Genomic DNA, 141,272 nt, shown 5'->3' with positions numbered 1-141,272 from the left:
ATATAGTTTCAGTATAATGAAAGTAGTGGTGGGCGATAGCATCAGTTCTGATATTATTATAATAGTGATATTGTCTCATATAGTTAATTTCAAGATACACAGTAATTTGGGTGCTGTAGTGAATTAGAAAAGTTTCATGTCACCATCTTAGTTTTTTCTCCAAAAATTGTTACCACATTTGACTAAAACAATTGTTTGTGACAAAAATCAGTTAAATCTGGTTTCAACCTTTGTATAAAAAATTCAAGTGACTGTCTTTTGTATAAAGTGGTTTGTGATGTATCTTCTCAAGTACAGTGCCAGCAGCTTTATCAGATATTTATAGGAAAGATATTTTCAATGTGTCTTGTACATGATGTATTAAAAGTAAATGTGTGCATGTGTTTACTTTTCTATTCTGTTTATCAGACTAGTTTTGCTGGAGTGCAGGAGTGTCATGCAGCGTTCTTCCAATCCGTAGTTGTGCAGTTAAGGAGTCCATTCTCATCACTTCTGGTGTTCCAGAAACACTTGGATTTTAAACATGATAAAGTGAGCTTTACATTTAAGACGTCACCAGGATGTCAAAACCAGAAATTATACAAAAGTTAATCTGTACTAACAAGAACAATGCTTTAGTTAAAATAACTAATAGTTCACGCCCATACCAAGTTGCTCTTTAAGGGAGGATAGAAAACCGGTCTGGTTGAGAGTGTTAAGACTGGTTCGTACTTCAGATCGTTTCTGGTCGGGAGCCAAGGGACTCCGACCCTGTGCGACCTGCGTCCTGAAATCGCATGGGGTTGGATGATGTTGAAAAATGTCAAGATTTGCTGCATGGTTGTATGCTAATGACTGTCATGGAGCAAGACCTCGAGGAACTTTTAAAAGAAGAAGTTTGTAAACATACACATTATAACCCCTACTTAAAGAATATACAGATGCCCAAATAATAGAAACAGCGTTGGTGTGTATTATTCAGAACGACTGTAGAAAATGTAAAGCCTGATGGAGAAAACTGTGTGATAGATTTGTGGACACACTTTGCTGGAACTGCCAGTTGCTATACATGTGCAGTGTGACTACAAGTCTTTCTGCAGGTGTCACTGGCATCACTGTATTTATGTGTTAAAGCAATGTGTTAAAACAGATGGTTAAACCTTTCACCTGTCATTCTAAAAATGTCTCTCACTGTCACTTACCCGCATCTCTCTAATTAATGTATAGCATTCTCTATTTCAGATTCTCTGTTGGTTGAGAGGACGGATGTCGCTTTTGATTTTTTTAAACCTCTTGTACAGTATAAGGGTTACAAACTCAGCACATATTGGGATTTTGGCGAGGAAAGCCTTTTTATGGTATTGGTATGACAAGTTGTGGGCTTTGTTCCATTGATTGGGTTGAATATTAGCTATCAGCTATTGTCTAAATACTTCAAGGTGAAGGCTGCATTTTCACATTGTTAAACTTACCTGTGGGCATCGGGCAACACACTGTTTTAGGGCATACACTATACACACTTGCCACTTTTAAGCCAGTTTAGGATGTTTAATTATTATTATTATTTATTTATTTATTTATTTATTTATTTATTTATTTATTTTTGAAGCTCAAAAACATCCATCCTTGTTTCCACCATCACAAAAGTGATCTACTCTAGAGCAGGCTTTGCCAGCAATGCCCCCAGTGCCAGTGTCACTGGGAGCAGGACACATAAACATACTCACGTGACGCTGCGGATGTGACAGAGCGGAGGTGTCAGAGCCGGAGATGATTATGAATCATTTCATCATCTATTCTGGGTAGTTTCACTAATGTACAGCTTCCTGGATATTTATTTTGGTACTAGCATGAAAAGTACACTTGTCTGATAATATGACAGGAAAATCAACAAAATAATACAGTTTATTTCATATATTCTATAATATGTATATTAGTTTCATACTGTATTATCCCCTATATTTACTCGAAACTTGTCCTGCATACGTCAATAACAATACATGACAAACAAAAGATAAAAATAAATCTAGTGAATCCAGTATTCTACCATTTCCTGAACAGTGTTTAACCTTCAATACTGTATCAGTATCATATCCAAACAAACACATTTTCACTGTAGGACGACTTGCACCGATACCCACATGCTTTCTTGCAAAAATAACTGTCTAACTTATAACAGATAAATACAGTTATCTTTTAGGTTTGAATGGTAATTCCGTGGTCTGTAAGTTAAAGACATAGGCAATGAATGACACCCCTACCCCCCCCCCCCCCCCCCCACAACTTGAGATTATTAATAACCAAATAATATATATAGCTATTTTGTAAAATACTGTTTATTTATTAGACATGTGGGGGACCACATGTGATTACAGTATTAATAAGCTAAATATGAGCAACTTTTTTGCAGCAAGTGAACATAATATTGTAAAGGTAAGATAACTTTGTAGTCTGTATTTCTGTCACTTTGCAATAAATTATTTTTTATAATTATGTTATTATTTGCAATGGTATTAAAACTGCATTTAACTAGCTACAAGAAATAAATAACCATATGCTGGGTATGTAGTTTATTTTATGTTTAAAGTGAAGTTTACAAATGTTAGTAAATATAAAATGTTTATTTTTTTTAAAAAAATGCATGTAATATATATGGGAGTATACAAATAGAGAAATAAACTTTTATTTTTGGATCAACATTTGCACTTAACACATGCTGGAAACTTTATACCGATAAAAATGAGAACTCCTACATGGTCTGTTTTTTCTAGGCCCTCAGGTTGTGGCTAATCAGAAAGAAAACACTTGTAACATATGTTGTTAGGGCCCATGTTAACTATAAAATGAAAAAGGATTTCAATCATTTGTAAACTCAGGAAACCACAATGTAATGCCTATTAACTTTTTGTCCAGTGCACAGTGAGGTCACCGTGGAGATTCAGTTCAGGGGCGCGCATAGAGGTTAAGTCCTTAGAGCACTGCACACATTTAAATGGGGGGTCCAAATGATAAGAATCTTTTAATCCATTCCACTTTAAACCAGCTCAGATTGGAGTTTTAAATGTAAGTGCACTAACAGATACAGTAGATTAAAAGCTTCTGGCTATTGAACCCTATTGGCTGCTTCAGTGTCTAAGTCAATCACTGTCAGCACAACAAGGCAACAATATTATGTTGTTTTTTTTTTTTAAGAGGAGGCCATTCAGCCCATCTTGCTTGTTTGGTTGTTATCAAGCAGCTTCTTGAAGGATCCCGGGGTGTCAGCTTCAACAACATTACTGGGGAGTTGGTTCCAGACCCTCACAATTCTCTGTGTAAAAAAGTCCCTCCTATTTTCTGTTCTGAATGCCCCTTTATCTAATCTCCATTTGTGACCCCTGGTCCTTGTTTCTTTTTTCAGGTCGAAAAAGTCCCCTGGGTCGACATTGTCAATACCTTTTAGAATTTTGAATGCTTGAATCAGATCACCGTGTAGTCTTCTTTGTTGAAGACTGAATAGATTCAATTCTTTTAGTCTGTCTGCATAGGACATGCCTTTTAAAACCGGGATAATTCTGGTCGCTCTTCTTTGCACTCTTTCTAGAGCAGCAATATCCTTTTTGTAACGAGGTGACCAGAACTGAACACAATATTCTAGATGAGGTCTTACAACACACCCAGAACACTTAGTGCAGTCATACCTCTATGGTTAGGTGTTCCTGCCAGCCAGCAAAAAAATATTTTTTTCTTCTAACAGAAACAATTGTTTAGTTGAACAACCAGTTTAATTTGGATTTTTACAAAATAAGCTACATTTTTAACAATGCACACAGTAATATACCACTGGATAAGCCCACTACATTTTACCACCTTCTGGTGATTGTTAAAGCTGTTTCTCACTTGCCGTAGTGTAGTGTAAGAAGACAAAAGACACTCTAAAGGATTACCTGCATTACAATAGAACCAGTTGTTCGAGACAGTGTTGATGGAGGCAGTGTCAGTGGACAACCTGACTGATTAAGTGATTTATGATCTACCTACTTATGTAAAGTACCAGCACAAGGAATATTTACAGTGATAATGTTTTGAGGTATTTTCTACATGGTGCGTTTAAAATCAAATGTGGACTTGTGTTTACGTTTCTGTTCTGTTTATGGGCATTATTTTGCTGGCACGTTACGGGGGAGGAAGTGAATGTGAAATTTGTGTAAAGTCACCTTTGAAATATCGTCACATGAGCCATAGGTTTACAATAGATAGAAAAGATAACCAAGGAGGCATGATTGGTAAATACGTGGATTTATAAATTAGACAAAATTATTATTACTATTTTTTTTAAGATGTACAAATGTGGTACCTCTCAGTAACTCCTGTTGTTGAAACAGAGACAGCAGCAATGTTAGGAGCAACTTTTATCTTCATAGATGTGCACAACAACAGGACTCTCAGGCAGCCAGTTAAATGCAGCTTGTACGCTACTTGCATCCAGTATTTGGTTATGGTACGATTTATGTGAAACCTTGTATCCCCCCTGTTGGTCATAGTTGCGTCCGACCAAAAATAGACCGATCAGTAGTTGTCTTCATGATATTTGCCATGCATTATAGGTGGGAGTAAGCCAGGTCAGGCATGTAAGGCCTGCTGCTGGTACCATGTAACCCAGTACAACCTGCCACCGGCCAGGTCCTCTGTGACTAAACCAGGAACTCACTTAGTATGCCAGATACCAAATGGAATGAAAAACAAATCTGTTCTGAATGCCCATTTATCTAATCTCCATTTGTGACCCCTGGTCCTTGTTTCTTTTTTCAGGTCGAAAAAGTCCCCTGGGTCGACATTGTCAATACCTTTTAGAATTTTAAATGCTTGAATCAGATCACAGCGTAGTCTTCTTTGTTCAAGACTGAACAGATTCAATTCTTTGAGGCTGTCTGCATACAACATGCCTTTTAAACCCGGGATAATTCTGGTCGCTCTTCTTTGCACTCTTTCTAGGCAGCAATATCCTTTTTGTAACGAGGTGACCAGAACTGAACACAATATTCTAGATGAGGTCTTACTAATGCATTGTAGAGTTTTAACATTACTTCCCTTGATTTAAATTCAACACTTTTCACAATATATCTGAGCATTTTGTTGGCCTTTTTTATAGCTTCCCCACATTGTCTAGATGAAGACATTTCTGAGTCAACATAAACTCCTAGGGCTTTTTCATAGATTCTTTTTTCAATTTCAGTATCTCCCATATGATATTTATAATGCACATTTTTATTGCCTGTGTGCAGTACCTTACACTTTTCTCTATTAAATGTCATTTGCCATGTGTCTGCCCAGTTCTGAATGCTGTCTAGATCATTTTGAATGACCTTTGCTGCTGCAACAGTGTTTGCCACTCCTCCTATTTTTGAGTCGTCTGCAAATTTAACAAGTTTGCTTACTATACCAGAAATGCTGTCATAGTGTAGCATGGCATTTTAAGTACCTGTACAGTTTTGTATTTTTTATTACGAAATAACTGATACATTGGTCAATGGGTCAATTGCAGCATACCAAATTTAGTCCACTTGATGTGCCCAAAAGTGTTTTTGACCCACTTGCTCGGACTAACGTTAGTACCATTGCAGCGTACCAAAGGTTAATTGGGATCATTGGTTAAACTAGATCAAGTTTAGTACTGATTGCAGCATATTAAAGCAGGCCCTTGCAGTCATAAAAAGATCCTCATTAAGTGGATTAAAAGAGAGATACTGCTATGGTCAGTCCATTTATAGACAATTATTTATCTAATCACTGTTGAACTTTATTCAATTCAATCAATGTAAAACCTTGACCATTACTGTTAAATGTTCCAATTAAAGTGGAATGTTAATCCTAAAAGCACACAGTTCAAGAATGTCCGTGGTCAAATTATTGTAGTGAAAAAATAAACATATCAAAAATAAACATACTCTGGTAATATTTTAATCATTAATAGTTTCTTTGTATATCAGGTGTCTATCTCCTCTTTGTATATCAGGTGTCTATCTCCTCTGTATATCAGGTATCTATCTCCTCTTTGTATATCAGGTGTCTATCTCATCTTTGTATATCAGGTATCTATCTCATCTTTGTATATCAGGTGTCTATCTCCTCTTTGTATATCAGGTCTCTATCTCACCCTTGTATATCAGGTGTCTATCTCCTCTTTGTATATCAGGTATCTATCTCCTCTTTGTATATCAGGTGTCTATCTCATCTTTGTATATCAGGTGTCTATCTCCTCTGTATATCAGGTATCTATCTCCTCTTTGTATATCATGTGTCTATCTCCTCTTTGTATATCAGGTGTCTATCTCACCCTTGTATATCAGGTGTCTATCTCCTCTTTATATCAGGTATCTATCTCATCTTTGTATATCATGTGTCTATCTCCTCTTTGTATATCAGGTATCTATCTCCTCTTTGTATATCAGGTGTCTATCTCATCTTTGTATATCAGGTGTCTATCTCCTCTGTATATCAGGTATCTATCTCCTCTTTGTATATCATGTGTCTATCTCATCTTTGTATATCAGGTGTCTGTCTCATCTTTGTATATCAGGTGTCTATCTCCTCTTTGTATATCAGGTATCTATCTCCTCTTTGTATATCATGTGTCTGTCTCATTTGTATATCAGGTGTCTATCTCATCTTTGTATATCAGGTGTCTATCTCACCCTTGTATATCAGGTCTCTATCTCACCCTTGTATATCAGGTGTCTATCTCCTCTTTGTATATCAGGTATCTATCTCCTCTTTGTATATCAGGTGTCTATCTCATCTTTGTATATCAGGTGTCTATCTCCTCTGTATATCAGGTATCTATCTCCTCTTTGTATATCATGTGTCTATCTCATCTATGTATATCAGGTCTCTATCTCACCCTTGTATATCAGGTCTCTATCTCCTCTTTGTATATCAGGTGTCTATCTCCTCTTTGTATATCAGGTGTCTATCTCATCTTTGTATATCAGGTCTCTATCTCACCCTTGTATATCAGGTCTCTATCTCATCTTTGTATATCATGTGTCTATCTCCTCTTTGTATATCAGGTGTCTATCTCATCTTTGTATATCAGGTCTCTATCTCCTCTTTGTATATCAGGTGTCTATCTCATCTTTGTATATCAGGTGTCTGTCTCCTCTTTGTATATCAGGTGTCTATCTCCTCTTTGTATATCAGGTGTCTATCTCATCTTTGTATATCATGTGTCTGTCTCCTCTTTGTATATCAGGTGTCTATCTCATCTTTGTATATCATGTGTCTATCTCCTCTTTGTATATCAGGTGTCTATCTCACCCTTGTATATCATGTGTCTATCTCCTCTTTGTATATCAGGTCTCTATCTCACCCTTGTATATCAGGTCTCTATCTCCTCTTTGTATATCAGGTGTCTATCTCCTCTTTGTATATCATGTGTCTATCTCATCTTTGTATATCATGTGTCTATCTCCTCTTTGTATATCAGGTGTCTATCTCATCTTTGTATATCAGGTCTCTATCTCACCCTTGTATATCAGGTGTCTATCTCCTCTGTATATCAGGTCTCTATCTCATCTTTGTATATCATGTGTCTATCTCCTCTTTGTATATCAAGTGTCTGTTTCATTTGTATATCAGGTGTCTATCTCCTCTTTGTATATCATGTGTCTATCTCATCTTTGTATATCAGGTCTCTATCTCACCCTTGTATATCAGGTGTCTATCTCATCTTTGTATATCAGGTGTCTGTCTCCTCTTTGTATATCAGGTGTCTATCTCCTCTTTGTATATCAGGTGTCTATCTCCTCTGTATATCAGGTGTCTATCTCATCTTTGTATATCAGGTCTCTATCTCCTCTTTGTATATCAGGTGTCTATCTCCTCTTTGTATATCATGTGTCTATCTCATCTTTGTATATCATGTGTCTATCTCCTTTTTGTATATCAGGTGTCTATCTCATCTTTGTATATCATGTGTCTGTCTCCTCTTTGTATATCAGGTGTCTATCTCATCTTTGTATATCATGTGTCTATCTCCTCTTTGTATATCAGGTGTCTATCTCACCCTTGTATATCATGTGTCTATCTCCTCTTTGTATATCAGGTCTCTATCTCACCCTTGTATATCAGGTCTCTATCTCCTCTTTGTATATCATGTGTCTATCTCATCTTTGTATATCAGGTCTCTATCTCACCCTTGTATATCAGGTGTCTATCTCATCTTTGTATATCAGGTGTCTGTCTCCTCTTTGTATATCAGGTGTCTATCTCCTCTTTGTATATCAGGTGTCTATCTCCTCTGTATATCAGGTCTCTATCTCATCTTTGTATATCATGTGTCTATCTCCTCTTTGTATATCAAGTGTCTGTTTCATTTGTATATCAGGTGTCTATCTCCTCTTTGTATATCATGTGTCTATCTCATCTTTGTATATCAGGTCTCTATCTCACCCTTGTATATCAGGTGTCTATCTCATCTTTGTATATCAGGTGTCTGTCTCCTCTTTGTATATCAGGTGTCTATCTCCTCTTTGTATATCAGGTGTCTATCTCCTCTGTATATCAGGTGTCTATCTCATCTTTGTATATCATGTGTCTATCTCCTCTTTGTATATCAGGTGTCTATCTCACCCTTGTATATCAGGTGTCTATCTCCTCTGTATATCAGGTATCTATCTCCTCTTTGTATATCAGGTGTCTATCTCCTCTGTATATCAGGTATCTATCTCCTCTTTGTATATCATGTGTCTATCTCCTCTTTGTATATCATGTGTCTATCTCCTCTTTGTATATCCGGTGTCTATCTCCTCTTTGTATATCAGGTGTATATCTCCTCTTTGTATATCAGGTGTCTATCTCCTCTTTGTATATCAGGTGTCTATCTCATCTTTGTATATCATGTGTCTATCTCCTCTTTGTATATCAGGTGTCTATCTCACCCTTGTATATCAGGTGTCTATCTCCTCTTTGTATATCAGGTGTCTATCTCCTCTTTGTATATCATGTGTCTATCTCCTCTTTGTATATCAGGTGTCTATCTCCTCTTTGTATATCATGTGTCTATCTCCTCTTTGTATATCATGTGTCTATCTCATCTTTGTATATCAGGTGTCTATCTCCTCTTTGTATATCATGTGTCTATCTCATCTTTGTATATCAGGTCTCTATCTCACCCTTGTATATCAGGTGTCTATCTCATCTTTGTATATCAGGTGTCTGTCTCCTCTTTGTATATCAGGTATCTATCTCTTCTTTGTATATCAAGTGTCTGTTTCATTTGTATATCAGGTGTCTATCTCCTCTTTGTATATCATGTGTCTATCTCATCTTTGTATATCAGGTCTCTATCTCACCCTTGTATATCAGGTGTCTATCTCATCTTTGTATATCAGGTGTCTGTCTCATCTTTGTATATCAGGTGTCTATCTCCTCTTTGTATATCAGGTGTCTATCTCCTCTTTGTATATCAGGTGTCTATCTCCTCTTTGTATATCAGGTGTCTATCTCCTCTTTGTATATCAGGTGTCTATCTCCTCTGTATATCAGGTGTCTATCTCATCTTTGTATATCAGGTGTCTATCTCCTCTTTGTATATCAGGTGTCTATCTCATCTTTGAAACTCATTGCCTTCAAACATAAAATCAGCCTCTTCAGAATACCTTTTTAAATATCATAAACATTTATTTTAAATCTGACCAAGGTTGCAAATCCTGTGAATACTGACTTTGCCCAGGATCATGTAAATTATATTTTTATGCTTTTCTATGCTTTCTTATTTTGCATTACTGTTTTTATGATTGTTTTAACAGTTTTTGTCCTGTTTGAATGATTTGTCTCTTTTTGCAATTGCTTTTATAAAGTTATTTCTTGCTGCATTCTATTGCCAGGACCCCCTTGAAATGGGATGTCTGTCTCAAAGGTTCTGTTCTGGTTAAATACATGTTATGCAGACAAATCAAATTGTTCCTCCTGGTACTGACAGTTTGAAGCAGTGGTACAAGTAACAGCTTCCTTTGAAGTCAAAGTGTTAAGGCTTATCCTGCTAAGTTTTGGTCTGTCTAGCTTCTGAATTAATCACCTTAATCAAGGAATCCTTTGTTCAAGACTAGTCAGAGTGTCTCTGATTCTGTAGTTTAATTAAATTACTTACTGTCTGTTAATGAAGGCAGTATAACCTACAATATACAATTTATTGAACAGCTTAACCTGTTCGTTTTTCTCCTCTAAATCAAATAGATAAATGCATTCAGGCTTTCAAAAAAATAAAAAATAAAACAATTGGGAGTTTGCAGCATTTTGTACTTATTGGAGAGGTAATTGAACATTTGGGGAACAGAAGATGGTGTCTTTAATACTGAATACAGAGATGACCTTGATATTGAAAGTGACTTTACATAGCTGTTAATAGGGAGGAATTGACCTTGAAAGTGAGGTGGTCTTTAAACTGAAGTTGCCCGAAGGCAAAATTATATTTCTCGAATATTAGATTGTTTGGGATTAAATAATACCATGTATTCATTGAATGAGGCAAATACATATTTTGACTCATGACAGAAAGAAATGATCAACTATCTTGTTTATGCAACATGATGTTTCTTGTTTTGTGTTTCTGATGGAGGAAATGTGAGAGTCACCCTACTGTACCCAATGATAGATATAACATCATTATGACAAATCGTAAAATAGAGATGAGCAAGCCCTTTTCATTAACCAGAGGCCTAACTTATTATCTCCATTAGATCTCATAAAGCACTGAATGCAATAACAATAAGTCTGTGTAAAAGGTTTTTTTTTAAAAAACAAACTGCACTCTATCACTGCTCAGTTCACTTTTACCAGTACCTAATTAGTGAATAGCGTCATTCATTTCTATGAAATATACTATAATACTGTCCAAAAACACTATAGTTTCCTATGATAAACTATAGGATGTACTGCAGTATACTACAGAATTACTACAGACATCATAGCCAATATCATATACTATGCTGATTTGGATGTTCTCTGCTAAATATGGGGGGGGGGTTAACTATCGACAGTGCACATCAAGATTTTCTGAATTCATTCTTCTTTGCGTAAAGACATTTCATACCTGAAATAAATAGAGACAACAATTCTGCCTATGATGCTTGAGTTGTGGGCCATCCTATGTAGTATTTTTGGACAGTACTGTAGTTTTTTTTTTATGGAATGGCCTTGTTTTTTTTTTTTTGTCAATAAGTCACTTTCGCTGAGATGATATTGCTTCCGGAGTCCAACCTGTGGGAAATACAGCCCATAAAACATTTTAATTATACCTACAGTACTGTTGTCTAAAATTGACACTTTTCCCTGGTACATATTTTCACCATGAATGTATTATTCAAAACTGCAGTAGTAATAAACAACGTAATACTTGTAAGCCCTTAAATCACCCTTCTGAGTTCTTGTTACAAAGTTTGTTATATTAATAGCTTTATTTTCTCACAAAATGGTGCTAGACTGTAGTGGCGTTTAGATGCTTGTTTGCTTTCCTCCGAAACAGTACTTACATTCAATTACTAGGTCAATTCAGCTTCACTTATTTCTCACAAATTGTCTTTATTGGTTCAAGGACATCCCGGTGTAGGACATCATGTTTAGATTCTGGAACCTGAATAGAACACATCATTATTGTATCATGCCAGAGGGTACATTTCCCAAGGTGTCACAGGGCAGTATGGCTGTAGCTAGTTCTCAACTGGATTAGGCCAGCTAGCAAGTGTACCAACACATTTTAAGTTATTGGGTGCAGGTCATTTTCAAAATAAAGTCTTTTGTTTTAGTTAAATGCTTAACATTTCAGCACTGTCTAGTGATAGTTAAATTTAAAACCAGTACAGAAATTGTTATCTTCTGGTTTAAACATGGAAGACCCATATATTTATAATATATGGACACATATATTGAAGTAGCGGTTCATATATTTTAGTACAAAATATGTGGACACAAATGCATTTGATCAATTTAAAATTATATATGCATTATTTTGATATTGTATATTTATATGTATATACAGTACTAAATAAATATCATGTATCCTATATTCTGTAATATCTGTTAAATCTAAATATTTAATTAAATGTGTGAAAGTACTTCAATTTTTAAATGTATTTATTAATAGATGATTTTATTTTACCTGCTTCATATGCATAGCAGCAAGATTACAATTTGAATTAAATGTAAGTATGGATCAGTATATTATTTGTGTTATAAGAAGTCCCATTTTTTTATATGTTTAGCTTGCAGTGCAGTTGGGGAGTGTGCAGGGGTGTTTGTTATTTTTGTGTTTAGTCAGCAGCACAAGTCTGCTGGTTTGTCAGCCTGAGGGGTGCCTCCAAATAACCTTTGTTAAACTCCTTGTTGTTAGCAGCCTTTAAAAAAAGTACTGCAGGTATCTAAACCTGGACTGACACCGTGTCACAGCACGCTAAAATATATTTGTCATGTTTATATATTATTCATGTATTGTGGTTACAGCAACAATCATTACATATATAGTTTTTTTTATGGTATTTTGTATATGTCTGTATATTTTAAATATATGTTTCATATAACAAAAAAAAAGTGGCAAACCAGGGTAAACTGTGATAAATGCATTGTATAACCATGGGGAAAGTATGGTAAAACTGCAAAAAATACAGTGGTAAACCTTTATAAGGGTATATTTATAATGTTTGTCTTTTCATATTTTTATTTTATTTCTTAGCAGATGCAATTGGGTTTTTTTATTGGAGCAATCTAGGTAAAGTGCTCAAAAGGGTACAGCAGCAGTGTCCCCCACCTGGGATTGAACCCACAACCCTCCGGTCAAAAGGCCAGAGTCCTAACCACTACTCCACACTGCTGCCCATGTATACATGTATTTAAAACATGGTTCCTCAATAAGGTTTAGCACATTTTGTTTTTATTTTACAATAAAGTACTGTTCCATGGACAACAGGAACTTGCAATTATAGGTTTCAGTTTGACATGGAAGTGCTTTAAACGTGCAAATTTGCCCATTGGTGGTCACTTAACAGTACACACATAACTCTTTAAGCCAGTACATAGCATACAATATTTGACAGTACATTTCTTTCTCAAAACAACAATTATCTGTTTTTAATGCATGTGCTGTTAAACAGTTCAAGAACTATATTTAGTATCACACTCAAAAATCATTATTTGGTGTTAATTTACTACATTCTGCCATAGTGTATACCTCTGTGACCTCTTCTTCATCTGAAACAAACAGAGTTCTTCCCTCCTAAGAGACCTGTTTACCTCTTACACAGTACAAGTAGGTATAAACAACTTAAATATTCAGTTAAAACTGGAACCAAGGCAAGCAACACATATCAGTATTGGCATCAATGCAGTGACTTAAAGTTATACATTAATTAACATTTTTAACTAGACTTATTTTTTTATTTATTTATTTTTTACAGACATACTGGCACAAAACTAGTTTTTATATCATAAACTACACGTTTCACTCTCTTTGGCAGGGTATTTCTCAATATTTACCTGAACTGTATATATAATGTGCATACTTTCTACTGTAAGAAACCTATTTTCATTTCAATTCATAATTTATACATAAGCACTAGGAAAATTGCAGAATTCAAATTATGATGCATCTGTATTAAATTTGGCCTCTGTGACCACCTAGGTCCTTGTTACCACCTTTTACAAGATACTAATAGCTAACCTGGTCTGATTTTAATGAAACTGCATGGGTGTTTTAACCACAAAACGTATTCAGCCCTAAGCCATTAAGGCAACTTTATAAACTAAAATTGAATGTTTTTTTTTTTTTTTAATTTACTGTAAAACACGTCCTCTCTTTGGTCAGTGGCAAAAACAAACAAACAAACATGCAATACAGTAAACAGTAACTGCGATGAACAGTAAGATATTAAATATATCTTATTGCTTGGAATGTTATATATAGATTTGAAATAGTTTTTTTTAAAACTATTTTGTGTTTTCTGATAGGATTCAAATTAAATTGACATTTGTAACTATATCAGATATATAGCTAATTAAGGCCCACCAGGTGATTTTAAGTGAAAGGGATTTTGTTTGAATGCCTTTCTTTTACTAGTGCCAATAAGTTGTCGGTACTAGTAAATAAGGGTAGATATATAAGCAGTTTCTCCTTCAAGAAAGAAGTGGTGCAAACTATTCATTGGATTGAAAGCTTGTCCATAACGCTTTGGTTCAATAACCCATTCATTACCTTGATCAAGGTACGCAGAACACTTATCTGATATATAACTTGAGTTTCAGTGAGGTAAAACCCTTGTTTCAATGATGGATTAGTTTGACCTCCTGCCTTGTTACTTGAATTCTGGGGTGTCAGCCGAGGCCTTTCCATCCTCCGAAATTAAAGGATTTTACAAATGTATGCCCCAAAAAGAATTTTTAAATCAAGATCAAATGTATTTATGTATTTAGTAAAAAGAAAAGGACTGTTTCATAGCAGTGTAGGCTACGTTTAAGTCAATATTTGTTAGCCATTTTTTGTTTTATGTTATCCAGAATGTTATTATTATTAAATTGATTAATTTACAATTGTATGAACTTGATTGGTAGTGGAGAATTAATGGCATAGCAGAGGTCTAATGAAAATCCGGTGTCTTAATGCTTAAATATTCCTTTGTTTAAAAATCATCTCCAGTGTATAATTATAGTTTTACCTGAAGACTTTATGACTGAGTGTTTAAAGTTGTGGACAATTTTAATTTGGTAGACACATTAAGAACATACAGTAACAAAGCATTTGAAAACCTTTTTTATTGGTGTCTGTAATACAAGTACCTCTTTGATAAGGGACTGTCCTGTAACAGTAGCAAGTCACTGAAGAAGGCCCCACCTACTTTTTAAAAGTAGTATAAATACCAGTCTTACAATGCGAGATTGGTCGGTAGCAGCATACTTTCACTAAGACACTTTGGCCAGTGGGAGTAAGACAGGACAAAACAGAAGAGGGCATTGTATTGATTGGTTGCAGCTTTACATAGATGTCATCTTGAGAGAGGGGACAGGCAGATCAGTGGAGAACTGCAGTGAAAGAGCAAGCAATACATAAAGAAACAACATAAAGAAAGAACTTCCCATAGCAGTAGTTCTAGATCAGAGAACTGAAGTTGCAGAGAAATGCAATGCAACAGGTTTAAAGAGTGTGCCTCCTTGTTAGTTGTAGTTTTATTAATATGTTCCTCAACCAAAGCTGAACAGAGCACAACAAACGCAACAGCAGGCAATGAACATGGCGCTCCTCCATCTGGCTACCAGATTGTCACCTTCAAATGGCATCATGTCATGGACCCTTATATCATCGCCCTCTGGGTGTTGGTGGCTAGTATCGCCAAAATGCGTATGTAATGTCTTATTGTATTTTCATATTGTGATAGTTTATATGCTTGGTGAATCGTATCCTTTCTCAGTATCAATATAACAAATTTATGTTTATGTATTTGTCATAATTAGCTAACCAGTCACATTTTTAAGAAATAGGTATTTTATTATTTATTAATGGTAGGGTTTAATATAAAGTTTACTTAATCTGAGATCAATGTAAACGAGGTTGGAAAACTTGTGTATATTAGTTGTTAGTTTATGTAATTGCATTTCAGTCACATTACATATAATTTACTTTAGTCAAAACTGCATATATATATATATATATATATATATATATATATATATATATATATATATATATATATATGTGTGTGTGTGTGTGTGTGTGTGTGTGTGTGTCTTAGCATCCCCTATACAGGGAGTATCACTGGAATATAAATTCAGGCTTTTTATTTTTCCTAAATGTTTGCATTAAGAATAATTTAGCAATACTGTATATCGATCTATCTATCTATCTATCTATCTATCTATCTATCTATCTATCTATCTCTCTCTCTCTCTCTCTCTCTATATATATATATATATATATATATATATATATATATAATTTTTAGGTCAGCAGAAAGAGTTTCTGCCTTTGATACCTTGATAAAAACAAAGAAATCAAAAAACGACTTTAAAACAACAGGAACTTTGCAGTTTTTAATCTCATGTTTATTTAGCATATAAAATGACTTGGTCTCAGCCTTATGCAGTAACCAGGGGCTGTTTTTTCAAAATTTTGGTAATCGGATTTCCGTGTTTGAGCTGGATTATATTGTGCAATTGGGTTTTTAAAAACATCGAAATGCGATTGGGATTACAGTGATCCGGATTTCGTTTGGTAATCCGTTCGCTCTTTTAATCACGATTAAATGTTGCAATTGGGTTTTTTAGAATATAAAGAGGCGATCAGGATTACTTTGATACAAATATTATATATCAACGTAAAATGTAATAGGCTACTTGATGCAAGAGACCGAGTTTGTACTTGCATAAATTCAGTTAAGGGCTGCTTTTTCAACTGAAAAAAATTAGCCATAGCCTTTTGTCAAACCTTTGTTTCCCCTGTAATACAATAGATAACATTACCTCTTTAATTTAAAGTATGCCGTATTTCTTCTGATAAATTAATGCAAAATAACAACTAGGTCAAATATTGAACAGGTTATATACTTATAGTCTACTGGCAGTGGTGTAATCTGAAAGTATTGATTTTTCTCAAACAAATTATACAAATTCACGTTTTATTTGTACATTGAATTTGAGGTAACATTTAATAGGTAATGCATGCGGCTCGTATTCGATTTTTAGGCTACGCCCCCTTGATCAGCGCTGCCAGATATAGGCGTTTTATTCAGCCAAATTTGGCTAGTTTTTAAAGCATCTAAAGCGGGTAAATGTTGTCTGGTGGTTTGGTTATTATTTGGCTATTTTTATCATGCATGTTTTTTTTCTATTTCTTTCGATTATGAGGTCATTACCAGGGCATTTTTTGGTGGTGGTGAAATTAAGATTTTCGCTGCCTCGTCCACAATATAATCGCCTTCTAAAACGCCTTCTTTAATTATCCAAGACCTCTGTATATAAAAGTAATCTATTTCTCGAGCTGAAAAAAAAACTTTATCTCACAGCAAAAGTAAAGCCTTTGCACACAGAGGCTGGCTCGTCTGTCTGTGAACTGGGTGAGGTATCCCTCTCCCAAAAATGAAACAGAGCTGATCACAGTTGCTGTTTTAAATTGCTGTTCAGGACTCTGCTCTGAACAACTTCACCGTGTTAGCTCAAATAATCAAGAGAAGTAAACCGAAACTTAAATATCAATAAAGAAATAATGTGGGTGTTCTACCATTTACAAATCAAAGAAAACATCAACTGTAATTACATTACTGCTTGGACAACACACATTGAAACGGAAACTGTTTTTCTAGACCTGATTTAAATAAGAACTTTTATAACAATAAACAACATAACAACAGAATATTCTACAAGTTTTTCAGGTATGCATTTAAATATTTAGGAACATCTGTGGTATAATATTTTTTTCTGCTTTAATAAACATTATGTTTAATCGTAAAATATCTTGAAACACCTATTTTTAGACCGCCAAAAAACAGCCCTAATTATAACACACGTATATTTCAGAAATACAAGCAATGGATAGTCTCGGTTGTTTATTAACAAGCTACCTGCTCTGCTAGTGAACCACACAACAACTGATGCTGAATAAGGAATGTTTACCTACGTTAATATGTTTGTGTGGGGCGGGGCCCAGAGGGATAATTCCTTAAAGCGACAGTAGCCTAATGTACATATATAACTTTGACAGTGGTGCGGTGCGAGCAAGCAGCCAAATTCAGTACCAAGGGAAGCAATATGTGCAGGCCCTTTTGTCAAAAAGTGAGGGGGCATGGCCCCTCCACTTTTAAAAGTGTGTGTTTGGGGGGTGGGTCAATAAGTTTTATCACATACACCTTCTGTATACTTGAGAACCAGCTGTGTAGTGCAGATGCCTGTGTACAGGCCTGTAGGGCAGATTATTGTGGGTTTATCTCTGCTGTCCTATTTTATTAAGATTGGAATAGCATTTATTTTCATTTGAGAATTGTAATTTTGTTTTTATAATCATTTATATTAATACATCTTGCAGTTATTCAAGTGCAATGTATGTAAGCCATACATACATGTTGCTAGTGTTTCACTGATTAAAATCAGGGCTAAAGAAAGAGGATATGAAAGGGAAAGGTTAGTGTTCATATTTTAATATGTTCTGTAAACCTATATAAAATTCATCAGGTTCATTGGAACTGGAATGCACAAACTGATCACATGCCTAGCATTTCCAATGGAATTGCAACCTGCTACTAAGTAAAACATGTCCCATGCTGGTATCTATTCACCGCCTCATTTTTAATCATTGATGCAAGGCTTAATATTGTAGTGTCAAGTCAAACGAGATCGAAAGTTGGGACTTTGTATGTTCTGTGCTGAACTGGCGGGGGGGATTATCACTGTTATGTTATTGCTGCGTGTGTACGAGCTGCTGCCTGTTACTTTCTTTATGTGTGTCTCTGCCTGCCTCCTGTTGTGTGTGTGCACCGCCCCCTGTGGGCTCACTGTGCTGTTCGAGTGGTGGAAGGTTATGCAAATCACCTACTGTAACCCCAACCAATGAGCAGTGAGGATGAGCCTGTATTAAGCGCAGCCTGCGCTCTGCAGTTGTGTTGTTGCTGGGAGTGTAAAAGAGCTAAATCCATCTATCTGAAAGAGCTAAAAAAAAATTAAACAGCACTTTTTAGAGCCAAAAAGAAATTCCTGTTAGCGTCTTCATTACCGCTGCTGAGAACCCACCAGACGCCACCGCTACACTGGTGACAGCAGAAGTGGCATACTGGCAAGTGGAGCTCGACCCTGACGCTTGCCTCAAGACTGCCTTCTCCACCAGACACGACCTCTGGCAGTTTAAGGCGCTCCCTTTTGGACTCTGCAACGCACCCGCTATGTTCGAGCATCTGATGGAGCGGGAGCTCGCCGGCATTCCCCCCCCCCCAACACTGCCTGGTGTACCTAGAAGATCTGCTGGTCTACGGCACTGCCTTTGAGGAAGCTCTGACCAACCTGCGCACAATTCCTTACAATGTCTTACAATACCTGCGGGACACTAGACTCATGCTTCATCTGGACAAGTGCCACCTGATGCAATGTTAGGTCACTTTCCTGGGCCACTGCATGGGGAAGGACGGGATCAGGATGGATCCGAAGAAGGTGGAGGCTGAACAGCGCTGGCCAGCCCCGGCAAACATAAGACAACTGCAAGGGTTCCTGGGCCTGGCTTCTTATTACCATCGCTTCGTCCCCGCTTCACCACCATCACCGACCCACTCCATCAGCTACTCCACAAGCAACAAGCCTTCGTCTGGACCCCTGAGCATGACATCTGCTTCCTCGCACACAAAGAGGCTCTTGTCGGAGACCCTATCCTGGTGACTCCTGTTCTCGCTGCCCCTTTCATCCTCAATACTAACACCAGTGACCAAAGATTGGGTGCTGTCCTATCGCAGTTGCTACCGGGAGGAGAACAAGTCATTGCATATTACAGCCATGCCTTCAGCAAACCAGAGTGCCGGTACTGCGTCGCCACCCTGAGACTGTTCCGTACGTACCTCATTGGCAGGCACTTCACCTTATGCACAGACCACGCTTCTCTCCAGTGGCTTTAAGGAGCCTGAGGGACAGCTGGCACGCTGGCTGGAACAGCTGCAAGAATATGACTTCACGATCCAGCACAGAGTGGGGAAACAGCACTCCAAGACTGCCACTACTGCCTGAGAAGAGAATAACAGGACTATCAGGAAGATGGCTGCAGTGAGTGCCTCATTCCCCTGCCCGCCTGCAAACAGCTCTCCACTATCCCTTCTTCTGAATGGCACACACAACAGGAGCAAGACCCTGACCTGCAACCCCTCTTTCCGCAGCTGACGCAAGGCACCCGACCCCGAAAATAATACATTGTGTAGCTACCAGAATAAATTGTACTGTGTCATGGTGTGACAGAGATCGAATGATTCTTGGTGTTAGATCTCCCTCCCGACCAGTGAGGGCACTGTGTAAAGGGAACAGAGTACCCTGGACTGGTTGACCTGACAGTTCATTCCCAGGGTTCGGCGGAAGTCGGCCAGCTAGAAAGGGTGGCGGAGCTATGGTACACTAAACCGTTGACCCAGACGGGAAGCAGCGTGGCATCCACAGATTGGAGGAGCGGGTGCCCTCGTTGACCAAGGGGTCATGGTTGACGGTATATAACAGGGACATAGTAATGTAATCTGTTCCTTATAATGGTTACGCTATAACCGAAAGGACCGGAGCTTTGTTGCTAGAGAACCATGAGTGTTTTGTTTGTTTTGTCTAATCGCTGTTCATTGTTATTTGTTCACATAGACTAGACGGCTAACATGATCTGGAGCTGTCGCCCACGGCCAGCACTAAACCTGGACAACATTTCACCATTTCACAGTTCACCATTTGTAGCACGTATTATATTGTACTTCACCACAAGCACTAAGAGCACTCACTTTGGACTTTTGATCGTGTGTGTGTCTAATTGTGTGTTTAGTACTGTGCTTATTATTTTCGGGACTGCAACCTTTTTTCATTACGGTGCAATACACATGGTTGTGTATTGCAAATTCCTTATTGTTTACTGCCTGGTCATCAGACCACTGGATTATAATAATAAAACAACCCATTTCACTCGTACTTTGTTGTCTGTTTGTTCTTTGGAATACTGCACCAGCACCGCACCTGCTATACACCTGCTCTACTAATGACAACTTTGCCACACGTGGTGTCAGAAAAGGGGATGGACCGCGCAACACTATCCGTGCTGCTGGCAGAGCTAGACAGCAGACAGGAGACTGCAAAGAGAAGGAGAGAGGAACGGTATACGGCGCTGATTGAAAGGGTTGGTCTGGCGATCCAGCCCACAGTACCAACGGCCCCCGTGATGACGGCCCCAAAGGTGAGGCACTGAAAATGATGGCGGAGGATGACCCCGAGGCTTACCTGGTCGCTTTTGAGTGGCTGGCTACCACTGTGTCATGGCCTCTAGCAATTCTGGGCAAGCCAGCTGTGACCCTGCCTGATCAGGGAGGCTCAGGCAGCCTACCAGGCCATGACGGACAACGAAGCTGCCAACTACAACCTGGTAAAGCGAGACATCCTACGCCAGCTCAACATCACGGGGAAACACACAGGGTACGATTACAGGAGTACCAAAGATCTCTAGATATACGCCCCAGGGTGGTTGCGCAGCAATTGTGTGACCACATGGTGCACTAGCTAAGCCTCATCCTAAGCTATTGTTAATGCGGTTTTGGGAAAGGTGAATGCCCACGCAGTAGTGGACACCAGGTGTGAGCAGACCTTAATTAAGGCAGCTCTCTTGGGCGGTGTGTCGTGGCAGCCACGAGGCCAGGTGACAATCTCCTGTGTCCATGGAGATACGACGACATACCCCACTTTAAAAGTATATTTATCGGTTGGACCGATAAAACGTCACCTACTAGTTGGGGTGGTGGAAAGGCTACAACACCCAATAATTCTGGGTCGAGATTTGCCAAATTATAAAGAATTGGTCAAATTAATGGCAGACTCGACTGCACTTGTAAATGTGGCAGAAAAGCAAGAAAAGGAAATAATTGGTGTTATCTTTCCTTTTCAAACTGAAATGTTTTCCCCCCTCTTTCGTCCTAGAAAAACTAATAAAGAGAGACGGATTAGAAAGTGGGAAGAAGCATTAATGAGACGAGGCTGGGGTCTGGTGGGAGAATGCAAGGATGGTAACAAACGCCATTCAAAAGGAGTCAGTACACAGTGTGACCGAGAAGGAGAGGTTACTGGGCCAGCCCCTCTCAATATACCGGACATGTAGCATTTAAGTGCAGACATAGTGTGGGGCCAACACAACGACCCCTCACTAGTGCACACTTGGGGACAGGTCCGGTCTATTGAAGGTAAGGATGTTGAAGGTGCTGGGGCGCTAGTATTTCCACATTTCATTACCAAGCGGCAATTATTGTATAGGGTAAACCTTGCCATGGGCACAGGACAGCCTGTAATGCAATTATTAGTTCCCCCGTCTTGTTAGCCTGAGGTCATGAGGCTGGCACATGATATCCCTTTTGTGGGGCACCTCGGAGCTGACAAGACAAGGGAGCGAATATTGGCTCGATTTTATTGGTTAGGACTTCATAGAGATGTGTCTAAATATCTAGCCACATGCGCAGACTGCCAGCGACTAGCACCCAGGACGAGGGCGCCCTGCCCCTTTGGTCCCACTGCCAATGATTCCACTCCTTTTGAATGCATTGCAATGGACATAGTGGGCCCTTTGCTACCTTCTGATTCCAGGTATACACATATATTAGTGGTGGTAGATTATGCAACGTGATACCTGGAAGCAGCTGCAATAGCCAAAGAATTATTGCACATTATGGCGAGAGTAGGGATCCCCAAGGAAATCCTGACTGATCATGGAACTAACTTTCTGTCTAATAAGTTACAGCATATGTACAAAATTCTAAAAATACGTTCCATCAGGACATCTGTTTATCGTCCACAGACGGATGGTTTTGTGGTGTTGTCTGTTTGTTCTTTGAATTACTGCACCAGCACTGCACCTGCTCCACTAATGACCACTTTGCCACACATGGTCATAGTGAATGTGATGGTATGAATAGTTCTGGAAGTAAACTTATCTCCTTCTGATAAGGAAGTTGTTGATTTACTTTAAGGTTTAGGAGGTCACAGAGTGAAGTGGCTGCACTCACACTGATTACTTTACAAACACATGGAACAATGACTGTGAGTAACGCCAAATATAAAGGGCTAATCATTTATATTGGAATTGCATTTAAACATTGATAATTGACTAAATTGATTTTAATCATTGACTACATTTACTATCCCCTAGGTTAATACCACCAAAATCATTTTACTTTTGAAGCTTGTGAAAAACAAAAACATGCTTTAGTTTCATGTCAATATATAATCACCTGCAATACATCATGAAAACATTTAATTATTCTGCTAGTAAGAACAAAGTTGCTACAATCCTTCATGAGGCTGTGTGGTCCAGTGGTTAAAGAAACTATGCATCAGCTGCAGAGTCACTTACAATTGTAACCAGAAGGTCCCCAGTTCAAATCCCTGTTCAGCCACTGACTCATTGTGTGACCCTGAGCAAGTCACTTAACCTCCTTGTGCTCCGTCTTTCGGGTGAGACGTAATTGTAAGTGACTCTGCAGCTGATGCATAGTTCACACACCCTAGTCTCTGTAAGTCGCCTTGGATAAAGGCGTCTGCTAAATAAACAAATAATAATGACCCTTGGTATGAAAAACCACCAACATTCTGCTGGCTAATTGGTTGCAAACGGATTAACATTCTGCCAGTGCATTAAAAAAGAAAAGGGCTACCTTTATAATGTTACTAAGGTATAGAAAACTGATTGTCATTTTCTATTGTTTGTTTACCACTGGAAACAGCTTTCTCTGCTTCAATTATACCTTCTTATTCTGTTTTCAAATAAGCACCATAAAGTGTTTTCTCATTATGTAAATATAAGAGGCCCTGAATTGTATTTGTCAATTTTTTCTCAGAAAAATACAGAACTTCATTAAAGATGTTGTTGTTGTTGTTGTTGTTGTTGGTATCATACATGGTGATCGATGATATTCCTATAAACTTCAGTGTTTTACACTCTTGTTATACACTGTGGTGTATACACACAACAAAACACCATCAATGCCAAAACAAACAACAAATGCCTGCAGATGTAAAGTTTTATCCACAGGAGACAGGGAGACATTTGTGGAAGAGCAGAATAGCGCAATAGTACTCTTAGAAAAACAACATCCGTGGGATGTTAAGCAGTGTAGACTGATGGCTCTCAGAAACCACAGGATCTTGAGTGATGAGGAAATCCACACCTTCAATTGTTACAAATAAACTCTGCTAGTTCTACAATTTCTGTCTGTTATGTCACTATGTATTATAATAATTTGGGTTTCTGGTGACATTGATAAATCACTCGTGGTGGAGCTTTCATAATTTATATGTCACCAGAAACCCTCCATAGAATTACAGCCTTATTATTATTATTATTATTATTATTATTATTATTATTATTATTATTATTATTATTATTATTATTATTTGTAATAACAATTTTATTGTCTTTTTTGTTTGCTTTTCTTGCAGTGTTTCACATGTCCAGCAAATTAACAACTGTAATTCCAGAAAGTGCCTTGCTGATTTTTATTGGTCTTCTACTGGGCGGTGTAGTGTGGGGAGCAGACCACACCGCTTCCTACAGCATGACGCCAAGACTTTTTTTCTTCTACCTCTTGCCACTGATTGTACTTGATGCAGGGTACTTTATGCCAAATAGACAATTTTTTGGGAACTTTGGAGCTATATTAGTGTATGCCGTGATTGCCACGGTCTGGAATGCTGCGTCAGTTGGTTTATCACTATATGGGGTTTACTTGACTGGAGTAATGGGTGAGTAAGATGGCTGTTGTTTACCTCAAACAATGTATTAGTAGTTATCCTCATAATACAAGCTGTCAAGCTGCGGCCTCCATTCCGTCTCTCAGTAAACAATACCCTATGGTCCTGATTTTACACAGATTTCCCATGCAGTACATTTACTGGGGGCATTGGCCTGTGATTTGCCCATGGAGGAAAATGGGCTAGTTCCAAAATACTGTTGTAGCCAACCAACTTATATATTTGTACATCAAGGGGCTTTTTGAGTTACTACTGAGGTCTATGGATGACTTGTATATTAATGTACTTTATGTTAGCAGAGCAATAAAAAGTACATTACTGCAAAACTCTCCCTACTCATCAGTTTTGAAACCATGCAGCACAAATTACAGCAGTGTCCAAGCTACTGTTTAGTTATTCAGTGGGTGTGGAAAGACAGTTATGACCCATATAAAACTGTGGCTCCATTGCTTTAATTTATGAGCTTTCCATTTTAAATGGTGGTTAAGCTCTTTTTAAATAGAACCCTACATATGACCAGGTCCCTAGTAATTAACCGAAACCCATGGTGAATAGTCATGTTTTCATTGTAATTAATACAGATGTATAGTAACTATTATTATATTTGTTTTGCAAATGTGTAATGTTCCTTTATTCATTCCTACTGCACTCATATCAATTCGGTGCATAGAGAGTTCTGAATTATTTATCCTTTACCCTCAGGGGAACTCAAGGTCGACGGTATGCTTGACTTTCTTCTGTTTGGCAGTCTGCTCAGTGCAGTGGACCCTGTGGCTGTCATAGCTGTGTTTGAAGAGGTCCATGTTGATGAGGTGCTTTATATCATTGTCTTTGGAGAGTCTCTACTTAATGATGGGGTTACAGTGGTAAGTCTGTCTGTTTACATAAAGGGTGTTCATTACTTGAAGGGACATGTAGTATACATCGTAAAGCAAGATGAAAAAAAGGTGAATGGTTGGGTCACTATTTAATGTCTTAGGGTGCTATTCATGACACTACAGTCATATAACACTACATTGTAATTGTATGTATCAAGTACTAAAACACAGCCCAATTGTCTGATAAATGTCGGACTAGACTTGTTTTTTATCAAGGTCTTCTTCTTACACTACTTGACCAGAGGACCCCAACCATTTTGGCACCAGCAGACAATCAATGAGTCACAAATATTAATTTTAAAATGTAATGTAATGCAGCATCTATATTAACTATGGCAATACAACACTATTGGTTGCATTGAAAGGTACTGTGTGTATATATATATATATATATATATATATATATATATATATATATATATATATATATATATATATATATATATATATAAATATAACTAACTTTCACCTTGTATGTAATGTGAATGACAGAGCATCACAGGGTTACATCTTGTGTTTTACCTCAACCTCTTGTTCAGTAACGTAGCAAAACAAAAAAACCAAAAACATATAGTATCTTGAGTATATTGCACACAGCCTTTTCAGAATTCAGAAATGCTCTTAAAATGTGTACACAGTATGTTTATGTATAGTGAGATGCAACATGTGACAGACTTAAAGCACAACATTGTGTTAAAATACAATTTTAAAATTAATAAAATCTTTTTTATATTTTAGGTTCTTTACAATGTATTTGACTCTTTTATTGCCATTGGAGGTGTCAATGTTACAGGAGTGGACTGTGTCAAAGGCGTAGGTATGGATACAATTATTACTATTTTAACTGTTTAGACTTGCCTTTTGTTTTTGTGAGGCCCCTTGGCTAGGCCTATTCCAACAACCTCAGCTGAATTAATGATGTCAAACCAACTGAAAATACATTCCTGTGAAATAAATAATGACCGATTTGCTTCATAGAGAGGCCAAAATAGTTTTTAATATCTCTTCTCTTTTCTCTTTTGCTGTTTTAGTGTCATTCTTTGTTGTTGCTCTTGGTGGAACATTAATTGGAATTGTATTTGCATTTTTGCTGTCGTACATCTCACGATTCACCAAACGTGTTCAGATCATTGAACCAGGATTCGTCTTTGTCGTTTCTTATTTGTCCTACCTAACGGCAGAGATGCTCTCTCTTTCATCCATTTTGGCGTAAGTTATAAGTACAAATGTATTTATTTATTTTCAGCTATATACATCTATATATCTATCTATCTATGTTGTAAATTAATTCACCCTGTATAGTAGGTAATTCTACATGTAGAAGTGGTGTCTGGGGCTACAAGCCATTTTAATGTTGTTTTTTTTTTTTTTTTTTTTTTCTTGGAGAGATATCCAATGCAATTTGCTGTTAATAACACACATTTTTGTTTACCCTCTTTCTTCAGGATCACATTTACTGGTGTTTGCTGTCAAAAGTATGTTCAAGCTAACCTATGTAAGGAGTCTGCTACAACGGTTAGATACATGATGAAAATGTTGGCCAATGGATCAGAGACTATTATCTTCATGATGCTGGGTATTTCAGCAGTGGACGGAGGCATTTGGGTTTGGAATACAGCCTTTATTCTGTTAACGCTGCTCTTTATAGCAGTATACAGAGTCGTTGGTAAGAATGTAAACAGATATTTTATTAATCATTCAATATTATATAATGCATTTTTTGATTTTCTTGAGCTGTGTCAAAATATTATTCAGCCAAGAACAGGCCTTAGACACCTTGAGTCATTTCTTTCCCGATCACCAAATGTACAAGGTTTCTGATCTTCTACTTCCATTTAATAGTTTTTCCAGGTTCACATATATGCCATATTATAATTCTATTCTTCATGTAGAACTGGTCATCAAAACTTACTTGCCCCACCTTTGTTTTATTATGTCATGCTTGACTATGACTATAAATAGTCAATAATGGCCTTGAACAGATACATGTCAAGTCAAGGTAAAGCCTAACTGGAAAAAGGTCAGGGGAAATAAAAAACTAGCAATAGTTCACACCCGAAATATTCCTGTAGATAAAGTCAAATTTGTATTTCTTTTGTGCTCTGTCACAAGTTTAGAATTAACTTATTTGGTCATGGTAATTGGTATGAAACGGTTGTGTAATAGTTCAGTGCTTCCAACAAAAGTAGAAAGTTATGTTTAGCAATATTATCCATGCACTCTTTTCTGTTTTTATAGGTGTGGTTGTCCTTACGTGGTTTTTAAACCGCTACAGAGTGGTCCCACTGGGATTTATAGACCAAGTGGTTATGAGCTATGGTGGACTGAGGGGTGCAGTTGCCTATGGTTTAGTAGCCTCACTGGATGAAGCTCGAGTACAAGAAAGAAAACTCTTTTTCACCACAACTATTATTGTGATATACTTCACAGTTGTTTTGCAGGTAAGCATGTTGCCTTAAAAATAATTATAGTTAGGGGGTCCCCGAGTAGGGTGAGTCATACAGCCAGGGGAGCGCAGGTTTGGCACGGTCGTGGGATCGGAGGAAGCCCACTGAGCCTTCAGTTCCCCTGAGCTGTGGAGGGAGTTGCTGCGGTGAGGGGAAAATAATAATAATTGGACATTCTAAATTGGGGAGAAACTCGGGGTAAAAATAATTGGGCAATCTAAATTGTTGTTTTTTTTAAAAGAAAGAAAAAAAAAGTAAATATAGTTGAAAGTAAATATGTTTCTGTTTGTACTTAACAAGCATCCCCATCATAGTAAAATGTGATTATATGTGCATATTCAGTGATTTATTTATTTTTCAACAATGAAATGGTTAAATAAGCGACTGTTTCGTAGGGCTGTACTACCAAATCTTTAGTGACTTGGCTGAAGGTGAAGAGGAGTGAACACAGGGAGCCTTCAATTAGCGAAAAACTTAACGGAAGGGTGAGTCTACCTATAAGTATAATTGTGAAGGAAGTCCTTCATGACTTTAATTGTACATATCAGCTTACCTCTTTCTGTTTATTTCCAAAGGCATTTGATCATATTCTTTCTGCTATTGAGGACATTTCAGGGCAAATTGGACACCACTATATATGGGACAAGTAAGTTCAGACTTGTTACATTGAGGTTAAAGAATGTATTCCCTGATGCCTTTCAAATTGCTGAATTGTGCAATTTTAAAGGAAAATTATTTACTATATGAAGACTGTTTGGATATAGCTATATAACTGCTTGTTCAATTGTGATGACACTTGTTAAGGACATTCATTAGCACATGTTACTGGGTATACCAAAATCTGTACATAGAGGATGTCTGTATATTTGAAGCTTGAAAAGGACATTATTTAGCCAAAATTATTAAAAAGTATGTTTTGGTGGTACAGTATATGGAGTAACTCTATTACTGTCTGTATGGCAAACTGTTATTTTATATACAGTACATAAAGTGGTAGTGATAGGTCATAGTGATCACCTGTCACTATGACCTGACCTGAAAAAAAAAGGATTCTTGTTAATCTGCAGTATATTGTTATAATTTCAGGTGGGAAAGCTTTGACAGGAAATACCTTTGTAAGTTACTGATGAGAAAATCTGCTCTGAAATCCAGTGATCAAATCCTCGATGTCTTCCATGATCTGAACATTAAGGATGCAATCACCTATATAGCAGAGGTAATAACACATCATTGGCACAACATTGAAAAATACAAAAACAGTATGTGCATCATTATCATAACTTCATTATATTCAGATCTGTAACCCACATTTTATTTAACTACCAATACACAACATTTAAATTTTGTTTAAAACCATAAACACCACACACACCACCCCAAAAACCCTTGTGAGAAGTTTGTGAATAATGTCACCGCTGACCGATATACAAGGTGACTCAACACACCATAGGAAAATAAACATTTACAGAAACTGTTTATATCGAGCACCGCCATTGGCCTTATCATATTAGGAAAACTTGATATGGACTCTATATAGTCTTGATAACAGAATTCAGGTAATGTTTTCTAATTATTTGTACAATCAGCCCCTATAAAGGTTAACCACAGTAAATGTGCAGTTTTTCCATATGCTTTTCTCATGGTTAGGCTTTTATTATGAGAAACTTTTATAAGGGTTAGTTTACCATGGTTTGTTTTTTTAATATGCATTATCATACCTATCTGTGCTTCACAATGCTTACCTATGCTTTGCCATGCTTTCACTATGCTTTATTACACTTAGCTATGCTTTTACTATCAAAAGTTTTTATAATGGAGGCCTTTTCCCAAATTGTGTTCAATCTTTCCCATTGACGTGACTTCTTTTTGTTTATTTTTAAGGGTGAACGCAAGGGATCTCTTGCATTTATACAGACCCCAGATGCTGACCAGTTGGTAAATGTGAACTTCCACAGCAGTAAGCAATCAGAGGTTGATGCATCCATGTCTGTACTGTAAGTGTGTCAATATGAACAACAGCATGTCTAGCTTTCTTCTGCTACTCCTGTTTAAAGGAATATGACCAAGGCTTGAACATTATCACCTGTCCATTTTCTTTGGAGATGTACATATCATGTATCTTGTATGTTGTTTTTCTGTATGTAAGATTCACTCTCTAGTTTTTGGAAGTTTAGACTGTTTTTGTAGTACTCTTTCACTTCCTGTTTCGGACCGTTTGCCAGCATATGTAATTTGACCTTTTCTACATGAAACTTTGTTTATCACTTTTACTTATGTTAAATACTAAATAAAATATTCCAAATAGCCTGACAAAGCAGAAGACAAATTAAAACAGAAAAGGCAGCCAAATCGGATAGATCTCATTCCAATTGTGTAGACTATCCTATAGGTACTGTTATTTTTATTACAATGACTGCTAGCTTTATTTGGATCGCAATTGTAATACCTTTTTTATTTTATTAATGGCATTGATGCTAAGTTACTAACTGGTGAACCCTAATTATGTTCTTTTTTGTGTTTATTTTTTAACAGGAAGGAAGGTGCTAGTGCTGTTTGTCTCGATATGCAAGCAGTGGAGCTCAGATGGAAGAATTTACAAGAGAGCGAGGATGTTTATACACATCATCTACTTCAGCAGTATCTCTATAAACCAAAGAAGCAGGTAAGGATCTCCCAAAGGGAAAATGCTGTTCATTGGTCGAAAAAAAGCACATCAGTTGTATAAATATAGAGAATACAATTATACAAACGTTAAATACAAAAGTTAAAACGCTATCAACAAACCTTTTTTCAATACACTGGGAAGTTAAAAAATGCCCATTGTTTTTTAAACATAGAAGCTGAATCGCATAACAGGGAAGTGTTTTGAAAATATGAAACTGGCAGCAATGCAGATTACAGGATTACTATAAAATATGTAAATTACAATTGGAAAACGGAACAAGGATTTCTGTTAAGTAGAGAAAGAAATTATTATCTCTTAAATTATTCTTTCTTAAATTATTAAAAATAAAAAATCTAATTTAATTTAAAAGATTGTAAAAACTTTACATTACATTGAAATGTTGCCATTTGTGTATTTATTTATTTATTTGTTTATTTCTTTAAAATATAGCTGAAATACAAATACGGCAGACATGACATCACTTCAACTGAGGATGATGCTCAAGAAAAGGAGATTTTTGAAAAAACAATGAAAAGACGACTGGCATCCTTTAAATCTACCAAGTACGGAGTGTCCCAATCAAAAAAAGTATCAAAACATTTTAAGAAGGATCCTTCACAAAAGAAGGTAAGTGTTGTTTGTTGATATTGATTTTCACACATTTACAATTGGTACAGTTTTGCGAGCAATAACATATTTGAATTATTTCTTACACATGGGAACCTAAATGTAGTAATGTGCTGTGCTTTTATTTTTATATATATATATAAATTGGTAAACTGCGATCTTTAAAATGATTTGCTTTCGTAGGATTGAATGTGTAGAATGTATGTCTGTGGCACATGGACAGCTCACTTTATAGATCTGTAAATGCATACAATTTAGTTCCAGTGCATTTCTAAGAGCATGTTAAATTAATCTGAACTCTGTCTTTGTTCCTCAGAGAAGTGATGAGATGCTGTCAAATGGAGGTCAGCTTGTTTTTCACGGTATGTTCCATATTCTCATGCAATAGTTTACGTTTTTAATAAACACTGGCCCATGCATGAGCATGTGCCAATATTTCAGATGCATGTCCTTAAAGATAAGGGTGAAGGTGAAGAAATGTGTCCCGTTGGCACTGCATGCTGTAGATGTTACCTTTACAGCATGGTTTTTGCTTATGCTACCCGTCTACTGGGCACAGACAGTTTGTTGTGTTCCAAACAGCTATTAGCTAACGTAATGTTATCACCACTTAAGCCAGTGAAAAGTGGAATTTAATCCTAATGAAAACCGTTTGTAATCAGTCTGATCAGTGGCTGATAAACGCATGTACAAAGGACGTTAATGCCTCTAGAGAATGGTGCTTGACTTGAGTTGTTCATTTTTTAAATTATTTGTTTTACCTATTTACTTCTAGATCCTGCGTTCTCTGATCCTGAACACCCTCATGAATATGAAGTAATTAGCAACGGTGGTAGTAATTTCATCCCTAATGTCACCAGACCGGCACTAGCTGACACATACAATGGTAAATACTGTGTAATCTTCATGTAATCCTACTCTGCAGCCTGTAATATAATATCTGTACAGACTGCTTTTAAAATTACCGTTTAGATGACTGCTGTCAAACATTGCTACATATGTAAGGATGTTATTTGGATCATGTACAAACACATAAATAGGCAAATCTTGGTAATCCTGTGGCCGTCTCTGTAATTTTTATGATAGGAGTATTTTTTTCTCCATAAGATGCATTTCTTTCAAAGCTTGTTTTGAGATGTGAGAAGCAAGTACTTTTCCTTGGAGGTGCTTTTGTGATTGGCATATAAAGCAGTGGCTTGGCTAGGCTTTCTCACACGTCACAAATCTAATGCAATGCCAACCCATCAGAAACCCATCAACTATCATTTTTGTCAATGTTTTTTAGTACTTTGTTAACCTAATGATAAACTTGAATTATTTCAATGAAAATCACTGATTTAAAAGTAAGTATAACAGTAGATAAACTGGGATGTACCATTTTGCCATGTCCAGTAAATTGGTAAATGACTTACAGTACTACTGAAGATACGAGGCAATGCTGTGTTTTTAATAACCTTATTTACTGTATTTTTTATTTTTATTTTTTCATAGGAATTGATAACCCAGCATTTATGCTCAATGAGGAGCCAGTTGCTCGCCAGGCGCTTCCACCGTGGGCAACAAATAATGACACCGTTGTGCTGTCGCAGAGGGCTCGGGTTCAGATGCCATGGTCCCCAAATAACATCCGTCGCCTTATGCCTCTGCGACTCAGCGGCAGATCAACAGATTCCTTTCTGTTAGCTGACGTTCCTGTCCCTGAGGAGCATCCACTGTCCTTCCTCCCTGAGAGAACTGCCTTGTAATACTTTATCAAAATATCTTTGTATTTCTTTTAATGAACTGTTACATATACTACAAATCACTTTGGTATCTGTTGTAGTCCCCTATATTTTTACCCCAGATAATTTCAGTAATAACTTTGTATCCATTGTATCCTCGAGTGGGGGGTCTGCAGTGGAGCAGTTCTGGTATTTTTTTTTATTTTTTATTAATGCTGTATATTATTTAATTTACATTTTATGTTCAAAGATTTATATTTCCAAATTCTAATTATTTTGTATAATCTAATCCTTTCTACTACTAACAGCATATACATACACACACACACACACACACACACACACACACACACACACACACACACAGTGCTCCAGATAAGGTTTTAGGCCATTGAGTAATTTACTCTCCAATTTAGACACTATGTAAGTAAAATGTATTTTGGGTGAGTAAAATGAAACATTACCTTGAAGTCATGAGTACTTTCAATAAATACTGTACATATAGCTTTCCTATTTTTCAACTTTTTTTCATAGCCATTTAGTCCTGCCTTAATAATATTAATAATTTTATAGTCTGGGAAGTTGCTACTTTAGATGTACTAGGACTACACTGTTACAGCTTCTATAGTTGTGTGCCGTAATCTCCCTTTCCAAGTCGACAGACACACACCTTAAAAATGTAAAAACAAAGAAATAAGTCAAAAAATATTTTTCAAAAAACTGTACAAAGAAACATTAATATTGTATTTCTTATTGATCACCTTGCTATAGCAATATAAAGCATCCCCACTCTCTAAACATAAAATGTTGTATTTATTATAGAGATTTACCTTTCACAGATTCAGTTGACAGCTAGGTAAATTGGTAGGTTAGGTTGAGGGTGACTAAGACAGCGCTGAGAAATCTTAAGAATCAGGAATCCAGACGCTTATTCACCAGTCATAAACACGCATTGCAAGTGAGTGGATTCAACCGTACGTTTGGACTTATTTGTCACGTGTTTCTGGCAATTCCCAGACAGGCTACAATTAACTCTCCTGACATTTCTATGATTCAATCTATTGTTACCGCATGCATGATGTTCACAATTAACCACTGTTAATTGAGAACCATGTTTCTTGATAACATGCAAACTCAAGTTGTGCTGCAAAATTGCTCTGCATATTTTTATGCATTAAATTTAAATATTAAGACGTAATTCTTATTTTTTCAATGCTTAAAACACCCAGTACACAGCTTATCTGGAGTGCTGTATATGACGGTATATGTTAAATTCAGACAGATTTTGCAGCTTAAATGTTCATGCATAAAAACAAACATTAACATATCTTCTGAAAATATGTTGCTATTTCCTATATAATAAAGTATAATTATCCATTTTACGGCATCTGATCATTCTTGTCATTTTTCAGTAGCAAAGCTGAGATTCTGTCTATATCTATCTATCTATCTATCTATCTATTGATCTATCTATCTATCTATTAAACAAATAGAGCTGGATTTTTTAACTTATACATTAATAATAAAGCAGTATATAATAGATTTATTACAGTATATCCTTGAACCAACATGCCAAAAATATTTTGCATTAAAAAAACAAACTCAGGTGGCCACTTTTCACAGTTCAAACCTAAAACAATCAGCATACACATTTAAGATAATTTGAGGATAAAGGGATCACACCCTTTATTCTTTATTAGATGTTAATGGGTAAAGGTGGGTCAAAGTTTTACTTGTTGCTGGTTTGTTGCTATTCTAACTCGCCACCATGCATGAAGAGTTGGAAACTGTTTGGATAGTTTGGTTCAATAAAGTAGCTTTTGTCATAAAAATGACACAAGGTCTTCAGCAAGCTCAGTGAGAAAACAAATCTTGCTGGGGTCTTGCTGGGACTCCTTTCAGGGCCTGGCTTTGAATCCGACTGGGCTTATAACAGCATGACAGTCTCAATCTGGCCCACAATGAATGAACTACACAATTGACAAAATTTGCTTGAGAGGCCCAGAACTGAATGCCAGTTAATTTACAAGGACAGAATGGCAATTCATTTACGAATGGCAAGGGGCGTTGGTATGCTACCGTAGCTAAGAAGGGAAACTCTTATGGTGTCATTGTCCATCCCCTTTTGTGAGCCCCTAAGGGCAAGCGTCTACAAAATCAGAAGTTTGCCCCCTTGTGTAGTTTTGCTCTTTTTAAGGTCAGTTTTCCTTCACGCCATCTTTGGACAACTTCAGTTTTCAGGATGTTGTACAGCATTCTGAGATGTGATAAATATTAAAATATGATGTTCTTTAAAGATGACACTCGCATTAAAAAATGAATGTAAAGTAGGAGACCTTAAAATTCGCAACATTGTCAAGGATTCAAATATACGTAGAAAAAATAAGAAAAAAGCACGTTAATTTCTGCATCTATACAGTACCCTACCGTAGCCCCATTAAATAATAAACTTAAGAAAATATTACATTTTTTCCCCCATCATTTGTTGGCAAAATCCCATCTTATAGACATTTGTCCTTCACAAAAGCATAAGCATCAGGGCCTATTCAATTGATCTAAACAGTAATAAATCTAAAGGATTTTAAGAGCAAGGGTATTATGATTCTCCATCATTTACATAAAGCCAATAGACCCTGTAATGTGATGATAAAACATTTCATTAAGGATTTCCTAAGATGACCAGTCTCCTTCAAGTTCATGCTATATTGTATTACAGTTGAAGAGCGCTGTGTCCTGTCTTCTGCTTATACTGTATGGACCCCACCTTGGTCCAGTTTCCTTTTTCATACATCCTCATTTTTGTACCTTCTACTACTTTTAGAAACTTAAAATCTACCTGTGCTATTCAAGTAATTGAGCTGCTTTTCCTTATCATTTGTCATAGCCTCCTGGCTACTAGTATCAACAATACATTCTGCAGGTTAACAAGGGCAGTGACACAAAGACACATTCATAATATGCTGCATATTGGGGCAGGTGAATAAATGCAGATTACCTGAGTTGGGTCGTTTGTTTCCAACTTACCTCACTTAAAACACTCGAATACCTTGTTTTCCTGGAAAATAATCATTCCATATTCAAATGCATACAGTACATGAAAAATATTTATCATATATGTTATCTCATAACTACAGTGGTAACACAACTTTTATTCGTTTAGAATGGGTGGAAAATTGGTTCTTCATTGCACGAGCAAAAATCTGTTTGGGTAATGGTGACTGCCAAGCTAAATTCACTGTATGATGTAATAATGCAATAAAACTGTTACCCACTAGATGGCAGTTCAACAATAGTTTTGTTGGTTTGTCATCGCATGAACTGACGTCTGTAACTACCAAGTAGTTCATAGGACTAAGGTGGAAATAAACATTCTTTTTATGCAGTTAAAATGATACTGGGTCATATTGAAAAGTATACAATGTACGCCCAATGTATGCGAATGTATACCTTTTAAAAATATATATTTAAAAGGATACATTTGGTTAGTCATTAAATATTTGTTCAAAGTTTAAAATAACCGCCCCAGACGATGTGAGTATTTGTATCACCTGTAAAAAAAAAAAAAAAAACGGATTACATGTACTGTATATAAACACAACTTTCAGTCATGAGTGTTTGTTTAACCATGTTCAAGAACCCCAGAACAAGTGCTCATGACTGCTTATGGTTGACAGCGTTAAAGGGATGCTGGTTTATACTTTACCCCTGTGTCTATATTTAGAAATATTTAATATCTTACCTGTAAAATATTATGTTTTTTGTGTGTTTTGTCCTTGCTTATCACCGGGCTTGCTAACTAATGTCCCAACCACAGGGAATGCTTCTGTGAAGACTCACAAACAAACTGAAGTGAGGTTGTTTCAGAAATGACCACTAGGGGGTGTGCTTTCATTTCTAGTCCCTCTGCCAACTGTGGCAACAGTGAGTTAGTATAAGTAAATTAGAAATCTCAATACAAAATTACAATTTCAGTGGGGACAGACACAAGTGGTTGAAAAAGGTCATGTGTTACTGTAATAGTAAGTTAGCACGTTAAATAATGATACAAGCAAGAATAACAATAGGAAATTATAGAGCTCACACATGATGGGGTATTAAAACAGGGATTTTTTTTTAATATAAAGAATCTTTCACTTTTTCAGGTTCCTAGAATTTGTTATATTGCGCAGTTGAAGTGGTACAGGTACAGTTGAGTCTCCGTACCCAACAATATCCTTGGTCACTCTTTTTGAGAAATATAATACAGTAATATAGTATACGCAGCACATAAGTCAAGCAACTGAATATAACAAAAACATTGCAGACTTACTTGATTGATAAATCCTGAGTGATGTCATTTGTAGAAAAATATATGGAAGATGAAGAGCTGGTTTGAAAAACCAAACTGCGAATACTCAACCATTTCGTTTTTTCGTACCATGAGCAATTAAAAAGGCAATTTTGTTTTGGTCCTCCCTGTTGAAAAAGGTCCAGTTTAGGCTTTGGGCAACATTTATTGTTATTTTTTATTCTTATTTTTTTCCTCAAGTGAAAACGAGGAAAGTGGTGTATGAACTACAAAAATCTACAATGTACTGTATGGAAATAGAAACTTAAGGGAGTAGCCACACGTGACCCAAAACCTGCCTGTCAACAGACACGTCAAGATCAAGTCTAATTATGAGTGGTGGAGGCTAGCCGCAAACTTGCATCGTGTAGCCAATAGAAATACAGTAAAACTTGACAGACAGAGGGTGATTGCAGGTGAAAGACACACAGAATCCCACCCATTTTGAGGCAACATTAGCCAACAGCAATACAGCAGACCTTGGAAAGCATGACGTAAGGTAAGCTTTTTTTTTCACTTTTACAAAATTATGATGAGCCGCCACTGTGTCTGATATATATATATATATATATATATATATATATATATATATATATATATATATATAGTAAAATATATACGTGTATGTGATTAGATAACAGGTATCTCACCTTATAATTAGAGCATATTGTGATTTTGTTAACTTGTGGTATTCATTGTGAAGTCATTTTAGAGAATGATGTCATGTAAATAATACTGTAGACTATCTTAAGATACAGAGTCAGATGTTTCGCTAGTAGAGCATTGCATCTGAAGAGCCGAAACCTGGCATTTATTTATTTATTGTTTTGTGTATGGTAAGCTATGAAGGAGTTTCCATCGTAATTGCATGCAATTAAGCGTAGCGATTATAAAGAATCTCTTGCAGTGAAATCTACAGAAGTTGCTTTGACCAATTACTTGAATGTTATTATTGTTAGTTCATTGATAAATTGTTGTTTAAATGCCTAGTTTGTCGTAATGTTGTTTAAATGTAATATTGGCTGTGCAATTGTTTTAACGTATTGCCAGCTTAATTGTTTCCATTGACATTCTGCATGGCTTTTTTTTTTTTTTTTTTTTTTTTTTAACGTACTATGAGATTGAATGCATGTTTAATAAATTCCATCATTTTTAAATAGATTCCTGGTAAATCATTTACTGTGTAACCTTGATTTATGAATATTAAATTAAATAGATTGTGGTCTATTTTTAGTTTGTTGTAACGTGTAGCTCTGCGATCGTTTTCAGAGAGCGATATTAAGAACAGGTTTATACAGTAACAATAAATGCGGTTATTGTTTTAAGAATAATAACTGCCATGATATCACCCACAGGGGCCAATCTATAAATCACATTACCATAGTCTAAAATTAGTAGTAAGGTCATTTGAACTAATAAATACTTAACAGAGTGAGTGAAATGTATCTTATTACGATACAATCTAGCCTTTTTTTGTTAAACAGAAATAATATTTTGTGGCACGATAGAAGCCCTGTGTGTAAATAGTGTATATTATGTAAATAAAGATATGTTACTTTACATTTACATTTGGCAGGGATGGGGCTTTACACCCTGACGAAGGCACTTTTGTGTCGAAACATCGGTGACAAGTTTTTATGAATTAAAGATAAACATTTTTGGAGGGCTATTGAGTGTTCAGTTCTCTCTTTTTCTATATTGCTTTATGGCTTCACTTCGGTGTGCAAACCCTTTTTTCTCTTTAATTCCATCCCTGCCAGATACACGTGTGAAATGTGTCTGGGTCTTGATTGGCTAATTGATGGTAAATCAAGACACAGCCACATGGTATATAAAGGGAGCCAGATCCTTTGTTTGTTGGGTGAGTTTTAGAAATGGTTCAGTTAAGGCAAATGCCCAGCATGAACAATGAAAATTACAGTTCAATGAATGCTACTGCCTGCCCGATAGTAAGGAGTGTTTTGTTCAGATTTATTTGGGTTAAACTGTTTATTTGTTCCTGTGTTTGTCTTGTTTTTGTAAATAAACGTTCATGGCAGCGCTTTAAGCTGCAACTTTCCAGCCTCTGGGTCTCCTTCCTGCTGGCTTGGCCATGATGCTATCCTGCTACATTTGTGTTTTTGAAATTTAAAGCAATATCCAGCCTAATGCCCAGATATCTGTACTCTGTTACATGTTCCACTGCCACTTGCTTTAAAGTTGTTATATTAAATAAGCGTGAGTCTTCCATAGAAGTGACTTTTCTGATAAAGATCCAACATTTTATATTGTTAGGATTGAGCAACAATCGTAGGCCTAAAAATGTTGTCAACAAAGCTCTGTTGCAGTTCCTTAATGACTGAAGACAAACAAGTGCCTACAGAGTACAACAAGATATCATCTGCATCAGGGGTGCAATTCTCAGCACAAAAGTGCAGGTACTCATATGCGTAGCCAGGTGTAAACATTAAAAAAATAGAGACAATCTGAGTGCCAATTAATAAGTACTTCTAAAAAGTTTAGATATCGGTACACGATACATTTTTTAATACAAAATCTTAAATAACTGATCAAATATAACCAATTCACCATAAACAAAGAAGCTGAAAATACTGAAAGCTTTGTACCCTTTGCATGTATCACTGAGTCTTGTGTCATATAACACTTAAGTTAAACCTTAAATGATAAGTATTAAGAAATATTACAATATGCAGTAACTGCTGTAGAGAGGGAGTTTTGTTTCAAGATATCCAAAAAAAAAGGGGCAAGGTTATAAAATAATCTGTATAAAAAATAAAAAAACAATGCTATAAAATAGTCACACAAAAAGGTCTGAAATACACCTCTTAACCACCCGGTTACATATATACACATGAAAATATGTTTTGTTGTTTAATAGCTGCTTGTAATTTAAAAAAAGTTTCAGCTAGACTTTTATCGTAAAATGAATTACTATAGCTGTCATTTTTCTCTCATGGAATGGTCAATCCACTTCTGAATCATTAACCAACTGGAATTATGAAGAGTTTAATTTAACACAGCAAAACTTTACGTAGCTAGCATAGACACAAGCATGACTTGCATTTTTATCTTCATGAGAGTAACATTGGAAAACTCAGTAAGTTAGGGCACTTTCACACCTAGTTAATTTGACTGTTTGATGTGGATTGAAGTGCGGTTTGATTCGCTTGGTGTTAAATGTGAAACCTCTGAGAACCATGTAATCCCACCAGGATGCGCTTCAAACCAAGAGAACCGAGATAACTTGAAATGGTCGTCTCGGTTTGCTTGGAAGAGGACTCGGTACGTTTGCCACTTTGCACCGTTTCAACTTTTTGCAATATGAAACCAAACGCACTTCAGTTTACTTGGAAAATTGTGGCATTCAGCAAGAACCAAGGAAAGTGGCTTGCCACTGTGTCACATACAGTACGCAACACAGGGCTTGTCAAAAACACACACACAATACAATGACACATACACACCAGGCAAGAACACCATAAGGTCAAATGTACACAACAGCACATCACACAAAAAAAATACTATGGAGCTGATTTACAATCTGGGACTATTTAATACAATTACGCTAATACCAGTGTTTGAGATTTACTATTGCCTGTCCTCCCCCCGTCCCTGTCAAACTACGTCAGTCTTCCTATTTAACCCCAAGTTCACAACCATATTCTCTGTCTCGCTTTTTGTTTTAATCTTATTTTTATTATGCTCTGTGTACAGATCCCAGCTTCAGCTTTAAATCAGCTGGGACAATAAATCAAACAAACTGACTGGTCTGTGAGTATTTTGACACTTAGGTTTACAGGCTAAAAATCTTGCTATCTATGAAATGAGGGTGACATCTGTGAACTCAACTCTCCCTTGTGCCGTAACCCTTCTAACCCCTTAGATCCCCTGTTCATCAACGCAATCAGCACCGTCTTAACAGAAAATTGCTTTCTTCCCTTCTTTCTTCCCCCCCACACACAATTATATTCCGTATTGGGGCAGCAACCTCAGTCAATGTTAACCAGCAACAAAACAAATGGGGAGCTGATTTTCTACCGCAGTGAAGTCTTTCATTCATTCCTCTCTCCCTGATATTGTTTTGCCCAACAGAGTATTGCTCGCATGCATGGAATGGGGCCCATCTCTCCATTGGGACCACCAGAGGATTTCTCCCACGGGGGGATTTTTCTTCTCCACTGAGTGGGGAGATTAGTCTTTAATGACTTTCTTTTCCTTTGCACTGGTGGCGCAGTTGCGGGGAGCCTAGGGTCCTCTTGTGGGGCAAGTGAAGCTCACTTCCCAAACTCAGAGGTCTGGCCACTCAGAGGCCCGGCCGCACCGGCCTCTTCCTTTCTGATAGCTCTGGGGAAGCAAGCCTGTTTCCCAGCCTTGGAGCCCAGCCACGTCGGCCTTACCTCCATGAGGGCAACTCTTTGAGAGCCAAGGGGATTCCTTAACCTCTTTGCTAGGTCACAAGCACTCTCCTCTTCTTCTAAACCTCAGAGTTCTTTCATCCGCACAACCCTTGCTCCTGTCCTGTAAAATGACTTCAAGATACAATTGCCGCTTTCTGTATAAAAGGGAGTACAGTTTTAACTTTGAAGCCAAATTCGAAGTCAGGCCTCCACAGGTGAAAAACTAAATCATTAACACATTCCTTCACATTGACCTACCACCTTTGTTTTTTTGTTTTTTTTTAAGCATCAGTGTTTGTGCTGAGATGTGTCTTACAATCTACTAGTCACAATAATAAGAAGGCTGTGTGGTCCAGTGGTTAAAGCAAAGGGCATGTAACCAGGAGGTCCCCGGTTCAAATCCCATCTCAGCCACTGACTCATTGTGTGACCCTAAGCAAGTCACGTAACCTCCTTGTGCTCCGTCTTTCGGGTGAGACGTAATTGTAAGTGACTCTGCAGCTGATACATAGTTCACACACCCTAGTCTCTGTAAGTCGCCTTGGATAAAGGCGTCTGCTAAATAAACAAATAATAATAATACAGAGAAAAATGCTACGACTATGTGCAGCGGAATGATGGGAGTAAAGGTTTTTTATGTAAATGTTAGGCAGGGTTAGAAACTCCCGCTCGCCCCTTCGCCCGAGGCGAATTAAATCTGATGATGACTAATTGCTCACCGCTCACCGATGATGACACCGCTCGCATCCAGTTCAAGACTCTTGTACTCGCCTACAGATGCCTTGACCAGACTGCACCCAGCTACCTCCAGACCCTCATCTCTCCCTACACCCCCACTCGACCTCTCCGCTCCTCCTGCACTAGAAGACTGGCTCTACCTCTGCTACGCTCCCCTGCCTCCAGAGCCCGATCCTTCTCCACCCTTGCTCCGCAGTGGTGGAATGACCTTCCTACAGATGTCAGGACTGCCCAGTCCCTGACCACATTCCGGCGCCTCCTTAAGACTCACCTCTTCAAAGAGCACCTGTAGAACTCCTCTGTTTGTATCCTGGGACACTATCACCCTTCATGTAAATGTGCTTTATTTTGCTCTTATCTGCCCCCTATTTTACTGCATTTAATCCTGTACTTCAGAATACTGTAATCTGCCAAGTGTTTAACCTGTAGTACTTTGTATTTAATCACATCCTGATGTAACTATCACTATTTAATCATATCCTGATGTAACTATCACTATTATCTGCTGTATTATTGAATTGTGGTTTGTCACACTTGTACTTTGCTTGAACAAAAGTTATTGTATTTCTTGCTCTTATTGTATTACTTGTATTGTAACACTTGAAATGTATTTGCTTACGATTGTAAGTCGCCCTGGATAAGGGCGTCTGCTAAGAAATAAATAATAATAATAATAATAGTTGATGTTTGTGTCTCAGTAGTCCTCTGGGCGAGTACTTAAATCAAATGTACAGATATACTCTCATGTTCAGTGTAGCGGTGAATAAGCATCCTCAATGCTTACAAAACTGTCACTCAGAATGGGACTGAAACCTCCATTCATCTCCCCTGCAATGCCAACCCTGTGACGTTTATGTCTGTGTTCCTCCTCTGCGAGGTATGTGAAGTTTATTGGGCGTTTGATTTTACTGAAACATGTTGCATCTTCGAAGAAAGTGTGAAGTCATTTTACAAAAACGTGGAGATTTATACCGGGTTGCGACCCCCCACCACAAAAGACTGAAGATCTGATTAGCAAATGGGTCGGTTGTACTAACGAGATAAAAAAGAATGGGCTACGTTTTACTAAACATTTTAAAACTAATAAATAAACAATTACCATAATTAACATTAACGTAATATGTTGCTTACAATATAACACAATATATTCCTAATAAAGCTGAGTTTTTACCTATAAAGAACAGTAACACGTTTAAAGTTTGTGACTTGCTGTCTGTAGCTTGGTGTTGTTTACATAATCATCAGCATATTTTAAGTGATTAGAAGCTGAAATTATATTTTTAAAACACCCTTTTCTTATACCAATACAGTACTATAGTCCCCTTTTAATAGCAAAATTTAATTGGTGGCTCTGACAAACTGGATATTCAAATCGATAGATACAAATTCTCCCAGCTTTCTTGAAAGAATCTGCGTTTCCCCCATTTTTCTTCTGTATTTTTTATGCTCTCATTAGCATCCAACCTAGTAGATACAGTGTCCGTCAGTTCTGGCAGATTCTACTGTACTGACTGATGTGGTTTTCTCCCACGCTAATTAAAAAAAAATAGCCACCTAGCTAACAATTTCATCCCGAGGGCTACAGTGAAACATGCTGTTTTTAAATTGGGACTTTAGTGAAGACTGTGTGAGTACATTAATTATTGTAGGTTGTAATTCATAGTTATTTAATCATTCACAGGCTGTAACCCCTAACACCAAAAAACAGCCAGCATTTTTGTAAATAGCAACACATGTAATGAACAATAAAATAAACATTTTATTTGTGTCATCCTGTCATTTTCAGGTAGAGCTTCATGGTCGGCAAGGTGACACAGATGAGAGAATTTTTCCTCTGTCATCCCATCTGGTGCTGTCAGTGTCAGTTTCTCAGCACACAGTACAGTAGTCGCTCAGTAACGATGTGCAAACAGGTGATTGATCGATCTGTAGGAGCGTTTACTAAAGCCGGGCTTACACTGCACGATTTTTGCAATCGGGAGACGCAGCGCCACTCACACTAACGATAGGTTGCGGATGCAACCCCGGTTCCCTGAAAGAGAAAATAACCATCAAGGTATGGGATATTGCCGTCAGGCAGTAGCGATTGGCTGAGCTTTTATAGCAAAGCTGCCGATAGGCCTCTGCGCGAGCTGCCACGTAAGCCCGCCCCCTTGGGAGCTTACTATACGCAGCGCGCAGAGACTCACTTCCTCTTTTGCTCTTCAGGCCGTGAAGGCTTCTGAAGCGACCACGCGGCTTGATGGTTATTTTCTCTTTCAGGGAACCGGGGTTGCATCCGCAACCTATCGTTCCCTTTCAAGTCGAAAATAACCATCAAGGTATGGGAACAGTGTACCCAAGCCGTCGCGAGGGAGGATTCTCGGCAGTAGGACAGACTTACATCATAACGCAACTGCGTAGGCAGAACATCTAGGCATATGCGGAGCTGCGCCTCAGCGTCTATGCTCGTAATGACACCTGTCTTAAAGGTGGAACAGTCAACACCATGCTATCAACCACTCTATACGTCCGCATCCTGAGGCGTCGTAGAGTGTAAAACAGATGCTCCAAACAGTGGAGCAGAGGAATCCAGTACATTTAACCTGTAAAACCTCATGAAAGTATGCGGCGTAGCCCAACTGGCTGCCGCGCAAATATCAGACACCGGCACCCCTCGAAAGAGGGCCCAGGATGTCGCCATACCCCTGGTAGAATGCGCCTTCAACTGCCCTGGTGGTGGAAGGCCTGCAGATTCATACGCTAATTTAATAGCATCCACTATCCAGTGGGAAAGGCGCTGTTTAGACAGCGGCTGACCCAAAGATCTAGAACCATGGCATATGAACAACTGTTCTGTCTGCCTCACAGTCTTTGTACGGTCCATATAACACCTCAATGCCCTCACGGGGCAGAGCATGTGTAACCGCTCTTCCTCTGGGGAAGAAAAAGGAGGAGGATGGAACGCCATCAACTCGACTGACTGGTTCATGTGGAACGGGGATATAACCTTTGGTAAAAAGGCCGGATTAGGGCGCATGGAGACCTTAGAACCGTCTCCTGCAAAACGAGTACAAGAAGGATGCACTGAAAGTGCATGTAACTCGCTCACGCGTTTTGCTGATACCACAGCCAGCAAAAAAGCTGTCTTAATAGATATGAGCTTCATATCCACGCTGTGGAGAGGCTCAAACGGTGCCTTGGTAAGGGCTTCTAGCACCACATCAAGGCTCCACGACGGTAAACTGGTCGTTCTTGGAGGCCGCAAGCGTCTTGCACCTTTCAGAAACTGAGATGCCAAAAAATGGCAACCAGGTGATAACCCGTCAATGCGTACATGACAAACCGAAATGGCGGCTAAATACACTTTAAGTGTAGAAGGAGATTTCCCTTCATCCAGCAGTTTCTGTAGAAACTGCAATATTACTGCCATAGGACAGGAGACTGGGTCGTGGCTCTCAGCCAGACACCAACTCTGAAACAGCTGCCACTTATACGCATACTGCGACCTAGTAGAGGGCGCTCTCGCACTCTGGATGGTCGATATAACTGCAGTCGAAAGCCCTAAGGCTGACAGGCGCTCCCGCTCAGGGGCCAAGCCCACAACTGCATGAGTTTGGGGTTCGGATGCCAAAGCTGTCCTTGAGCTTGGGACAACAAGTCCGCTCGCAAAGGGAGTTCCCTCGGGCGACCGTGCAGTAACTGCACTAGACTCGGGAACCATATTCTCCGAGGCCACCGAGGAGCGATCAGAATCACTGTCGCTCGCTCTACCCTGACCTTCTCCAAGAAGGCGGGGAGCATCGGAATCGGTGGAAAGGCATACAGGAGCCCTGGCGGCCATTCGTGAGCCAGTGCATCCACCCCCAGGGGGCTGTCGAGGTCCTTCACCGAGAACCATAGAGGACAGTGCGTGGTCTCTCGCGAAGCGAAGAGATCGACCTGCGCTGTGCCGAACCATTCCCAGATGCGCTCCACCACTTGAGGGTGGAGACGCCATTCGCCCGCAAGAGGACCTCCTCTGGACAGGAGATCCGCTGCGTAATTGACTCTGCCCGGCAGATGAACTGCACGCAGAGAGGCTAAACGCGGTTGAGCCCAGAGCAACAGCCGCGTTACCATCTGGTGAAGACTGGGGGACCGCAATCCGCCCTGGCGATTGATATACGCCACTACTGTGGTGTTGTCTGACCGCACTAACACGTGCTTGTCTAGAAGCACTGGCAAGAAGTGCCGGAGGGCGAGGTCCACCGCTCTGAGCTCCAGAGCGTTGATGTGGGCTGACCTCCAGGGTCCTGACCACACTCCACGGGTCCCTGTCCCGTTCCAGACTGCTCCCCAACCGTGGTTGGAAGCGTCGGTCGTGATGACCTGCCTTCTGAAAATGGGACCCAAGCGTACGCCTTGGCGGAGGTTTGACGGAACTCTCCACCAGCGTAGCGCTTCCCAGCAGGCTCGGGATACCCTTAGCCTGCGGTGTTTGTCTCTCCGCGGATGCAACGCGAAGGCATTGAACCAGGCCTGCAGAGGTCTCTGGTGTAGTAAGCCCAAAGGAAGGGCTTGTGAGGCGGCAGCCATCAACCCCAGCATGCGCTGACACAGCTCCATGCTGACTGTTTGTCTCAACCTGAATAGGGAAAGACACCGCTCTATTGAGGCAACTCTTTGTGTCGACAGGGTCGCTTCCATGGACACTGAGTCCAGATGCAGACCCAAGAACTCGGTCTGTTGGCTCGGCACTAGGCGGCTCTTTTCTGAATTGATCTTCAGACCTAGCCGCCGAAGATGGTCTGTAACCATCACTGTGTGCTGTGCCACCTGCTCCTTTGACTGCGCGCAGACGAGCCAGTCGTCCAGATAATTCAGCAGTCGGACACCTTGAGCCCGCAAGGGAGCTAGAATGGCATCCATACATTTCGAAAAGGTTCGAGGAGCTAGTGACAGGCCGAACGGAAGGACACAAAACTCGTATACCCTGCTCTGGAATGCGAAACGCAGATACTTCCTGTGACCCGGGCAGATGGGAACGTGAAAGTACGCATCTGTCAGGTCCACGGTGGTGAACCAGTCGCCGTGTCGGACTGACTGGATGATGTGCCTGTGCGTAAGCATCCTGAACGATAACACCCGCAGGTATTTGTTCAGTACTCGCAGATCTAAAATAGGACGGAGCCCGCCGTCCTTCTTGGGCACCAGGAAGTATTTGGAATAGAACCCCTGGTCGATCAGAGCAGGGTCTACTTGTTGAATGGCACGCTTGCTGAGCAATGCTTGTATTTCCACATTCAGAGCTGAGGACTGAACCGAGTCCTTCACTGCAGTTACGACCACCCCCCGAAAGGGGGGAGGTTTTAACTGGAACTGAAGGGTGTACCCGGTGGATATAGTTTTGTGCACCCAGATGTCGTTGGTGCATTGTTGCCAGAACTGGAGCTGGGAGACAGTGTAGGGGAGGGTTAACAGCTGCCTGGTGTTCTCAGGGCTGTTTGGGCTGGGCTCGTTCGCGAGGGGCCTGGCCAGAGCCCCGAGGGCGTGGCTTGGCACCACCTCTAGGGCGCCACCCTCCGCGCTGCGGTCTTGAAAAAGGAGGTTGACCGCGCGCTGCTGTGCTTGAGGGAGAGGTCTTAGTCCCCCCTGGCCGTGGCTGGTGCTGTGGTGGTGCCCTGCGCCACTGATGTTCCTGAGGCCGCTTCGGCTGGAACGACGGTTTTGGCCACATTTTCGCCATCTGCTGTGACGCCTCCCGCGCCTTGGCGGAGCGTTGCAGCATCTCCTCCACCGCTGGACCAAATGTGTGTCCCGGTGTAATTGGGGCATCCAGCAACGGGGCCTTATCAGGTTCCTGCACTCTCGCCTGCGAGAGCCAGAGCTGCCTTCTGGCCACCACCAGAGACGCGATGCTCCTGCCCTGAGCCCGCGCGTTGAGCTGGGCCAGCTTCACCAGCAGTTGACTGACGGTCCCCAACTCGCTTCTGAGGGCCGCCGAAGGGCACTCAGGCAGGTCTTTAATTAATGCCGCTTGGTAGACCGTCAGCAAGCTGGCCACATTAGAGAGCTTGACCGCCTCTGTGGCCGCAGCGTACCCCTTCTTGAGGTGTACCTCAGTGGTCCTGCACTGCTTATTGGGGCATGCAGGATCTTTCGTCAGCCCCGATAGTGTTGGCGTCTTCACCAACGCGGCGAACGCAGCGTCCACAGGTGGGAAGGACGCCAACCCAGCCTCACTTGCCCCTTGCATGTTAAAGGCCGAGGCCTTGCGAGAAGTCGCCGGGGCAGAGGCCGGAGCCCCCCAGGTGGACTGTACCTCCTTAATAAAGTCCGGGAATGCCGGAAGCATCCTGGACTGACTGGACTGGGCTGAAGGCGACTCAAACAAGGAGCGCCGAGGCGGCTCCGCCATCGGCCACTCGACGCCCAAGTGGCGGGTTGCTCTGTCCACCACAGACCACGTAGGGTCATTGGTGTCCAGCACGTGGAGCTCGTCCTCAGAGTGCTGGGAGGCTACCTCAGCCTCTGTACTGTCCCCCTCTAGGATGTCAGATGCGTCTCTAGACAGCGCATCGATATCCCACTCCCCTTGAGACTGCACTGGAGGAGCGACGACCGGTGCAGGTTGTGGAGGGGCCACTGGCTGACTAGCAATGGGCCCAGTCGGTTGTCCTGGGACTGGAGGCACCACATTTGCTAAGGACATGAGGATGGACTGCTGCCCCATCATAACCTCCATGAATTGGGACATTTTGGAGGTTAGCTCTGCCACCCCCGACCTGTCTCTGTATCGCCTGTCCCGACGAGGGGAACGAGAGCGTGCTCTCCGTCGAGGCGATCTGGAGTGCGACCTAGACTCCCGACGGGGGCGTACCCTACGAGGGGAGGGGCTGCGCTCCCGAGCGCGTCTGGTGGGGGACCTCTGACCAGCCGTTAGCTGGGAGGACGGGCTCCTGGAGAGCTGCAGCCGCCCTGGCGGCGTCGCCGTAGATGACGGCGGGGCAGAAATGGTGTGGGACGATCCAGTGGAAGGAGAGCGCCCACCCACTGCTTTCTTCGCCCTTTGGCGGAGGGTGCGTGTCTGGAAACCAGCACAAAGATGGCAAAAAGCCCTATCCGCCAACGCGGATGCGGCGTGCTCTGGCCCCAGACACGCCACACAGTCCTCATGGGGATCGCTCGCTGGCAATTTTGCCTGGCAGGTGACGCAACGGTGGAACCCGGACATGGTTGCCGAAGCGTGGACGTGCCCTGGTCGTAAAGGCGTCGATGCGCCAAGCGCCGAAGCGTCGAGCGTTGAGGTGCGTGCACCGAGCGTCAAGGCGTCGAAGCGCCGAGCGTCGAGGTGCGTGCACCGAGCGAGCGCCGAAGTGCGTGCACCGAGCGTCGAGGTGCGTGCACCGAGCGTCAAGGCGTCGAAGCGCCGAGCGTCGAGGTGCGTGCACCGAGCGTCGAGCGTCGAGGTGCGTGCACCGAGCGTCGAGCGTCGAGCGTCGAGGTGCGTGCACCGAGCGTCAAGGCGTCGATGCGCCGAAGCGTCGAGCGTCGAGGTGCGTGCACCGAGCGTCGAGGTGCGTGCACCGAGCGTCGAGGTGCGTGCACCGAGCGTCGAGGTGCGTGCACCGAGCGTCGAGCGCCGAAGCGTCGAGCGTCGAGGTGCGTGCACCGAGCGTCGAGGTGCGTGCACCGAGCGTCGAGGTGCGTGCACCGAGCGTCGAGGCGCTGACGCGCCGAGCGTCGAGCGCCGAAGCGTCGAGCGTCGAGGTGCGTGCACCGAGCGTCGAGCGCCGAAGCGTCGAGCGTCGAGGTGCGTGCACCGAGCGTCGAGGCGTCGACGCGCCGAGCGTCGAGGTGCGTGCACCGAGCGTCGAGGCGTCGACGCGCCGAGCGTCGAAGCGTCGAGCGTCGAGGTGCGTGCACCGAGCGTCGAGCGCCGAAGCGTCGAGCGTCGAGGTGCGTGCACCGAGCGTCGATGCGCCGAAGTCCCCAAGCGCAGACGCGCTAGCACCAAGCGCTGATGCGCTGCACAAAGCGCCGAAGCGCTGCACCAAGTGGCAAAGTGCCGACACCAAGCGCCTAAGCGCAGCACGCCGGAGCGTGAGTACCGAGCGTAGAACGCTAGCACAGACGCCTAAGCGTCAGCTGACCCGCAGAGCGGAGACGCTATGTGCTGGTACAGTGTCTTATGCTGTGCACTACTTACCTGCTGGTGCTGGGGATAGAGGCTTAGTGGTCGTCTTCCTCTGTGTAGTGAATGGGATTTTTTTTTTTTTTTTTTTTTTTTTTTTTCGCTGCAGCAGTACTGCTGGTGGTGATTATGTGACTGGGTGTGATAGAGAGAGAAAGGATCGATGCTGCAAATCTCCCTCCCGATTAGAAAGGGCGCTGTGTAAGGGGGAAGGTAAGCTGCCGCCTAGATCTGCCACCTCGGTGGTAGGTGGAAACCGGAAGGTGACCATATTAGGAGGGGCGCGTAGCTGCAAGTACTCAGGACGATTCCATTGCAGTCAGCTGCGGGGCAGCCCTCTATTGGAGAAATCATGGCGACGCGTTGGCTGCAGGGAGGAGTTTGCTGGGTACAAAGGGGAAGCAGCTATGTCAAAACCTCCCCTTGCGCTGAGAATGAAATGCAAACGGCCGGAGCCTGTATTGTTTTTATGAGTTTGGATTACGTGTGTTTTGTGTTGCAGAGGAGGAGTGAGCCGCGGACCGGCGATTGATAAAGAGCACGTCCTTGCACTGCACAGCACAGCACAGCACAGCACAGCACCACTCACGGCACCACGCTTCTCTGGAGCGAGAGCACTGCGCGCACAGAGAACGCGGGGACGGACAAAGTCCCGTTTTTGTTTATTTTTAGAAAAGCTGCCGTGTACCCCCCCCCAATACCATCGCTGGTAAAGGGGTGGACTTATTTTGTGTTTGTTGTTATTATTTTTATTATTATTAAAGTCCACAGACTGTTTTGGGAGAAAAGGATTGTGTGGACTGGATTTATTTACTGCACCACTGCACCTGATCACACTTGGTGTCAAGAAGTGGGATTATAAATGGACCCAACCGCATTGGCAGCGCTGTTGGAGGCGCAGGAGCGGAGGCATCAGGAATCATTGACGGCCATGATGGAAAGGATGCATGGCTTGTTCCTGGAGGCCAATCGGGGGAGGGAACCGGCGGTTCAACCAGCAGTACCCCTACCAAGGGTAAGGGTAGTGAAGATGTCGCTGGAGGATGACCCTGAGGCTTACTTAGTTGCCTTTGAAAGGCAGGCAACAGCAGCTCAGTGGCCTCGGGAGTGGTGGGCTACCCAGTTGGGCCCCAATTTGATCGGAGAGGCCCAGGCAGCCTACCAAGCCTTGACACATGAGCAAGCCCTGGTGTACGACCAGGTGAAGCAGGCCATTCTCCAGCGGCTGGACATCACAGAGGAGACACATCGCCGCCGGTTCCGGGAGTACCAGCGCCCCCCAGGACTGCGACCCCGCGTGGTGGCCCAGCAACTAGTGGATCATGTGACCCGGTGGCTCTGCCCCGGCACCAACGATGCAGAAAAGATCACCGAGCTGATTGCCATAGAGCAGTTCGTGAAGGTGCTGGGGCCGGACACCCAGAACTGGGTCACCAGGCATCGACCCACCACGCTAGAGGCAGCAGTCCGATTGGCTGAGGGGTATGAGGATGCCTTGGCATCAGCTCCTGTGGTCGTTACCCCCGCTCCTCCCTCCAACCGACCCCGGACAGGACCGACTCCAAGGACAGGACCCCCACAGCACTTCACCCCCTCCCCCCACGGGGCTACTTCTCATCGGCACCCCACGGGTGGCCTTCCTCCACCCCAATGGAGGGCGAGGTCGACCCCAGCGGGGTGAGAGCAGAGAACCCCTCCCCACTGCCGAACCGGCAGCGGGACACGCAAGCTCCGTGGGCGCCCTTTCACCCCACGTGTTACCGGTGCCATGAGGTCGGCCACCTTGCGCGGAATTGTCCGGCGGCGATGGAATGTGGTGCGGCCTCCCATTACCTACCAACAGCACCAGGTAAGTCCAGGGGTAATGATTGGGAGGGGCCTTGCATTGTTGATGTACGGGTTGGTGATGTGAGTACCCACGCGTTAGTGGACTCAGGATGTGGGCAGACTTTAATTGAAGAAGCTCTGTTGGCGGGGGTACCTTGGTGGTCACGCGGGGTCGTGGTCATTTCCTGTATTCACGGGGATAACAAGGACTACCCCCTCACTAAATTAGATGTGACGATTGGATGTCATTCCCGCCGCGTAATCGTGGCAGTGGCTGCAAAGTTGCCATATCCAGTTATTTTAGGTCGAGACTGGCCATATTTTGAAACGATGATTAATAAAACGGTAACGCCAGTCTCCGGTAAGACCATGGGAGCAGCGGGGGAAACTATTGGGAAAATATTCCCGCTGCAAGCTGATTTGTTCTATTCCCGATTTCGCCCGAAAAAAACAAAAAAAGAGCGAAGGGTCGAAAAATGGGAAGGAATGTCAATAAGACAAGGCTGGGGTTTGGTGGGGGAAACTTCAGAGTCTGTTAAATGTAAGGGAAAGGGGATTGGGACTCAGTGTGACCTGCGGGGGCAGGTTACTGGGGCCCCCAGTGCTGAAGCTACTGTAGCTCCGCTCGATATCCCGAAGTTCTGGGACCGAGATGTGGACCTAGCGTTGGAACAAAAGAATGATCCTTCGCTGGCACACATCTGGGGGCAGGTTCGGTCTATCGAGGGGAAGGATGTAGAGGATAACCGGCCGCTTACATATCCTCACCACATTATTGTCGGGCATTTGCTGTATAGGGTATCCCAAGCCACGAGCACAAGCCAGATTGTAACACAATTACTCGTTCCTCAGTCTTTTCGACGTGAGATCATGCGGTTGGCTCACGATGTCCCATGTTCGGGCCATTTAGGTAGCGATAAGACTCGGGAACGAATATTGGCTCGATTTTATTGGATGGGAGTCTATAGTGAGGTGACGCGATATGTAGCGGGGTGTCCGGAATGCCAGCAAGTAGCGCCGGGGCGGGTTCGCCCGGCCCCGCTGGTCCCACTGCCCCTGATCTCAGTTCCCTTTGAACGCATTGCTATGGACATAGTGGGTCCCTTGAGCCAGTCTGACTCTGGATACACGCATATTTTGGTAGTGGTGGACTACGCGACCAGATATCCAGAGGCAGTACCATTGAGATCTACTAGTGCCGCAGCAGTTGCTCGAGAGTTAGTACAGATTATAACGAGAGTAGGGATTCCAAAAGAAATCCTCACTGATCACGGAACGAACTTCATGTCACAGTGTTTGAAAGAATTGTATAAATTGTTGCAAATTAAGTCCATTCGAACCTCTGTTTATCACCCGCAGACGGACGGTTTGGTGGAACGTTTTAATCAGACTTTAAAACAGATGCTGAAGCGGTTTGTCACCCAAGAGCAGAAACATTGGGCTAAACTCCTCCCCTACCTGATGTTTGCAGTGAGAGAGGTGCCTCAGAGCTCGACTGGGTTCTCTCCCTTTGAGCTGCTGTATGGGAGGCAACCACGGGGCATTCTGGATCTTGTGAAAGAAGGGTGGGAGGAGCAAACAAAAACTTCCAAAAACATAGTCAAATACGTAATCCTGTTAAGAGACCGCCTGGAATTGGTTGGTCGTTTGGCACAAGAAAACCTAAAACTAGCTCAGCATCGCCAAGAGCAGCAGTACAACAAACAAGCAAGAATTCGGACTTTTCGGCCAGGTGATAAAGTACTGCTGCTACTTCCTTCATCAGAGTCTAAGTTGTATGCTAAATGGCAGGGGCCATATGAGGTGATACGGGGAATTGGTAATGTGAATTATGAAATTAGACAACCCAATCGCCGAAATAAGACAGAAATTTATCACATTAACTTGCTAAAACCCTGGAATGAAAGGGAGGCCCTGTTTATAGCTGGTGACAGTTTAGAAGAGGATTTTGGTCCCACTGTCAATCCATTAGCTGCAACTAACATTCCGATGGGAGAACAGTTACTTCCGGATCAGGAACGTGAGCTCTTCCAGTTGGTGGAAAGGTTTAGTGATGTTTTTTCTGATTTGCCCGGCAGGACTAATGTTATTTCTCATGCTATTATTACTCCGCCAGGTGTCAGGGTCCGAGAGAGACCGTACCGGATCCCGGAGAGTCGCAGGGGTCCCGTTCACGAGGAGGTGGAGGATATGCTCAGGCTTGGAGTCATTGAGCCTTCCCGGAGCGAGTGGTGCAGTCCTATCGTGATGGTGGGCAAAAAGGACGGCTCCACTCGGTTCTGTGTGGATTTCCGGAAGGTCAATGCCATCTCTAAGTTTGATGCGTATCCAATGCCCCGAGTGGACGAGCTCCTCGACCGACTGGGTAAGGCGCGGTTAATTTCGACTTTGGATCTGACGAAGGGGTACTGGCAGATTCCACTCACTCAGAGCTCAAAAGAGAAAACTGCTTTCTCTACCCCAGATGGCTTGTTCCATTTCCGGACCATGCCCTTCGGGTTGCATGGAGCTCCCGCCACCTTTCAGAGACTGATGGACCAGGTCTTGGCTCCTCATCATCAGTACGCAGCCGCATACATCGATGATGTAGTGATTTTTAGCTCCACCTGGAAGGAGCATATTATTAGGCTTTCAGCCGTCCTACAGTCTCTAAGGGGGGCTGGGCTAACAGCCAAGCTGGGCAAGTGTGCATTTGGCAAACAGGAGACCCAGTATCTTGGCTATATTATGGGTAATGGCCGGGTAAAGCCTATCGCCTCCAAAGTCCAGGCGCTGGTGGAGACGGCGATCCCGAGAACCAAGTCACAGGTGAGATCACTACTGGGGTTAGCCGGCTATTATCGCCGTTTTATCCCCGAGTATGCCACCATAGTCAACCCCCTGGTCGATCTCACCCGAAAGGCTGCTCCAAAATTAGTTAAATGGACAGGGCAGTGTCAGGAAGCATTTGATATGATTAAGAAGCGACTCTGTCAAGCTCCCGCTCTGATTTCACCAGATTTCAGCAAAGAGTTCATCCTTCAGACTGATGCCTCCCACATTGGTCTGGGGGCGGTCCTGTCCCAACAAGTTGACGGAGTGGAACACCCTATCATTTATTTGAGCAAAAAAATGGCTCCTAGGGAAATTAACTACTCTGTCATTGAGAAGGAGTGTTTAGCCATCAAATGGGCTACTCATGCTCTTCGCTATTACTTGTTGGGGCGTTCTTTCTCTCTTGTCACTGATCATGCTCCTTTAAGGTGGTTACACACGATGAAGGACAATAACGCTCGGATAACTCGGTGGTATCTGGCGCTGCAACCCTTCCACTATACAGTGAAACATCGTGCGGGTAAGGAGCATCAAAATGCAGATTTTTTTTCAAGGGAGGGGGGACCATTGGGGAATGTAGTGTTGGCCGAGTGTTCCTTCGGCATCACTCTGAGGGGTGAGATATGTGATAGAGAGAGAAAGGATCGATGCTGCAAATCTCCCTCCCGATTAGAAAGGGCGCTGTGTAAGGGGGAAGGTAAGCTGCCGCCTAGATCTGCCACCTCGGTGGTAGGTGGAAACCGGAAGGTGACCATATTAGGAGGGGCGCGTAGCTGCAAGTACTCAGGACGATTCCATTGCAGTCAGCTGCGGGGCAGCCCTCTATTGGAGAAATCATGGCGACGCGTTGGCTGCAGGGAGGAGTTTGCTGGGTACAAAGGGGAAGCAGCTATGTCAAAACCTCCCCTTGCGCTGAGAATGAAATGCAAACGGCCGGAGCCTGTATTGTTTTTATGAGTTTGGATTACGTGTGTTTTGTGTTGCAGAGGAGGAGTGAGCCGCGGACCGGCGATTGATAAAGAGCACGTCCTTGCACTGCACAGCACAGCACAGCACAGCACAGCACCACTCACTGCACCACGCTTCTCTGGAGCGAGAGCACTGCGCGCACAGAGAACGCGGGGACGGACAAAGTCCCGTTTTTGTTTATTTTTAGAAAAGCTGCCGTGTACCCCCCCCAATACCATCGCTGGTAAAGGGGTGGACTTATTTTGTGTTTGTTGTTATTATTTTTATTATTATTAAAGTCCACAGACTGTTTTGGGAGAAAAGGATTGTGTGGACTGGATTTATTTACTGCACCACTGCACCTGATCACACTGGGACACAGTATATGTGGGCACAGTACAACTACCACGCGGTTTTTTTTTTTTTTTTTTTTTTACCGCAGGCAGTACGTGGGAGACAGCAGAGCAGGCTCCACACACACGCGGTCTAGCCAAGGCAAGACCGGGGCTGCAGACACGCGCGCGGCCAAGGCCAACGCAACGTGCGTCACAAATATATACAATACACACAGAAAAATATATATTTTAATACAACCCAAAACACAACACAATAATCAAAATTAATTAATAAAGGAAAGACGGGAGACCACGAGAAACGCGATGCAAGCAAAGCGTGAAGGAAATATATAAAATATATAAAAATATACACAATATATAAAATCCTTAAATAATAATAATAACGACTCCGAAGAGTGTAACTGAAATAAACTCGGAGAAGGGGCAAAAACCAGCTTCTCAAGCTTTAAGCTTTTTGAGTACAGTCAGCTACAGGCTCTAATACCTACCGCTACCAATGCTGAAGACAAAAGAGGAAGTGAGTCTCTGCGCGCTGCGTATAGTAAGCTCCCAAGGGGGCGGGCTTACGTGGCAGCTCGCGCAGAGGCCTATCGGCAGCTTTGCTATAAAAGCTCAGCCAATCGCTACTGCCTGACGGCAATATCCCATACCTTGATGGTTATTTTCGACTTGAAAGGGAACCGTTTGAGCTACGATTTCTCACTGTAGATTGGGGATTGCAAGCTACACACACTACACAAGATATCTTGTCGCGGACTGTGCCTATTTTCATTACAGAATCGTAGACATCATTCGGGAGAATCATGGACTCAAGCGAGGAGGCGATCGCTGTTGTCTGCATCGTTTTGCACAGAAAAAAAGAAGAAAACGTGTACTATGTGTGTATAATAGGACCGTGGATATTGCTAATTTCATACTCTGCAATTCCAGCATGAGAACTTATACTTCAGGGCCATAGACTGCATACATGTTCAATATTGCGATATAAAAAAATAATAAAAACCGTTTATAACAGTATAACATTATAGCAATGTCAATATTTATTTCCTTGACGTCTGTGCTCTGAACCAACTCAAGTCGAGGTGCATCCAAATATATAAAATCTACTCTGTTCAAAAAACGCAACACTCGCTCGTAGTACAAAATATTTATTAGATTAAAAGATTGGCGTGGGAGATTGGCCATCAAGTGATCTTCATCAGAATACCAAATTCTAATGAATAATTTGAAGACTTTTAAACTAATAAATATTGTGTACTACGAGCGAGTGTTGCGCTTTTGAACAGACTAGAATACAACTTTAATAGTAGGCTACTACAAGTTTGTCATAGGTTTAAATATGCAACAATGTAATCTACATTCTCTCTATTTCTCACACACAGACACGCACCCCTCCTCGTATTTTGATTAAATGAGCAATACAAGCATACAGACAGTAGGGGTTTGAAAGGGATATCGAATACGAGTGACTGTAGAAACTGATTGCCATGAGACCACACACTACCACACACAGTATCTGCTTCGGCGTTAATAAGTTCTAACAATTATTTAGATACCAGGTACCTGAAGTTGCAAAGCAATTTCCCTCCATCTTTGTTCCTTCAGTGAGCTATCATGATAGGAAATGTCACTTATGTCAAAGACACACAGGTGTTCCTGCCACATCTCCACCATCCTTTCCTCAATTTCGAGGCTCCACACCTTGCGGGGCACAACCTCTTCTCTTCGTCGCCACTGTTTCTAGCTTGCCCTACTGGCTACTGGCAGGATTCGTCAATAAATCGGCCCGTAGCCCCTCACACATTTCATGAATTGCTTTGTCGGGGACTAAAGTTTTCTGACATGTTAGAAATTTGTCGGAATGTCGTAAGAGCATCAGGAGATCGCAGGAGCCATTATTGGGGCATCGTAGACCCTCTCACACTTACAGACAATTTTGTCCCCGACAACCTCATTTTGTCCCAGATTTTAAGGAATTAGTCAGCAAAAATCGTGCAGTGTAAGCCCGGCTTAAGTGTTTTTTTTTAGAAAAATAAAATGTAAGCCTAGTACCAGAATTTTAGTTTCTAACCCTGTCTTAGGTATTGGTGTTTAGCGGTAGTTACTTTCTTCTAAGTACCTTTAGATTAAGCTTTTAACGCCTTTGATTAAACAATATGAAAGCTAATCGAAACAGTCTTTTGGAGCTTTTAGCTTGCCGAATAATTAGCTGTGAAATACTATTTACCTATGGCTTAGGAAAAGTAAATACTATTATTTTAACTGAAACAAAGGTGAGAGGTGGTAAGATATAAAGAAGAAAACTACAGCTTGAAAGAGGAACTTGTAATAAAACAGTTTTTTGTAAGGTATGTATTTAAATAATGTTAGCGGCACTGTATAACCACTATATATATATATATATATATATATATATATATTATTCAAATGTCAGGGCACAGCATTGATAGCTGTAGTATAAAATGCAATATGGAATGATTAGACCCAGGATCTCACCTTCAGGAGCTGCCCTCAATCGAGATGTAACCTCCAACATTGCTCAGGGGCCGGTAGATGGAGGATCACACACCCAGAAGGCAGGCAGTGAGGTGACATTTAAAAATACTTAAAAAAAAAAAAAAAACGTTTATGAATGCAATCAAATAATAAATGGCTTCAGTGCAACACTTTATAAAATTTCACAATTGCATTGTAATATCTTCAGGTCAACCATATGAATTAAGCCTCTTTAATGGTCTGATCATTACAAGCATGCAACTCCCCTGCTTGTGTCTCATCTGTCTTTCAAGGTAGGAAGCCATTCACAAATAACAAAATACCATTCAATAACAGAGCAGATAACAGTGTCAGTGATAGTTACATCAGGATATAATTAAATACAAAATACTACAGATTAAATAACACTTGTGACAGATTACAGTATTCTAAAGTACAGGATTAAATGTAGTAAAATAGGGGGCAGATAAGAGCAAGTAAAGTGCATTTAAGGAAGATGGATAAGTGTCCAGAGGGAAAAAAAAGAGGAGATCTACAGGTGCTGTCTGAAGAGGTGAGTCTTGAGGAGGCGTGGGAAGGTGGTCAGGGACTGGGCAGTCCTGACATCTGTAGGAAGGTCATTCCACCACTGCGGGCTGAGGGTGGAATAGGAGCGGGCTCTGGAGGCAGGGGAGCACAGAGGAGGTAGAGACAGTCTTCTAGTGCAGGAGGAGCGGAGAGGTCGAGTGGGGGTGTTGGGAGAGATGAGGGTCTGGAGGTAGCTGGGTGCAGTCTGGTCAAGGCATCTGTAGGCTAGTACTAGAGTCTTGAACTGGATGTGACCGGTGATCGGGAGCCAGTGGAGTGAGCGGAGCAGTGGAGTTGCGTGGGAGAAGCGAGGCAGAGAGAACACCAGGCGAGCAGCAGAGTTCTGGATGAACTGGAGTGGACGGGTGGCGGACGCTGGGAGGCCAGCCAGGAGGGAGTTGCAGTAGTCTAGGTGGGAGAGTACCAGGGCCTGGACCTGGACATACATGGTAGGTTTGCTATTTTTACAGTAACATCAGGCCCTATTCACAAACCCATGATTGGGGCTGTATTTTATTGTAAAAAAAATAAATGGCTTATTTGATAACATTTCACAGTCATGATATTTCATGATTAAACATAATATTTATTAAAACAGAAAAAATAGCATTGTCACATTCAAAATGAATAATTTTCTCTAGTTATTATACAAAATGTTCCCAAATATTTAAATGCTTACCTGAAAAACGTTAGGTTACTTACCGTAACCCTGGTTCCCTGAAAGAGAAGACGACCACCACAACATACTTATGGGATATGCCTGCCTATTAGTAGGTATTCACTGAGCTCTTTATATCAGAGCTGCCGATAGGCCCATTCCTGGAGTGACACCCTTGGTGCCGCCCACTGAGGGATTAAACAGTCAACTCACGGAAGCCATGATCTCTTCAGCATCGAACCCGTGAGGGCGACCTATGCAACCCTGCTGGGTGATGGTTGTCTTCTCTTTCAGGGAACCAGGGTTATGGTAAGTAACCGAATGTTCCCATTCAATTCGATGGTGACCACCACAACATACTTATGGGAAAGTATACCAGAGCAGTCGCGAGGGAGAAGGAACGGCAGCAGATGAGGGACGCATCATGTCCGCATAACCCAAGGTTAGCAGTGCAACTTGCAACCTCAAGGACCCTCGTGCCTAATGAAGGCAAAGGATCTACCACATTAAGGTGGTAGAACCTGGAGAAAGTATGCAGTGTAGCCCAGCTAGCTGCAGTACAGATATCGGATAGCAAGGCCCCTCTGAAGAGGGCCCAGGATGTAACCAACCCTCTGGTAGAATGCGCGACTACCCTCCCAGGTGGGGGCAAGCTGGAACTATCATCCACAGTCGAGACTGTGTCCACAATCCAGTTCGACAGTCGCTGCTTCGACAGGTGATAGCCAAGAGGAAGGCTGTCTTCATAGAACGGGTTGCCAAAAAATGCGCACCTGGAGATACAGAATCAACGGGGGCATGGCATGCAGAAATGGCCACCAAATACACCTTCAGTGTAGGAGGTGACCTACCAGCATTGAGCAGTTCTTGCAGAAACTGCAGATGACTGGCATAGGGCAAGAGACTGGGTCATGACCCTTAGTCAGACACCAGGTCTGAAAATATCTCCATTTGTAGGCGGAACCTGCCCTAACGTTCTGCAATGTACCCACGACCGCGTCAGATAGCCCTAGGGCTGACCAGCCATCCCGTTCAAGGGCCAGACCCATAATTGGAACCTGCCTGGTTCTGGATGCCAGAGAGTGCCTTTCGTCTGACTGAGGAGATCCAGGCGAAGCGGGATCTCCCAGGGCTGGCCTTGTAAGAGCTGGCACAAGGTCGAAAACTGGGTTCTCCTGGGCCACGGGGGGGCACCTGTTTCTTACTTAACTTTGCTGTCAAACATTAATTTCCCAACTACAAACAACAAGCCAACTAGAAAACCTTCTCAATATCTCTATTCCATCCAAAAACATTATCACTAGTATGCAATCACTATGAAAAAGATGTTAAATATAGGCCTACTATGCAAGTGGATCGCAGGAGAAATGTTTCAGGGTCAGTTATTTTATATAGCATATTATTTATCTCTTTATAGAGATTAAATGTATACTATTACATATATTTCTATTTTTTAAGTGCAATGACTTCATAAGTCTTCTGAGTTTGCCTTTTGTAGAATCACACCACTATCGAATGAATATAGACTCCAAGCTATAAATGTTAAGTTATATAGGTGGTTTATGAGGACAATATTCACATATAATGTAGGTGTTGTTAAAAATATTACATATTTCCTAGGAAATTGGCAGGCAGGGCCAGGAGGATAGAGCCAGGGGGAGCTACACCACAAACTACACAGCAAACAACAAAGTGCAACCAAACTGTTCATGAACTGAAATGCCTATATTTAAATGCAAGAAGCATTAGAAATACATTTTTAGAATTAGAAGCCATAGTCAATGTGGATAACTATGACATTACAGAGATAACAGAATCCTGGTTAACTCCATATGATGGAGATGAGTTTAACATGGAAGGATATAGCTTAGTTAGGAAAGATAGACACGATAAAAGAGGGCCAGGGGTCACAATATACATTAAAAACAACTTAGAATGGGAAATACTGGAAAGTAATTGTAACAACAATGAATCAATATGGATTACATTAAATGAAATCAAATCTATACAGGTTGTCAAAAAGTACTCTATTTTTTGGCTTGTTCAACAACGATGTGGCAAAAAGCAAAATTGATTTAAGAAAAAACAACAACATCAAAACTTGAGGCTAAACTTTTCATGTCAAACTTTTCATGTTTGGTTGATTTGGAATAAAAGCTCAGTTTGGGATTCTTGCATGTTGGATTAAGATTTGGTGCACTTTGAAATGATTCACGTCAGATTGATTTTGAATAAAGGTTCAGCTTCAACTTGGGATTTTTGGTTTATGTACTGCGTTTAAATTCCTTAACGAATAGGATAAAGCAAAGGCAGAATACTGCATACATGAGACAAACAGGTACATGTAATTCTACTTGTATTCACAATCTCATCTCATTTAACTTACTCCAACAGTTTATCATTCATTTTGATTTTCCTTTCACAATAATTAACCCCTCGATATAATGAACAAAAGGCTTGGACCCCCAACAAGTTCATTATAGCGAGGGTGTACTGTATATATATATATATAGGATATCAAGCATCAAAACTGTCTCTGGAAATTAAAATGAGAAAGTATTGTTTTAAAGAGTAAATATACTTCCATATATATATATATATATATATATATATATATATATATATATATATATATATATATATATTGTAAACAACAAGAAGAATAAGATAGTTAAGATAGCTGATATTTCATACCTATACCAAGTTTCTCTTTAATATGGTCCAAAAATTTGAATGAATATGATGACTAAATAGTGCCATTTCTCAAACAAGAACAAAAAAAGTTACAGTTGTTATTTGTTGGTAGTATAGTATAAACCTTACAATATAGTTACATTTTTTTGTTACAGTTTGAGTCCTGTTGATATCCTGTTTTGATATCAACATCTTCTTTAAGCAACTTCAATTTTCAATAACATAGAACATAAGTATCGACGCCCTCCTATCTTTTCAGTGTACTGTGGATATTTGTGTGGTTATATTAACATTCTTTAACATCATATTTACACATAGAATGCTCAACACATATATTTCAATTATGCTCAGAACGACTGTGTAAAACATTACATTTGAAATTAAAAAGCAAAATATGAATGTAAAAAAAAAAAAATGTTTTTAAAAACTATATTGCCTTAAGTTTTTAGAATTCACTTTTCGTTTCATAATTTCAATGTTCTACTCTATAGTTCTAAACATAATTATACATATCCCCATTTCCTAGGTGGTAATGCATTACAAAAAATAGGATTGTGTCAATGCTTTTGGCTGCCAATGTACATATATTACAAAAACAATTTGCTTAAAAAAATTCTGGACCAGAATGCATTATGTAAGACTGTTGTAGAGAAAAAATTTAACATTCAGCCTATCCCCAAGGAGTTTGTGATGCTTAAGATTATTCAGATTCTTTGAACAATGAGATAGACTATACTTAACCTGTTCTTCAATGTTTAGTTGTCGGTAATGTTGGTAATTGGTCTTGCATTGGTCCCCTTTATGCTACTATAGTAGTAGAGAGCTGTTCCCTTGGATCAAGGTTAGCAGCTGAAGTAGGAGGACAGGAACATGAGCCACAATGAATGCTCTGTCAGGGGTTAAGTGGGTTAACTGAATGACTGATTCAGTGCATAGCTGATCAGGATGGCAAGTCTATTGCAATTTACTTGATTAATATTTTACACATTAAGTTTGCACGTTCCATGTGAAAATCACAGAATCACTGTTTCCCTTCTGGTATCTTTGTTAGATTATCTACTAGGCCTGTCCATTGGGAGAAGCTGTCACTGATGCTTCATTGTTTTTTTTGGTGTGTTTTGTGTTCTTTCGCTGCTTGCAGTGCAGTGTTGCAAACCAGCCTTTCATTGAAGAGCATCAACGATTTGTTCAGGGCAAATAAGAAGCCAGGCCTTGGCAAACAATGCGCCCATGAAAGGGGAGGGAGGGTCGACTAAATGCAAATATCCACTTTCTGCAGAGGGGGGAGCCCTCCCCCAGTATTGACAGATGGCAAATCTCCATCCAATTTAGTGTTGGAACAGGCAGAGGTACTGTTGCTTAGTCCAGTGCCTGAAAGAGAGCCTGGACTGAAGCAGATTCAGTATTACTGGTAACTTGATCATACTTAGGATAAGCTACATGAATAAAGTTGAATAAACTTGTTTATAAGGTGAAGACAGAAGGAATTGTTGTCTTGTGCACCTGTGGGGAGCCTTAAAGGTAAGACAGTTTGCAACCTGCTTCTGTGGGTTTAGCATGATATTTTGCATTAGAAAGTACTGTACATTCTTAATGATAGGCTTACATTGCTGAGAATGGGTCTTCTTGGGTGTTTATTTCTAGTTTAATTTAGTTTTTATTCTATTTACAAAATGTGTATATCTATTTGTGTGCATTTGGTTTTATTATATTTTAAAAAAATGGTATTATAAAATATAAGCAATATTTTTTTGTATTTTTTACAGTCTTTACTTTGTGGGAAACACCATTGGTGTGTGCTTGTTAAAAGTTGTGTTGATCTAAGCTATTCTCACACAGGCAAACTAATTATTGTGGTTTGCTGATACTACAGCCTGAAGTCCATGAGAAAGTAATGAAATACAAAGACACAGTGGGAGCTGGATCCCAGTATAGGAAGCAAGGCAGAGGAGTTGAGTTTTAGGATATTAATCTTTGTTTTTTAAAAGCCTTGCCTTCATACCAGTTACAGATAAAGGACAGCTATGAATAATTGCCAGCTTTAACAACACAATGAAGACCCAGGTCATGTACAAATGGCAGTTTTATTGACAAGGGTTGGTCAAAACACCACTATAGTTCATTTAATATTTATGATATGTACATATGAACTGAGGTCTAATAATGCATGTCTTTAATTATAGCAAACAGTTAAGACTGTATTAATTGTAATAATTAATAAAATGAATGTGTATTTTACTTATCCATTTTGTTTCTTGAAATAGTCTGCTGTTCTGTGTGACTTGAGTAAATGTTTATGAGGTTTCCAGAAGAAAAGCTTTTCTTTATAACCACATCAAAGAGGCCTCAACATGAAGGGTCACTCACACAATTGTGCCATTCTCTTGCTGCCCTCATCCCCCCCCCTCAATTTCCACTTGATTAAACTCCAAGCTTCTTGAGTGAATCTGGAGGGAAAATGGTTGGCTAATTCTAAGACTGGAAGACCAAAACAAAGAATACAGAGACTCTTTCAGTCTATTTTCAATTAAAACCCAACATGGTAAAGTCTTAAATGATTTTTGATCAGACAAAGAACTGTAAAAGTGAAACAAACACATGATAAAAGGTTTGTTTAATAGCCAAGTTATGCATAAATGAGAGTTTTTGTTTCAGTTCACATATCAAGTTTACCTAACACTTTTGACATATGTTTGTTATGACTGGGGCCCTGCGAAATTCCCGGGAGAATTAGAATGACATGACTAACCTGTAATTTAGTCCTAAACCTCAAGATGTCCGTGTAGCCACTCCAGCTAAACTGATCAAAAGAATAATTATGTAATCAACTCATTAGATTCCGGCTAATTAGAAAACACCCCCTAATTACGAGGGACAATTATTGCCATTCTAGAAACTGATGCATTTAAAGAAAAAGCTTAACTCGAGACTTTGTTTTAGAACAAATAGATGCACCAACAAACTCAAAAGGCATTTCTTTGAGAGATCGCACGCAGCAATATCCATCTGGTGTGCTGCACACTGATGGGTATAATTATTTTGAAAGCTGTAAAGTTAGAATTCATCAAACATATAATAAAGTTGCAGAATTAATAAATACATACCAAGCACTGGCATGAGAGTTGCACAGCACAGATGGCAGAATAAACAAACAGTGTGATGCTAAAACTTTCCACAAAGTTTTTGAAAAATTGATGAGTTACTACAACCCTGATCAATGCAGAATAAAACCACGTATTCCAGAGTCTGATGCTGACTGTAAATCAGAAATGGAGGGATATCAACTATATGCAAAAGAAAATGGTAGTGGAATTTCTTTGACCGAATTGTGGAGAAATGCAGAACTATTTCCCAGTTTAGCAAGAAAGGCTAAATATATTTGTCAGTTGTTACCAATTCTGTGGATACTGAAGGAAATGTTTCTTCATATGGACACATTTTCACAGAGTAACTTCAATCCATGAAAGAAGACCGGGTTAACCAACCGACGATGCTTAAGTTAAATAGCAAAATATAATGCACAAGAACTGAGAATGGATTTCTTTTGTCTTTCATGCAAACATAAGTAACGGGTTATGGGTTTCTTATGAACAACCTTTTTTATATTATATTCAAAGAACAAAACCAAACCAATAAAAACAAAACAAAGAAAAAATAAACACAGCTTACATATGTTACAGAAGCTATCAAATACATAGATTCCAATAAATGGTTATAATATCTACAGTCTATTAAAAAAAATATATATATTTTCTCTTCTGTTGACGAAATATATATTTGTGCCCTGTGAGATCCAGATGTTTATTTTGTAATGTATTTTTTGACGAAAAGATTTGCGTAAAAGTGTACTGATAAATTAAAATGATTATTACTTATCGACCACCTAAGTCAAACCCGCTATTTCTGACTGAATTTGGGGATCTGGTTTCTGTAGTGACAGTTAAATATGATAGGGTTCTTTTATTGGGTGATTTTTCATAGGGCAGCAGTGTGGAGTAGTGGTTAGGGTTAAGCTCACGTGGTTTAATGATACAACTCGTAAGATGAAATATGAGGGTCGTAAACTAGAACGGAGATGGCGGCAATCTAAACTGCACATTCATTACATTGCATGGAAGGGTCACCTGGTTAAATATAGGAAGGCTCGGGCATTTGCTAGATCATCATATTATTCTAATTTAATTGAAACAAATAAAAATAACCCTAGATTTTTGCTATTAATTAAATTAATGAATCCTTCCCCTAATAGTCCTACCATTATTAGACAGCTAACACAATCCGGAGCTGTTGCTACAGGCCAGCATTAAACCCGGACAACACTTCACAACTGCCCTTATGAAAAAGGTTGTGAAGTGTTGTCCGGGTTTGCTGTATCAATTGTAACATAACACTGACATGGTCGATTCGCATGGGAGTAAAAAGACACAGGATGCCTGTTTTAAATTTTACAGAAGGTCCCGATGTCCTGTAAAATAATCAGAGGACCTCTGAGAAAATGATCTGTGATAAAAAGAAATGGACGGTTTCACAGATGTCGGTAAAAAATTCCGAAAACACCTGTTTATGTGGTGGGTCAGAGTTCGGATTTAGACACAGCCAGGCAGTGGCATAGCTAGGGGGGAGTTCAAACCCCTAAAACCACCCACCTAGCTACGCCACTGCCTGGCTGTGTCTAAATCTGAACTCTAGCCCAGCACCTGCTACACACTTGCTCCATTCCCCCCAGTGGAAAATACTAAAGCATTGTTCACTTCTAGATGCCTTTTGACACATTTAGCCCAAACCTTTATTATTGAAAATAAAAGTTTTTCACATACTGTACAGGACATAAAACATGTCCAAAATGTACAAGAAGCACTGTACTTCCTAGGCCTTTCAACATCCCGACAAGATGGTGGACAGATACAGTAAGCACACTTTTCATACTGTAGGAGTTCACCCTACCCTGCGAAATGTGCACAGTTTGAAGTCTTCTGTTAAAAAGTAGACCACAGTAAAAGATTAGCAAAGTGTAATAAAGCAAAGGCTAGCAAAGAACATTTGATCTCTGGTTTTCAAGTTTGACTTTGTAAGGTTGCTGCTTCATACAATTCAGTTACATTTTTACAGGTATATGTTATATTTCATACATATACGCCAGTTTCCAGTTTTGCTTATGACCCTGGACATTGTTGTGGTGGTTCCCATAGCAACAGATTTAACAGCAGCTTAGTTCTGTGCTCGCTAATGTAAAACGAACAGCAGTGCAGTCAAATTCACTGAAAACAAAAAGTAGAGTCTCTGCTGTTTTTTTTTCTTAATGTTGTTGTTTTGTATCTCCAGTATACTTTATGGTAGGTGGCCCGAAAACACATTTATTTTCTAGATACAGTGTCTGCAGAAATATTTAGACATTTTCTAAGTTTAATTACGCAAAGTTTTAGATTGTAAAGTTGTGTAAAAATCAGTTCCCTTCTCAAACTGCAGACATCTCTGTTAAGTGTTAATAACTATGTTGTCTGCTCTGTTTTGCCTTGTATGTCTCTTAATAGTGTTTTTTCGACAGCTTTAAGCTGTTTTTGTTCTTGGTCTTAATTATATATTTAATATCTTATGGGCATCTTGATTGATGACTTTTCAACAACAGAACTGTTCAATGCAGTCCAGTAATAGCACAGTCCATGAATTATATTGCTGTTTTTTATTTTTGTTCAAAAACACAAGGACATTCACAGCATATAGACTTTTTTTTTTTGCTGAAAATATAGGTGTCCTTGATCTGATAGCTCCAGACTTTAAAGGCATTATAAAGTATGTCTGTGGCCTCATTTATGTCCTGACAATCTACAGTGAGCATGTACAGTACAAGTCTGCATTATGGTGTGTTAATATTTTCCTGAACTTTCTAAGCTATGCTAGCAGTATATCAAGTACTCTTAATTCTACATACTAGCAGCAATATCCAAATCCTACTTATGGCACATAATGTATTATTCTGTGTATAAGATGATGATTTATTATTGAAATGAATGGGTCTATGCACAGTAATCACTCTCTGAACTGATTGTTCTAAGATTTTAGACATTAAGGGAAGCTGGGTCACAGGCTGAGCGTTTGCCAAGTGATCTGCATCTTGATACGACTTATTTAATAATAGGGGGAACAATAGCTGTTTTTAATGCTGATGCGACCATTCCAGTTCTGAGGGAACAGTGAACCATAAACCGCAATTACATTTTATCTGAAAACTCCCTCAAAATCATACTGGGGCTGTCAGAACACTGTTGCTGATGGATTGCAAGGAAGCATGATTCTCTAAACTGCAGGGAAATAGCAAAAGCAATTCCTATCAGTAGAATAATAATGGATATGCCAAAGCCAGTTTACTGCTGATTATATTAATAAGAAAACTCTTCACTTTTTTGTTTTACCACACCACATGTCTGATATAGCTAGAAAGAAATGTAGATACCAAAAATACAATTAAATGTCACAAAACTAGAAATTCACAACCCAAGAGTACCTAAAAACTCTTGAATTAAATACCTACATTTTTTAATTCTAGTTTGAGTTTTTGTGCTCCTGACATATTGGAGTAAATGGCTTTGGTGAATTTCCCACATATACAGTATCACTCTCTTACATAGTTCTATGGCTTTTGAAACAGGTGTTGTAATGAGGGTACTGTAGATAATATAGACTGTACAGATAAGTCTGGTTATACATTCATACCCCTTCTCCACTGACACATCTGACCCATGGGGGCTCGGTACGGTACGGGTATCCACTGGCTATTTGTCGGGCCGAGCGACACAGGAGAGAAGGTTTGTGTCATGTGTGAGAAGTTGTAAGGGGAGCTTGATTAGGGCAGTATTTAATAATTTAGCACCAGTAGGCTCTCAGGGCAAAAAGGGGTGAGGCTGATAGGCGAGATCGATATTTGTTATTTAAAATGTTGACATGTGAAAACCCACGCTCACAAGCAGGACTGCTTAATGGCAGTGTGAGAGACAACAACAATAGTTTATGAATGTTTAAGTAGGAGTCCGGATTGCTGTTTATTACAATGTTTAACAAATCATCACGCATGCTCTGTTTATGTTAATAGCCTACCAGCAAATTCCAGCCTTGGCGATTCAAAAGCAAAAACCAAAACACTTCTTCACTTTATTAGTGCTGTTAAACACGTTAGCTTGACGGCACAACAGTATTTATAGAAGGATATAAGCGAGGGAAAAAAAAATTATTTTAAGTAAAATGCTTAAGTAAATGTATTTTTTTAAACTGACATTTAAATGTAATGGTTCTCAAACATCGACACTCCCTCTCATCCATGCTCTGTTTACTACTACATCCCTCTTCTCTGAATGGACAGCTAAATCGAGATCCCTGCTATCATTGGTTGTTTCAAGAGTCCATTAAAAGAAAATTATTGATGTTGTGAACTGGAATAATTCCGCCTATCGTTTTCCATGTTTTTTTTTTTAAATAAAACATTGATAGCACTAGCAGGGATGGACTTTTTAATGAATTGGAACCCTCCGGCCTTCCAAGTGAAATATGGGGAGTGGTATTTAATTATGGTCAGCGATAAAAAGCTCAGTTACCCGGAGATCATTGACAGATCCCAGAGACCTTGAGACTCAGTAGAAAATCGGGAGGTTAGACCGGTATGAGTCACAGCCAGATAATATGCTTGACCTTGCAAGCGTGAGCCCCCTCGCTGCCTACATGAAAAAAGCTTTCCTGTTAAAAATGTACTGACGGTAAGCATTTGCGTCTTAAAAACAATATGGAAGTCCACTTTTTTTTTTTTATTGGTGTGAATGCGTACTTGCATACCAGTTATGTGAACCCCTGTCTATAGCACAAAGTTAATACATTTTCACATTTGACTAAGGTTGTTTTCTGAACAGGAGACCCACCTGTTTGTGCCCGTTCTTTATTTTGATCTTTGTTGTGATCTGTCCCTAAGCCCAGCAATTATTGGTGCTTGATCTGGTAAATTCCACTCTGACACACTGAAACACAGCAAACATTTCACTCCAGCTTGAGGCACATCAGGGGAATCTTTGATCTTTAACCTGATGTAAACTTTCTCTGTCTTATGTTTGAAAGACCTGCTCCCTCTGACAACAGAGCCTAAGACACAGGGTGTTGTATCCCACACAGCCTTAAGGGGCAGTTTTTTACAGGTCTGAAATAGGGCAGTTATCTTAACTAATGTATTCTTCTTGTTTAGAATCACTGAATATCATTCACTGTTTCAGTCAGAAAGCCTGCAGTTTAATACAAATGCACCCACTATAGAGCAGTCAGATGTCTTCTCTCTAAGTACTGTACACTAGAGTGTAACCATTAACCTGTTATCCTATGACACTATGACCCCAGTGGAGGTAAGAAATACTGCATTTGTTCAGTTTTAAAGCACCCTGAGTAAACTCCTCAAAAGTGACCCTATACCAGGACTATATGAAAAGTGCAACATTTTTCTTATTTGCCGCACCACTGAGTAACTTACCCGTAACTTTTAACACTCATAATCATACTGTAAAACTAAAATGATCTATGTATAGCTTGACAAACATTTCTTTTAAAACTTTCTCATCAGCTTTGTTAATTTAGTTTTTGTTTTGAAGTATTACTAAGAAAAGAAGAATATGATTTAATCTCCTTTGTTGAAGCTTATGCTAAAAATAGCATAAAACAAATGGTGCAACTCATTACTTAAGTAATTTACTATTTTTCCTATTTTCCCTGAGCACTAGATTTATTTTCTAAACCAGAAGCCTGGTTACTACGATATTTTTCATAGGCCATCTGACCTGTAGAATTAAAGGCATGAATCAAAGTGTTTATTTAGTATTAAAGTGTGAGAAGATCAGGCAACATTGGCCAATAAGGACAAGCTGTTCTTGTACTGTAGTCAATAAAATTCCTGGACTTTTGTTTTGGGTTGCTTAGCAAAGTCTGCTCTCCTGCTAAAGCAAAAACATCTAGTTTATTGCGTTGCTCTTTTTGTGCCTTGCATGAGCAATGCACTACTGACAGAACGGCTTATCAAATCAAGCAGGGGGAAACGACAAAAGCATCACAGCCTGTGTCGTCATAATTTCTTAGTACCTCTCTAAGTATACAGTGTGGGCCTATCAAAAACATTAAAAATATAAGTTTAGTTTATGTTTAGTGAATAGAGCCTGTGATGGGGTAGCCAATGTGGTGACTTCAGGCCAGAAGCAGGAACAAACACAAACAGGCAACTGCAGGGCAAAAGACGCTTGCGGCGCTGTTTATTTATTTAAACAAAAATAAAATAAATATTTAAACAAAAACAAATCTCGAACACAATAAGAAAATAAGTAATCCAGGTCAGGCTGGGCAAATCGCCTTCACTGTTCCTAGATTTATTTTTTATTTGATTTCTCTCTTGTCCCCTCCGCTCTCTTGTCTCAATAGGCAGGTAATTTGGCAAGGCAGAAATGACAGTTCAAATAAAATGTACAGATTTTAACCCACTAAAGCCCACGTAGCTCATCTGGAGAGGCAGAAACGACCCGTGCTGACTAAGTGTCTTCACTTTATATTACATTATTATTATACGATGGATAAAACCAAATATAAAAAATGAAAAGGACAACTTAATGAACCAAGTTTATTATCCGACAAATGCAAACAATTGTATAGAATGAAATAGCCGGTATTGAGCTATAATTTCATCCTCAGGGAGATCAAAATGGGTAATTGTCACAAAGACGGCCGGAGTGGGTGGCGTCAGACCAGAAGCAGGAAATAAACAGACAGAGATTTGGAGTTTGGTGGAGCTGAGCGAATGGTTTCGCTCAGCATTTAATAACAGAACAGAAAATAAAAGGTTTGAACAAACACTGGACACGGCACTTGCGCCAAAATAAATAGACAAACAAAACGTACTAAACACTTAACAAACGGTGCACGGAGAGACAAACAAACACGGTGAGTACAAACACTTATAGATTATTATTTTCCTTTACTTTACGTTCTCCTTCTCTCTCACCCATTCTCCACTCTCGAACACCCAACCCCGACTGCAAGAAATGTGCGTCTATATATACTATTGTGCTGGGATTCAATTACTAATTAATTATTCACTTGAATCCCAGCACGTGAATTAATTCTGTGCAACCCCGTGCTCACATATTACATTTAACCAGCACGTGAAGTGATTTGTGCCCTCCTTGTGCCTAAATATAAATCTACACTTTTTAAATACACGTGAAACACAGACCCGTTTATATCCCGTGTACCAATCTCTATACACCAACATTAACACACGCACACAACATACAACATATAACACACAAATGCACACAGGGGCGGGGCACATTGCCACATATACCCCCCCTTGTGCGCAGCACACATGGCCTCAACGGCCACCTCCCCCCTTAAAAACCCAGCAGTCCAGGACAAAGTCTCGGGCTGGGAAGGGAGGCTTCAGTGGGCCCATGGCTGGCAATGCTGTCAGCACCCCTGCCGGTAGTGGCACGGCTGACAGCCTGCTGGTCCATGCTTGCAGCGAAATTGCTGCGGGGGATGCTGGTCTCCTGACCTCTCCCCCTTCCTTCGTAGCCGGTAGCTCCCCTTGGTGGGGCTCCGACCACAGTACTGCCGGCAGCGAAGAAGCTGCAGTGGGAGCAGGTCTCCGGACCTCCCCCACGATCTCCGGCAGCGAAACTGCTGCAGTGGGAGCAGGTCTCCGGACCTCCCCCACGATCTCCGGCAGCAAAACTGCTGCTGGGGTTGGTGGTCTCCAGACCTCCTCCCCCTTCTTCGTGGCCGACAGCTCCCCTTTCTGGGGCTCCGGCCACCGTACTCCCTGTGGTGGAGGTACGGAACGCAGAGACAGCTCCTGCTGTTCTGCTTCTGGCAGTGGCGGAGGCAGAGGCAGCTCCTGCTCCTCTGCTCCTGGCGGTGGTGGAGGCAGAGGCAGCTCCTGCTCCTCTGCTCCTAGTGGAGGAAGCGGTGGAGGTGGCGGAGGCAGAGGCAGCTCCTGCTCCTCTGCTCCTTCCGGTGGAGGTGGGAGCAGCGTGTAGTCTCCTGCCGATGGAGGTGGGAACAGCGTGTAGTCTCCCCTTTTTCGAGGGGACTGGTGCTGCTCTGCCTCTCTTGCAGGGAACTGGTGCGGCTCCGCTTTTGACGGGGAAACCAGCAGGCATTCTCCCTCTGCTGGTGGAGGTGGAACCAGCAGGCATTCTCCCTCTGCTGGCAGCTTGGGTCCTAGGGCTGTGGAAGCCCCGACTTCCCTCTCTTCGGGCTGTGGACGCACCGACTCCTCCCTTTTGGGCTGTGGACGCCCCGACTCCTCCCTGTTGGGCTGTGGACGCCCCGACTCCTCCCTGTTGGGCTGTGGACGCACCGACTCCTCCCTGTTGGGCTGTGGACGCACCGACTCCTCCCTGTTGGGCTGTGGACGCACCGACTCCTCCCTGTTGGGCTGTGGATGCACCGACTCTTCCCTGTTGGGCTGTGGACGTTCGGGCTCCCCCCACTCAGGCGTAGGACGTTCGGGCTCCTCCCACTCAGGCGTAGGACGTTCGGGCTCCTCCCACTCAGGCGTAGGACGTTCGGGCTCCTCCCACTCAGGCGTAGGACGTTCGGGCTCCTCCCACTCAGGCGTAGGACGTTCGGGCTCCTCCCACTCAGGCGTAGGACGCTCGGGCTCCTCCCACTCAGGCGTAGGACGCTCGGGCTCCTCCCACTCAGGCGTAGGACGCTCGGGCTCCTCCCGCTTGGGCTGTGGACGCTCAGGCTCCTCCCGCTTGGGCTGTGGAGGCAAAACCAACAGCCCAGCATTTTCCAGCATCCAGTCCCGCACTTTGATCGCGTCTTCTGCCATTTTTCCTTTTTTTTTTTTTTTTTTTAAATCCAAGAATGCTGTTCCTGCTCTGGCCTGAGTCCTGGAGGCGCTGTAGATCCCACGCAGGATACCACGTGTCACAAAGACGGCCGGAGTGGGTGGCGTCAGACCAGAAGCAGGAAATAAACAGACAGAGATTTGGAGTTTGGTGGAGCTGAGCGAATGGTTTCGCTCAGCATTTAATAACAGAACAGAAAATAAAAGGTTTGAACAGACAAAAACACTGGACACGGCACTTGCGCCAAAATAAATAGACAAACAAAACGTACTAAACACTTAACAAACGGTGCACGGAGAGACAAACAAACACGGTGAGTACAAACACTTATAGATTATTATTTTCCTTTACTTACGTTCTCCTTCTCTCTCGCCCGTTCTCCACTCTCGAACACCCAACCCCGACTGCAAGAAATGTGCGTCTATATATACTATTGTGCTGGGATTCAATTACTAATTAATTATTCACTTGAATCCCAGCACGTGAATTAATTCTGTGCAACCCCGTGCTCACATATTACATTTAACCAGCACGTGAAGTGATTTGTGCCCTCCTCGTGCCTAAATATAAATCTACACTTTTTAAATACACGTGAAACACAGACCCGTTTATATCCCGTGTACCAATCTCTATACACCAACATTAACACACGCACGCAACATACAACATATAACACACAAATGCACACAGGGGCGGGGCACATTGCCACAGTAATGCAGACCCTAAATACTTTCCCTTCTCAGTACAGTGACTGGGCTGTTTAGGAAGGCTAGGAGCCTGCATTCTCCGTCGTAAGAAATACGTTATGACTGCTGCCATAATGCTCTTTCCTATCAGCTACTTTCTGACTTTTTCTTTGCGCCCAAATAAGACCAATTTGAAATTGGACTTTTTTGTGGACCCTTTTAGAGCTGGCGCAACTGTTCTGCCACTTCATGAATCTCATTTTAATATCACAAAAGCCCCACGTACAATTTGCACATGCATATAATTAAGGCTTGACATGCCTTAAAGAGTATGGCTAATCAGCAGCGGAGCGCATTTTGGAGGGGCTAACACGGCCTTAACTTGCCAAAATTGTCTTGATACATACAGGGCAATTTTAAGGCCGGTGTAAACTCTGCGCTATGGCCTTAATGCCGTCCAAACGCTTGATATATGACCCCCCCCCCCCCCCCCCCGTGTTTTCCTCTCAATCTTTGCACACTGTCCATTTTAGTAAATACAATCCAAAAACTAAAACAAAAGGCATACATAAGCATGCATACATTTCGGAGAAAGGGTAACTTTTTATTCTTTTTTTTATCTATTAATGTATTTAAGCAACACATTCTCACATTTTATATTCAGACAGAGAAAACAATTTGTATCTAGCATAATCTCTAACATATAGCCATTCCTACAGCTTCGAATATATATATATATATATATATATATATATATATATATATATATATATATCTCCTGCTAAAGGATGTGATACTGACCAGTATCTTTAAATGTACAAAGTAAAGGATTTCAGTAGATATTTTAGTTTTGTCTCTTACTAATTATATTGAAGCTTAAAAAAACATAAACATGACATACAGTATGTAAAGTCCTGTCTAAAAATAGAGTGTACTGCAGTGGGTTAAACTGAATCTGCTTTGCAATCATTTGGGACTGTAAATAAATTACAGTGACGTCAGTGCAGCTACCAGCAGTACACTTCATTTAATCAGTGAGAACTAATGATAAATACTTTGTTTAAATGCCATTCTGGGTCTCCAATGTACAAAATGTTCTGTCTTTCCCATATGATGTACTGTAGATATGGATAATTCAGTCCTACACACCCTACAGTTGTTCCCTTACAAAAGTTAGGATTAACCATAAGAGAAAAGATAAGCGAGACCCATGATGCTGTACATTTGAAAAATAGTTTATTAACTAAATAAAATAATAAAACTGATCTTGAAATGCAAGGCAGATTAACCAAATATATACATTTTAAACTTTTGGCTTAGATTCTTAGAGCCTCAGCCAGCACCAAAAGCCTTTTCTGTAATATCAATGACTGTCAATTCTTTCATTATCAGTACAGATAACGGAATACAGGTACTGTTATAGAAATCTATAGGTTATCACGGGCATTCTAAGATGTCATATCTATGGTCAACTCCATTCACCCAATTTCCAATATGGTTGGAAGTTACACCTTGTTTGAAAATAATATACTTGAGTGTTAAATGTTGTGGCACGCTTACACTAAGTTATATGAACTTTGTAAAGATTTAGAAGGGTTTGAGGTTTTTTATTTTTTATAATGCTAATGTTTTACAAATGGTATAATACCACAGACGGTGGGTAAACAGCAATTACTGAAATGTGTACAGTCATCACATCACATGAAGTAAGTTTTGAAAGCAATAAAAAGTCACTTCACCCATAAGTTGTCATTTGTATAACAAAGAGACTAAAATAGTCTTCATCTGGCATTGTCTATTGTGATTTTCCCTGAGATACTCTGTCCTCCTGAGAGACATATAATTAGTTTCATGGAAACAGGAAAGCACCACCCATTATTTTACTGCTGTCATACTTCAATAACTGGGTAGGATAGTAGGGCTTCAATTTCACCAGCATAATACTAGGAGATGACTGTCACGTCAGTCTTGTCTATGTTGTCCTACCCTGAAAAAAAGTTGCAATCTACTGGGCTGTATTTACTTGGCTTTATGGTTTGCTCTTGTGGTTCATTATGTCACCAGAACTCACTGAGGAAATTATATGTTCTGTTTTGATATATTTTTTATTTGTTATAAGATGGTACGATAACATTCGTACCCCTTTCTTATCTTTCATTTTCTCATTTTTCTATTTTTATTCCTTTGTTATTTTTACTTATTTCCTTTTGCGTGCTGGTATTTATTTTAGAAAATCTCTCCTCTGGGATACAAGATTTATTTTGTAGTTTTTTCAAGTAGAAGCAGGCGCACATTCTTTTGTAGAGAAATCATTTCAATTTATGCATTGACATGACCTATTTTTATAAATCTTATAAATAGGGCTTCTGTTTTTCCGTTTTTATTAATTTAATTTTTTCAGTGCTTATTTTGTAGCTATTTTCGAGTTTTATGTAAATATGTTTCCTTCGGGGCTTTTGCTTTTTATATACTCTATAAAATTATTGTTTTCAGTTACTTTCCAAAATGCTTGGGAGTTTTTTTCTTTCTCTATATGTACAGTATAGCAATTCAACAGTACTTGCACACTTAAGTTGTACGTTCTTTCATTTGCTGTCTTATGGTCACGGGTTTTTGTGCTTTTAGGCATTGTTTTACATTTTGCCACAATTTGGAATTCTGTTTTAAATTCTCACTAGCTAACTGTAATATAGCTTTAAATCCCATGAACAAGCCTTCTAATTGTGGTCTCCAATAGAAATGTAGGAATTTGCTGGCACTCAGTAGTGAGGATGTGTTTAAAGTATTCAGAAAGAATCATTGATAAAGGGAAGTTGCTCATCTGCACTGGGAAAGGTAGTTTGTTTTTGTTTTTTGTAGTTTTTTTTTTTAATGAGAAAGGGGTGAAGTCAACGTGAATTGAGTAACCATTTCCAGTGTTTTTCTGGTGTTTTTTAAAACCGAAAATCAGAAGTCCTGCTTATAATTAATAAAGACCATTTTTTATTTTGTAACTAATTGATAATTGTGGCGCTTCCCTTTTGAACCAGTGTGTGTATATATATATATATATATATATATATATATATATATATATATATATATATATATATATTCTTTTAACAAGGTTTGCTCCTCATTTAAATAACAGAATGGCTCCAAGTTCATGACTGCCTACACCTGCCTACAAATTTGATACTAAACAATAGTGTATTATGATTGAATCCCCGATTTTAAATGAACTGGTAATAGTGCATGCTTTCCTCGCAGTTTATACTAGGCAATAAATGTTCAGTGAATTTTAACCAAAGGCCTGTATTTTATGAACACATTACTTTTCCTCTTGTAACGTGTAAGGTTCATTGTTCCCTGTGTATTTTGTATTTTGTGCTGATTTATATTTAATTCCTTTACTGTGTTTATTTATCTTTTGTTTGAAAGGAAAAAAAAAAACATTTTGTGCTGTTGCTCAATTGTATACCCCATTGCAAAAGATGCACACAGTTTTACACCAATTCAACCTGATTAATGTAAAGCTGATCTCTGAAATTTACTTACAATTGTAGGTTATTTTAGAGATCAGACACTGTGTGTTTACTTCAATACAAGAACAAACAGGCTCTGAAATGAAGGCAGGTGAGTTCAGAATACCACTAAGCAGACGAGAAGTACTGGTACAGCAGACTGTCTAATCTGAACCAGCTGAGGCGAGACCCTGTCAGTGTATTGATCCAACTGAGAGGACCATACTAAAAATGCCTTGTCTAGTGTTAATGTTAAGTATTTGATCATTATATTTGATCAAAAAGCATTCATAATCAACATTCAATGAATAAAACAAACAGAGAACAATAATTAGTATGCATTCCATTATTATCGCATAGTTTTGTCTATAGGTCAGTTCAGATTACTGTGGTTCGAACACTGTTTTAAAGAATTTAATAGCATGGAACCAAGTGCTAGACACTGCTATTGAATTCCTTATGTGAAACCTATAGTACAGTTGCAAATGGTGAAAACAGAATTGCTGATATAAGTAAAAGTACCTGGATGACTAGGCAAACATTTAAAGCAGTGGAGAGTAGTCACTTGAGTTGATAAAAGAAACAATTAGAAGCATGTAACTTTCTATGGCAGACAGACAGATAAGAAATAGATCTCAGGTGGTGATGAAATATAGGGAGAAACCAAAATTAGAGGTGCAGGTATAGATCCACTGATGTTATCCTTTCAAAATGACTGCCTGGACAGATGGAGATTAGACCACAGTTCTGCCAGAAGAAAAACAGCGCTCCCTGTGTGCTACAGAGAAAGTGAAAACAATACAGCTGGCTAAACTGTAGCAGCAGAATTATTTTTTTTATAATAAGCTCACTATTAATGGTACATTGGGCAGTCTAGTTTATTACTGCTTGCATATTCATGCGGTGTGGCAGTTCTGTAGACAGAGACTTCTGTAGACTCTAGACAGAGTAGTTTGTGATTTTCCTAGGGATTAATGCTTTGGGGCTGATGAGAATAAGTTTGGAAGACAGCAACACGTTGCATGGTACTGCTGGATATTGCTACAGAGCCTCAGAATATGAATGCGCCACCGTGTCTTTGTGCAAAGGCAGCAGGATGGGAGATCCCTGTGGTGTAAAGGAGCTAGTACACCTAAAGCAATACAGGTCTGTAACTGCTATTCTAACTTAGGCTCCGTCTTTACTACAGTGTAGTTTATTTACAGGTAAGTACCAAGTTACGTACAGTATCAAGACAACAAATTACAGCCCCTGTGTATTTCACCAGCTGCATTGAGTTTCCATGCTAGCATGTACATCCACACGTACACAAGGGATTAAAATGCAGGAAAAGTAACGACATTGTTGATTAAAGTAAATAATCTAGAAGAGTGGTTATAATTAAATGATGTACACTACATCCGTGTGGTCACACTACTACAATATGCTTTAACCCCCATGGCAAGTTGTCAAACATGACAGAACTTACTGTAGGTCTCTAATTTTACTTTAAGGCATACAAATTAAAGAGTTTTCCACACACCAGGTGTTCAAAATATGTGCTGTGTTTGATTGGCTTTGTATCCTTTAGACATTTCTGTGAGCTTTAATGAATTACGTTCCCATGGCCACCACATATTAAAATATATTTCATTCCCTGATTTGGCTCATATTTAAATTCTCTTTGGAATGTACCTTTCAGAGATCCAGTTTATTACCTTTTGGAACTTATCTTAAGCCCACACTCTTTTCACAAGGACCCCATCATAAAGAGCAGGGAAGATTACAAGTTTTATTGATGTACAGGTGGGATGTTTCTTGCCACCTGGGAATTTAACCATTTGGTAAAAATGTACCTTTTTCCATGACAATCAGTGTCACCATGCGTTAAATGCTTTCATCTGTCTGTTGGATTTTCTAAAAAAAGAAACAAATCTAAATTAAAAGGCACAATGTGTTTATGTAAGGGTCTGGTTACAGAGTTTACTGTTTGGCAAAGTGAATGTTCATTTGGTCACCTTTAAAAATATGTGCCTACTTACAATGCATTCATATCTTCCCACATACACAGGCATATGTGCCTCACAATTGTGGGCCATACATACAAAGGCAGATTGTTTTTATGTTTGGCATTTTTGATGAATTAAAAAATGTTTTGCATCCAATAAACTCTTGTAGATGTTAAATAAGCCAACAACAAACTACACATGTTATTTTTTTTTCACAACATGCTTCATGTATTATTTATCTCGTATGATGATCTGCTAGTTAAGTGACTTGCTAGTTAATAAACTATCTTGAACATTTTGATATACTAAGCTGTACTTCCAAATGATAAATATCATTACTCACGTCCTATATTAATAGGTACATACATATTTTATTACAAAAAATATATCAAAAACAAAATCAGAATATTTGTTTTCTGAAAGCAGTGCTTTACTCCATTAACGTGACTTGGAACAGATATGTTTTGAGAAACCTTTTGACTTTTGAAATTGGATTTTTTTTTCAGTAAAAAACTACCATACCTAACCTTGACAGGCAGGTTAACCTGTCTTTGTACACCAGAATTTGTATAAATTAAATTATTGTGACCTGTCCTGGGGCAGCTTCAGAACACTTTGGTAATTCTTTATTCAAGATGCTCCAGGCATTGATTTTTTATTAAACATGACCTGTACTAATATTAGAAGAGGGGGTAGTGAAAGGCTATCAATATTGCAGCAAAAGTAAACTAGGAAAGATGATTCAGATTATCTAGGAGTGCCGGGTTTAAAAAGAGGAGGAAATTGATGGATGTATTTGTTTTGCTTCCTATGTAGGCTACTGCTCCTGGAAACCTAATGATTGTTGCAGAGCTGATAGAACACAGTGAAAAACTACATTTAAATCAATTGTTTGAAATCTTCTGTCTGGAGGGTGTTGCTTTCAGGACTGCTTCACTGGAGTCAATAGTGGTACATTAGAAAAGTGGTTCAGATCAGAACTCAACTAAAATCATCATTTTAAGGTGACTTGGACTTACAAGTAACAAATAGGACATGTCTTTAAATCTGTTGAAAAATCCAAAAACTACTCAACTGGTGACCAGCAAGAGTTTGGAACTGGAATGAACATTTACTGGTTTCCTACTGGATACTCAGCAGGTAAAAAAGAGATATATATATATATATATATATATATATATATATATATATATATATATATATATATATATAAAATTGTTTACAGCAAATGTATTTATTGGAGGGGTATAGACAACTATCTTGACCATTACTTCATCCATAACTCCATAACTACAAATATGTTATTAATAATAATAATAATAATAATAATAATAATAATAATAATAATAATAATAATAATAATAATAAAATTCACGGGACATTTATTGCCTAGCATAAACTGAGAGGAAAGCATGCACAATTACCAGTTCATTTAAAATCGGGGATTCAATCATAATACACTATTGTTTAGTATCAAATTAACACCAGGTGTAAGCAGTCATAAACAGAGCCATTCTGTTATTTAAATGAGGAGCAAACCCTTTTAAAAGAATATATATATATATATATATATATATATATATATATATATATATATATATATATATATATATATAAATTGTGTACAGCAAATGTATTTATTGGAGGGGTATAGACAACTATCTTGGACCATTATCATCCATAACTCCATAACTAAAAATACGTTAATAATAATATCCATTGATGAAGGAAATAGCTACAACATTTGTCTCGTTGACTTCTGAGTTTCATCTTAATGTAATGAGCATTAGGTCTCTTAACCAACAGGACAAGTTGGAAACCAGTGCACCAGTAGCTCTGAGAAAGGTTGATCAGTGCTGTTCATTGCTGGGGTTTACAACAGGGGATCTGGTGATTTTCGTCGAACTCGGGTGAACTTTACCTGAGTTTGAATCCAAATAAAGCACCATAACACAGATACCCTGACATAGAGTAAAAAGAGAGGTTCCACTCCAAGGACACTCACTATAGGGCAATTAGTGATGACTAGCCAAAGTGACACATGTAGTGGGCACAGTAGTGGGTCAATTTAAAACACAAGTACTTATTTTTTCAATAATACACACAAATCAAAATTACTTAAAAAGGAAAGAAAAAGCCCACTGTGAAAATGTCTCTTTGCATAATATGCCATCATTCCCTGCCTCATCCCAATGTGTATATTGTACCTCAATGTGTATATTGTGTCCGTTAATAAAATGTGCATACAACTTGTTACACTATATAGGCAGTGATTACTAGCCACAAAGGTCTACCAATATTTATATTGTGTCAGTGATAAATAATTATTATCCTATTTAGGTTAAATGGAAAGAATAAAAAGGTTTGAGAATCTTGCCCACAGTTACTGGAGAATGCTGTGGCATTTGACATACTGGCAAACTTGTTTGGAAGTTGGTTCAGCAACTAAATTGCACAAAAATAGAGCAAATTATAAACTGATACCATCAGGTTACTGTAACTCATTATCACAGATTGCTATTTTACAAACATTGTTTACACTGCTGATGTCTGTTTATGAGGAAACAGTCACATGTGCTCAACAAAATACAAACACAATGAAGCTTAAACTTTGAATTCCTAGAAAACACATTTCATCATCTCTACATCTGACCTAACAGCCTTACATTTCAGTCTTACATGTTCACATAAATGAGGGAAAACTTCAGAACAATTTGTACTTTTGTTATAAAATATTTTACTAACTGATGTGGCTGCAAAGTGTCTGGGGGCTAGGCTAATCTTTGCTGGTCCCAATAGGTCAAACTTTCTGGTTTCTTCTGTCGCTTCTCTCACACAATACTTTACATCACAGTTTGGAAATCCCGAAATTCCATGTTCTTACTTAATCCTGCAAAGATACCAACAAATACCAAGAGTTTTAGCTATTTCTATAGATGGTTGAAGGACCATGGGGATATGTAACTAAAAGCTGTGTGTACCTTAGGACTGCAAAATTTTGAAAACGATGGAGACCTGAGTTTATAAACACTGGTACTCATTGTTAAGACGGTAGATTACCTAGCGTAGGTTTCTCAGCAATTATCTACAAGTGCTTCACTCTACAAGAAGATGGTGCAAACCAGCCAGGCAGTTTATACAGATCACAGTGATGGATAGAATATCTTGAATTGGTCATGCACTGTAAACCATCATGATAAAGAGGCTATATTTATTTTAATTCAGGACTTCTTCTTTTTCACAAAGAAAACATGGAAAAAAGAAAGTGATTATTAAAATGTCTATATATATATATATATATATATATATATATATATATATATATATATATATATATATATATATATATACTGTATATATATATATATTATAAACATTATATATACTGTATGGATATTTTAAAAATTGATTTATTTATTTGTAAAGCACTGTTACATGCTTTAAAACTGAGCATAAGATGTATGCTATTCTAGTATTTTTTTCACAATTACTGCAGAATATTTGGACACTTTTTTTTTTTAAAGCCACACTGTGTTTTCAAGGATATGTGACGCAAACAGAGTTACTGACATCACGATGATTGTCCTCACTGTTGCCTCCTTCTAGCTGTATCTTACAAGGACTCCAAGACACAAGACCCCTGATTCTCTCTCTACAAACCTTTAACCGAGTAAGTATTGAAAACCTTTTCTGGCATAGTTTATACAAGTCACTTAAATAATGATATGAAATTAACTACAAATCCTAATACTGCAGATCTGTAAAACTTATTTTTGCTTTATGCTTTGGTTTTAAGTTGGATTTCCTGAGCTATATCTACACTAGTGGCAGTATAAAGCATATTACTTGTGGGATACTGTAATAGAATCAGAGAATTACTTTTCCATTAATGACCTTGTTATTATTTATTATTTCATTTTAACAATTTGTTATTTCATTTTAACAACCTTTAATAAATAAAGATAATGTTGTGAAATTGAATGTAGAAGTAGAAATATTGCTACCATTAATTTAACATTCTGTATGTACTACTGTATACAATGTTTAAAAGTGCAAATAATAACTGATGAAGAAAACACACATTGTTTCTAAATGTAAAAAGTGTGTGTCTGTCACAAACCTGAGTTTAAAAATGTTCCCAAACCATGTTTATCATGGGAGGTTCATATGAAAACAAAACAATTTAACAAAACAATTTTGAGTGTGCGCTTTCTGTCTCAAGATGTTCTTTAAATGCAGTCTTGTGCAACAATGCCACTAAAGTGGTTCGCTCTGTAAATACAGTGTTATAATTCTCCCTGTAATTCCCTAATCGTTTCTGTCATTGCTTGTGGTAATCCCTTGCACAAACAAGAGCTACTGTATGCCAAACAACAAACTTGTGAAAGTAATTTTGCAATGTGCTACCTGCACATAGGTGCTACGTGTATGAACAGCTGGAACAGGCAAATGTAAAAGCAAGGCAGGAGTTCAGCTACCAGAGTCTAACCTGCTATATCAAATAATTCAAAGTGAGTTGCTACTAGTAGTTAGAACTCAGACGAAACTACCCAATACAATGCCCCTCTCTGCAGCTAAGTTGTATCTTGCAAGTGTTATACTGTTACAATGGTTTTATTCCGCCTAGAAAATGTGCCTTTGTCAGAAAGGAAACCCTGACTCAGTAAGGTTACCTAAGCAGAAAAAAAGAACTCCCATGGTTTGTTCATAGGCTTGTAAGTTAGGTTGTTTATTATTATACCCTGCAGATGGAGGTTGTCGTATGTCCGGATGGACGTACATATGTCACACTTCACATTTTTTACTTTTAGAATGTAGTTGATGTTTTTCTTGTTCAGAAAAAAAAGTTGTGCTAAAAATTATTCGGAGTAAAAAAATGTTTTTTTAAAAATGCTGTAAGAATATTGCCAATGGATGATGGTCACAATCCTATTATTGAAATACAGTGTGTGGTTGACAGGTTGTATCATGCATCAGGATTCGGTGGAAACTGCTTCCCGGGTGAAATGCTAATGGCCTTTTAAACTATGAGAACAGTCATAGGAACATTAAAACGATCCAATGTTCTGAAATAGTTCATTGTTTGTCTGCGTAATTTTCCTTCTGAGGTGTTTATGAACACATCTGAGGGGTTTATTAAGACAATTTCCTTAAATCCATATACATTATTTAATGGTCATTATGTCATGAAGAACTTTTCAGCAAATGGAAGTAAATTATTTCAGTTTTTTAAAAAAAAAGACTTTATAGAGCTAATTAAAGTTAAACAGGCCTTCGCCCTTTTCAAATAAAAATACGCTGCCTTTTTAATACTTGTTGAAATTTCGTAAAGTTTCCAAAGATTCTTTCTCTGCTCTTCTGTAATTGTGTAAGTTTATTTGGGGGAAGACATGTCTGTTTCACATCTTTAAACCACATTAAAAGGTTGAACTGGCCTGGTAGAAAATGTTAAACCTAGACTGAATTCATATGAAATAAAAATTAAAAATTTAACATTAACAGGCACTTACTAACAAGAGTTACCAAAATAGATAAGGTCAGAATAAAGATGGTTTACATTCCAATAGGTCATGAAATTCAGTGTACCTTCAGTGTGACATTCCAGAGTTTGTGAAGGTGTGAAAACAGATAAGACCATGCTGAGATCTCTCTGCTGAATCAATAATACAAAGTATTTCACCACAGGAGAGTCCCACCAGAGCCTTTGGCTACTGATACACTAACTGTTTTTCTTACAAGTACAAACAAGACCCACACTGATTTATAATGTACATAAAACTGGCTGCGGGTAACAGATGGCTACATAGTCTCAAAATAGCACTCTTCAGAGATTCCAATCTTTCTTTTACTAATGATAGCATGGGTGATATTTTTTGGCAAATGAGATGATTAAAATATCCAATAGTCTTTTAACCCGTTCAGTCCTGAATTATTTTTTGCTAAGCTGATGAATAAACTCCTTTATTGGGTATACATGAGAACAGGACAAACAAATATTTTTTTACATATATTTATACATTACCTCAGACTGGGACCAAGGAGTCCTGTGAGGCTCCAACATGATACCTAGTATGGGCATAGGCTTCTTTAGACAAAATATAAATCAGAAAGTAGACAGAAAAACAATAATCTAAAACCTATTATTATGTTTTTCTGTTTTTGTTTTTGTAATGTACAACCATTTGTAATTAACTGCCCTCAAAAGTAACTTTCTAGTAAAAACAGCAAGAACTAGCAATATTATTTATATGATTTACTGTCCTTGTGGGAAAGTATACATTGGTGAAACTACACGCTCTTTAAAAGAATGTATTACAGAACATAGAAGTGCAATACAACGCCAGGATATTAGAAATTCTGTTGCTAGACACTTAATCATCAGATCTCAAGTTTTCACTATCTTGGCATTGAAAAAATAACTATCGGTTATAGAGGTGGCGATCCAGATTTAATTAGAAAATGAAGAGAAGCCTTTTGGATTCACCAATGTCAAAGCATATTTCCTAAAGGACTTAATGAAGATTTTAATGTGAAGGATTTTCTACAATTGGAAATGCATATATTTAAATGTTAGCCTTTATGCGTAGTTCAGGGGACGCCGTAGAGTGTGCCTCTCACTGCGCTTTTTCTCTTTTTACCTCATTTCTCCATGCCGTCCACTCCAGCTTTCCTCAGCCACGCTCCGCCTGGGGGAGGTGATCAACCCACACAATCATTTCAGGGTGGGCAGCTCATTTCTAGTCATCTCTAAATAGCCTTGTGCAGCGCTCACCACGTCAGTCAAGGGGCGTGGCCAGGGCAGCGCCGGGGGTTCCGTTTGGCAGCTCTGCCTGTCAATCTCTCCCTCTTTCCTATATTAACCTAGCACTACTTCCACTCTTTGTCTTGTGTTTGTTTTTTGTCCTCCTCCTCTGCTCCTTTCTAATACTGCACCAACCACACATGGATCCCTCTGGGGGGGAGGAAGTGAGTCTCGCTCCCACAACCGACCGGGTCGGACTCCTGCCAAGTCCGTACCGTCTCCGGCGGTTCTTTGCTGGTCAGAGGGGACCCCCGGCTACATCTATACTTCCGAAGCTAATGCACTAGCCTACTATCACTCTCCCTAGTTTATTTTCCGAGTCCGAGCACCTTTCTTGCCCCCGTCTGAGGCAGGCCGAGTCCCCCAACCGCTGAGTTGGTCCCCGGGCAGGGGGTGTTCTCTTCCTTCGTCTCTCCTATACGGACCCGAGACACTTTTCCCTAACTTTCCGCACCACCCAGCTGCCAGCCGATGCTGCCTGAGTAGTGACGGTATCTATCTTTTTGACTTCTCTCATTCTCCTTCTTGCCCAGCAGCCAGAGGATGCTGCCTGACCCGACCTGAACTTGAGAGCATAACTCATGTTTGTCTTTTCATTCTCCTTGTTGCTCAGCAGCCAGAGGATGCTGCCTGACCCGACCTGGACTTGAGAGCGTCCCTCATGTTTGTCTTTTCATTCTCCTTGTCGCTCAGCAGCCAGAGGATCTTGCCTGACCTGACCTGGACTTGAGGGCGTCCCTCATGTTTGTCTTTTCATTCTCCTTGTAGCCCAGCAGCTACAGGATGCTACCTGACTCAGTCCTTTGAGTACAGGGATCTGTCCAGCCTGTTCTATGTCTAACACCATTGTCACACAAGCACTCACATGCTCCTAAGCTCGCTGTCCATCACGCCCTCCTTTTACTCTCAAGCCCTCGTAGGCACCCAGTGAATTGTATTCGTAATCTGTATTTGTAAGCTATATCTAGGTGGATCTATGTTTATTATATTTACTTTATATACGTTGTGTAACTATAACAGGGAGTTTATTTATAGATGCCAAAATAATTGTTATTGCCTTATGCGTTGATTTAATGGTTTACTGGCTGTATTAATGATTATTACTTACAGGTGTTTGTATACTATTATATTGTTGATTTTTTATTAACTATACATATATTGACTTAAGGGGCCTTAACTAGCATTGACTCTAATTGGATCATTCAAATTTAAAACTCAATCCATTGCAGTTTCATTGGATACTGTTAATTGCCTGTTAAACTTCCTAATTACCGAGTCTTTTTATGCTGATGTGTATGTAAGTTTTAATTATCCTGACAAAGGCGCTAGCTGAAATGCGTCAGTTAAACTAATACAGTTTTTTCCACTTTTTAAACTATCTCCTAAGTGTTGCTGGGCTTCTTACCTATAGTATAAACAGACCCAAACAAGGCACTTCAGTTGCTGATATTGTGTTTATTCAGACAGACCTTCCAATAAAATGAGCTTAAGTGGGCTGACAAGACGAGGTGAGTGTAACTGTATGAATTTAGTTGCCAGCACATCATAACCAATGTGTAGTTCAGAGGGTTGCAGCTAAAGCTTTTCGGCTGACCAGTCGATTTGATGTTTGGCTGTTCTGACTTATACTCATAAATATGCATTTGACTTCTATTAATATGATTGGGCTGCTGCAAGGCTCCTTGCAAACCGCATCTCATCTGAACTACCAGTGAAACTCACGCACTGTCTGAAATGAACCTTGAAGAATCCCACTTAATTCAAATGCAAAAGTCAAATGCTTCTAAATACACCAGAATGGATATTTTGGGTATCTGGTTTCCTGCTTTTATTTCTGAGCGCTCTGCCTGCCTTTAATTGTGTAATAAGCATCATTAAACCATCTCGGTTTTTTAATTTAATCATGGAAAAAGGATAATGATAAAACAACATCTAATATTTTTCTACCTCTACATTCCTTATTCCTACATTAGAGCACTAGTTAAAATGCAGAGCAATTCATTTTATTCCACCGCCCTCATTCTGCACGTTATACGTTGGAGTAGAAACAAGTCTTAGTTAATCGGCTCGTTTCACTTTTTAATAAAAATAGAGTCATCAAAAAAACATATTTAAAGGCATGAATGCACATTTGTCAGAAAAAAAAACAAGACACAGAAACTCTAGATATAATTTAAATTCCGATTTGAAATTTAAATGCAGACGTAATAAACACATCAATCAAAGCAACTGTAGTGTATAGTTGTAGTCAAAAGTTTACATACCCCACTGGAAATGTATAATTTCTAGAAAGTTCTCGAAAACACAGAATTTTCGGAAAAATCTTTTGTAGCAAAAGTTTTGCTTTTGTGGATGAGGAAAAAAAGTTACAAGAAACAGATTTTTTTTTGCAAAACTCCAAAAATGCTAATTCAAAAGTATTCATACCCTTTGAAGCTATGGTAGTATTGTCTACAAACAGGGGTAGGCAACCCTGGTCCTGGAGTGCCACAATCCTGCAGGTTTTGTAGGTATCTCTTAATCATCAATTGCTAAATACCTGGAACACATGGTAATTCTGACCAATTAAGCCAATCATTGAATCAATTAGGGCTTGGGTAAAACAAAACCAGAAGTGTCTGTGGCACTCCAGGACCGGGGTTGCCTACCCCTGGTCTACAAGGTGTAGAAATTTCAATATGATAATGCAGAACCTAATTCTAGAAAAGTCTAGAAAATGCTGGATTGCAGGTGAACATTCTTAGAGAGTATAAAGGGGTTAGGCATAGGATGATTGCTGTTATCACCAATAGTCAATATCGGAAAAAGTAAAGAGCTATCTGAAGACCTTAGGCAGAAAATTATCATTTGTCATAAAGCTGGAGAAGGATACAAGAAGATTTCCAAGCATTTGAGTATCCCAATTTCAACTATTGTTTCTATTATCAAGTACAAGACTCATGGTACTGTCACAACGCTCCCTCGGTCTGGAAGAAAGAAGATTCTTTCACCAAGAACAAGTAGAAGAATTGTGAGGAACTGTGAGGAAGTGAATTGGCTGTAAGTAGGACTGGGGTTTCCATTTCAACCATAGGTCGAGTATTGCATGGTGAAGGTTTCAATGGTCGCAGGCCAAAGAAAAAGCCACTCTCTCGATTAAAGTTTGCAAAATGGCATTTAAATGATGGCTATGAGTTCTGGTCATTGGTTTTGTGGAGTGATGAAACAAAAATCGAGAAATCATTTGGAGAGTCTGGTGAGGCGTGCAAAGAAAAGAACACCATACCTACTGTCAAGCATGGAGGTGGTAATATCCTTCTATGGGGCTGTTTTTCCTCTAATGGCACAGGAAATTTAATTCCAATACATGGTAAAATGGATTCCATAGCATACCAAAACCCAATCATCTGAAACCCTCCGCTACAAAACTTGGTTTAAAGCACAACTGGACGTTCCGACACGACAATGACCCAAAGCACACAACAAAATCTACTTTAGAATGGTTAAAGAAGAATAAGATAGAGGTTTTGGAATGGCCTAGTCAAAGTCCTGAACTAAATCCATTTCAGAATCTTTGGTATGACTTGAAGAAGGCTGTGCACAAGAGAAGTCCTCAGAATTTGAATGAACTGGAACAATTTTGTGTTGAAGAATGGTCATAAGTCACAGTTTTGATGTAGTTACTGGGTGTAAAATGAATGATTAGCTGATTCACGTTTGACAGTGTTCATGACAAGCAGCTGGAGAGCGTACTCAGCGGAGTGACTGAGACTGTAAGTTAAGTACGTAATACATATCTACATTTTAATAATTGTTTAAAATAAATTAGTCTTATATACTGTATGTCATTAAATATTTTATATAGTCATGTTGTCAATACAAATACATTTTTAAATATATGCCTATTTTCTGAAACCGGACCTGTGTAGTTTTTATGAATGAGATGAGTGAGTGAGTGAATGACGCTATTCACGTAGGCAGGTCAAACAAGCTCTTCAATCGTAGCTCTGTCTCTGTCCCCTGAAAACATAAAATGAAAGATCTTTGAGAACTGCCCGGGCAAAACCTGGAATGAAATAGCTTTGTGATTCATTTCGGACTTTGCTTGGGCAATTCGCGAATTTCCCAGTTTCAGGGTTTGCCCGTAACATATACCTGCCACTCAAGAAAGAAGCGAAGTGGGGGCAGAGACTTGACATACGTTAAATAGACACAATTTAAGCACACAGTATGTCTATTATATGATAGAGTATTTTTGCGCATGACTCCTCCCATGTGTATGATGCGTATGACCCCCCCCCCCGGAGACGAGCGTCAACAGTTTCCAAATGTTGGTAAGAGTAGTTATTGCCTTTCTTTGAAAAATGTTTTGATTTGAAGTTAAGAATCGTGCATGTTATACTGGACATATTTATGAAGTTCAAGGTCAGTATAGCAATTCTGATAGTCGTAATGAATAACCAAAAATCAAAGCATATTAACTTACTTTGTTTAAAGAAAGAAACATCAGTCCCCGAGTGGCTCATCCAGTTAAAGCGCTGCCGCAGGGAGCGCAGGATCTCGTCGCGTCCAGGCTGTGTAAAGATGCCCTGAGCATATTCAGAATTGATAAGAAGCAGGGCTGATCTGTGTCTTCTAGGATCGGTAGCCCACCCACCTCTGCTCTGGATTGCTCGGTGTAAAAGTGATTCTGGTTTTAGGCTTGTGAGATCGGAGGACGCTCATACGCCCTCAGAACATCCGTGCTGTGTGGGGACCCGCTGCGGTGAGGAGAAAAAACATAACTGGACATTTCAAATTGGGGGAAAATAAATACAAAATAATAATTGGTCACTCAAAAAAAATAAAAAAAATAAACATCATTTAATTGTGCTATGAGGGAATCTTAAAAACATTAAACAAATAATTACATTTACCATCCTTGGATTGTGGATGGCCACAATTAGGTAAGTAAAATTGGAACGTTTCTGTAATATCATTCTGAAATCTTCCAAAGTCATTGTAAATACCCTTTTGAATGCAATGCGTGTTTCACTATGTAACACAATTTTTGTTCCTGGGTAGTAAGTGTTATTTCCTAATTGCTTATGCCTCAAAAGTATAGAAAATGGCTACTATTCCCCACAAACTTTGCTTTTGTGACCAGGGCAGTGATATTTTGAAATTTACCTATTTCCAATGAGAAAACGGGCGAATTTGTGTCTTTTCGTTCACATAAAGTCAGAAAAAAACAACATATGAATCCAAATTAACATGTATTTATACTAAAGTAATACAAAAATGACTACAAAAGATTTAGAAGTGAGTAGTTTTTCGAGATTTACGATTATACTGTAAGTCACTTTCACGAATCAGCCCCCAAATGTAGTCTCCCATCATGTTCTCGTTATACTGTCCTTCATTGACAGCTCATCCAGGAGCCTCAAAGCCGTGCTGCTCCATAATGGTAACAAGTACCCGTCTCTTCCCCTGGCTCACTCGGTGCACCTCAAAGAGGATTACAACAGCATCAAGACCTTGCTGGACGCCTTGAAGTATGATGAGTACCCCCGGAAGGTGCTGATGCCACCACTGCACATCAAATTGGGCCTTATGAAACAATTTGTCAGAGCTCTAGATAAGGAGTCGGCAGCCTTCAAGTACCTTCAAGACTTCTTCCCTAAGCTGTCTGAGGCAAAGGTCAAAGCCAGTGTCTTCGTCGGACCACAGATAAAGAAGATCCTGGAGTGCAATGAATTCCCCAAGAAGTTCACTAGTAAGGAGAAAGCGGCTTGGAACAGCTTTGTCGCAGTGGCTCGGGACTTCCTGGGCAATCACAAGGCCGAAAACTATGTGGAGCTGGTTGAGACTCTGGTGAAGAACTACAGCACAATGGGCTGTAGGATGTCCCTCAAAGTCTATATCCTTGATGCTCATCTTGATAAATTCAAGGAGATCATGGGAGCGTACTCGGAGGAGCAAGGCGAGCGCTTCCACCAGGATATACTGGACTTTGAACGCGGCTACCAAGGACAGTATAACGAGAACATGATGGGAGACTACATTTGGGGGCTGATTCGTGAAAGTGATTTACAGTATAATCGTAAATCTCGAAAAACTACTCACTTCTAAATCTTTTGTAGTCATTTTTGTATTACTTTAGTATAAATACATGTTAATTTGGATTCATATGTTGTTTTTTTCTGACTTTATGTGAACGAAAAGACACAAATTCGCCCGTTTTCTCATTGGAAATAGGTAAATTTCAAAATATCACTGCCCTGGTCACAAAAGCAAAGTTTGTGGGGAATAGTAGCCATTTTCTATACTTTTGAGGCATAAGCAATTAGGAAATAACACTTACTACCCAGGAACCAAAAAAAAAAAAAAATTTGTTACACGGTATTGGTACGTTCTTATGATGCGTGCTATATGGGATATTAGCATAGCCCCTCCTTCATTACAATAAAATGACGCCCAATGGAGCGACAATTAGAAGTGTGTTTCTGCTTCACCACAAGGAATGATAATGATGTACACACATTAGATCAGCATTTTCAGCTATATATTTATTACATTTGATTCTTCTTTTTACTGGTTGACACACATATTTTGTATCAATAATTATTTATTTTTTTTAGGCTTTAGAATTCTTTTTTCCATCAACCTAACCCCAACACACTCACACTCGCTGGTCGCCAGGGCGACTTGGGGGACCCTCAGAACGGCCCGCCGAGCGATCCGGGAGTGCAAAGCAGCTTTGCACCCAGACACTGTCGGGTATCTCGAGGGGGTCCTCAGGACCGGGGAGCCATCGTCCCTCCCTACCCCCGGCTCTCCGGTCCTGCTGATCAAACCAAAGGATCGGGCTCCCCCTCAGCCTCCCCTCGAGAATCACCTGAGCAGGATCTCGCAGTTCTCCTCGACCCCCCTTCGTTCCGTGTCGAGGAGGACCCTGTATGCAATGGCGCTCCACACCCTCCACTTCCTCGCCCTTGTCTCCCGCCGAGACACCGCTTGGCGGGAGCCCCTCAAGCCCCCGGAGGGCGAGATTCCCCAGTGGGAGGCTTTGTACTCCCCGCTGGTCCCCAGAGGTGCTGGGGATAGAGGGTGCTACACGGAGCGCTCGCGTCAGGAGAGGTCCTGCGTCACTTCACTGACTCGGACCCCGCATGCCCTTTCTGCGGTGAGTCCGAGTCGGTGTTCCACATTTACTTCCTCTGCGCCAGGCTGCAGCCGTTCTTTGTGTTCCTCAAGAACCTCCTGCTGCAGTTCTGGCTGCATTTTTCCCCCACCTTTTTATTTTCGGGCACCCTGTTCGTGGCTCCAGCAGGAAGAGAGACCTCCTGGTGAATCTGCTCCTGGCTCTTGGCAAACTTACCATCTACAAGACCAGGAAGCGTAAGATCACTGGGGAGGGTCTCTTTGACTGTGGGGCCATGTTCAGGGCCCTCCTTCGTTCCCGGGTGGCGTTGGAGCACGCCGACGCGGAGTCCACTGGCGACATGACGGCTTTTGTCGAACAGTGGGCTCTGGGTGGCGTGCTCTGTACCACCCCCCCCTTTGTTTTGAACGTTTAATTTAGGAAAAAACTGGCTTGTATGTAATAGGGAGGCATAGCCCTCTTATTCCCCCTGTAATTTGAATACTGGTCTTAAATATGGTAGTTAATAGATCATCTTTACAGCGTCACTTAATAATTGGTAAAAGATGATGATACAAAATCTTAATTGCATTTTGCTGTCTGTTTTTACAAATGACTGTGTTTTCATAATCATGCAGCTTCTCAATAATACACCAATATGAAATACCATAGATGTCAGATATCATTTTATCTTCAGCATACGTCTGAATAGTTTCCTCAGTGGACCACACTAATAGGATAGAGATCAAAGAAGGCAAGTTAAGTATTTTATCAAATAGCAAAATCAGCAATCCTATGAAATCCCTGCAGTCCTCACCGGACAGCCCAATCTGCTGTCTAAAATCTCCTAAATACTGTTTACAAGCAGTGTCCGGAAGTACAATGGTCTTTATCATAAGCAAACGTCTTCAACACAGTCTGTGAGTTGCACTGACATAATTGTATTTATAAATGTTTGCTGTGCAATTACTACTAGAAAAATGATTTAGACTTAGCTGATACATTTTCTATTATTTAAAACAATTTGTTTATTATTAATTTCTTAGCAGACACCCTTATCCAGGGCAATTTACAATTGTTAGACGATATCACATTACTTTTAAATACAATTACCCATTTATACAGTTGTTTTTTTGGAGCAATCTAGGTAAAGTACCTTGCTCAAGGGTACAGCAGCAGTGTATCCCCACCGGGGATTGAACCCATGACCCTCCGGTTAAAAGTCCAGAGCCCTAACCACTACTCCACACTGCTGCCCAATTTATCTTCAAAGATTTTTGTTAACAAACAAAACATGTAAAATATATTCCTAGTTCATTTCTAGCACAGATTAAATAAACTGTTACATGCTGTACATGTTGTCTTGCTAACTTACCTGCCATAAAACACAATCAACATAATTTCGTAAATCAACATAATTTCGGAAATCGCGTTAGGACGATTATTTAATAAAGAAATAGGCATAACGACTGCTTAAAAATGCGAAAATCAATGCTACATACAGATATCTTGATTAACACTGGAGTTATCAATTACGACCTTTTGAAAATCCTGCCCATTTACTCCAAATCATCATTACCATGTATTTTTCAAATAGTAAAAATGCACCCAATTAAGCTACCAAACCAGAAAAAAAACAACTCAGGCATTTAATGTAGGGGCTTGTGAGTCGTCTAAATCTGTTTGTTATTCATTTTAGAAATGCAAACAAAATTAGTCCTTTCAGACAAAAAATGCACTAATGACAATTTGAAGTAAATGTCTTTGAATCCAGCCCAATGTACACAGACAATGGCAAAGGTGTACATTATTTTTTTCATTTTCATTAAAAGTATAAACAGCTGTACTGAGTGAGCTTCAGATCATTAAATAACCTTTACTATGGTTTGATTAAAAAAAAAAAAGAAAGTTTTTTTAAAATCTGAAAATATGATTTAAAAAAAAAAATACCAGCCCCACATATTTTATTATATGCAAGAACTACCTTTTATGGGTCAACATTTAAATAAAGCATACAGAAGCATTCATAAAAGTTCTGTCTTACCTAATTTGATGATGTGAATGACAATCATTTGGTTTATTTAGGTAGGGGAACAGAGTATTACAGTGAAAACCTATTAATATTTGTACACCTTCATTTTAATCACATTTTAACCTAGTGTGACCATATGGTCACACATAACATGCCTTCATTTTAACACCAGTAAGTTAGGAATTGTAGTGAGAAAATTTCTAATTTTGCCTTTATTACTCACTATTGATGTTATGGTTTAAGGCTGCTTCGTTTCAGATATGTGCTCCACCCAGAAAGTTTATTTACAGCAGAAGACAATATCAGTTTCTGCTGAGTCACCGAGCATGACGAGACAATATCGTTAAGTCTAAAAATGTTATGGTATACTGTGTAGAAATTGTTCATTGTCTAAAACATGTCTAAGAATATAATATGAATTATTTTTTTTCATAAGTTTTTTCCATACATTTTTTCATAGTTATGTGCTCTTTTTGAACTGTGCAGATCCTAACATCAGGAATTTTGAAATGAAAGCTTTCATTGCAATCCTTATTCTTAGTGCCTATAACCAACTGCCTGGCAAGCGCCTCTACTGGGATAGTTTACACAGCCATGAGGAGGGAGCCTTTTGTACAAATCATGAAGTTCATCCACTGTGCAGATCATACCAAGATTGACCCCAAGGATAGAATATGGAAGCTGAGGCCCCTTATGGAAATGATGTAAAAGAGATTTCTTTCTCACTTCAAGCCTGAACAACAGCTGGACTTTGAGGAGGGCATGGTGGCCTACTATGGTTGCCATAGTTGCAAACGGTTTCTGCATGGTAAACCAAACAGCTTTGGTTACAAAGTGTGGTGTCTCAATACAAGTCGGGGATACTTGGTCAACTTCAATGTATACCAAGGGAAGAACCCAAATGCAAACACAGAATATGAAGAGAAATTTGGAAAGGCTGCCTCACCATTGGCCGTAATGATCGACAAAATACCGGCTGAATTTAGACACCTTCCATTTAACTTCTGTTTTGACAACTTATTCACAGGATTCAGCTTGCTCAGCCACCTCAGGGAGTCAGGCTATATTAGAACAGGAACACTTTGTGAAAATCACATCCCGAAATGATGTCCCCTCACCTCCAGCAAGAAGATGAAGAAAGCAACATGAGGAACATTCGAAAGAGTGCAGAGTAAAGAGGAAAGCATCATCACTGCACGCTGGGTTGACAATGCCGTTGTTACCATTGCCTCAATGGGGCATGGTGTGTCTCCTGTCTCGACTGTGCAGCGATATTCTCAGTCGGTAAAGAAGAAGATCCAAGTGCAACGTCCCCTACTCTTCAGACAATACAACATGTATATGGGAGGAACTGGCAGAATGGATGAGAACGACGTTAAGTACAGGACTGGAAGTGGTGGTGGCCCCTCTTCACTTGGCTTATTGACGTTGCTGTGCATAATGCTTGGATCGGCCCGGACTGGAGGATTGGACATACCACAGCTTGACTTCAGGTGGGAGATCGTCAAAACCTACCTCACGAGGTACAAGGCACCGCCCGAGCAGCTGGGAGACCATCGATGGCGCATGCAAGTACTACAAACAGTTGGGTGTCTGACGTGATTCGATTTGACAGGATGGACCACTTTGTCATCGCTACTGAAAGCAAGAAGAGAAGGTGCTGTGCTGGAGAAGGCTGCAAAGCTGGGGAGTACAGAGTGCCAAAAATGTGGAATTGGACTGTGCATAGACTGCTTTGGGACTTTCCACACCCAGTAGTCCACTGTGGTAAAATTACAAGATAGCCTAGTGTGACCGTATGGTCACACACCGATTTAGGAATTCTTTTTTTTCAAAGTTTGTCAAATTTGTGTTACAGTGTGTGTATATGACCATCAGAAACAAAAAAATAAAGACATTTTGATGAAAAATTAATTTGGGTTAATATGGGTTAAACAGTTGATTCAATAAAAAGGTAGGTTTTGAAGAGGATGCATAGCAAAGGAAAGGCGGTCATATTATGCAGTTTATTCTATTGACAAGTAATTCTATTCAGTGGTTTTCACTGTATATAATCATGCTGACAACATTGGTAACTGGAAAGTAAATTATACAGAGTTGTTTACAAGAAACTACAAGTTCTGGTTTGGGACATGCTTTCTGCAAATATGTCCCTAAAAGTACAAGTAGATACATACTTTTTATACTTTCTATACAAGCTCGAAGAAGTCCATAAAACAAGGCAATTTTAGAGGAAACCAGTCCTAGTCTACAAAGGCTTAGGACTCTGGGTTCATTTATGTTAGATTTTGTGATAGCAGAACTGCAATCTGTTGTTGTTGTTGTTGTTGTTAATGAATCAATTCATCCATTGGGTCAGTGATAATAGTTATTTCAGCTCTTTTTCTGCTGATTGGGGTATGGGAGTTAAGGTACAAAAACACATTTCATTAGATATACATTAATATTCAATATTTTTTAGATAAATATAATTCATTGATAAATATTTTAGAAGATTATGGATCGTTCTCACGTGGTGCTAGTGTCATGAAGGCTTCAGGTAACAAGAAACTAAAGATAAAACTACCTTTAAAAAATGATAACAAACTGGAAAGCTAATTGCAGAGTGCAAAAAGCTCTGAAGGAATAAGCTACAATGGAAGAATATAGTAAACCGTCAGTAGATTCATATTTTGGGATCAAATTAAAGATGATTATGGGGTAGTGAATGTATATTCATAAGTAGTTAAATATCCTACAAGCATATTATATAAGTTATAAAATAATGTGTATTGTTTAATTCCTTATATGTTGTATGGTGTGCATCGAATTGAATCAATGCAGCTAAATTATACTTCGTAATGCTCCAATAGCAGTGTGAATTGTTGTATCAGTTATACTGTTTCATGTTGTATGCCAAATATGTTTTCTACTTGATCATGAAAGTAGAAACTTTTAAAGCGCATCTGCTTGCAAACTATTTAAAAGCTGAACATAAATTAAATAAATGTATACCCTTTACATACTACCAATACTGTATGTGTGTCTGGTAAATGTATAGCCATGTTTAGTCCAATATGTATGTATATATATATATATATATATATATATATATATATATATATATATATATATAAAGCTTTGAAGGGATTTTACAGAGTGTTTAGTTTGGAGTGCTTAGTGGAGAAAAATTGGTGGGAGATCAGAGACTAAAGTAAACAGGAAGCACAAGACATGATTGTTCCGTTGGTGATTAATGGTCTTTTAGCCTCCTAAACAAAATGCAAAAAAAAAACAAAGTGCTTTGGTCAAATGTGAATTTGTTTAGCAACTTGGAGGTATGTGTGTCAATGTTCGGGGTAGTGTGGCTGTTTGTGAAGCCAGCTCTTAAGAAGGCAATACAAAAATCAGAGAACTTTTAAAATAGCATACTTGTTAAAAACAATATGAGAAATAAAGTAACAACATGTACATTCTCTAAAATAGGTAGGGTGATCATTGGGGTTTAAAAGAGGCATTACAGAAAAAGCTGTCATAACTGATATTTTCTTTAAGAAATAAAATGAAACACCCCACATGAAATATAAATACCATTAGCACTCTTTAACTCCCAAAACATTTACATGTACCCACCTTTTCAAGGCAGCTCTATACAAATGCATCCTAAAGCCAATTTACCCTGAGGCCAAAGCTAAATTGCAAGCCACTGTACCTTCCTAACCTCCCACTGATTTAGCATGGTAACACTTCAAAACACAGGTACATTAAGTACATGTAGTTACTCTGTAGTTACTATGTACTAATTAGTACATGCACTTATGTGATTGTGAGGATAGAACACCATACATACACAACATACATTTAACAAAGTTATTTTCCCTGTCACATCATTGTATACCATGTATTAAGTACTGTAACAAATGTTAATGTACCTGTATTTTGAAATGGATTTGAAAAACTGTGGTGAGGCAGATAAATGGTAAAAGTGATTCTTCTGTATTTTGTATTTCTAAACAACTGACCTGACTGACCATTCTCATAGCAATGATACATGACCAAAGCTTAACTGAAAATGACAGAGCCTATTTTCACCTGATTCATGAAAGATTTAGGAACATGCTTTAATTTTAACCAACAGTTTAGCACAATTTTCCTCTGCCAATAGACAAATCAATGCACATTGATACCTTAAAAGACACCTTGTTGAAACCAGTTTCATTCTTTTTTTAAACGATTGGATGACTGGAAACCGTTACACATCTAACACCTTAAAGTATAAAGCGCTTCTTTTTTTGCATGGTCGGTGATGTGCTTCTCCCTAAGTCGGGGTGAATCCTTTCCCCGTTGTATGTGGAGGTCTTTTTTAAGATCAGCAGTATTGGTAGAAGCCCAGTCCATTTGTTTTAAGTACAAAAGAGAGAGGTAATCGCTGTTCCCCTGCAGGGCAGAGAGATCAGTGTGGCATTGTTTGGATGGGAGGCTGTCTGTTTTTGAATGGTGAAGGAAGTTGCATTAGTATGCATAATGAAGCAGCAGGGAGCAGCTTCAGCTGCAGGGACACAGTCCCAGCTCTCTCACGCTCCAGCAGGAATTTATTGTTAACTTTGAGTTCAGTGTGACTTGTGCAGAGTGGGAGGACAGTATGGCAACATGTAAGCAGGGCTAAAATGAGATGGGAAACTTACTGACCTGACCAAGTGGATTGTACGGCTTTGCTTTTTTGTGTTTGTTTGCACAGTTTAAATACCTACAATTGTCAACATGAACCAGAGAGGAAGAACTAGAAGTTGTGATACTTTTCTTAGCATAAAGGTAAGCACAGCTAATTGTTACTGACATATTTTAAATGGCACAGCACATAGTTATATACGTGTTGATAATTTTACCCTATTTGTACTGAAATACTAGTAACTTTACAGACAACTTTACCTTTACATTTTTCACATTAATGGTAGTATTTCTGTAACATTACATTTTCTAACTGAGGCATTCTTTGCGGTATCTTAATAAATCTGGTCCACTATAACTACATCAGTAATAATCTAAATAAGGGTAAATTAACACCATACATTTTTAGCTTGTCAGTATCTGTTAATTTGACTTAGAAATGATTGTATTGTTGAATTTGTTTCAGTTGTCAGATGGGAATGTACTGTATGTTCAACATTTGATATATGTTTATAGAAGAAAACTGGAGCATTGTTGTTCGTGCTTGGGAAGGAATTCCCTTTTCACACAGAATGAGCAGTAGGAATTTAGATCTCTGTGAACCACTGCAGCCTGAGTATAGTATTTAGTGTGGGCACAATTAAAGCAATGGGACTGTATTTTAAACAATTGGTTCTAAATGGTAGATTTCAGATCGATTTTTAAATATGCTAGGATCCGGTATAAAGGGCTGCACTTTGAATTGTAATTAAGTGCAAAGCACTGTGAATGGAACCTGTTGAACTCTTTTATGTGGATGACAAAGGGCTGTTTGAATTTCTTTCCCCTATGCAGCTCTTTGTCTACCTGTCTTATCAGGCAGTTATCTTTATATCCCTTATATCACATAACTGTGGCAGAAGACATTTATAGTTCCACTTCTAGTTCTTTGATCTTTAGAAAGGTTGTCAAAAGGGTTCTTAAGTACCTACATGTTTTTTTAGTGTTATATCTTAAAACAAAGTCGGTGTTGTTTTTACCATACTTTTACATACGTGTTAAGCAGATGCATAAATGACATGACCTCAATGGTACTAATACTGTATACAGTACATGGACATAGTTATTATTGCAGTAAGGATTTCATCTGTTAAGTATGAGTAAGTACCATCAGACATAAAATTGACACTCAAATATATATGATCTGTCAGTGCCACCCAGTGTGACATGGTGGTTAGCCAAAACAGCTGGTGAGATGACGGGTGTGTCCTCATTATCAGTCTGTGTTGATAAACATCCAGGTTCTACCCAAGGAAACAGCAGACTATATGGGCCTAGGTGGCAGCCCACCTCTGACCTTTGTCCATTAATTTCATAGAACAATACCAAATGTGTTAAAGCAAATCTACAAGTCATTGCCAACCAAACTCATTAGTGTGGAACTGGTTCTTCTACTTGAGATTGCCTTTCTTTCTTCAGTAGTGTACTTTTGAAATCACTCAATCATTAGAAAATTACCTTGACAAAAGGCTGTGACTGACTAAATATCAAGTTACACCAATTGGTTGTACCAGTTGACACTGTAATGGGGTGCCTGTCTGTTGCATTTCTGTATAAAACCATACAACATGCATTATAGTAATATCCAAATAGCAAAAAGTACAAGTTTTGATATTGTGAAACTGTACGACTCTCAGCAGCAATAAAGCTTGCAATCTGAGTTTTGTTCAATAAATAAATGACAGTACTGAATTTCTGTCTTTTGTATCTTTTTAATGTTTTCTATGAAAGGTTTTTGTTTAAAGAACACTCTTAGTTGAAAATAATCCTACATAATGTACCATGCTTTTGTATCATAGGTTGAATTTAAATCAAATTTGAAGGCAGTTAACAATGCAATCGTAGTAGTGAAACCATGGTATAGGCCACCGTCAGGGCGTGAGTGGTGCAGGAATGATCCAAGGTCCAATCAGAGGGTATATTTACAATGGTCCCACTTTTATTTAAACAAATGATCCCCTCTACCATCAGTGGTATTGTGGATTTTAAGTGTGGGCTTTATGTCTCAAAACAATAACCATAAAACAATAAATACAGTGTCCAGGGTGCCAGTGCTCGTGCTCCGGGTGGTAGTGCTGGGTCCGTTGTGCTGTACGAGGTTGCAGTGATGTGGCAGTGCTGGTGCTCCGGGTGGTAGTGCTTGCTCAGTAGCTTCACCTCCCGTGGTCTCCGTCTGCCAAAAGAATAGAATAAGCAGAACTCCGGCCTGTCAGCGTAAGGGGCCATACTCACGTAGCTGCGTCCCCTTTGTACAGCTAAACTCCTCCCTGTGATCAGTGTGGTGCCACGCTCTAACCAATCGCTGCCCACCACACAGCTGATCACAATACAGTCGTTCAGCAGTCTTACAGCTACGCCCTTTCCCCAAGATGGCCGACTTCGAGTTCCATCCAACCATCAAGTCGGCCCATCCCTGTGAAGGTGTACGACCAACCTTACTTAGCGCCCTTCCTGGTCGGGAGGTAGATTTGCAGTTCAGATTCATTCTCTCACGCTCACAGCCACACACACAAAACTTAGCAGCAGAAATAATTAAATAACTGTACATTTTCAAAACAATAACTGTTTGACAGAATGAAAGTGAACTTTTATGAATTTGTGTACATTTTCAGGAAGCCCAATACAAATTTAAAATATATTTTCATTTGTCTTATCTGGAATCATTTCCTTTGGAACAAGCTGCATTGTTGTATTCACAAAGGTTGAGCAGACAGCTCAATTGGAAGGAACTCTGAGTAGCTTTATTACATTTCTGTATTTATCATACCAATAGCTAAATACCTAAAATGTATACACAAATGGTATTTCGGCTGAATACCAAAGGACTAACACCTGAATGTCTTATACACTTCATCTGAGTAATTCATTTTGAATTCAGCCCTGTTAATTCAGGTGGATTTAATTTTCCATATACATTCCATGTTTCTGTATAACAAATTATGTTGATCACATGTATAAGGCATGCATTCATACCCTCTTACTTGCCCACCAGGGAATTATGAGAAGTGTTAATTCATGCACGAATGCATGCCATATACTGTACGTGTTTCAACATAATTTGTTACAAAGGAACATGGAATGAATACAGGTAATTAAATCCACATGAATTAACAGGGCTGCTTTTAAAATAAATTACTTCAGAACTCAGAGGAAGTGCATAAGATATTCAGGTGTTATTTCTGTGGTATTCAGTCAGAATTCATTATTAATTTGCAGCCACTATTTTAAAGTGTTACCCTTTTTCTTTAAAGTCTTAAACCACATTCTGTCACGTAAATCAATTAAGTTCACTCAGGGCCACTGTTCAACTAAATGAAGTAAAAGCTTTTTTTTTTTTTTTTTTTTCTTGTTATCTCTAAAATGTCAACATTTACATACACCCAACTCTTGAAATGTCCTGTGATTCATAGTTCTGTCTGGCAGTTACCTGTGTCATTGTGTGTATTGTCAGTTATCTACAGCTTGATAAGAACTATATTTGACATGATAAATGGACAGATACTGCTATTATATCATGGACTTCATTATAATTTTTTATGTTTTTGAACAAGGAAACAAATGAATGCTTTAGAACAGTCTGTGATATGTTGATAGAGATATACCAGTACTTCCAAGGCCTTATCAAATGTTATTTCTGTCTGGAAAATACCTTACATCGCTTACATGATCATATTGTAAATAATTAGTAATCCCTACGTACTGGAGGAGATGAAGTACTTTGGGTTTTCCACAAGGCCTTTTGTTTTGCAGCTGCATGATTGTGCTCACAGGTGCTTCCCTCGAAACTAAAAGGACGGTCCAAGTTTTGGACATTTCCTACAACGTTTATCCTGTCTGGTCTTTAGCCAGTTGTTAACTGCCTTCTCTTGCAACACAGAAGAGGTAAACATCATACACTGTAGCAAGCACACCAATTTCAGCAGTTTAGCAGCAGATAATAACAACCAAAAACAGTTGAAAGGGAGAACAGCGTTTTGATTTTTCCAATTTTGTGAAAAAAGAAGTAAACTGGGAGAAAGCCATTATCATTTCCAGTTTTTTATAGAATGTCATCTTTTCAAGGACGGGAGTACATTTATTTAATTCTGGTTTCAAAAGTAATTGTTTACTGTATTATACGTATAAAAGGATGACAGTCTTCAGTTCCCAGTACATTATGTACATAGAACTGAACTCAAACATTAGGAATAGCTGTGTCAAACCACTGTGTTCCCATACAGTGCAGACACAGTCCTGTGTAGAAATCACGGTAGTTCCAGAAAATGTCAGTTACTCCAGCCAATAAGAAAAAAAACTGGAGTTTATTCTGACTTGTCAGTAACCCAGTTTTCTTACCTCTTCTTGCATTTTCACAACCCCCTACTTCATCTCTTACCTTGTGACCAACCTTTAGTCTAACTCTAATACTACATAACAAAAGAGGGAACTCAGTGGCGTTGTCTGTGAGTTCTCTCCTTGGCCTCTTTAGAACATCTCTATTATAAAGAGTTATATGACACTGATTACTAGAATATGTTTAAAATAATTATTACAATATTAAATAAAAGTGATTTTCTTGCATGTCTGGGTGATTTCATAAATATACAAGCAAATTGGCATTTCAGAATGCAACTGTATGTGAAAAGGTGTCGTGTTTTTTTTGTTTGTCTGAAAGTCTGATGTCAGACACCAAAAACTGAAAGTACTGTTTCCCTAAACATACACTCACTACCCCAATCATCATGTATTAAGGCATTTGCTTATTTGTTACAATCTGAGCAAAATAGTTATTTATTGTAAAATATTACCACATTTCTTTATGTTTTTACTTATATGATTAATAAATGAATTGATAAATACAGATAACTAAAAACAAATAAATGATGCTTCAAATAAAAATGTTTAATTCACATATTCATTCTTCCCCCCTCCCATCCCCATTATCCCCTTGTGTTTCTGTCACTTCCCCTTCAGTTGTTACAGTTATTATTTATTTATTTTTTTATAAATTTAGTTGTTGCCAATTATTTTTTATTATTTTCACCCAATTTAGAATGGCCAATTATTTTTTAGGCTCGGCTCACCGCTACCACCCCTGCGCTGACTCGTGAGGGCGAAGACAAACACACGCTGTCCTCTGAAGCGTGTGCCGTCAGCTGACCGTTTTTTTTCACACTGCGGACTCACCATGCAGCCACCCAAGAGCTATAGCGTCGGAGGACAACGCAGCTCTCGGGCAGCTTACAGGCAAGCCTGCAGGCGCCCGGCCAGACTACAGGGGTCGCTGGTGCGCGGTGAGCCGAGGACACCCTGGCTGACCTAACCCTCCCGCCCCCCGGGCGGCGCTCGGCCAATTGTGCGCCGCCCCCTGGGAGCTCCCGTCCACAGTCGGCTGTGGAATAGCCTGGACTCAAACCGGCGACGCCCAGGCTATAGAGCGCTCCACGTGGAGCGCTTTACTAGATGTGCCACTCGGGAGCCCCTTTCAGTTATTTCAATAGAATATCAGCTTGCCCTATGACGAAAAATAGTTAAGTTAATCTCATATGAACTGCTATAGATTTTCAAGCCATGCACACATTTCACCTGCCTGTTTAAGTTTAGGGAGGTTTCAAGTCAACCTCAAATGGTGTGAGATGCCTTCACAATATACTAAGTGTAGTTTTACACAAAAAAGGCCGCAAATGTCATTGTTTACACAGCTGAAAATGGAAGTAGGAAATACTCTTTTGGTGTGTTTTTTGTCCTTTAGTAAAATTCTGACTAATTTAAAATCTGACTAAAGTAAAAGGTTACCTGTATTTTATATTTTATACTGGTAGAACTCAAATTGTATCAGCAAGGTTCAACAAACACAAGTCAACACCAATTATCTGTTCATAAAAAAAAGGAAAACAATTAACGCAAGCTAGTGTAATTCTGGCTTTTTTAAAAGTGTTTGAGAGGCTTGAATTCGAGAAGGGGGATATCAGACGCTTTGTACTTGGAGACAATGGGGCTATAATGGAACGAACCATTGGTGGAATGGTACCACTAACATTTTCAGACTTTGACATACCAATGACAATAGAATGAACCAATACATTGGTAATCCATCGAGGTACCATGATACTACAGATGTCAGGACTGCCCAGTCCCTGACCACATTCGGGCGCCTCCTTAAGACTCGCCTCTTCAAACAGCACCTGTAGAACTCCTCTGTTTGTATCCTGGGACACTGTCACCCTTCATGTATATGTGCTTTATTTTGCTCTTATCTGCCCCCTATTTTACTGCATTTAATCCTGTACTTCAGAATACTGTAATCTGCCAAGTGTTTAACCTGTAGTACTTTGTATTTAATCACATCCTGATGTAACTATCACTAATCATATCCTGATGTAACTATCAATATTATCTGCTGTATTATTGAATTTTGGTTTGTCGCACTTGTATTTTGCTTGAACAAAAGTTATTGTATTTCTTGCTCTTATTGTATTACTTGTATTGTAACACTTGAAATGTATTTGCTTACGATTGTATGTCGCCCTGGATAAGGGCGTCTGCTAAGAAATAAATAATAATTATACTGTATGAGTACCAATGTGTATCTGTATCACTTTGTTTTTTGTTCTAAATTTATTGAATGGCCCTTTCTATTGAAGTAATGTGGTCAGTTAATTAAACTGGATCTCACAGACTGCTACCTAGGTGTCAGTGGCTTTGTTTTAAAACCCTTTTTTGATAATGCGACTACATGGTAACCACTCATTAGTGTTATTCAATGGGCTTATCCAATGTTTACAATGTTAACGGGTTAAGTTTAGGGGCTTTATGGTCACAATAACAAATGTAAACATTTACTTCTTCCATTTACTGCACCCGTGTATGCTGTATGACGATTTTAGTACAATTTCATTTTAGTAGTAAACTGAGAGCACAACACAAATATTTCATGTGTGTGTAGTGTGATGTGACCTCTAAACAGGCCTTCACATGCTCTCAGACATTCACAGATGACTATTACCACAGTTACTGCTGTATCACTGTTTGGAATGCATGTTTTGTGTGTAAGATTATTCACAATCATCTATGAGATCAGCATTAAGATCAATCTGTGTCTGTTCAAACATTTCTTTTTTCTAACAGTGTATTTGGATTGAAAATCATATAAACAAGTTGTATTGCTATGCAATATGAAGACTGGAGTGATTATTTTCCTTCAATAACATCGTAGCCAGAAATTGGCTTGCTTTTTATAAAAGCTTTAATAAAATCTGGTTTCTTACAAATTCTGAGTTAACTGAAATAAATTCCTGATAGTAGTCTATGTTTATTCTGAAATCCTACAGTCTCTTATTCTGCATTCACATTTAAGCCAACGTAATTGATCTAAATTCTGCTGTCATTTAAAATGGTACCTTCTATCTTCTTATTTTTTTTATCTAACTATACTAGAAGCAATATCACTGAATATGAGACAAGAATATACAAACTAAATGTAGGTACTACTAACGAAGAAAGTATTTCTGCTATGTTGCCAAACAAAAGGCTTTGCTTTCACTTTCCTCACCTGTTGAACCGCAGTCTCATTAAAGATGTTATAAAAAGAAAGTTGTTTTGTCTGACTGTGTAAAAAAAGATTTGAATGACATGTAAGGAGAAAGCTGCTTAAACTAGAGGGTGTCTAAAAGGTTAAGTAGCATATATTTGAATCTGTTCAAATCTGGAGTGTGTTGAGGTTCTCAAACAATAAAGTGCTTGCATTTTAGAGTGATTTTATTTATACTGTAGTTTGGACATTTATTTTAACATCTTAGCAAAAATAAGGCATTTTTTAGTCTCTTTGTTGGATGATTAATATAGGTTTCTCTGTAGTTATCAACTAATGGATGTTTACTGTTTTTAATGTGACTTGAGTGACTGCCTAATAATGTTAAACTAATGTTGAGCTATTCTTTATTAGAAAATATTGCTGCTGATGGTGTGGGACTTTTACTATTTTTAATAAAGTTTTATGTATGACACAAAAAAATAATTTATCATCATATAGCAAAATTGCTTTAACACACATAAAGCATTACATAGTTTATGTACCATATATAGTAAGATTTGTTATTTGACGGCTAAGTCCACCAGATTCATAGGACTGCTTGTCTGCATTCATGGTTTTAGAGCTTTTAACCTCATCTCACTGACCGGGGACAGGACAGAATCCGTAACGGCAGTGAATCACACAACACTGCCTGTTACATGTAGACTTACTTCAGATCCATTGGAAACATCCTTGAGTTTGCCCTCATGACGTTACCAGGACATAGTGCAAGCTGTAAAAAAGTAACGCTGACATCTAGAAAATATTGGCTGGTCAGTAGCAGCACACCCACAATAAATCACCAGTGAAATCAATGAAAAATATTCATAAAGCATGTTTCTCAATGGTTTTTATGTTGTGTATAAAAAACGACATGCAGCTAAGCCAATAAAGGGAAAAATTATAATAATTCAAAATCAGAATGATGTCAAACATCATAAAATAGTATCAGAAAACTAATTATGTTAAAGTTTATTTGAAGCTACTTGCTCTGTTTTATACTCCATCCTTTGTAAATAATATATTCTTATCTATTACCTTTCTTTAATCAATGTAGTGTTGTAAATAGGCCCAAAGCAAATCAATCATGCACAACTTTCAAATACTAAAACATATAGAAGTCAAGTAGAGAAATGTTTTGGCTAATCAATCCTTGTCTTTATTTCACAGGACTCTGAATCACTTGATACCTGCATCCAGAATACACTGTCTGCGCTCTACCCACCATTCAATGCCACTGCGGCTACAGTGCTGTGGCAGCTGTTCAGCGTTGTTGAGAAATTATACCGTGGTGATGGGCTTCGGTGCCTGATTGATTTCCTTCTCCCTGCCAAGAGGATACTGCAGTCCATTCAGCAGGAAACATGCGTAAGTGGAAAATGTTTGCTAAAACAGAGTGCATCTTTGTTTCGAACTGAGACCAGGCTAAATCTGATCTCCTTGATCTCAGAACAGAATTGTTTTAAAAACCTAGCTCAGTTAAGGGCCCCATTGAAAGCAGATACTTACCCTCAGTCTTTTATGTTTTTCTATGACAGGGGTCTGTAAGCAAACCATGAAAGGTCATTATTTTATCATTTCTGTTGATCATATTCCAGTCAGGGTAATTAATTGCTTTATGAGACCTCCACAGGTTTCATTGCACGCTTACTGTTTACTACAGACATTACAACTAAACAGTCACTGTACTGGGTTTTTTTTGTTGTTGTTTATCAAAATTTGGAAGGTAGTGTCACAATAAGTAAGAAACAATACACAACCCTTATATTTACTTGAGGCCCATTAACATTTTGATCTTTTAAAAAAATATTTTCAACCACTGAACACAAAGGGCCCTACTGTATATTGAAAGAAGTACAAAGGCAATGGCACAGTTTCAAAGAGGAATGATACAAGTGTACTAGTATACAACTAGAAACAGATTGCACATAACGTAAGGTGCAATATATTAAATGATGCTTTCTATCAGGCTGTTTTTCCCTCTTTCATATTCTACATATCACAAACAAGGCCATATCACAGGTAAACTAAGTGACATATAAGGATTGTGGGAAAACGTTGACCTTTGACTTCAATGTTGTGTTTCACAGAATGCCAAAGCCAGTTTTCTCACGACTGGAGTAGAACCGTTAGTTCCTGGAGTTAGGTACTGGAATTAGGTACAAACATGGTTCCTATTACCTTTGAGTTAAATCCTTTAAACGGAAATAAAGTAGGTAATGCCAGCCGTCACAAATAGACCCAGCCTCGAGCAATGCTGATCTGATTTGAAACAAATGATGTACTAACACAGTTCAGAATACAGTAGACTTGGTTCCTAGTTTAGTTTAAAAACATGATTCTAGTTTCTTGCTCATTTCATCCCATAAAAACATCTGCATCAAAAGAGAGCAATGTGCCTTTTAGGGCTTTATATTGGAAGTATTTTATTGCAAGTAATATTATGCATCACATACAATATTTTTTGTAACCTATAGAAGCTGTATTTTAATTTGGTCTAAATAAAAAAAAAAAATTAAAAAAACTTAATTTGGTCAATCTGTGAACATTTCTGTGGCGATCAGTTACAATAACCTGTAACTCTACCTGCATTCTCTGTTTCGCAGATGAAAGCTCATATTTGAAAGAGGCTTTTATGAGTTCTTTAAAAACACTTAAAACCTTTTTTTTTTGTGGTCTTAAAGTGAATATCTGCAGAACAAAAAGGATTTCTAATTTCTTAAGTCTTACTTCCTAATTATGCCTTTCAACCTTGTAAAAAAAAAGTCCCAACTTCTTCATTATGATTATCTCATTCTCTAAATCGTTATGCTCCTACTACTAAGTATAACTGCCATTGAATTAGGTGGTCCGGATGGTGTATTTTTGATAAGATGTGGTGATTATAAGATTTTTTTTTTATTCTCATAATTTTCATCATCATTGTTTTTTTTTTTTCTTTTAAAAACGTCATTCTTTATTTTAACAATGTCTAACTTAATTTAAAAATAAATGTACATGTAACAGGGCGAGGAGCCCTGTACGTATTTGTTTGTTTTATTTTTAGATCGGGGTCTCCCCCTCCGCCCCTGTGCAGTGTATTTTGTATTTGTTATGTTTTATGATTTTTGTTTGGTATTATGTATTTACATGACGGTGAAGCGCCGTGGGTTTTGTTATTGTTTTGTTATGTGACGACGTAGCCGTGTGTTTTTTGTTATTATATGGTTTAGTATCGTGGATGGGTAGCCCCATCCACAGTAATTTAGAAAACTTGTGCAGATTGTAGCCGAGGGGTAATAAAATAACTGCCAGCTAGTTAAACTCCTCGGCCACGATATATAAACCTGCAGCTCTCTGCACTCGTGGTGGGTGTGTTAGGAGCAAGAGGAGTGAGAGAAAAACGAAACAAAAACGAAACTAAAAATGTAATCTACAGGATCAGTGAAGGCTACTGCCCAACCTGACCTGGGTTTTGTTTATTGTTTTTGTGTTGGTGATTTTGTTTAACTATCTTATTTTGCTCTGTGAGCATGGTATTTTTGTTAAAACGTTTTATTTATTTTTGTATTTAAATAAACGGCGCTGCCGCATCTCTTTGTTTTGAACTGCAGTACTGTTTGGTGTCAGTGTTTTCCCTTCCTGCTTCTGGCCTGACGTCACGACTTGACCATCCTGTCACAGTACAATACTTTTATTATCAAAGAAATGGATGGTAGTGGTGTTACATTACAAAGGGAAAATATATACATTCAGTGAAAATAAATACATTTGATCAGAATATTTAGTGGTATTATATACATGGATTCTTGGGTTTAGCACATAATTTATTACAATGGATTATACAGAATGCCAGTTTTAATGAGTATAACAAGTAAAGATAAAATAAAGAATCAGAATGCTTAGATAAAAAATCAAAAATGCATTTTGAAACTTTAAAACAAAAGTAAAAAACATACAAACAAACAAAAAAAAAACTAAAAGCAAGCCAAAAGAAGCTAAGTGAGTTTAAACGTTCCAGGCAACAGTAAATAAACACAGAACACAGAATTGAGACTGAACCAAAAACGTAATACACCAACACATAGCAGGTATAAAAATAAGTCTTTCATTAAGAATTATGTATACCAGCAGTACATAGACAACTTAAAGAAATATATAATGAAGAACAAGACAGATGTAAAAAGTTTCAGAAGGAAATAACTTAAAAACTAAATAGATATGATATGAAATAATACAAATACAGTGGATTTATCCACAGTCTGTATTGTTAAGACAGTAAGTAGAGATAAACCTGCCTCATAATTAAGTCTTCCATGAGCAACAGTGAATGTTTAAAACTATAAACTACTGGTACCTTTTTTTCTCTGGAGTAAACCACTTATTTAAATGAGTAAATATGACTTGTGGTACTAACTGGCAGATCACACAAATGCTAAGCCAGTGGTATGACAAACATCACACATATATTTATGTTGGAATGAGCTTTTAGAGGTAAAGTGGCATAATAAAAGCCATGTATTTTTACTCATGTTATTTTAATGGCCGAATATTCAAAAACACAGTTGCAAATTCATTCTCCCAGTGAATTCAAAGCTGTATTCCTCAGAAGAACAAAGCAGAGTGGAGGTATTTGCTGATATTGAAAGAAATTGTAAATACTGTACAGCTGCCAGTCTTTTAAGTTCATTTGCTTATTTTTTAACAATTCACCCTGCCAATAGCTTACTTGAAAATGTTTTTGTAAAATGAAATGTTCCAGAACCTGTTTCACCTGTGAAATGTTGCTAATTCTATAATATTGCGTAGGTTATGTATTGACACACATTCAGCTTTTAAAATGATGGTCTTTGACGTCTTGAGGAAATAGAGGATTTGATCTTAAAACTGCAAAAACAATGGCTGGAATTACATCTGCAGTGACCTGCAGTATAGTAGTCATATCATTCTCAAAAGCCTTAGGTGGCCACAGCAGATACATACGTGACCAATCCCACTCCATGTCTGGCATCTTGTACAGTAGAAATAGTTTCTGAGATGTTGTTGAAACTAAACTAAAGTTTCTCCAAGATAAAATAAGTGTTCAAATGAATGGTCTGTCACTTATATGTACAGGGTTCTGCTTGTAACTCAAAAGGCAAGAAAATAAAACAAAAGTAATTAACTGAGTATTTCTATTTTGTTTCAAATGAACCGTAAAATCATACTTAAATGTGAGATAAAAGGATAACTAAATGAATGATGCTTTAATTGAGAGATTACCAATGATATGTGTTGAATCGGTTAAATAACAGTACTAGTAATGGTAGATTTTTTAAATATTGATTCAACACTTTGAGCTGTTTATCCCACTTAATATTTCCATCACTTCTTAAAAACCATGTTAGTATTTAAATGTTAATTGATTTCAGATAAAATAAGAGCAATTCCGATGTGTTGACTGTGGTTACAGTTTTTATTTGCATTGACAAAAAATTAAATGATCAACGTAGAATGTGGTTAATGTTATGAAATGACTGTTACTACTAAGAAAAGTAATGGAACATCTATTTAGTTTCTCACTCACAGAAAACTGATAATTTCATAATACTATTCAAATATAACATCCATCCTCTTTTTTTCTTGCAGGCAAGGTTCCATGGTCTCATTTTTTATCATGAAGGATGGCCGCTGTGCATTCATGAGAAGGTTGTTGTACAGTTAGCTTCCCTCCACAAAATAAAACTGAAACCTGGGGATTTCTACATACAAATTGTTCCTCTGGGAAAGCAGTCTGTCAAACTGGTCCTAAAATGTCTATCGGGGAACAACCAAGGTATCGAGGAAGTACTTATTCCAGAAACCATGTATGGGTGTATCTTCACAATTGAATTCCTGCAAAATGTAACTTGTGGAAAAAACTGCTCCCCACTTCAAAACTGTTTGTTGACCACCGGGACTGTGGTTTACAGAACACCTTGGAAAAACATAGTGAATCCCATTTTTATTGCCACAACTGAAAGCATTATGCAGAACTATAAAGGTAATTCAATTCACAATAACTTAAAAAAATCTTCTGACAATGTGACGGATACTATGGAAAATCACAGTTCACAAGACAGCTTCACTTCTGAAGATACAGATTCAACTGTTGTAGAAGCAACCCTGCAAGATAATCACAGAAACCAGGGGAATAATTCTCCTGCAGAGATGTTACCCAAACTGGAGACAAGCCCATTAACTAAAGACATTGACGGAGATGTTCATCTTGAAAACCCTGTTCTGGCTACAAAAGGTGTAGATGGAGTTTTGTCCTTGGCCAACACAGAGAAAGGAAATGAGCTTAGGGAAAATCAATTGCCATCTCTGAAATCTGACAGTAGAGGTGGCACACGGACACTTTCATTTAATACTGACCTAAGCCATCCAGGGCCAGCTAGAAGACAGCTCAGGGATTCCCTATATTTTGAAACAAAACGGTTGTTTAGGAAGTCGTACATGGAGGCCTTACAAAATCCAATGCACCTCGGCTCTAGCTCTGAGGAGTCAATAACAGAGGCTACAGAGCAAAATGCTGGACAAGCAACTAAAGACATTTCCTTGAATGTGTCCAAAAACAGGACTCCTGACAATTGTAACCAAAAGCGGGACTCCCTACCCTGTAGCCTTCCATGTCGAGTGCAGTCAGGGGAGGCCCCCTATGGACACCATTGTGAAGCTTCTAGACCACATACATCACAAGGAACTTCTCTCAGTGAAGGCTTTAGGCTAGAATACAAGCGATCCAAATCTTTGGACAGGGCACATCAGAATTCACAGGCTAAAGGTCACAGAGCACGGTCGTCCTCGGGTGATTCAGCCAACAGAAGTCCCAAAAGGAATCTAAATGGATATGCCCTAAGGCTTGTAAAGCTAGATTTTGAGGGAGCGTTTTCCAGCTCTGAGAAAAGGCCAAACTGCAGTAAAGAGGATTCAGGTAAATAATACAGTAAATGTTTCTTTTGAGAAAACCTGCAGCATGATAGCTCCTAATCTGACACTGGTTTGTATCATAATAGGTAAGGCAAACTGCCAAAACATTTGAAAGGTGAGAATAATGTATCAGCTTTCTTTTACATGTACTTTTTACAGTGTAATAACGGGGGGGGGGGGGGGGGGTGTAATTAACACTTATAACCTTTATATTAGTCCTTTTTCAAGTTGATACTGCAGCTGATTTTCATTAATTTCTGAATTAAGTGTTAAACAACCTTTGTATTTTTGGCTTATTCTTGAAATTTGAATTACATCTGTCCTGTTATTGTAACAGGGTGGATAATATACTGTAGAGTGCACCCAGGAATGTGTATTCAGGAGGCTCTGTGGTGGGGCTGCTATGGCAATTAAATAATAGGTTGTCCCACCCTGGAAATGATGTGCCAGAGGTATCAGTAATGTACACGACATGAGGCATGACCTAATTAGGGCAGTACTTTTTTTAAAATGTTGTTTTGATCTTCATATGACATATAATACATCTCGGAAAGTAGTTTGATGTTAGTTTGATGTTAGGGACATGCCTTAGTCCTGAAATCCTTTTTCACAACATTATTGTTTTAATAGGGTTATTTTTAAATGGTTTCCTTTATGAGTGTCAATCATGGGGTTTCCATGAGATTTTTTTTTTTAACTCGAGACATTTACACAAGAAAAATGTCTTGTGTAAAATGCTTCTTTGGGTTTCCGTTCACTCAGTTTATTTTACTCAAGTAAACCGGGCTTTTCACCCGACGTCATGCAAATGAATGGGAAAGGTGGGGGTTGATATTTAAATTAGCTATGCGTAAAGTACTCGTGCTGTTTTTGAAGATTACTAGTGAAATGTTGTGAAAATGTGGTTTCCATGTGCAGAGAACTTGTACACAAGTGATTCTAAGCTGCTGTAATAAAGCAAAATACCTTGTGCCTGGTTGGTTAATAATGTGTTTTACTGCTTTTGCCCAAATTGTTTATCAAATGTCATTAGTGGGGTGTCATGTCACTAGTAGTGAATACTATTTCAACTAATTTATCTTACGGCTCATTAATTAAAAATAAACTCTGAGGTATAAAATGAAACTGACCAACAGGTATTGCAGATCACCATGGCTGAAAACCAGCAGAGACATTATATGTATTTCCCTTTCATTCAGGCAATACAGCATATCAGGTGGTTATTATTAATTTTCTTAGCAGACGCCCTTATCCAGGGCGCCTTACAATTGTTACAAGATATCACATTATTTTTACATACAATTACATTATTTTTTTACATATAATTACCAATTTATACAGTTGGGTTTTTACTGGAGCAATCTAAGTAAAGTACCTTGCTTAAGGGTACAGCAGCAATGTCCCCTACATGGGATTGAACCCACGACCCTCCGGTCAAGAGTCTAGAGCCCTAATGACTACTCCACACTGCTGACTACTCCACACTGCTGTGTATAGTACCCTGGCTTAGAAACCCTACCTGTCTGGACGGCTGACAGCTGCTGAGGAAGCATTCAACATCACGCTTGGGCAAATACGGGTAGTGGGCACTTGAAAGGGAGCTGGCGGATACTGATGAAATGGTTTGAATTGCAGCATTAGTTTGTTCTCAAAATTGCCACTGCCTGCCGTATCCTGCACAAACTCTTGTCAACAACAAAATGAGGTGTTCAGGAGTCAGTGGCTGCCTGTGAGACAGACGGGGAAGGTTACCAGTGTTGGTAACGAGAAAAAAAAGCGGCACTGCCTTTCAAAACAAGCCCAAAACAAGCAAACCCATGTTAGAGTGGGTGTTTAATGCAAATTCCAACCCTCGACTCTCAAAAAAACAAGCCCATCGCACTTATTATAAACAGAATTGGCAGCTGTGAGGGTTACCTCAGCCGCCAGTTTCAATTGGACAGCAGCGATCTGAGGAGGCTCGTGCTGTCAGAGATTCTTTCCTTTCTTTTAAGTTGTGTTGGATTTACTGCTGTGTTAAATATTAATGATGCAAACAAATAAAACACAGTCAATACGTTCATTTGCAATTTTATTTAGTCAGTTCTGAGAGGGCATCAACAAGTTGTTGCGCTGTTTTTTGGCGACCGAGCTGGCTCATGACATCCAGTTCACCAACTATATTTATTAACGTGGAGGGCAGACGCACGTTATCTTTGGACTTAGCAGGGATCAAAAAAAGGACGGGAATTAATTCAGTTAGTCATTTAAGCAGCAAGGGTATCCTCAAACAGCTGCATTAATACTATAACAAGGGCATAATGTAGTTCATGGTAAGTGGTTTTATACAGAACTGTAATAACCCACAAGAGATATACAACATGACAGACCAGACATAGCAAAAAACAATAATAAAAAAGCCATCCGCATTATCATTAAGGTGAACTACACACTGCTAACCATAAAATTGCCCATCAGCCACTACTTTCTGCCGTCTTGGAATCCACAGTAACAACTGACCTGCTCCCTTGCAGTATTTATAGTTAAGGATAAACACGCTCATTAACATTTACACGTGAAATGCGGGTTTACATGCGAAACTGGGCGTGGATTTTCCTGTGTGTTTCGTCATTTATACGAGTAAATGAGATTTACCCTATCCCTCTCTTTGGCCGTTTTTTTCGGCCACAATCCTGATTTACCAGAGTAATTCTCCCAAACGTGCACGCCCTTCGCCATTTCACGTGTAAATTGACCGGCATGGAAACCCCATGAATGTTAGTGTGTTTAAATGGTTATACCAACAAAACTAAGTAAGATGATGTTTTTCCCCTGAGCAATGATTTTAGGTTTTTTTTTCTTTCTAAAGCATTTTCAGCACCTTCTTTCTTTATGTTTTGCAAATGAACTATGTTGATTAGGTAGGGGAATTCTGCTGGCCCAGTTGTAGTAAAAAGAAGCTTATATAATTAGAAAAAAATAAAGAAAAAAAAATCTTGTAAATATCAATTATAACATCAAATATATTTTCAATACATTTTCTCCACAGTGCTTGTCTAATTTTTTAACCATGGATATTTTATGATTGGGAGTTTAACGTTAATGATGGAGTATATTGTCTACATGAACCAGAAATACTGTAATAGCAAAAGAGTCATAAACTTATGTTAATATTCATTTTAGAACACAAATATGCAGTGCCCTTAGAAAGTTTGATTAAATGTTGGCAAAGAACAAGGAAATAGTTAAGTGATAGTGCCCGTCGATGAATGCTCTACCGTGTGGTACTTGACTGCGACTGGAGTTGTGCACCCTGAGCCGAAGGTGAGGGTGCTAACGAAAGTCGCGGTCAATTAGGTAGAGCCTTCAACGAGAGGGCACTATCGCTATTAGAAAATATTTTTTCTCATTTTCTTTAAAAAAGTACTTTAAAACCTATATTTACCTTGAACTTGTAATGATTCATCTGGTGCCCTTCCACTGAGAAATGTTTTAGGAAAATAGTTCCAAAAATTTTCATAAAGGATTGCATACATAATTTGAGGAAAAAATAAATAAATAATTAAACAAATAACTTTTTTACTTGTCAGAGCAGCTTATAGTGTATCTGGACAGTGGCAGATATCTGAATGGAGCAATATTCCTGAATTGTCACAGGTGTCTCAGTTTGTTATTGAAAGATGCTGTCTGAGCTCCAGTCATGAGCTGACAGGCTGTGATTAGCTGACTCTGCAGCTGTGGGTACAGGATTGGTTGCTTTTGTCGGTGCAAAGTATTGATTGGCTGGTTTTGGTGGATAATAAAATACATTTGGACTAATTGTGTCTTTGTTTAGTATGTGCTGTCCAATAGATGTGAACTGAGCTTTCAATACCGCAAGTCAAAATGAAAAAGCCATTACTTACGCTGATTGATTTTAAATTTGATTCAGGTGATGCAGTGACTTTCCAGCGGGCATCTACTGTGTATTAATGCTCACTAGAGCTGGAAGATGATTGGCTGATGATACTGAATTGTCTTCTAATTTCTAATTGAATTCCCCCCATAGTTGCTAGTATTAATATGTTTTGAATATATTGTTACTTGATGTTCATAAAATTGGGTCATGCTGTCGTATTTTTCAATGCACCCCACATCTGCTGTTATCACATTCTGTTTTTCTCAGGATTTTTGGAGGCACACCAGAAAATCCATTGGAGTGGCACAATTGCATTGTTATTAATGGAACTTAACAACCATGGAAAGTGTAGAAGGAAAAAAAAAACTGCAGGGTAAAGCTGTTTGAACGCACATGTGATATACTTTCACATGAAACAATGGAGATAGGCTGTGAGTGGTTGCACCTAACCTTCCAAGGCAGAAACAGGAATAGTTGGTTTCCAGATGTTTCAATTGTTGATATAGTCCCCTTCCAGCTTGGCACACCACACAATATGTCTCTTTCTTAAAATTGTAAAGGACACATCACACACAGCAGTCTGTTCCCTGAACTCTGCACCTCAGTCACACAAAGCATATGACAAAATACAACACTGCTGGCAGAGTTCCAGGCTTGGTAAACAAACTCCTGACAGCAGAGACCAGCCTCTCAATTTACCTACATTTTGTACTGCAAATGTTGGCTACTCTGCATGTTTCTTCTCCAGCTTTCACTGGAGTTTTTTTTAGTCCCTATTAAATGATATTTCTGTGCATGGTAGCGCCAGCAATTGTAACACCCATTTTCACCAGTACCAATCCACCCATACAGTGTAAAACCCAGGCCTGTACAATAGCACAACAGAGTAGTCTAGACATCTAAAATTAGTTTTTAGAATGCCAAGAATCCTCACCTTCAGAAATAAAGGCCAACTATTGATCACTGGGCCCTCTAACCTGGTATAAATAGTCAAAGAAAGAAAAGTCTTCAGACTTTTTCACTCATGCTAGGATTTTGTCTACTCATCTGCTTATTTTAACTTTTTTGTAAGGGAATACATATACATGAAAAGAGAATGTTTAACCTTTTCATACAGTTTTCTGAATGCAGCATCTTGTGTTAAATATATGGTGTTAAATACTATGAGAAATAGAAGAAAATATGCAGATATTGGGTGTTTACATATTCGTGAAGAAAACAACATTGCAGGCCTCATTTGTGTGAAAAAACACAGTAAATATCTGCTTAGTAATATTTTGTTTTACACTCTTGGTGCTTTTAAAATTTTGTAAGCTCTTTTTGACATGTACAACCATTGCATTCCATCTTTGACACAATCTCTCTAACCTCCTTGTAAACTTAATTAAATAACACAATGTTAATTATATTGTATCAATGATATTTTATTCCTAACCCTTTATGTCCTATTAAACAGTGATGCTATACATCTGTAGAATATCAAATCTGCAGCTATTTAAAAACAATCAGATTTTATCCAGATTTTATATAATTGATTTACTTATAATAAGCTACTGCACCTGGCCTGCATTTTGTAATAAAAATAATTTATTTTCAAGTAGTTTAATTAATGTAATCATTTTGCAAATAGCAAGGTTTTCTCTTAGCGTCTCAGTATGTCACTCTTAACTTGACTACGAGCCCACTAATCCCTGCATCTTAGAACGTTTCACAAGAGAGTAGAATATCTAATGTTTTCTCATGCATTAGATAACATTTTAATATTCCCATGTAAGCACCACTTCATGTTTGCTTTGTTTAAGAAACAAAAGAACAAAGAAACAGAGAAATACTGCAACATACAGTTGTTGGTCACCAGCGGGAAATGTACAAAACTGGAGAATCTAAGTAACCCATACTTTTTGCTTTATATAGGATTGTAGTCACATAAAGACCTTTATAGAAACACTGTTGGTGTATATTATAGAGGTTTATAAGATAATTGTTGTTCATATTAGTATGGAACAAATAGTATGCTGCTATTTATTTTAATTAAAACTCATTCCTGGTTTTATTGTAGACATAATAATAACTGTTCCACCATGAACATTTAGAACAATGTAACGCACTAAGTATTTACATAGATTCAAATTTAAGCAAATAAAGCGAGCTTGCCATACTGTAGGAATATATAAATACATGTATTTGGTTTCGAAGGTTTTAATATTGCCTACATGGTTTTCTGTTTAGAGTGTGGATTCTCCCTCAACATGTTCTACGAGACTCTGGTGACTATAAACTTAAGGAGTTTTACTGTTCTGTTGGCAAGGCCAACAGAACAATACAAAAAAGATACCATGAAAATAGCATTGGGGTACCATCAGACCTGCAGGTTACCGTAAATTAACCATAGAAGAACCATGAGCAGACCACACCATTACCAGCAATGGTAACACAATGGGTTTGGATCAGAGATTACAGTGATTCCGATAGTGTAGCACACTGTTAATGATATGGTACCATGATACTGCAATTGATCACCAATGTGTATTTCTGCAAACCATTGTGATTCTATTGAAGAATATAAAAAGAAAATGTACAGTCGTTATGTACAGTATTGAATTTCAACTCACTTGCATGCACAGAAGTCATTCTGAAATGAAAACAATATTCCTTGTGAAAATATAATTAATTTGATATGTTTATCAATCAGCAGATTTTCTTCATCCTTGTACCACAGAGGGGGCGATTAGAAGAAACAGTGGTGAACTTTGTCACACTCCAAACACGCCCAGCAGAGTGTCTAAATGTGAAACTGCACTTCAGCAAATGCTAGCATCAGATTCTGAGCCCAGTCTGCCAAGTCAAGCATCAGAGGTCAACCAGGAGCTTCTCTTATCTAGAGGTGTCATATTACCAGGTCTGTGCCTACGAGATATCTGAACGAAGTCTCTAACGACTTTCAGTTTACTACATTTAGTTTTATTCCTGAAATATTAAGCTATAATTATGAGTTTAAGTGAAACCTCTGTGAGCAAACTGTGTCCTTAATAGGGTGTGGCCTTATTACCAATTAATATTAATATTAAGTTTATAGTTTAGCGGCACCACTTTTACTGTTTAACACTTTTCTGGATAGTTTAGCCATTTTTTCTCGCAATTATTTATTGTAGTTTTCTTAATCAGTTGAGTTGCAACCTGTTGCGTTCCATTTTTCAAAGGGTTTAAAGCTGTCAACAGAGGTAATTTGATGGAAGTTTGGTACAATTGGGATTACAGATGGTGACCTTAATACTGAATACGGGGGGGGGGGGGATGGGGGGGGGGTCATATTAAAGGTGATTTTACATTGCTGTAAATTGGAGCAAATATGGACTATAAAAAAATGCCCTTACTTATGAAGTGGCCTTTTACCTAGATGACCTACTGTACTGTAATATATCTATAAAAAAAAGTGTTGAAAGCATTACAAATATGTTGTTGTTTTCTTAAATGTTTGTCAATTTGACTTGATAAAAACAGGGTTCCATTGCACTATTTTTTTGTTTTCTAAATAAATGTACTGAATACATTTTAACAAGTTCCTTGATAATACAGTGTTAAATTACCATTCAGTTTGTATTGCCCTGTAGGAAACAGAGACCGGTATGGCCATGCTGTCATACAAGTCTGTACGCGAAACAAAATCTGGATAAATGAAAACTGCACAGCAAAAGGGCTGACTCGTCTTATTATGTATTACTACATCACTCTTCGGTATGTTTTTCTATTTCTATTATTGTTACATTATTAGGTATACATTTAATATAATTCTACAATTAATTTCACTAACCAGTACCTTGGGTAGGTCAGATTTATTTTCATTGGGTGGCCAAATGGTCTCTGAAAAACAGGTGGTTTATATAGTTTAAAATGATCTGAACGTTCCAGCATTGGGTTAGGTTTATGTGGTGTTGTGTTAAACACTTGCTTCTATCAATGGTGAAAGCATGAGCTTGAAATTGAGCAGTTTAGATTATAGTGGTTGTAGCTAATTGAATAATCCCACAGATTTGACCTGTTGTGCACTTCCATTTCCATGTGCAGTTTTGGAAATTATATATATATATATATATATATATATATATATATATATATATATATATATATATATAAGAGATCTATTATAGTAAATTAGGTTACAGAAAGTTATCAGTTTGCTTACCTTACTTCTAGGTAGTGAATTAACCAAGAATGTGCAAGACTATCTGAAAGCGATGAAACAGAGATTTCTTAACCTAGTATAGTACCAGATATAATTTTAAAAGAAGTGTTGGGGGGGGTCTCTACTGCCTTGTTCAGTAGCTAGGCAATAGCCACTCTGCCAATTAATTCACTCTAGTTAAATTACTAAAATCAAAAAAATAAATAAACATTAATCCAGTACAGGTTTTAAAAGCCATAAATTATTTTTTTTTATTTTTTTTTTTTTATAGAAAAGACCAACGTGGATTAGGGCTGACTGTCTTAGTGGATGCCCGGCGATACCCACCTGTTTCTGTACTCTTCATGGCCTTTACAGAAATCCAGGTAAGTTCACAAATCATTGATTACCAGTACATGCATTACATGCTCCTAGAAGTTAGATATATTAATGTGTGCAGAAGTGTATTTGCCATAAATTGTATAAGGTCTGCAAATTAAGCACATTGCTGGAGGTTTGGTTCGTATGCTGAGGCTGATTTCAGTGAGGGTGCTTCATGGCTGATAACAGACAGCATACATACCTGCATGATGTCTATATGTGCAAGTCAAGAAACTTACTTGGTACAAGTAAACAGAACATCGTTCTGCTATTCCTGCATGCAGGGGAAGTGGGTGTGATTAATGCGACTAATACCAAGTAGTCATAATAACTCTACAGCTAAATTGCTGTCAGAATTTTCTACTGAACTTCAATAAAGAGTATTCAAAAAGTATACACAAAACATAACTACAATAAAATATAATGGCAAGGTAATAGTGATGTGTTTATTGAAATGGGTCTCATTAAGCTTTAACCCAGGAGTTACAATATTTAAAGTGCATTCATGAAACTTGCTTGACTTAACAGTAGCGGTAGAATAGGAAATGTATTCCTTCCACCATAACCATTTTTGTGAAAAGTAGGTTATATAATATTTTAACTGAAATGTGATTTAAGATTTAAGATTTAAGGTGAAATCATATTTACTTTTTATAATAGTTTTATTCAACTGTCCTTTATGAGGCTGGTTTCCTATGTAAATGCAAAGCTATACAGATGCTATTCCCTGCAGATGGCATTTTTAAAGTCCCTGATAACAGCTATTTTGTGGGAAAATCCGTGCAGTGTTTCCTGTATGCTTTTGTGTCCAAGAATAAGATTAGGATTACCTCAGTCATTTGGGTTTTGCAAAGCCTTTAAAAGTTTTAACTGGTTTTGTAACATTTTTGACAGAAAACATGCCTTGGGGGAAGGCATGTTCCCACTTGCTACTAAATGGCAAGTGGTACAGGTGGTAATCATGGAACACTTCAAAGGATATAGGAAAATGATAGATGTATGTAAGCCTGACTGTTTGTATAGTTTATTGTAATACATACTGGGCCAGATTTACTAAGCTTTTTCCTGAGTTTTCATCACTTCAATAATGAAATTTGAATGTAAATGTAATCCAATGGATGTAAACAGAGGCTTTCCCAGTTGTTTCATATTTTTCCAGACATATATTAAGTAACAAGACTGGATTGGATCTTTATAACCTTGGGCCATTAGTCATTATTTGAACAGAAAGAGTATTTAGATCCACAACTGTTTCGATCAAGTGAATATACCCCCAGATGTTTATTGTTAGGTTTTTTGTTGTTGTTTTTGGCGGAAAACAATGTGGAATATCCATATAAAATACATATACTGTATATTGTGTTATATATGTACCTGTATATGAACATAGAGTATGTAAATGTGGTCCCTTTCATACATGTCACACGTATTTTTTTAGACCACAATTCATTAAAAGAGGCACACATGCACTGTTGTTTAATTTTCGTGAGATTGAGACACACATTTCAGTTGTTTAAGTGGCAGTATTTAAATGTGTCCCAGCAGTTTCTGTGATATCAAGTGTGTGTTTGAGTGCCTATGAGTGGCTGTGTATCTGTGTCTGTGAGTTAATGAATATACTGTGTTAGCACTGATTTGCTTGGATGATGTAGTAATAAGGCTTTATCTACTCTTCCACAGGCACTCTTTCCAAACATACTTTACTCCATCCTGATGCTCGTTGACAAAGAGGCAGCCTTTAAACCAGAGAGAGATTCTGTAATACAGGTAAACTATGAACCAGGGGCTGTGAAACATTTAATGATTTTATCTGAGAACATCTTCTAAAACTTTTTCCCTCCCTTTTTTTTACAGTATGAAGTCCTGACATCACTGAAAGCACTGCACAAACACATTGATCTGAATCAACTGACACAAGAGTTTGAAGGGACGTTTCCTTACGATCACAGTCAATGGATACAGTTCAGAAGGGTAAAAATGCAAACACTAAACCGCTATGTAGTTGTGTCTCCCTGGTTAGCTGTAAGACTAGCCTTAAGTGTTGCAGAACAGACAGTAGGGGTTACAGCAAAGCACATTACTTACAGGCCCAGAGGAAGGCCTAGGTAAACTAGGTCTAGGGCGGCAAATTTAGGGGGGCAAGAAATCTTCATTATGTGCCAAGCATCGCTCTGGTGACGTTTAGCAGCACGGTAACTGGCATTGTACTGAATCCTATCCAAACATGCTCTTTCACATGGCATGGAGTGATCGATATTAAATTGAGTTCACGCTATCTATTATGCCGTTCTATAGAGACAGTTGCTTTATGACTGACTTAACGTAATCCGTAATGGAGACACAAAGTTTCAAGAAGTAAGCTACTAGACAGGCATTGGTTTTCGCCATCAGAACTGGTAAGTTAATCATTTAAACTTATGTGAATTTACAGTATTTTCACTGTAAATACCTATGCTAATAAAATGTGTTCAATTCCGATCTCTGAAGTCCCAAATCAATCGATAAAAAAATAAAATCAGAAATGTTGCCTATCACATGACACTGACAATATTACTAACCTGCAATATAGCCTACGTGCTTACCCTTAAGAAGAAAGCAAAGAAGGTATGCATTGGGACTTGTGCTAAAAGCATGACGTTAGTTTAATTACAGTGCTGTGTGTAATTAGACTTACAGTATTAGGGAAGGTAGTAGTTGGCGTGACAACGTCTGTGTTGCCCTTTCTGATAAGTTTTTGTACAAGTTAAACATACATTACATTGGGAGTGTGTTTCTGATATATATTGTCATGTAAATGGTTCTGTTTTCAGCTTAGATAAACGTTTGTTTCCCAACGCATTAGATCATTTAACCACAAAGTTTAATGTTAAATTGTGATCCATAATGTGTGCTACATACGTTAAAAATCTTTTTGGCCTGCTTAGCTTATTCAGACGTTAGTATCTGCCCCACAACTTACCGTTTTAAAACAGTTGGATATTTCCCTATAGTGTTGTGTTCTTCTTTAGATATATGATTTTGCCAAAACATATATTTTCAACCAGTACATTTCATTTCATATTACTGTTTACAATGATGACGTTATTGAAGTTTTGAAACAGTAATTTAAAAATCGCATATACCGTGGGAAACCCAATTTAAAATATGTACATGGTCCACACAATTTTTCAAAACAGAAACCAGGTTATATACGAGCATAAAGAGCGATTGCACAATACAAGCTGAATCAAAAACCATTACCTGACTGATATGGTGCCATGCCAGGCTTTGCCAAGAGTGGGAAGTTGCCTAGCACCAATCTTGATTATTTTTCTTTGCTGCTTGTTGGGTTCTGCATATTCCTGCAATATCTTTTTCGACATATTAGCAATTGTTTTGACATTTTGATTCATAAACCCTTACACTTATGTTCATTTCACATCAGGTTTTTGCCATTAAAAATGTCTTGATGCATCACAACATCCGGTTTTGGTACCCAATCAGAAACATGTCATTGGTCCAATAGTTTGTACTGTAAATGGGGTCAAAAGCAGTCTGTAGTTTTGAGCACAGATATTCTTCATAGACCCTATAGGTCTGAAAAGACCATCAATAAAATGAATGTGGTTATATTTCAACATTAAATACATGCTTCTTTAACATTTCTGTTACCGTTTTATTGTGAAAGAGATTGTTGTTAAATCTTGAAAATGTTATTTTACAGAAAATAGAGCCCTTTGCAAGTAGCTGCAATGTAGCCATCGCCTCCCTACAGAGCTCCATCACTACCTTACACTCCAGCAGCACCCTGAACACAGTACAGGTATGTCTAAAAAAGCATTTGCAATGACAATGAACATTTATAAACTACACTTTGTATTGTAGTGTGCTATGGGGTTAGGGGTCAGGGTTGGTAGGTGACGCAATCAAATATAAAGACATAAGCCCGATACCAGCTCCTCCAAGGGAGCCGGCTCTTTTGTACAGCGGTATCAGCGATATGCTTCAAAGTGAGAGGTCCCGGGTTCGCGTCCCACCTCCTCATGTGAGAAACCCCTGCCTGCAGGAACCACGGTTCATTACAGTATCATTAAAACATATTTTAACTTTATAAGAACCTAAAAATTATGAATATAAAATGATATATAAAATAAATACTGTATGCTAGAAACTAGTCAGGGACATATCTATCAGTAAACTACTCTACCGCCCTCATGTGGCAATTAGGAGCACAGCCCCTATATAAATGGTTTTAATTCATAGGTAAATGTGGGGTGGTTAAAAGAAATTGTATCATGTAAATCCCCCTTCCAATATTTTAATGGTTAAAATAAGCATTTCAGACAAATAATGTTCATGTTACTCATATTACTATACTTCAACCTATACATTTTAAATTAAACTAGTTTTACCCAAGACCAAAAAATACTCAGATATTTATGTTATGTATCCATTGCATTGGCATTTAAAAAGGGTACATTAATATCTAGCAATTACAATGGTAATTAATATTTAATTTACTTCAAAATTTTTGTATGTTTGGAAATTGAAATGTGAAATGAAATTCCAAAAATGTGCTTTTTCACACTGAAAATCACCCAAACTCTAAAGCAATCAATAGTGCCCATTTCTTTTAGTTACGTGCCATATGCTGTTCATTGAAGACATGCAAACTTTAAATGTGCCCTTTATTCCTATAGGAAGTTGTTGACCTAATAAACAAACAGAAATCCTTGATGAAGTATGTACTGGATGATACACGGCTAGTGAGACTGAGGCTTGAGGGAGGTACCATTCTAGCAAGACTCAAGAAGGAAGAGTTCTGTGATACTGAGGATTATAGGTAAAGAGCAGCGTCAAAGCACCCTATTATCTTCCAGGTTATGGTGAACTACTTTTTCACAATACTGATGTATCATCAGTGGCAGGGCATGGACAAAATGTTACAAACATACTGTTGTTGTTATTATTTATAATACATCTGCTTTGTTAGTATCATTTAAATGAAATCAAAGTTATCTAAGGGGGGGGGTCACCATAACTTTGATCTTTGAGATCATAACTTGAATTTGTCTTTCATTTTTTGTCTTCAAGTTATTGAAGATACTGGACAGTTGCACTGGCTACAACCAGGCAGGTGTAAATTTCAACACAACTGTGGTATAGTACAGCTAGTTAACTGAATTACTCTGTTTGCAGGGACTCCATTGAGATGGTCACTGCGTTGTATAATCAGGTGGATGAGGAAGTGCACAAACTGGTAATACTGTCTAACAAGTCACTGCAGCAGCTGGAAAGCCTCCTTGAGCTACGGAAATTTGAGGAAGGATGTGACCAGGTTAGTAGCCATACCTAGTCTGATTACAGATAGTGTTCTCAGTTCAGCACACATGCGCTAATTGGGTTTGCAGATTGAAAAGACGGATGACAGCTAAAACATAAGTCTCCTGTTGTTCTTCAGTCCACTTCAGCCGTTAAGTGGGATGCAGAAGTTAGGTGACATTCAAAAAGGGGCATTTCAAATTGGTTAAAACTGGTGTAAAATACACCTTTGGATGGTGTAAAAAAAGATTTAAGATAGAAATTAAATGATAAAAAGAATACCGATAAAAGAAGCAGCGAAGATGGTAGTGAAGCTAATTAAGAGCAGGGAAATCGACCTATGAAATACAACTTTAAACAATTTTCATATTTTGTGTTTGTTTTGACAGATTAAACTGTGGTTCAAAACAGAGGGAGAGGCACATCTTGCTCCTCTGGATTCCTTGTCTTTTGATTCACTAAAGCAAATGCAACAACGTTTCAGTGTCTTTCATGAAGAGTTTGGGGTACGTACTTGGCCATGGAGGATATTTGAAATTTTTCCTTTGAGTGTTAAAAACTGAAACCTGTGTAGCTATTTTTCTAATACCAAATTGTTATTGATTTCTCTTTAAACAGCACCACTACAAACAAGGGCTGTGCTTGATCAAAGATTCAAAGAGCATAAACAGCTGCTCGCTTTTTGATGCTGTGCATCTCGAAGAAAAAGTGCAGAACTACCAACAGTTTTTGAATACAATCCTTAGCAAGATTGAAAAGCGGAAGAATGAGTTGGAAATACTGGTGAACCTGTATGAGTTTTATGATACGGTAACTTTTTAATTTAGCAATGCAGTAACAACTATATATACTGTACTCTACATATTCTGCCCTGTTTTTTGGTGATAGGGGTGGGTCTTTTTTGACTTGCACAATACTCAGTGAGATATCATTCTTGGTAGTCACTGTTGCAGAAACCCATTTTTAGGGGTAAAACAAAAAAGTGTACTGTAGCGTTTTTTTGGGTGGGGGGGGGGGCTCGTTAGGTATCACCGAGGGGAACAGAAGAACGCCATTACTTTATTGCCTGCCTCATGTAGGTCGGAGTGGCTAGCTTTTGCTCTCTAAGGCCCAATTGGACACAACAGTCCTGGGTGCCTCCTAGTCAACTCTCAAGCCTACACTGCTCTAGCTCTCTCTTCTCTGGTGTGGCCCACCCACCTGTCTAACTCTACTGACGTGATCCCCACCCAGTCGCACATGACACCCTTCTAACAATCACCATGCTCAGCCTAACGTGACTGTCAGAACACATCAAAGATCCCAATCATTAACGTGACAGTATGCTCCCTGGCTGATTGATGTATTCCTTCATCAACCAAGACTAACAACCTAGTCTCCTGTTGAGAGCAATTATTGCTCATTTTCTTTGGAAGAGAGTAGCTGTTAATTATGTCATACTTTTATGGGACTCAGCTTTTGTAGTGGTGGGGACCAACCAAGACGTAGCTTCGCTTTTCCTCCGCCAGGTGTGGATTTCCTATTGGCCCGGTGTTGATGGCTGAAGTGTATTGCTGGCTCCAGGGATCAGCCTATTTGCGGCCTCCCTGGCGCATCAGCAGACAGAAACATGTTTTAGGGTAAAATTATATTTTTATATTTAGTGAACAAAGGGTAGGATTGGGGTTAAATGGACAACTAATGACCCATGTCATAAAACAGATGCCTTTTGGTTCTTTACGGAGTTAGGATAGTTAAGAAAATTTGACTACTGCATATGATGAATAGGTTTCTATCTAATTTTTCTTTGCTATCCTCAGGCTAACCAATGGATGGAGCACTGCAATGATTATTGCAACCAGCTGAATGTGGACAACAGCTCGTGCCTTTTCTCACCAACAGTGGTCCAAACCTTGCAGAACTACCACAGAGAAGCAACAAAATTCTCACCAGATAATTACCGCAGGCTGGACGAAATGGTTTTAAATCTGAACAGTGCTAAGGAGACGAAGCAGTGGAATACCCACTGGTTGAAATGCCAAAATACCCGCCGTTGTTTGGAAGAAGTACTGTCTAAAGTCACAACAGTACCAAAAGACTGTAAGGGAGGAACTGCTTCCAGAATGTCATCAGACGCCAGTCCCAGAACTAGTGGAGAGTACAACTGTGAAGGACTTAGAGAGCCTTCTTTCACACATGTTAATGATAACAGAATATATCCTGGGCAAATGAATGTGGAATCCAATGTAATGTTTGAGCATGAGGATATAAACCAAAATTCCAATGTGTTTTCTGAAAACACTCCTTTATTTCCACAATCTTTTTCTTCAGAGTCTGAACGATTCACCAAGTCTGTGTCTGTGTTTGACGATACCGATAGTGACTGTACCTTGGATTCTTCCTCTGCCTCTTGCCGGTCCGAACCCATTTCCTCTCCAGCTGCCCGTCACAGAAAACAGCCGTTAAAAAAAATAATGAAGAAGACTTTTACTTATGACATGTCCCAAAGAGAGAGCAGCCACATGGAAACCAATCACAATGGATACACCAGGGTTTATATTAAAGGACTGGAAGTAGTCAATAATGTGGCTGCTGAAAAGAAAATACAGAGGCCTGACATACAAAGCCCCCAGTTGGGTCGAAGTCGTAGCTTATCATCGCCACCTAGAATGCACTGTAGACATTCAGATGAGGGCAAAAAGTTGAACAGGTACAAAATAAGTTTCTTTTTATGGTCTTTTTCTTTTTTTATGGACCTGGCTTAAAGTTCTTGGGGCCTGCAACCCTACGTATTCCAAACATTTCAGGGGAAAAATAGTTATTAAAAATTGGTATGTTGTAAACTCTTTCATATTAGCTTTATATAAAGACCAGCTCACCATGATGTCCACTCCAGCAGTGCCTTACATTTTGGAGACAATCTGAAGTTCTTCCTCTATTAAGACTAGCACACTAAAACCATTTTACTCAGTCCCGGTCATAATAGAGGGATTCCTCTGAACTCACCATTCAGTATCACCCCCAAAAACCGGATGTGGCCACCCCTACAGTTCACTGATCATTGGAATCACCTGAGTAAACATTATGATGCAAAAATTGACAGTTCTATCACATGTGACTTTGGAAATACTGTATGGTAAAATGCAATATCCTAACCAGGGTTTCTATGTTTTCCAGCAGCAAAGTGCAGCACATCATGGATGAAATGATCTCCACAGAGAGGGAGTATGTACGATCTCTTGGTTACATCATTGAAAATTACTTCCCCGAGATGGAGAGAATGGACTTGCCTCAGGATCTCAGAGGGAAACGCAACATTATATTTGGAAATCTGGAAAAGCTGTATGATTTTCACAGCCAGTATTTTCTCAAAGACCTGGAGCACTGTGTGGATTGTCCGTTGTTTGTCAGCAGTTGTTTTCTCAGACATGTAAGTCTTTTAATTATGTAGATATAATTGCCATTATTTACGAACATTACTTTTTGTGTCTTGGGTCCAAAGACCTTACACTCATTATGAAGCTCAGAACCACTAGACTCTTTTTATATTTTGTGTACATTTTTTAGTTTGCTTACTGTATAGTCTTATTTTGTGACACTTTTTTTTTAATTCAAATCCTGGTATGTAAATTATTTTATTACAGTATTATAATGTATTGTAATCATAATACATGTATGTGAAATCATCAAATCACTGTTAATGATTTGGCAAAATCCCAGTGATTCTTATCTTGTGTGTTATGTCGTGCATAGAACAAAATTCTAACATAACAAAACCAACCCTTTTTTTATAATTAATTGTAGTTCCAGAGTACAGACTACTGTTTTTGTGATTCATAATAAGTTAATATGTTGTGTGTAGGATGTTTCTTGTTATAACAGAAACAATTTCTCACAGTTTGAGCAGCCAGAACCAAACCAAACTACACAAGATGACATCTCTTATAATAAATAATAAGAGACACCCTACACACAACGTATTCACTTATTATGTATTTTAATAAATTCTGTCAAACGCTAATTTTCTGAACATTCTATGACAGCAAACATAGAAACTATTTCAAATATACGGTAGAAGACTATAAAATGATAAATGCAATTGTAATTAGTGAATTTTTGGTGAATGATTACAAAATGTACAGAAATATATATATATATATATATATATATTGTCTTAGGAAGAGCAATTTGGGATGTATGCTTTATACAGCAAGAACAAGCCACAATCTGACACCCTGCTTGCCAGTCATGGAAATAGCTTCTTCAAAGTGAGTAACGTTTAATCTGCTTTCTTAATGTTATCCAGGATATAATTTGATAAACAGCGTATTTGATTTCAATTAAGCCAGTGCAGATTTTATAAAATTGCATTGGTTTGTCAATCATGGGGAAATCAATAGGGCCACTTTACTGCTATTAATGTAAAACTGAGGAATCATGCAGTATAAGACACTGGGGTCTATTCAATCAATTTAAACAGTAGTGAATCTAAATACACTTCGCTTTATTAGGACACTAAGAGATTGTCATGATCTTTATACACAAAAGTATCTGTTTTAATTATCTAACCAATTGTGCTGTTTAAATCTGCCACTGCTGATCAATTGAATAAATTGGCAAACAAATTTAATCTAATAAAAAATAAAACAAGTCAGGTGGAATTATTTTTATTGCAAAGTATGAAATACAGATCACTGTTCTATATTTCTATTTGGTTTTGGTTTCTGTAATTCAATTAGGCCCTATGTATGTGTGGTTCATACTCAGTTTTGAGTATTATTATTATTATTATTATTATTATTTTTATTTTATTTTTTTTATATAGAATAAACAATTAGAATTAGGTGATAAGATGGACTTGGCTTCCTACCTGTTGAAACCTATTCAAAGAATGAGCAAGTATGCCCTGCTTCTCAAGGATATGATTAAAGACTGCAGCAAATCACAGGAGCAGGAACTCTCTGACCTGCAGGCCGCTGAAGAAATGGTGAAGTTCCAGCTGCGCCACGGCAACGACCTTCTGGCAATGGATGCTATCAGAGGATGTGATGTGAGGAAATTATTCAGATAACTTGGTTATCTTTATTTCTATAGTAACACTAAAAGAACAATTCTTTAAGAAACATTCCCACTAGAAGTCTTTCTCAATGTCTATATTTCATTTTTGATGTCTCAGAATTACTGCCTCTTAAAAAACTTAAGTCAAATGGACAATTTTTAATAGGTCCACAGGTCTAAAAAAAACTTTTCCACACATTTTTTGTTCAGGCTGAACGAAAAATGAATAAAAGCAGTGGTGTTTTTCAATGGTTTTCATATAGTTCAAGTCAAATGGGTCTTTTTTTTTATTTCAGGTCAATTTAAAAGAGCAAGGACAGTTGAGATGCCAAGATGAATTCATTGTGTGGTGTGGACGGAGGAAAAACCTTAGGCATGTCTTCCTCTTTGAAGACCTGATTCTTTTCAGTAAAACAAAAAAGATTGATGGAGGATATGACGTCTACATTTACAAACAGTCTTACAAGGTATACTCCAGTCAATGTAATACAATGGGATGACATTTAAATAAAATATTAACTTGTTACATATCGATATACACATGCACCTCCACAGCCATGTTTGTAACATTTATTTACAACCAATATGTACCATTTTCAGACAGCAGAGATTGGCATGACAGAAAATGTTGGAGATAGTGGACTTCGGTTTGAGATCTGGTTTCGAAGAAGAAAATCCCAGGACACATTTATTCTACAGGCCAGCGCCAGTGAAGTTAAAGCAGCTTGGACCAACATAATAGGGAAAATCCTGTGGAGGCAAGCCCTGCGAAACCGGGGTACGCGAAACACCTGAGACTTTGTACAAAGAGTAGAGCCAAGTATATTTACCTGTGTCAGTTATTTACAAAGAAAAATCTGTAGTGAACATTAGTATTAAGCCACTAAGAGGGCCCCTTTTTAGCACTGAGATCAAAGTGTTGTGGGTACTGCCCACAAGAGTTGATGGTGAAAAATGTTGGGGGACAGTTCTCCAGTTGGAATAAGAAGGCCATTGTGAACAGGGGTCCTACTGTAAAAAACTAAACTTATGGGTGGCTCAATACTCGATAAAGTGAGATTAACTATGATAGTAAGTGGCTCAATTAAGATTACATTCCTGATATTTCAATTGCAGAACTACGGATGCAGGAAATGGTGTCGATGGGAATAGGCAGTAAGCCATTTATGGACATTAAACCCAGTGCTGCTGCCATCAGTGACAGAGCTATTGATTATATCATGAAGGGAACAGGTATGTTACTTTTATGTCTATGTTTAATAGTAATGGAGAACTTGAAAATATTTCCAAAATCAATTGGATAATCACATGCCAAAATAACTAACATAGTATAATACTGTCACTGTTAAATTATTGCCAAACTTTTGCAGTGAACACTTACTGAAATAGCAATGTATTTTTAAACTCTGTTTTGACCAGTCAGAACAGAGTGGGTGAATTTGGTCACAAGTAGCCCAACTACAATGGTGCGATGTACCGTGGGCCCCACAGCTTCACATACTTATACTACACGATGTGTGCACTTATGCATTTTGAAGATACCTTGCCTAAGCAGTTTGGGGAGATTGTCCCAACATGTCTGAGGGTAGCCTGTGCTATGTTGAAAGTATTTAAAGGCTTTTTTTAGGGTATTCAAGAAGATCCTTTTTTAGACATTGTTTGATCATGACAGGTCCTGTTTCATTTACAGGGACTGTTACATGTAAGCATTTACAAAATAAACAACTAAAGATATCAGTTACTTTGTAAGGCTGAGGTATGGGTGGATTGATATAACTTGTTAGCACAAGTTCTTGAGGCTTCCTTGAGAATCTTGGAATTTGTGACTTATCTTTGCTATTTAAGTACCACGTTCACCCCAGTTTGAGAAAACTTGGACACTTGGGACATTAAGTTAACATACATTCATATACAAATGTAGGTTAAGGTAATAGCTCAGCTGACCTATTAAAGGCAGAATGTTTATGTAAGACCACCTTACGTAGTCCTACTATTACTACAGACACACTAACTCTGCCTGTAGCAAAACAAAACAAAACCAACATTTACTACAGTACAATACCAGTACAAGCAAAACTCTTTTAAAATAATATTCAGACCCTACAGTAGTTATTATAGGCTAGTGACTTTGCGTTGTGTTATTTTCTTATTTCTTAATTTAGTTTTAAAATAAAACTAATTCAACCTTTTGATATTTTGCGGGTGATCAAACACAGTTTTATTGTTTTTCCTTCTTTTGTTGGTGCAGTCACATCCAGACAGTCATCCAGTCTTCACAACAGAAAACAAAAACATTGACCTCTGACATGTGGGAAGTCACAATAGAATAGAGGGTACAGTAAGATATTTCCTCAGGGGGTCTCAATTAAACCAGCTCCCCCTGGTGGTAACAAACAGAAACTACTCTAGGCTACATTTACATGCCTTATTTTGATGAAAATGAGAATATGTTATGAGATGGCATTCTATATATTGTGGATCTAAGTGGTGATTATCTACTTTTTCATGTCTCTAACCCATTTTGTGGCTATTTATATCAGATTTTAAACAAACGTTTTCATGTTTGTCTATTTAATTAAAGAAATAGGAGCACGCTGAAAAAAGCATGTGCAGCAATGTTCTGTATTCACGGGGTGCTAAAGTCTCAAATAAATATTCCAAATTAAATAATCAAACACTCACCAAATGTCAGCTATCAAGCTTGTATCTTTATTATTATTTAAAAAAAAATGTTTTATAGAAACTATAGAACAAGAGAATTCATGCTCATGCAGATGCGTTGCGGCCACTGTTCGTCAGTGCAGTACAAACATTGCTTAGTCGTTTCGTTCTACTTTTTCTGCATGCAAAATAAAGAGTTAATAACAGGCTGGAGTAAGTGCTTTATACATATGCCCCCTTGAGTTATGGATAGTTATTTATATACATGGTGGGAGATCCGTTCCTGTATGTCACCTTCACACCCTGTGTTGTTTTCTTTTAGAATCCAGAACTAGAGCTTCTATAGCAGTGTCTTCATTTGACCACTCAACACCGTTCAAAAGGCCACATTCGACTATTTCCAGCAGTAGCACCTCCTCTTCAAGTAGCCAGTCTTCTTCTTCCATACTTGGATCATTAAACTTGCACACGTATCCTAGCCCAACTTTCAATCACTGGTCCTACGACATTGGAACCTGTATCGAGGAAGACGAACTGGAGCAGGAAACTGGAAGTCAGCCTTCTATGAGTAAGTCATTTTCCATTCAATACGGTTTATTAATATCTGTTTAGTATTTTATGTAGGATGAATAGAGTACTGTACTAACTAAAACAATAACAGTACACAATGAGGTGATGTACATTTTATACAGAGATGGCAGATATACAATGTACTGGTGCTCTTGGCAACCCAAATTGTACAGATTAATTTATGTACGAAAGACACAGATGAATGTATTAAATATTATATACTTGTAATGTACAATCTTGTGAGTCAATGGGAAAACGTATACTGCTTATTAAGATGCTGGAACTGACTTAGTTTTGAACCTCAAAGTAGCTCAAAGTAATGAATCAACTACTGTGGCTATTATATTGCAGAAACATGAATGCCATCTATTTGACCAGTTGTTCTGAATACTAAACTACACCATTTGTATCTTTTTTAACAGTTACAGAGAGTTCTGAGACCTCTTCACAGTGCACGTCAAGTGAGAGCATGAGCGGTTTAAGCCATTTAGCTCCCAACTGCCATTCACAGCTTCCAATAGAGACGTTCTCAGACGAAGGGGCTTCTTATCTTTGCTCTCAACCACCTTCACAATCCACATCCCCAGCACTATTTCAGAAAAACACCGATCTTAAACAGCCCACTAACCAGTACATCACTGCAGTAAGTATGGTAAAGAACTGTAAACTTTACTCAAACACTCTATTACTTGTCTGTCTATGGCAGGGATTTGGGTTAACTCTTCCTGCCAGCATTTTAAACTGTCCACTTCTAAGATTGGGGAAAAAATGAGCATCAGCAAGGGAAGATTAAATATGTTCTCATTAAAAAAGTAGGCCCTTATGCATTTATCGGGTCCATATGCAAGACTCTACAGGTGAATATGGTAACTGCCTTGAATTTTTACAAACGTTTATCTTACGAGCCTAACCTCTTGTAGAACTGTGGATTAGAATTTGGGTATTATACAATAAACCAGATTTCATGTAATTTTGCCAAGATATTTACTTGTTTATAAGGACACTCCTAATCTGTGTGCACTAGTTTTTGTTTTTAAAACCCCTTGGTACAAAACAGACCATTATACTGTTTATGTTGATATTGTAGAATCCAGCCCATAACCTTTTGGCAGCAGTAATTTGGATTTTAATTGGTTTTATCGTCTTGCTTTTTTTGCCAGAGCAAGACCACTAATATAGCAATAGGCCTCTCAACAGTGGTTTGACTGAAAGGTTTTTAGCTCAGTAAGTACAGTAAATAGTTTTACTCATCAATACTAATGATTAGGAGATTCCATTTTAAACAATAACCCTTAATAACTAATTATGGTTATAGTAGTACTATTCTGTTTGTCTTGGTTGCATGAGTTTCATTTCATGCTGGTAAAGGGATTACTGCTGAACAGAAACTTTTTTTTCCTACCTTGCCTCGTCTGGTTCTCTTTCATTGTTTACAAACGCTAAAATATTGTAAATAATTTAGCACATTGCTGTAACCCACACAAAAATACAATTGGCTTTTGATGTGATTCAATAGACTTTTCTTTTTTTTTTTTTTACTTATGTTTTGATATTTAACTTCTTGTGAGACACAGAGGTTGGACAGAAAATAGAAACACTTGCCATAAAATATTGCCAGTAGGGTGCAGAGCCAAAATTTGACACTGATTTGACAAGTCTGAAAGGTGTTTAAATTGTTCCGGGTGGATGTTCAAAGTCTGTTCTCGACAGTCGCCCATAAAGTCATCACTTCTGAGACTGGTCCTTGAGAAACATCAGGCATTTCTGCAGTGTTGGATACTGAAACATCTGCCAACTGAGCACCTGTGAGCCCTCTTGCCTGTCACAACTGAAAATGATTTGCAACAGGGAGATGCAGCTTATATACATTGCAGAATATATTTTGGAGAAACCATTTGCATAACAAATAAATCAGTCATGTTAGGGGCATCTTATTTACATCAAAGTATGTGCTATAGCGTTTACTTTTTTACAAGCTCCAGGTTAAACATTTGTGTGTTCATAGCTAGTTGAGAATATTAATTAATACATTTTTACTTTTTACAGCTATGAAAAGGCTTTGAAGACTCTTGTCAAATTGCAACGTACTTGAATACAACATAAACCAGTTATCTAGATATCTCCACAAAGAGTTTTTACACATCGCCTTTGACTGAAACAAGAATCCCAACATAAAAGCTTGCAAATCTCATGGAACTTTGCACAGGTTTGCTGTGTATGTTAAACATTGCAAAGACTGCCATTTGCAATGCACAATGTTTCGTGTACACTGTGTACATAATAGTAATGTATTTTGTTTTTACAATTCAAATGTTAATTGTAAAATACTAAACATAATTTTGATAAAAGTGACTTGGTACATTTTGAAAAGTGTAACTGTTTAGAGTTTTATATCCTTGTTTTATGATTTTTTCCCTATATCTTTTATAAGAAAACATAAAATATTAGAGAGCAAGAAGTCTTTGCATTTTTTCAGTTGATGGCTTGCAGATGTATGCAGTGTCTTAAAATGTGAAGAATTTCATATAAAAATGTGGTTTTGTATATTCTAATTGCTCACTATAAATAGACTTGGGAGTTTATAGTTCTTTTTTTCTGTACAGTCTAATAAACACTATTAAAAAAACTGTAAATGTTGTTAAGTATATCTATGTGTGTAACAGTAATGCACAAGCTTAGTGGGATCCATTAACAATTCATTTTTATAGAAGGTATTAATGCAATTAATGTTGTACAATTTAGTTTTTAATACTGAATTTGTTTTTTCTCAACTCATGCCATTAATGTAAAATGGAATTAATACATTTTGTACTGTTGTTTATTGATTTATCATAATGTGCAAGTTTTTAAATATATTCTCTTAATTCATTTGTTGGACAATGCATTTCTTGACATTAACTGGATGCATTTAACACTACATGTTTAAGTAGCTTACCAGTCATTCAACTAGAATATCAGGAACTGGCCGTTCATCTGGTACTCCAGTAGGTTGTCACAGCCTATCCCATACAATTGAACAGAGGCTTCATACAGTAGGTTTCCACGAGGCTCGTACTCACATCACATAAATCTAATTCAATATTAGTTGTACATAGCAGAATACTGTAAGTACCTTCTTATTGTGTGCCATCCATTTGAGCTCATTTCACTATGTGCATTTAAGGTTTAAAACTGTGCAGCGTACAGTATACCCTACTACGAAGGTCGTAAATGATAACTCCAGTGTTAATCAATAAAGTAGAATTGATTTGGGCATTTTCAAGAGGTCGTTATGCCTGTCTCGTTATTAAATAACCATGCTAACGTGATTTCCGAAATTAAGTTGATTTACGAAATAATGTTAATGTAGCAGGTGCTGCTGCTTTAATATGATGTTACT

General features: G+C 38.8%; 2 protein-coding genes and 1 long non-coding RNA gene across 7 annotated transcripts; all 3 read left to right on the top strand.

Moving 5' to 3' along the window:
- The first annotated feature begins 14,889 nt into the window (after nt 1-14,889).
- LOC117435359 (sodium/hydrogen exchanger 3-like) lies at nt 14,890-34,158 on the top strand. Its single transcript, XM_034058446.3, has 16 exons — nt 14,890-15,340; nt 24,127-24,429; nt 25,141-25,304; nt 26,055-26,133; nt 26,348-26,525; nt 26,762-26,982; nt 27,555-27,757; nt 28,159-28,248; nt 28,339-28,409; nt 28,850-28,979; nt 29,645-29,757; nt 30,296-30,425; nt 30,879-31,055; nt 31,372-31,417; nt 31,831-31,941; nt 32,547-34,158. Exons 1-16 carry the CDS (start codon nt 15,121-15,123, stop codon nt 32,798-32,800), a joined length of 2,490 nt encoding a protein of 829 aa, XP_033914337.2. The 5' UTR covers nt 14,890-15,120; the 3' UTR covers nt 32,801-34,158.
- A 29,943-nt stretch (nt 34,159-64,101) lies between these two features.
- LOC117395019 (uncharacterized) lies at nt 64,102-84,471 on the top strand. The gene is made up of 3 exons (XR_004543444.3): nt 64,102-64,274; nt 81,617-81,940; nt 84,407-84,471. It is a non-coding gene; the product is annotated as an uncharacterized LOC117395019 (long non-coding RNA).
- Nucleotides 84,472-101,274: 16,803 nt separating this feature from the next.
- On the top strand, nt 101,275-140,835 carry LOC117970936 (pleckstrin homology domain-containing family G member 4B-like). Of its 5 annotated transcripts, none has more exons than XM_034918738.2 (24): nt 101,275-101,527; nt 110,145-110,342; nt 114,582-115,908; nt 122,474-122,680; nt 123,393-123,516; nt 124,236-124,329; nt 126,005-126,091; nt 126,179-126,295; nt 128,028-128,126; nt 129,004-129,146; nt 129,503-129,641; nt 130,015-130,131; nt 130,244-130,435; nt 131,425-132,314; nt 132,785-133,034; nt 133,783-133,872; nt 134,430-134,654; nt 134,959-135,129; nt 135,263-135,440; nt 135,779-135,895; nt 137,646-137,891; nt 138,316-138,536; nt 139,054-139,117; nt 139,940-140,835. In XM_034918738.2, exons 1-23 carry the CDS (start codon nt 101,477-101,479, stop codon nt 139,096-139,098), a joined length of 5,328 nt encoding a protein of 1,775 aa, XP_034774629.2. In that variant the 5' UTR covers nt 101,275-101,476; the 3' UTR covers nt 139,099-139,117; nt 139,940-140,835. The 5 variants fall into 5 exon arrangements, with proteins under 5 accessions (XP_034774629.2, XP_034774630.2, XP_034774628.2 ...); XM_034918739.2 differs by having other exon boundaries at nt 101,276-101,527; nt 122,501-122,680; nt 132,782-133,034; XM_034918737.2 differs by having other exon boundaries at nt 101,276-101,527; nt 122,477-122,680; nt 132,782-133,034.
- Nucleotides 140,836-141,272: the final 437 nt, after the last annotated feature.

This window comes from Acipenser ruthenus, chromosome 3, assembly GCF_902713425.1.
Source record: "Acipenser ruthenus chromosome 3, fAciRut3.2 maternal haplotype, whole genome shotgun sequence".
In the NCBI taxonomy this organism is placed as follows: domain Eukaryota; kingdom Metazoa; phylum Chordata; class Actinopteri; order Acipenseriformes; family Acipenseridae; genus Acipenser; species Acipenser ruthenus.
Note: the sequence above shows the minus strand (reverse complement) of the source record. Positions and strands in the feature narration are given on the sequence as shown.

Excerpts from the sequence above, each read along its gene's own strand:
- LOC117435359 (XM_034058446.3), top strand. The coding sequence starts at position 15,121 with ATGCAATGCAACAGGTTTAAAGAGTGTGCCTCCTTGTTAGTTGTAGTT. Across the intron at positions 24,430-25,140 it reads TTACTTGACTGGAGTAATGG|GGGAACTCAAGGTCGACGGT; the intron begins GTGAGTAAGATG and ends CTTTACCCTCAG. Across the intron at positions 28,410-28,849 it reads CACCACTATATATGGGACAA|GTGGGAAAGCTTTGACAGGA; the intron begins GTAAGTTCAGAC and ends TTATAATTTCAG.
- LOC117970936 (XM_034918736.2), top strand. The coding sequence starts at position 101,477 with ATGAACCAGAGAGGAAGAACTAGAAGTTGTGATACTTTTCTTAGCATA. Across the intron at positions 110,343-114,581 it reads CCATTCAGCAGGAAACATGC|GCAAGGTTCCATGGTCTCAT; the intron begins GTAAGTGGAAAA and ends TTTTTCTTGCAG. Across the intron at positions 126,092-126,178 it reads AGAGAGATTCTGTAATACAG|TATGAAGTCCTGACATCACT; the intron begins GTAAACTATGAA and ends TTTTTTTTACAG.